This window comes from Bos indicus, chromosome 17, assembly GCF_029378745.1.
Source record: "Bos indicus isolate NIAB-ARS_2022 breed Sahiwal x Tharparkar chromosome 17, NIAB-ARS_B.indTharparkar_mat_pri_1.0, whole genome shotgun sequence".
Lineage (NCBI taxonomy): Eukaryota > Metazoa > Chordata > Mammalia > Artiodactyla > Bovidae > Bos > Bos indicus.
This window is the reverse complement of record NC_091776.1, coordinates 37,527,324-37,671,502: the sequence shown is the minus strand read 5'-3', so window position 1 is coordinate 37,671,502 and position 144,179 is coordinate 37,527,324. Positions and strand designations below refer to the sequence as shown.

Genomic DNA, 144,179 nt, shown 5'->3' with positions numbered 1-144,179 from the left:
AACTTCCCCTCCACTGCCCTCCATCAGTATAGAGAGTCCTTAAGAAATTAGGAATAAATCTAACATATGACCCAGCAATCCCACTACTGAACATATATCCTGAGAAAATCATAATATAAAAAGACACATGTACCCCAATGTTCACTACAGCACTATTTACAATACTTAGGACATGGAAGCTACCTAGATGTCCATCAACAGAAGAATAAAGAAGATGTGGTACTTGTATACAATGGAATATTACTCAGCCATAAAAAGGGATGAATTTGAGTTGGTTGTAGTGAGAGGGATGTTATACAGAGTGAAGTAAGTCAGAAAGATAGAAACAAATGTTGTATATTAACACACATACATATGAAATCTAGAAAAGATTATTTATGAACCTATTTGAAGGAAAGGAATAGAGATGCAGACTTAAAGAGACTTGTGGACACAGTAGGGAAAGGAGAGGGTGCAATGAATTGAGAGAGCAGCTTTGAAATTTATACACTACCATGAGTAAAATAGATACCTAGTGGGAAGATGCTGTATAACACAGGGAGCTCAACTCAGTTCTCTGTGATAACCTAGACGGGTAGGGTGGGGTGGGAGGCCGGAAGGAAGTTAAAGAGGGAGGGGGCACATGTATACTTATAGCTGATTCATGTTGTTTTGTGGAAGAAACTAACACAACACTGTAAAGCAATTATCTTCCAATTAAAAAAAATACAACTAGCAAGTGAAAGTAAGTCTTCTTGAAGTCATTTTTCTTTTATACCCATCCCCTATGTCCTGCCACATGTCTTCTGACATTATGGCCATGGTATGCTCAGCTTTAAGTTTTCTATTCCTCTGATACCTCAGAGAAGATTGTTTTCCACATTCTTGTTCTCCTCCTGTCACACTCCCAACAACCTAAAACTGAGAATACCATGGCCATAATGTCAGAAGAAATGTGGCAGGACATAGGGGATGACTTCAAGAAGACTCACAGAAGGTGATATCATGTGGAATAAGATATGTAGACAAGGAATATGTTCCTGCTTTCAAAAGACCATACATAGAGGTGGTCTAAATCTACAATTCATATAAAGAAATGAGTGGAACTTTTTTCCCCCTTGGGAAAATATGCTTGTGAATTGGAATAGTCTGTGTATCAGAGGGTAAGTTTTTTATGACCCTGACTTCTATCAGAGCAGTTTTGTGTATGTATGAAGCATGTGAAAAATGTTCCCTTGTACTTTCAAAGACCAAAGTTTGAGGAACTGTACTGAAGAGGGAGCATCCATCTACATAACTTTTAATGCTACCCATGTAACAAGCTGTTCCCACTGACTACAGGATGGTTTGGCCAAGATCTGGTCAAGTTCATCTCCCAACTTGGTCAGTCCACCAACTGTCTGAATGCCATGTAGAAAACAGTTCCCCATACTCTTGTGTCTTCAGCACACCATAGTTTCTCATATTTGGACCCAAAAGTAATCAAAACTAAACTTTGTAATGGAAAAGAAAATACATCACTCAACAAAAGATCAAAAACATGGAACATATTCTAGAAATTCCTAAACGATACATGGGATTAATTAATAGGCATGCTATAGTTTTTATTTAAAATGTTTTGAACTTGTATAATCATAATTTTCCTAATGTTAAAATAACATATTTTATTAAATACCTACAGAAGCACTATCCCATTTTAGAAAATTATTTGAAATATAGTAACAATAACTAACTCTCAAATGAAATAAAAATCATTAAGTAAATAATGGCCTTTTTGCATGACTATCAATATCAACATTTTAAAACTAATATCAAAATATACTTGATACCCGAGGTTTTACATGATCTTAATCTCTTTTTAAGCATGCCTAGTAATAAAAAGATTAAATAAAAATTAATAGAAATAAATTCCTCTGAAATTTATAGGGTTTTTTCCCTACTGATAAGCACATACAGTAGAAGGAAAAACTTTCTGGGTCAGTTTCAACTGAAACAGGAGATTATTGAAAGTAAAAGAGATTACATTCAAATCCATTATCCATATTTTGTATGGAAAGTGACTATCTGTATTATGGCTTGATAAACTAATGAGCGAATTTGATATTGCACCTAGAAATTTCCCTATACCACCTACTCTCTGGGTAAGAGTAGAGACTGCAGTTTATGGCAAGGGAGACAATATAATCTTGAATTCAAACCACCATGTTTTTCAGACTGAACAGTGGTGGGACCAATGTAGTAAACCAGAGTGAACCTGGAACCATAGGTGAAGCCGGAACTGTCTCAGGTAGTCTGGTCCCTATGGTCCCTCTAGATAAGCATCTAATGTTCCATCTCAGACACTCTACTGAGACCTGTTTGCTCTGCCTTCACACCCAGACTTAGATTCTCACTCAGTAGTTAGGAAGCAGAGATAATGAATATAGCTGTAGCCACAGCAAGGAGCATGGTTGTGAGTTTGTAATAAAAGTTATCAAGAACTGACAAAGAAAAGGAACAAAAGACTCTGTATAGGCTTTCTTTATAGACTTTACTGCCCTGGCATCTGAGATGAAAAATTTGAGTGAGGGAATGAGGTGCTGGCAATTTACTTCACCGCACTGTAGATTGTGAAGATTGATGGCATTTTGTTCTCCTTGTACAGCACACTGGATGCATGGAAAGGGTATACAGCCTGCCTCAGTGCAGCAAGTTTAAGTCTGATTTATAAGCTGCATAGGGCTCTCCATCAAAATAACAGAAAAGGTTTTAGTGTTGCTTAGAATGGCATTCTGACTTTTGTCTAAGAATAAATTGTGATTTAAAGTGTATCACCTTCTTGATGGGAAAATCAAACCCCTCCCCACTACCTACTTTACAACTTATTTTAAATAAGGCACTCAATTTGGTTTGTGGCAGGTACGACTTCTTCCGTTTTGACAGATTTACTTTGATCCTGACAATAACATCACCAAATAATGGTTCTGTTCTAAAAGGGAAGGTACTTACTTTTGCCTTTGAAGACTTAACAGCTTATCAGGGGGATAATGTTGCAACTACTAAAATGTCCACTGCTGGACTGAGGAAGGAACACTCACCTAAGACTTACGTTAACACTTGAATAACCTAGTCAACATGGAATTGAATAAAAAAGGCAGTCTGCCCAATTTCAGGTTAAAAGAAGAAAACTGACATATGATTAAACAGGAATTTCTCAGTGTTCATGAATTTGATGTGAAGCAATGCTCATATAGTGGTTTGAATAAGTGCTTTCTAGGGGTGAAGAAAGCTGAGTGTCGAAAAATTGATGTTTTTGAACTGTGGTATTGGAGAAGACTCTTGTGAGTCCCTTGGATTGCAAAGAGATCCAACCAGACCATCCGAAAGGAGACGAGTCCTGGGTGTTTATTGGAAGGACTGATACTGAAGCTGAAACTCCAATACTTTGTCCACCTCATGCATAGAGTTGACTCATTGGAAAAAACCCTGATGCTGGGAGGGACTGGGGGCAGGAGGAGAAGGGGACGACAGAGGATGAGATGGCTGGATTGCATCACTGACTCGATGCACATGAGTTTGGGTGAACTCTGGGAGTTGGTGATGGACAGGGAGGCCTAGCGTGCTATGATTCATGGGGTTGCAAAGAGTCGGACATGACTGAATGACTGCACTGAACTGAACTGAACTGACGGGCGAACAGTCTCAAAACTCTTTTCTAAATAAATCCATACATAATGATAAAATAAGTACATTTTGAAAGAAAGAAAATAAAAGGAAAAAAGAAACCCTAAAATCTCAAAAGAATTTTATATAATTTCATTCTCTTAATTAAAAAAATAATTTCCATTGAAATACATTCATGGGAGATACTACATACCTTTTAAGCAATACCAAACAGGTCAGGCAGCTGCAAAGAGTTAGAGTGGTTAAAGGATATTAGCTTTGTAAAAAGAAGTCAATCTTTACATTAAAGATTAGTGAACGTTAAGTATTACACTGCATGAATGTTATACTTCAATAAAACTCAACTAAATGTGTAATACAGATAGATTAACGATTAAATGTAACTAGGTTACATATATTAAAGGAAAAAAGGCTAGAAGTCACTGATGTAAGTACTATTCCCAAAATATCAAATTAGTGAGCAAAATGTAGAACATTTATTTTAAAACTGAAGCAAATTAGTTAAAATATATAAAATGTATAAATAAAATTAAGATAACTGTTAAAAGTAAAACTATAGAAGTTGGGAAGATTCATCAGGAATTCTAAAAAGGTAGGCATAAATATTAAATACAAGGAGTGACAAAAAAGGAGCCAATTAACTCTAAAAGGCCTCAGAGATAAGATGAAGATATAATTAATATCATGTGAATAAATATAAAAAATAGAAACAAAATTGATTATTTCTAGTAAACAAAACTATTAAAAACAAACATGCAAAATATAGAGTCATCAGATCAGATCAGTTGCTTAGTCGTGTCCGACTCTTTGTGACCCCATGAATCGCAGCACGCCAGGCCTCCCTGTCCATCACCAACTCCCAGACTTCACCCAGACTCACGTCCATCGAGTCAGTGACGCCATCCAGCCATCTCATCCTCTGTCGTCCCCTTCTCCTCCTGCCCCCAATTCCTCCCAGCATCAGAGTCTTTTCCAATGAGTCAACTCTTCGCATGAGGTGGCCAAAGAACTGGAGTTTCAGCTTTAGCATCATTCCTTCCAAAGAAATCCCAGGGCTGATCTCCTTCAGAATGGACTGCTGGATCTCCTTGCAGTCCAAGGGACTCCCAAGAGTCTTCTCCAACACCACAGTTCAAAAGTATCAATTCTTCAGCGCTCAGTCTGCTTCACAGTCCAACTCTCACATCCATACATGACCACAGGAAAAACCATAGCCTTGACTAGATGAACTTTTGTTGGCAAAGTAATGTCTCTGCTTTTGAATATGCTACCTAGGTTGGTCATAACTTTCCTTCCAAGGAGTAAGCATCTTTTAATTTCATGGCTGCAGTCACCATCTGCAGTGATTTTGGAGCCCAGAAAAATAAAGTCTGATACTGTTTCCACTGTTTCCCCATCTATTTCCCATGAAGTGATGGGACCGGATGCCATGATCTTCGTTTTCTGAATGTTGAGCTTTAAGCCAACTTTTTCACTCTCCTCTTTCACTTTCATCAAGAGGCTTTTGAGTTCTTCTTCACTTTCTGCCATAAGGATGGTGTCATCTGCATATCTGAGGTTATTGATATTTCTCCCGGCAATCTTGATTCCAAATTGTGTTTCTTCCAGTCCAGTGTTTCTCATGATGTACTCTGCATATAAGTTAAACAAACAGGGTGACAATATACAGCCTTGACAAACTCCTTTTCCTATTTGGAACCAGTCTGTTGTTCCATGTCCTGTTCTAACTGTTGCTTCCTGACCTGCATACAAATTTCTCAAGAGGCAGATCAGGTGGTCTGGTATTCCCATCTCTTTCAGAATTTTCCACAGTTTATTGTGATCCACACAGTCAAAGGCTTTGGCATAGTCAATAAAGCAGAAATATATGTTTTTCTGGAACTCTCTTGCTTTTTCCTTGATCCAGCAGATGTTGGCAATTTGATCCCTGGTTCCTCTGCCTTTTCTAAAACCAGCTTGAACATCACAAAGTTCATAACTTTCAAGTGAAATAAATCTTAATTAAAAACTCTTATCACAAATATTTCAAGCTCAATTTGTTCATTATTAAGTTCTACCAAAAATTTAAGGGAAAACTAATGCCAGTCTTGGGTTTCCTGGTGGCTCAGTGGTAAGAATCCCCCTGCCAATGCAGGAGATGCTGGTTCAAAACCTTGGTCAGGAAGATCCCCTGAAGAAGGGATAGTCTACCCACACCAGTATTCTTGGGCTTCCCAGGTGGCTTGATGGTAAGGAATCTGCCTGTAATACAGGAGACTTTGGTTCAACAGATCCCCTGGAGGAGGGCATGGCAACCCACTCCCCATGCTACGACCCATGGGGTCGCAAATAATTGGACACAACTGAGCAACTAAGCACCCACTTAATGGATGACTGCCTTGCTGTGGTGAAGGGGCTTGTATATCTGAATGAAGCTATGAGCCATGCCATACAGGGCCACCCAAGATAGATGGCTTATAGTGGAGAGTTCTGACAAAATGTGATCCATTGGAGCAGGAAATGGCAAACCACTCCAGAATACTTGCCCAGTGAGAACCCCATAAACTGTATAGAAAGGCAAAAAGTATGACACCAAAGGATGAGCCCTCCAGGTTGGCAGGTGTCCAATGTGATACTGGGGAAGAGCAAATGACAACTACTAATAGGTCCAAAAAGAATGAAGTGGCTGGGCCAAGGCAGAAATGATGCTCAGTTGTGGATGTGTCTGGCGGTGAAATTAAAATCTGATGCTGTAAAAAACAATACTGTATAGGAACCTGGAATGTTAGGTCCATGAATCAAGGTAAATTGAACATGGTCAGGCAGGAGATGACAAGAGTAAATAGTGACATCTTAGGAATCAGTGAACTAAAATGGAAGAGAAAGGGTGAACTTCATTCAGGTGACCATTATATCTACTAGTATGGGCAAGAATCTCATAGAAGAAATAAAGTTAACCTCAAAATCAACAAAAAAGACTAGAATGCAGTATTTGGGTGCAACCTTAAAAATGAAAGAATGAATGATCTTAGTTCATTTCCAAGGCAAACCATTCAACATAACAGTAATCCAAATCCATGTTCCAACCACTGATGCCAAAGAAGCTGAATTTGATCAGTTCTATGAAGACTTAGAAGACCTCCTAGAACTAAAACCAAAAAAGATATCCTTTTCATCATAGGGGATTAGAATGTAAAAGTAAGAAGTCAAGATATACCTGGAGTAACAGGTGAATTTGGTCTTGGAGTACAAAATGAAGCAGGGCAAAGGCTAACAGAATTCTGCCAAGAGAATGCACTTGGTCATAGCAAACACTGTTTTTCAACAACACTGTTTTTCAACAACACAAGAGACAACTTTACACATGGACATCACCAAATGGTCAATACTGAAATCAGATTGATTTTATCCTTTGTAGCTGAAGATGGAGAAGCTATATACAGTCAGCAAAAACAAGACCTGGAGCTGACTGTGGCTCAGATCAACAGCTCCTCATAGAAAACTTCAGGCTTAAACTAAACAAAGCAAGGGAAACCAGTGGGCCAGCCAGGTATCACAAATCAAATCCCCTATGAGTATAGAGTGAAGGTGACCAATAGATTCAAGGCACTAGATCTAGTAAATGGAGTGTGTGAAGAACTATGGACAAATGTTTATAATATTGTACAGGGGGCAGAGAACAAAGCCATCCAAAGAAAAAGAAATGCAAGAGGCAAAGTGGTTGTCTATTTACAAATAGCTGAGGGAAACATGGAAGTGAAAAGCAAGGGAGAAAGGGAAAGATGCACCCAACTAAATGCAAAGTTTCAGAGAATACTAAGAAGATACTAGAAGGCCTTCTTCAATGAACAATGAAAAGAAATAGAGGAAAAGAACACAAGGGGAAAGATTAGAGATCTCTTCAAGAAAGCTGGGAATATCAAAGGAATATTTAATCCAAATATGGACACAATAAAGGACAGAAACAGTAGAGACCTAATAGAAGCAGAAGAAATTGAGAGAAGATGGCAAGAATACACAGAAGAATTGTACAAAAGGATCATAATGACCTGGATAACCAAGATGGTGTGGACACTCACCCACAGTCAGACATTCTGGAATGTGAAGTCAATTGGGCCTTAGGAAGCACTGCTGCTAATAAAGCCAATGGAGGTGAAGGAATTCCAACAGAGATATTTAAAATCCTAAAAGATGATGCTGTTAAAGTGCTGATCTAAATATGTCAGCAAATTTGGAAAACCCAGCAGTGATCACAGGACTGGAAAAAGTCAGCCTTAATCCCAATTTCTAAGAAGGGCAGTACTAAAGAATGTTCAAACCACTGGACAATTGCACTCATCTCCCATACTAGTAAGGTTATGCTCAAAATCCTTCAAGCTTAGCTTCAGCATTATGTGAACTGAGAAGTTCCAGGTGTTCAAGCTGGGTTTATAAAAGGCAGAAGAATCAGAGATCAAATTGCCAACATTCACTGGATTGTAGAGAAAACAAGGGAAATCGAGAAAAGCATTTACATCTGTTTAATTGACTATGCTAAAATTTTTGACTGTGTGGATCATAACAAACTTTGAAATACTCCTAAAGAGATGGGAATATCACACCATCTTAACTGTCTCCTGAGTAACCTGCCCACAGGTCAATAAGCAACAGTTAGAACCTTATATGCAACAACTGACTGGTTCAGGATTGAGAAAGGAGTATGACAAGGCTGTTTATTGTCACTCTGTTTATTTAACTTATATGTAGAGCACATCATGTGAAATGCCGGGCTGGATGAGTTACAAGCTGGAATCAAGGTAGGCGGAGAAACATCAACAACCTGAGATATGCGGATGATACCACTCTAATGACAGAAAGTGAAGAGGCACTGAAGAGCCTCTTGATGAGGGTAAAGGAGGAGAGTGCAAAAAGTTGACTTAAAACCCAGTATTAATAAAGCTAAGATCATGGCATTTGGTCCCATCACTTCATGGCAACTAGAAGAGGAAAAGGTGGAAACAGTGACAGACTTCCTCTTCTTAAGCTCTAAAATCACTGCAGAAGATCACTGCATCCATGAAATTAGAAGATGATTGCTTCTTGGCAGAGGTGTTATGACAAATCTAGATAGTGTGTTAAAAAGTATAGATATCACTTTGCCAACAAATGTATGTACAGTGAAAGGTTATAGTCTTTCCAGTAGTCATGTAAGACATGTGAGAGCTGGACCATGAAGAAGGCAAGAGTGCTGAAGAACTGATGCTTTCAAACTGTGGTGCTGAAGGAGACTCTGGAGAGTTCCTTGGACAGCAAGGAGATCAAACCAGTCAATCCTAAAGGAAATCAACCCTGAATATTTATTGGAAGGAATGATGCTGAAAATGAAGCTCCAATACTTTGGCCACCTGATGAAAACAGCCAACTCACTGGAAAAGACCTTGATTCTGGGAAGAATTGAAGGCAGAAGAAAAGGACAACAGGATGAGATGGTTGGATGGCATCACCAATTCAATGTCCATGAACTTGGGCAAACTCTGGGAGATGGTAAGGGACAGGAAAGCCCGGTGTGCTGTAGTCCATGGGGTCTCAAAGAGTCGACATGACTTGGTGACTGAACAACAACAGTTGTTTTATATATATATATATATATATATACACACACACACACATTATATATATATATATATATATACATATACACATATACATATATATACATATGCTGCTGCTGCTGCTGCTGCTAAGTCACTTCAGTCGTGTCCGACTCTGTGTGACCCCATAGACAGCCACCCACCAGGCTCCCCCGTCCCTGGGATTCTCCAGGCAAGAACACTGGAGTGGGTTGCCATTTCCTTCTCCAATGAATGAAGGTAAAAAGTGAAAGTGAGGTCGCTCAGTCATGTCCGACTCTTCACGACACCATGGACTGCAGCCTACCAGGCTCCTCCATCCATGGGATTTTCCAGGCAAGATACACATATATACATATATATACACATATATATGTATGTGTCCATGCTAAGTCACTTCAGTGATGTCCAACTGTTTGCAATCCTATAGACTGTAACCCACCAGGCTTCTCTATCCACAGGATTCTCCAGGCAAGAATACTGGACTGGGTTGCCTTGCCCTTCTCCAGGGAATCTTACCCACTCAGGGATCAAACCAGTGTCTCTTATGTTTCTTTCATTTCCAGGTGGAAGTTTGACCACTAGCACCACCTAGAAAGCCCCATATATGTATATATTACATCATAAACAAATTGAGTTCATCCATGGACTGATAAGTACTTACAATACTTGAAAACATATTTATATAATTTATCACATTAACAAAACAAATAAATTATAAACTTTTCAATATATGCAGAAACCTATTTAATAAATAGATGGGAACTTCCTTAATCTCAATAAAGAATTTCTATTTAAAAAATCCTCAGCAAGCATCATACATGATGGTGAATTTCTGAAATCTTTCTCTTATAGATCTTAAATAAAACAAAAATGTTTGCTAACAACAGATATAAACAAGAGTTTATATCTGATATATCTTATAAATCTGATATATTTATATCTTGATATAAATAAGAGTTTCAAACATTCCCTTAAGAAAAAAATGTTACAGAAATATTAAAGAGAACAAAAGAATCACATTATTAGACACTATAACCACATAAATATAAAAATCACATCTATCAATAAATTAAAGTACTCATAAATTTGTCCATTTTCTCTATCAATTTTGTATACACTCACATATTATATGATATTTTAAAAGATAACTTTAAAAATATATAAATAAATCCAACAAAAGATATTTAAGATCTCTCTATATATGTCAAAAACTATTGATATAAAACACTTAAAGGAATTTTTATATACCTAAATAAGTAGAGAAAAATGCTGTGATTATAGTATAGGAAACTCAATGTTGTAAATATATCTATACCTTTATAACTGATCTATAGTATTTATTTAATTTTGATTGTGTCGGACAGGCTGATTTTAAAACATAAATGGAATGACAGAAGGCCAGTATAGCTAAGACACTTTTGCAGAGAAAAATAATGTAGAAGGATTTACACTAAAGTTTATTGATACCTGTAAAATACTGGATTTATTAAACAGTGTTTTCTCATTTTAAGGTAGGACAAAGAAACTAATATAACAGAATGTAGACGTTAGAAACTGTCCTACCCATATATGGAAAACTGAATTATGACAAAGGTGGCATTAAACGATATCAGGGAAATAGTCTTTTCATTAAATGCCTCTGTGTTAACTATACATCAATATTTTTAAAAATTAAACTTTATCACATCTCATATAATAGATATAAACAGATTTTTGATTAATGTAGCTCTAAGTATGAAAAGCAAAGTCATAAGACTAAAGAAGAAAACATAGGAGAATATATTCATGATTGCAAGGTAAGGCACATTCTTGTACTGGACAAAAAAGTTACCAAAAACCTGCAATATTCAAAAAGGAAGTGTTGAAAAATCAAACTAAATTAGGAACTTTGGTTTATCAAGAGAAATAGTTAAGAGAGAGAAAAGTCAAACTACAAGGTAAAAACTGAAGTAGATATTTGTGACAGACAGAGTAAAAGCAGACAAACTAAAGCCTGTCCAGATTATTGACACAAATCATTAAGAAAAATAGTTATGACATAAGGAAATTGGGTAAAATTCATGAATATGAGCTTTTTTCAAGACAATCTCTAAGGTCAATACAAATATAAAAAGTTGGTCTACTTCATTTGTGGTTAGGATATTTCAACTTAAAACTATAATGAAATATTACAGCATGCTCGTCAGAAGGGTGAAGATCAAACATTCTGAAAATAGCAAGTAATGAAAATGTCGCTCAGTTGTGTCCGACTCTGTGACCCCATGGACTATAGCCTATCAAGCTCCTGCATCCATGGGGTTTTCCAGGCAAGAGTAGTGGAGTGGGTTGCCATTTCCTTCTCCAGGAGATCCTCCCTACCCAGGGATCGAACCTGGGTCTCCCACATTGTGGGCGGAGGCTTTATCCTCTTAGCCACCAGGGAAGCCCCAATGAAAATGTGGGGTAAGCATCAGATCAGATCAGATCAGTCGCTCAGTTGTGTCCGACTCTTTGCAACCCCATGAACCGCACCACGCCAGGCCACCCTGTCCATCACCAACTCCCGGTATTCACTGAGAGTCACGTCCATCGAGTCAGTGATGCCATTCAGTCATCTCATCCTCCGTTGTCACCTTCTCCTCTTGCCCCCAATCCCTCCCAGTATCAGAGTCTTTTCCAATGAGTCAACTCTTCGCATGAGGTGGCCAAAGTAAAGGAGTTTCAACTTTAGCATCATTCCTTCCAAAGAAATCCCAGGGCTGATCTCCTTCAGGATGGACTGGTTGGATCTCCTTGCAGTCCAAGGGACTCTCAAGAGTCTTCTCCAACACTACAGTTCAAAAGCATCATTTCTTCGGCGCTCAGCCTTTTTCACAGTCCAACTGTCACATCCATACATGACCACAGGAAAAAAAATAGCCTTGACTAGATGAACCTTTGTTGGCAAAGTAATGTCTCTGCTTTTGAATATGCTATCTAGGTTGGTCATAACTTTCCTTCCAAGAAGTAAGCGTCGTTTAATTTCATGGCTTCAGTAACCATCTGCAGTAATTTTGGAGCCCAGAAAAATAAAGTCTGGCACCTACTGACCTGGGGAGTTTCTCTTTCAGTATCCTATCATTTTGCCTTTTCATACTGTTCATGGGGTTCTCAAAGCAAGAATACTGAAGTGGTTTGCCATTCCCTTCTCCAGTGGGCCACATTCTGTCAGATCTCTCCACCATGACCTCCCCATCTTGGGTTGCCCCACGGGCATGGCTTAGTTTCATTGAGTTAAACGATAAGGCTGTGGTCCTAGTGTGATTAGATTGACTAGTTTTCTGTGAGTATGGTTTCAGTGTGTTTGCCCTCTGATGCCCTCTTGCAACACCTACCATCTTACTTGGGTTTCTCTTACCTTGGGCGTGGGGTGTCTCTTCACGGCTGCTCCAGCAAAGTGCAGCCATTGCTCCTTACCTTGGACGAGGGGTATCTCCTCACCGCCGCCCTTCCTGACCTTCAGTGTGGGATAGCTCCTCCAGGCTCTCCTGCGCCTGCGCAGCCACCACTCCTTGGACTTGGGGTTGGTCCTCCCCGCCACCGCCCCTGGCCTTGGGCATGGGGTTTCTCCTCCTGGCCAGGGCCCCTGGCCTCGGGCGTGGGGGCATGGAGTAGCTTCTCCTACCCGCCACCCCTGGCCTCGGGCTTAGGGGCGTGAGGTAGCTCCTCCTGCCCGCCACCCCTGGCCTGGGGCTTAGGGACGTGGGGTATCTCCTCCCCTCCCAGCCGCTGCCCCTGACCTCGGACGCGGGGTATCTCCTCTCAGCCACCCCCTGACCTCGGACACTGGGTAGCTCCTCTTGGCTGTTGTGCTGTCACAGTCGGGCACTTCGGCCGCTGCCCCTGACCTCGGACGTGGGGTAACTCCTCTTGGCTGCCGCCCTTCGGGCATGGGGTCCTCCCGGCTTCTGCCCCTGACCTCGGACATGGGGTAGCTCCTCTCAGCCTTGCTTAGCGCGCCGGTCGCAGCCACCTGCACTTAGCACGCCGGTGGCAGCCGCCTGTGCTTAGCGTGCCAGTCGCAGCCGCCAACTCTATTGGAAATATATCATTAAAATTGTACAATTGCTTTGAAACTCAGATTTGTTGTTGTTGTTCAGTCGCTCAGTCATATCTGACTCTGCGAGTCCATGTAATACAGCATGCCAGGCTTCCCTGTATGTCACTAAGTCCCAGGCTTGCCCAAACTCATGTCCATTGAATCAGTAATGCCATCCAACCATCTCATCCTTTTTCGTCTCCTTTTCCTCCAGCCTTCAATCTTTCCCAGCATCAGGGTCTGTTCCAATAAGTCAGCTTTTCACGTCAGTTGGCCAAAATATTGGAACTTCAGCTTCAGCATCAGTCCTTCCAATGAATATTCAGGGTTGCTTTCCTTTAGGATTGGCTGGTTTGATCTCCTTGCTATCAAGGGACTCTCAAGAGTCTTCTCTAGCACCACAGTTTGAAAGCATCAGTTCAGATTGGAAGTGTATATTAGATTTGAAGTGACATATAATCTTTATCCATCAATTCTTATTCCAGGATTATATCCAATATATTGCGTGTATAATGTACACCAAGAATAAACCAAAATATTCTAAGTATTATTTTTCATAATGAAAAAAATAGATTCAAGTCACATTTCTAAGGAAAGACAAGTGTTAATAATGCAATATTTCATACCATTGAATATCATACAACAACAGACATGAATTCAGTACATAAGCATAGATGGATCACAATTGTAATGGTGAGTCAAAGAAGTTAGTCCTCAAACATACCTGTGAATAATTACATTTAGAAATAATATTAATTCATGATTTGATTTATATAAAAGCAGGAAAAACAAAATTCTACTTTGAGAGATGAAAGTACGGTTAATATTTGGCAAAGGATTAGGTGATTATGTTAGGGAATGGACAAATAACAGTCCTCTAGGTGATGGTGCTATTTTATTTCTTGTTCTAGGAGGTGGATAATCCAGGTATTCCTTGGTGGTAATTCATTGAACAGCATATTATGGAGGGTGATTCTAGTATTTACCTGGTTGAATTTTACAATTCAAATAGTAAATCAAATTCAATAATACACCAAAGATCCCTATGAATAACAATGACATGCATTTCCAAATCAGTTAGGCTAATTCTAGACCTTCATAATATAGTAAAACAGATTTGATGGTTTGCAATAGCTGCATAGCAACTATTGCAACAGTTAGAAGTGAAAATAAATTTGTTTGACATGGAAACAGTTTAACACTCTTTCAATAATAATTGACCCATATTATTATTCCACATTCATTTTTGTTGTGAATCAAAATTTCCTTGGTCTTTATTAAAATTAGTACATCAAATTTGAAATGCAATTGTAAATTAAATGAAAATACTTACAATATCATTTATATGAATAAAATTTAAATAAAAGTTTAATGAATAACAGGGTTAAAAAATGGAAATTTGTATAAAGTTATGATTTAATATGTATGTATTTATGTTTGCTTGAGTGCCAAGTCGCTTCAGTCATGTTTGACCCAATGGACTATAGCCCACCAGGCTCCTCTGTCCATGGGATTCCCCAGGCAAGAATATTGGAGGAGGTTGCCCTGCCCTCCTCCAAGTTATCTCCCTGACCCAGGGATCAATCCCGAGCCTCATGTCTCCTGCATTGGCAGGTGGGTTCTTTACCATTAGCACCACCTGGGAAGCCCTCAATTTATGTATCAGTTCAGTTCAGTCGTTCAGTCGTGTCCAGCTCATTGTGACCCCATGAATCACACCACACCAGGCCTCCCTGTCCGTCACCAACTCCCAGAGTTCACTCAGACTCACGTCCATAGAGTCAGTGATGCCATCCAGTCATCTCAGCCTCTTTCGTCCCCTTCTTCTCCTGCCCCCAATCCCTCCCAGCACCAGAGTCTTTTTCAATGAGTCAACTCTTCACATGAGGTGGCCAAAGTACTAGAGTTTCAGCTTTAGCATCATTTCTTCCAAAGAAATCCCAGGGCTGATCTCCTTCAGAATGGACTGGTTGGATCTCCTTGCAGTCCAAGGGACTCTCAAGAGTCTTCTCCAACACAACAGTTCAAAAGCATTAATTCTTCAGCACTCAGCTTTCTTCACAGTCCAACTCTCACATCCATACATCACCACTGTAAAAACCATAGCCTTGACTAGACAGACATTTGTTGGCAAAGTAATGTCTCCACTTTTGAATATGCTATCTAGGTTGGTCATAACTTTCCTTCCAAGGAGTAAGTATCTTTTAATTTCATGGCTGCAGTCACCATCGGCAGCCAAAAAAAATTTGGAGCCAAAAAAAATAAAGTCTGACACTGTTTCCACTGTTTCCCCATCTATTTCCCATGAAGTGCTGAGGCCAGATGCTATGATCTCAGTTTTCTGAATTTTGAGCTTCAAGCCAACTTTTTCACTCTCCTCTTTCACTTTCATCAAGAGGCTCTTTAGTTCCTCTTCACTTTCTGCCATAGGGGTGGTGTCATCTGTGTATCTGAGGTTATTGACATTTCTCCCAGCCATCTTGATTCCAGCTTGTGCTTCTTCCAGCCCAGCATTTCTCATGATGTACTCTGCATAGAAGTTAAATAAGCAGGGTGAAAATATACAGCCTTGACATACTCCTTTTCGTATTTGGAACCAGTCTGTTGTTCCATGTCCAGTTCTAACTGTTGCTTCCTGAACTGCATATAGGTTTCTCAAGAGGCAGGTTAGGTGGTCTGGTATTTCCATCTCTTTCAGAATTTTCCAGAGTTTATTGTGATCCACATAGTCAAAGGCTTTGGCATAGTCAATAAAGCAGAAATAGATGTTTTTCTGGAACTCTCTTGCTTTTTCAATGATCCAGTGGATGTCGGCAATTTGATCTCTGGTTTCTCTGCCTTTTCTAAAACCAGCTTGAACATCTGGAAGTTCACGGTTCACGTATTGCTGAAGCCTGGCTTGGAAAATTTTGAGCATTCTTTACTAGCATGTGAGATGAGTGCAATTGTGTAGTAGTTTGAGCATTCTTTGGCATTGCCTTTCTTTGGGATTGGAATGAAAACTGCCCTTTTCCAGTCCTGTGGCCACTACTGAGTTTTCCAAATTTGCATGCATATTGAGTGCAGCACTTTCACAGCATCATCTTTTAGAATTTGAAATAGCTCAGCTGGAATTCTGTCACCTCCACTAGGTTTGTCTGTATCTATGGTTTAATATGATTTAACAATAATAATAACGTCATAAATTTTATTATTGATAAGAAAGAAAACCTTGAAAAATAGAGTGAATGAAATTGAAGTTGTGTAACAATATCTTCCACTGAGAATCATAGCTTAGCTGTTGCTTTTTGAGAATAAGTTTTCAACCCTCTTCCCAACAAGAAAACTCCAGAATACACCAACTCATTTTATTCTGTAATTTGCAAATATCAAACAAAACACAACCCTGCCAGTTATTTTTCAATATATGTAATTTTACCTTTTTAAAATATATTGTTTGCACTATGAAGATTAATGGCAGACAGTCACACAGGCAATCTATTTTACTTGTTAAAGATATCACTTTTTAAAATTCTATATTGGGATAATTGTACATAGTTTACTAGTTTTCCTTTGTGAATCCTCTGTCAGCTTAATTGTTAACATAAATTTAAGTTTGGATGTTTGCCTGTTTAATTTCCCATGTTTAATATAGGAAGTGAAAAAAATTTACACAAATATTAATTTGTTCACATTGGTAAAGGACAATTTCATCTACAGAATTTGGTAAGTTTCCTATTGTTGACCTGTCCATTCAAGTAACTTCTTTGTCTTGTTGCTTCCCTCTTAATTTATTATATATTTGATTGAATGTAAAAATATATTTGATTTAGATGTAGATCAAAAAGAAAATTCCTAGAACTGTTATTTTGTCTGGGTTCACATACAGTGGCAATTTAGTGGCACATATTTCTACATAGTATGATTAAAAATTTGTTCCTCATCTAGAAATAGGAATACAGTTTATTTATGTAAATGTTTTCAGATGTTTGTTTTGGATTCCTGATTCTCAAAGGAGATATATAGTAAAAGGTTCTTCACACATTAAAATCTAAAGTGAAAGTGTGTTAATGGCTATACTGAGATAAAAATAATCCCATTTTTATAGCTGCTGATAAGTCATTTCAGTCGTGTCCGATTCTGTGTGACCCCATAGACGGCAGCCCACCAGGTTCCCCCGTCCCTGGGATTCTCCAGGCAAGAACACTGGAGTGGGTTGCCATTTCCTTCTCCAATGCATGAAAGTGAAAAGTGAAAGGGAAGTCGCTCAATCGTGTCCGACTCTTCATGACCTCATGGACTGCAGCCCACCAGGCTCCTCCATCCATGGGATTTTCCAGGCAAGAGTACTGGAGTGGGGTGCCATCGCCTTCTCTGATTTTTTGTATAGCAAATTATGGTTATTTCAAGAAGGCATAAAGATCCAGACCACAAATGATCAGGTCTACTATGTCTTAAAAACCCATTATCTAAACATTGTACAGCCATTGTTCATTATGACAGTTGAACAAAAATCTGTTTACTACATAATCTCAGCTTTAATATCTATACTGGAAGCTGTTCCAAAGAGGACAACAGGGCTAATACTGTAGATACTATGGAGAAAGTGGCTGCTTTGTCACATGATGTGAAGCATTTCTCTTGGAGGGGGTGGATGAGGAGTATCTCAATCAGTAAAGTACATGCCACTTTACAGAGCAACACAGAACTTTACCAATAGTTATGACCAGTGATCACAGGACAGGAAAAGGTCAGTTTTCATTCCAATCTCAAAGAAAGACAATGCCAAAGAATGCTCAAACTACTGCACAATTGCACTCATCTCACATGATAGTAAAGTAATGCTCAAAATTCTCCAAGCCACACTTCAGCAATACGTGAACCGTAAACTTCCAGATCATCAAGCTGGTTTTAGAAAAGGCAGAGGAACCAGAGATCAAATTGCCAACATCTTCTGAATCATGGATAAAGCAAGAAAGTTCCAGAAAAACATCTATTTCTGTTTTATTGACTATACCAAAGCCTTTTACTGTGTGGATCACAACAAACTGTGGAACATTCTGAAAGAGATGGGAATACCAGACCACCTGACCTGCCTCTTGGAAACCTGTATGCAGGTCAGGAAGCAACAGTTAGAACTGGACATGGAACAAGAGACTGGTTCCAAATAGGAAAAGGAGTACGTCAAGGCTGTATATTTTCACCCTGCTTATTTAACTTCTATGCAGAGTACATCATGAGAAATGCTGGGCTGGAAGAAGCACAAGCTGGAATCAAGATGGCTGGGAGAAATATCAATAACCTCAGATACGCAGATGACACCACCCTTATGGCAGAAAGTGAAGAGGAACTAAAGAGCCTCTTGATGAAAGTGAAAGAGGAGAGTGAAAAAGTTGGCTTGAAGCTCAACATTCAGAAAACGAAGATCATGCCATCTGGTCCCAGCATTTCATGGGAAATAGATGGGGAAACAGTGTCATACTTTATTTTTGGGGTCTCCAAAATCCCTGCAGATGGTGACTGCAGCCATGAAATTAGAAGACTCTTATTCCTTGGAAGGAAAGTCATGACCAACCTAGACAGCATATTCAAAAGCAGAGACATACTTTGCCAACAAAGGTCCGTCTAGTCAAGGCTATAGTTTTTCCAGTAGTCATGTATGGATGTGAGAGTTGGACTATAAAGAAAGCTGAGTGCCAAAGAATTGATGCTTTTGAACTATGGTATTGGAGAAGACTCTTAAGAGTCCTTTGGACTGCAAGGAGATCCAACTAGTCCATCCTAAAGGAGATCAGATCTGGATGTTCATTGGAAGGACTGATGTTGAATCTGAAACTCCAATACTTTGGCCACCTAATGTGGAGAGCTGACTCATCAGAAAAGACCCTGATGCTGGGAAAGATTGAGGACAGGAGGAGAAGTGGATGAAAGAGGATGAGATGTTTGGATGGCATCACCAACTCGATGGACTTGAGTTTGGATAAACTCCGGATGTTGGTGATAGACTCGGAGGCCTGGCATTTTGGGGTTCATGGGGTCGCAAAGAGTCGGACACAACTGAGCGACTGAACTGAACTGAATGACCAGTGATCAAGATTATGTTTGTTGTCCTTGTTTAGTTGCTAAGTCATGTCCGACTCTCTTGTGACCAAATGGACTGTAGACCACCACGCTCCTCCATCCTTGGTATTTCCCAGCAAGAATACTAGAATGGGTGGCCATTTCCTTCTCCAGGGAATCTTCTTGACCCATGGTTTGAAACTGGATCTCCTGCATTACAGACATATTATTTACTACTGAGCTTCCTGGGAAGCCCGATTAATGTAGAAGAGAGGGCTAAATGTTTGTACAAGGAAGCCTTTGCTTGATAATTAATAAATAAATTTAAATATATATATATATATATATATATATATAATGGACATATATGACACATACATGTATGATTTATTTATTTGATTAAAAAAAATTGGTAGCATAATGTCCTGTTAACAACCCCAGGATCCAGAAGTATTCAGACCAGGACTTGAAATTCACCTGCTTTTTATTAACTCTGTGAACTGGGCAAAGCACCTAATCTCCAACTCCTTTAATTTTTCATGAAAGTGAGAAACATAACTCTTCTTTTCTGTGCTTGTTGTAAGAATTAGAAAAAAAAAGTGAATTAAGAAAAACTAGCCTGGGAAAGAAGTTCTATATGTAGACTTGTGTATTCATGTTTTTATTGGTCCAATAATCATAATGTAAGTTTAAAGAAGTAAAACCTATAGAAAGAAAATGCATTACTGTTTATAATAGCCAGGACATGGAAGCAACCTAGATGTCCACCAGCAGATGAATGGATAAGAAAGCTATGGTACATATACACAATGGAGTATTACTCAGCATTAAAAAGAATACATTTGAATCAGTTCTAATGAGGTGGATGAAACTGGAGCCCATTATACAGACTGAAGTAAGCCAGAAGGAAAAACACCAATACAGTATACTAATGCATATATATGGAATTTAGAAAGATGGTAACAATAACCCTGTATACGAGACAGCAAAAGAGACACTGATGTATAGAACAGTCTTTTGGACTCTGTGGGAGAGGGAGAGGGTGGGATGATTTGGGAGAATGGCATTGAAACATGTATAATATCATGTATGAAACGAGTCACCAGTCCAGGTTCGATGCACGATACTGGATGCTTGGGGCTGGTGCAATGGGATGACCCAGAGGGATGGTATGGGGAGGGAGGAGGGAGGAGGGTTCAGGATGGGGAACACATGTATACCTGTGGCGGATTCATTTCGATATTTGGCAAAACCAATACAATATTGTAAAGTTTAAAAATAAAATTCTAAAAAATAAATAAAAAAAGAAAAGAAAAAGAAAATGCATTAATTCCATAGAGAGTGTCATGGAATTTTATTGATATTTGCTTGATGATAATGAATAATGTTAACTTTAGTTCACCTTGAGTAAAACCTCATTATTTTTTGTTTTCCTCAGCCAGCATTCTTCACACTGGGGGTTGTTTAACACACGCACTGTACACTGTTAGTCCTACTTCTGTCCTAAGGTGACCTGTCTTCCCTTTGTGTTCAGCCTAAATCAGTAATGATACAAATTCCAGGCACCTACACTAGAAATGCAGAGACTCAAAGTACTTCAGTTTCTATATAGAAATCATTTCTACAAACTTCTGAAATTTCCACCCAACATCATTTTTCTCAGACTATTTGTGATCTCTATGTTTACTGTTCTTATCAAGGCCATCGTGTCTTCTCTGCAATTATCACCTTGTTGAAAATGCACCACATTTCTCTTCCCTTCCAGTTTCTTTCTGTCATGGAAGAACTGCCCAAACTTCTATAAAAGCTGGTGTCAACATTCACACTGTAGGTACCTTTCCCTCCCTCCTCTGCAAGGCACAGCTCTACTAGTTTCATAATCGTTCTCCAGCAGAGTTCTATTTTTTCTCTCTAATAAATAATTCAGACTAAATATAAATACAGTAGAATTTCTCCATCTTAAATATATATTAATGTTATCTATACATATATTTGCATAAACACAGAAAAATAGATTTATATCAAACTAATTACATATATACACATGTGATGTGTATATATATTTATAATATATAAATATTTATTATATTATAAACATATATTATATATTATATTTATATATTATAATATATATATATTTATGAATATACACATCTAGACATACCTATATCAAGTCTATCCAGTTAGAAAATATAGTCCCCTCAAAAATGTAATGAGCTTTTTTTTTTAATTTAATTCAGGTTGCCTCCAGCTGCTGAGAACCATATGAGACCAGTAACATAGTAAACAGTAGAACCAGATTCAAACCTGTGCTCTGCAGTTCTTTGTGTTCTTTCTTACAATGCTATCAAACTTTGTTTCTATACTTTTATCTTTCCTACCTGTAATCACTTAGAAGGGCAATGATTGCAACATCATCATATTTGAAAATGAAAAGATAGAATATACTAAAAGCCTATTCTTTATATATCAAAAATACTTAGTTTATTTTATTAACTTTACATATTGAGGTTTTGAGAGTGTAGAGTATCCCAAACTCATTCTACTTTATCAATTCCTCACTATCATGAGTGATCAATCAACAATATATCCTACAAACACTATGAACACCTTCAATCATGTCCACTTCCCTGATACAGATTTTGCACAATTTTAAAACTTTCTAGCTAGTAACATTGCTTTGGTTTTATGTTTTAGCAGTATTTCACATTGTTAAGTTATTTTAAAAAGTGATATAGTCATTATACAGGTATTTTTGGGGCTGGGGCATCTCCAATTATCATTACTAACTTTTTTACTCCACCCTCGTTTATTCACAAATACAATATTACTTCACAAAATATTTTTGTTGTTATATTGCTTATATTGTTCTGTAGCAATTGATATTTGCTTTCCACTTTTGAAAAAATGTATTGCATCCTGGTTCTCTCACCCAGCAAATTGGTAGCCATCCATTCCAGATGACAATCTTCTGTGGATCTGACAAAAATCTGCCTTGTTATCAGTGTAATAACTGCTGAAAATGTTAAATAGATTAGAAACTACATGGTACAGACTTCCAAATGAAGAATTATCCATTTGGAAAGTCTGATTATTTAAGCAGCAACAGAGCTGTCTAAAATAAGCTATGATCATATGAATGCTACATGTGCAGCTTATTTTCAAAGATAACCCTGGCTCAGAGGTGTATTATCCAGGGCTGTGGGAAAAGGGCACAGAACAGAGATCAGAAAACCAGTATCTTGTTGGCATTCTGATACTTACAAGCAAGGAGACAGGCAGTCATAAACACTAAGTTTTAGTTTTATGTATTAATAGAAAAAAAAATCTTGACATATATTATGGGCACATGGTAAGCATTCTAGTACAATGACATTAATCTTATCATCTATTTTGGTCATCATATTATCAGCTGGCATACCACAAATAGCATTTATTGAGTGCTTTCTATATGAGAAACATGTGTGTTTATTTATTTTTTAATTTACTCTTTCCAATGAGTCTATGGGGGAGGTACTGATAAATACACTCTATCTTTTTAAAAAGAGAAAACAGAGCTCCAGTGGAAATACATAATGTGCTAATTATTGAAAAAGTTTAGCTGGGAATGAGCTCCGACTTGAAACACTATGCAATTCTGTAAAATAAAGTGGATTTGGAAACCCTTTGTACTGTGTAACATTTGTTAAATAGAAAGCATTATGCCTCTGAATAGAGTGTAATTAAATAAACTGCAATAATTTGACACTAATTTTTATTAGATTACTTTACCTTTTCATTTATTCATAGAAGATTATGCTTAATTCAACTAATCAATGTGAAAATCTTACTTAAATTAAAGCTCTCAGAAAATTAAAACTCCATTAATAAAAACAGACCTTTAAAGAAACTTATAAAGAAGCAGTAGAGCAATTTTCACTATATAACAATAGAGTAAGAAGCCAATAAAGATTTAAAAGATGTGATAAATAATAATATGACTGGAAATAGCTGATGAATACAGAAAAAATGTATTAGCTCAATAAATGTCTTAGTTCAATGAAACTAAACATTGAAAATGTAATTATATATACTATAGTGTATGCAAAAACTTAAAAAGGATAAAAAATAAGCAGATTAGACAGACATTCATATTAACCTCAGATAAAGTTGAGATAAGCACAACCTTTCTTTAAAAAACAATAGGGAGGGTATGGGGAGGGAGGTGGGAGGGGGATTCAGGATGGGGAACACGTGTACACCCGTGGTGGATGCATTTTGATGTATGGCAAAACCAATACAATATTGTAAAGTAAAAAAAATATTTAAAAAAATATACCTAAGCAAAGCTGTAAAAACAAAAGAACATTTTTACTTTGTTGTTTAATAAAGGAGATGAAATTAAAATGTAAAAAAAAAACAATATTTATGTACCCCAATGTTCATCGCAGCACTGTTTATAATAGCCAGGACATGGAAGCAACCTAGATGTCCATCAGCAGATGAATGGATAAGAAAGCTATGGTACAGATACACAATGGAGTATTACTCAGCCATTAAATAGAATACATTTGAATCAGTTCTAATGAGGTGGATGAAACTGGAGCCTATTATACAGAGTGAAGTAAGCCAGAAGGAAAAACACCAATACAGTATACTAACGCATATATATGGAATTTAGAAAGATGGTAACAATAACCCTGTGTACGAGACAGCAAAAGAGACACTGATGTATAGAACAGTCTTATGGACTCTGTGGGAGAGGGAGAGGGTGGGAAGATTTGGGAGAATGACATTGAAACATGTAAAATATCATGTAAGAAACGAGTTGCCAGTCCAGGTTTGATGCACGATACTGGATGCTTGGGGCTAGTGCACTGGGACGACCCAGAGGGATGGTATGGGGAGGGAGGAGGGAGGAGGGTTCAGGATGGAGAACACATGTATACCTGTGGCAGATTCATTTTGATATTTGGCAAAACTAATACAATTATGTAAAGTTTAAAAATAAAATAAAATTTAAAAAATAGGTATATGTACAATATTTCAATATTTTATTCCACTTTCAGAAATTGAGATTGACATATTACAAATTATGATCAAAGATGTATGCTTACAAATATTTATTAGATTGTTACATACAATTCTAGCAAATTTAAAACAATTAAATATTTAAAGCATGAAAATGATGTTAATAAAATATATCACAGAAGAGATACAGAATATTATACTTCCATCAAACCACCACACAATTGCACTCATCTCACACTCTAGTAAAGTAATGCTCAAAATTGTCTAAGCCAGGTTTCAATAGTACGTGAACCTTGAACTTCAAGATGTTCAAGATGGATTTATAAAAGCAGAGGAACCAGAGATCAAATTGCCAACATCCACTGGAACATAAAAAAAGCAAGAAAACCCTAAAGAGTCCACCAGAAAATTACTAGAAATAATCAATGACTACAGTAAAGTTGCAGGATATAAAATCAACACACAGAAATCCCTTGCATTCCTATACACTAATAATGAGAAAACAGAAAGAGAAATTAAGGAAACAATTCCATTCACCATTGCAACGGAAAGAATAAAATACTTAGGAATATATCTACCTAAAGAAACTAAAGACCTATATATAGAAAACTATAAAACACTGGTGAAAGAAATCAAAGAGGACACTAATAGATGGAGAAATATACCATGTTCATGGATTGGAAGAATCAATATAGTGAAAATGAGTATACTACCCAAAGCAATTTATAGATTCAACGCAATCCCTATCAAGCTACCAACAGTATTCTTCACAGAGCTAGAACAAATAATTTCACAATTTGTATGGAAATACAAAAACCTCGAATAGCCACAGCGATCTTGAGAAAGAAGAATGGAACTGGAGGAATCAACCTACCTGACTTCAGGCTCTACTACAAAGCCACAGTTATCAAGACAGTATGGTACTGGCACAAAGACAGAAATATTGATCAATGGAATAAAATAGAAAGCCCAGAGATAAATCCACGCACATATGGACACCTTATCTTCGACAAAGGAGGCAAGAATATACAATGGATTAAAGACAATCTCTTTAACAAGTGGTGCTGGGAAATCTGGTCAACCACTTGTAAAACAATGAAAATAGAATACTTTCTAACACCATACACAAAAATAAACTCAAAATGGATTAAAGATCTAAACGTAAGACCAGAAACTATAAAACTCCTAGAGGAGAACATAGGCAAAACACTCTCCGACATACAACACAGCAGGATCCTCTATGACCCACCTCCCAGAATATTGGAAATAAAAGCAAAAATAAACAAATGGGACCTAATTAACCTTAAAAGCTTCTGCACATCAAAGGAAACTATTAGCAAGGTGAAAAGACAGCCTTCAGAATGGGAGAAAATAATAGCAAATGAAGCAACCGACAAACAACTAATCTCAAAAATATACAAGCAACTCCTACAGCTCAACTCCAGAAAAATAAACGACCCAATCAAAAAATGGGCCAAAGAACTAAATAGACATTTCTCTAAAGAAGACATACAGATGGCTAACAAACACATGAAAAGATGCTCAACATCACTCATTATCAGAGAAATGCAAATCAAAACCACTATGAGGTACCATTTCACACCAGTCAGAATGGCTGCGATCCAAAAGTCTACAAATAATAAATGCTGGAGAGGGTGTGGAGAAAAGGGAACCCTCTTACACTGTTGGTGGGAATGCAAACTAGTACAGCCACTATGGAGAACAGTGTGGAGATTCCTTAAAAAACTGGAAATAGAACTGCCTTATGATCCAGCAACCCCACTGCTGGGCATACACACTGAGGAAACCAGAAGGGAAAGAGACACGTGTACCCCAATGTTCATCGCAGCACTGTTTATAATAGCCAAGACATGGAAGCAACCTAGATGTCCATCAGCAGATGAATGGATAAGAAAGCAGTGGTACATATACACAATGGAGTATTACTCAGCCATTAAATAGAATACATTTGAATCAGTTCTAATGAGGTGGATGAAACTGGAGCCTATTATACAGAGTGAAGTAAGCCAGAAGGAAAAACATAAACACAGTATACTAACGCATATATATGGAATTTAGAAAGATGGTAACAATAACCCGGTGTACGAGACAGCAAAAGAGACACTGATGTATAGAACAGTCTTATGGACTCTGTGGGAGAGGGAGAGGGTGGGAAGATTTGGGAGAATGGCAATGAAACAGGTAAAATATCATGTAGGAAACGAGTTGCCAGTCCAGGTTCGATGCATGATGCTGGATGCTTGGGGCTGGTGCACTGGGACGGCCCAGAGGGATGGTATGGGGAGGGAGGAGGGAGGAGGGTTCGGGATGGGGAACACATGTATACCTGTGGCGGATTCATTTTGATATTTGGCAAAACTAATACAATTATGTAAAGTTTAAAAATAAAATAAAATTAGAGAAAAAAAAATAAAAAAAAATAAAATCAGGAAAAAAAAAAAAAGCAAGAGAAGTCCAGAAAACATCTACATTTGCTTTATTGACTATGCCAAAGCCTTTGACTGTGTGAATCACAACAAACTGTGGAAAAATATTAAAGAGATAGGAATACCAGACCACCTGACCTGCCTCTTGAGAAATCTGTAAGCAGGTCAGGAAGCAACAGTTAGAACTGGACATGGGACAACAGACTGGTTCCAAATAGGGAAAGGAGTACGTCAAGGCTGGGTATTGTCACACTGCTTATTTAACTTATATGCAGAGTATATCATGAGAAACACTGGGCTGGATGAAGCACAAGCTGGAATCAAGATTGCCAGAAGAAATACCAATAATCTCAGATATGCAGATGACACCACACTTATGACAGAAAGCGAAGAAAAGCTAAAGAGCCTCTTGGTGAAAGTGAAAGAGGAGACTGTGAAGTGAAATTGCTCAGTTGTGTCTGACTCTATGAGACCCCATGGACAGTAGCCTGCACCAGGCTCCTCCATCCATGGGATTATTTAGGCAAGTGTACTGGAGTGGGTTTGGCATCTGGTCTCATCACTTCATGGCAAATATATGGGGAAACAATGGAAACAGTGACAGACTTTATTTTGGGGGGCTTAAAATCACTGCCGATGGTGACTGCAACCATGAAATTAAAAGACATTTGCTCATTGGAAGAAAAGTTATGACCAACCTAGACAGCATATTTAAGAGCAGAGACATTACTTTGCCAACAGAGGTCTAGTCAAAGCTATGTTTTGTTTTGTTTTGTTTTCCAGTAGTCATGTATGGATGTGGGAGTTGGACTCTAAAGAAAGCTGAGCGCCAAAGAATTGATGCTTTTGAACTGTGGTGTTGGAGAAGAGTCTTGAGAGTCCCTTGGACTGCAAGGAGATCCAACCAGTGCATCCTAAAGGAAATCAGTTCTGAATATTCACTGGAAGGACTGATGCTGAAGCTGAAACTCCAATACTTTGGCCACCTGATATGAAGAACTGACTCATTGAAAAAGCCCCTGATGCTGGGAAAGATTGAAGGTGACAGAGGATGAGATGTTTGGATCGCATCACTGCCACCATGGACATGAATTTGAGTAGGCTCTAGGAGTTGGTGATGGACAGGGAAGCCTGGTGTGCTGCAGTCCATGGGGTCACAAAGAGTTGGACATGACTGAGCAACTGAACTGAACTGAGTTGTTTCAATAATACCTTTATAAGAATATATAATAACCTTGGAGTATGTTAGAATTGTTAAGAGTAAATGTAGAAAGCAAAATGTATAGTAATGCCCATTCACTTTTATATATTTTTTTAATTTTGCAATACTTTTAGATTTACAGAAAAGTTAGGCAAGACAGAGATCTCCCACATAGCACAAACCACGTTTTCCCCTGTGAACCTTGCCCAAAAGACTTATTTAAAGAAAGTCTGTATATGAATTATATGTGAACTTCCCCTAAAATATGCAACTATGAATGACACTATAATGGATAAAAGGTGGTAGGAACCAGATTTCTAACTGTTGTAGTTACGTAGCTCAAAGAAAAACAAGCAGATGGGGCTAGAATGATCTATGTGGCAATTGATAGGAGTTGGAAAAAAAATCACTGTTTTCAAGTACCCCTTAATAAGGACATTGACTCATATAGAAATACATACTATGTGTATATACACAGGTTTATACACATATCTCATATCTCAATCAGCTGGAAGGGCCTAGAAGCAGTAACATCTCAGTAGAAATGAAAACATCTAACATCCAGATCTTGGCTTCTAGTTTTGTTCTTGTTGTTGCTCAGTGGCTAAGTCATATCCATGGACTGCAGAATGATAGGCTCCTTCATTCTACACCATCTCTTGGGAGTTTGCTGAAATTCAAATTCATGTCCATTGAGTCAATGATACTCTCTAATCATCTCATCCTCTGCTGCCCCTTCTCTTTTTGCCTTCAATCTTTCTCAGCATCAGGGTATTTTCCAGTTGGTCAGCTCTTCACATCAAGTGGCCAAAATATTGGAGCTTCAGCTTCAGCATCATTCCTTCCAATGAATGTTCAAGGTTGATTTCATTTAGGATTGACTGATTTGATCTCCTTGCAGTGCAAGGGACTCTCAAGAGCCTTCTCCATCACCACAATTCAAAAGCATCAATTCTTCCATGCTCAGCCTTCTTTATGATCCTGCTCTCAATGTGTACATGACTACTGGTAAAACCATGGCTTTGGCTACATGGATCTCTGTCAATGAAGTGATGTCTCTGCTTTTTAACAATATGTTGTCTAGGTTTACATAGCTTTCCTTCCAAGGAACAAGTGTCTTAATTTTATGGCTCTAGTCACTGTCCACAGTGATTTTGGAACCTGAGAAAATAAAATCTGTCACTGCTTCCATGTTTTCCCCTTCTATTTGCCACGAAGTGATGGGACTGGATGCTATGGTCTGTTTTTTAAATGTTGAGCTTCAAGTCAGCTTTTTCATTCTCCTCTTTCACCCTCATCAAGAGACTCTTTCATTCCTCTTTGATTTCTGCCATTAGAGTGGCATCACCTGCATATCTGAGATTGGTTGATAATTCTCCCAGAAATCTTGATTACAGCTTCTGATACATCCAGCCTGGCATTTCACATGATGTACTCTATGCTCCTGCTAGGTCACTTCAGTCATGTCCGACTCTTTGCAACCCTATGGACTGTAGCCCACCAGCCTTCTCTGCCTATGGGATTTTCCAGGCAAGAATAATGGAATGGGTTGCTATTTCCTTCTCCAAGTTAAATAATCAGGGTGACAATATAAAGCCTTATCGTATTCCCTCCCCATTTTGAACCAGTTAGCTGTTCCATGTTCAGTTCTAACTGTTGCTTCTTTACACTCATATAGGTTTCTCAAGAGACATGTAAGGTGATCTAGTGTTCCAGTCTCTTTAAGAATGGCTTTTAATACCATTCTCTAATGAAAGGTCCAAGTTTCCTTTGAAGAATAACTGGGCAAGAAACATACAACATGAGCCTGAAGCAACTTTATTGTCGGAAAGGGAGGAAGTACTAAACAAATTAAATGATAGGGGTATCTCAAAGGGACATGAGAGTCAACTACAACAGCACTCAATATGAAATATGGGACAATTTGAGGCAAAAAATAATAGTAGCAGTACTAATAATTACCATGATGATAATGGATAGCATCATACATCAAAGTATAATGTATGTGACTTCATACAGATTTGTCTTTTCATTCTCAACAGAATCTTTTACAGAGCAGACAGTTTTATTTTGCTTTACTTTATTTATTTTTGTATTATGTATGTGGCTTATTCTTTAAATTGAAGTGATATCCACATAATTTAATCATGATGAAATATGCAGTTCAGTGGCATTCAATACATGCAAAGTTGGCACACCCATCATCTCTCAGTTCAGTTCAGTCACTCAGTCGTGTCCGACTCTTTGCGACCCCATGAACTGCAGCACGCCAGGCCTCCCTGTCCATCACCATCTCCTGGAGTTCACTCAAACTCACATCCATTGAATCAGTGATGCCATCCAGTCATCTCATCCTCTGTCATCCCCTTCTCTTCCTGCCCCCAATCCCTCCCAGCATCAGAATCTTTTCCAATGAGTCAACTCTTCGCATGAGGTGGCCAAAGTACTAGGGTTTCAGCTTTAGCATCATTCCTTCCAAAGAAATCCCAGGGCTGATCTCCTTCAGAATGGACTGGTTGGACCTCCTTGCAGTCCAAGATATTTTCATCATCATGAAAGGGAACCCTGTATCCATTAGGCAATCACTTCCCAGTCTTTGATGAATACTGATCTGATTTCTGCCTCTATGCTGCTGCTACTGCTAAGTTGCTTCAGTCGTGTCCGACTCTGTGCGACCCCATAGACGGCAACCCACCAGGCTCCTCTGTCCCTGGGATTCTCCAGGCAAGAATAGTGGAGTGGGTTGCCATTTCCTTCTCCAATGCATGAAAGTGAAAAGTGAAAGTGAAGTCGCTCAGTCGTGCCTGACTCCTAGCGATCCCATGGACTGCAGCCTACCAGGCTCCTCCGTCCGTGGGATTTTCCAGGCAAGAATACTGGAGTGGGGTGCCATTGCCTTCTCCAGATCTGCCTCTATAGATTTGTCTAATTAGTGCATTTCACAGACAGGGAATCATATCCTTTGTGACATTCATTTTGTATCTGTTTTCTTTTTTTTTTATTTTGCACAATGTTTTTTATTTGGTCCATATTGTAGCATGAGTCAGATGTTAAATTCCTTTTTACAGCTAAAGTTCAATTGTATAGATATACCACTTTTGTTTTTGCATAGCAGTTGATATTAATTTGGTTTATTTCCAACTTTTGACTACTGAGACTACTATAGAGTAGAAAATTTTAATTTGAATGAAGTCTAGTTTATAAATCATTTTTTTTTCATGGACTGTGCTGCTAATACTATACCTGAAAACTCATCGATCAAAACCCAGGTCACATAGATTTTCTCCTCCATTTTGTTTTAGAAATTTTAGAGTTGTACATGTCACATTTGGAACTATAATCTATTTCAATCAATTTTTGTGCAAATTATAAGGCTTTGTTGATGTTTAGTTTTTTGTTTATGGACATCTAATTTACCAAATACCATTTGTTGAAAGACAATTCTTTCTCTATTGTATTAACTTTGAATACTTTTCAAAAATCAGACAACTATACTCCTGTGGTCCATTTCTGGGCTTTCTAGTCTATTCCTTTGATCTATGTATCTGTTCTTTTGTTTATACCATACTGTCTCTATTATTGTAATTTTAGGTTTAATCTTGAAATTGGGTAGCATGATTCTTCCAACTTAGACTTTCATCTTTAGTATTAGGTTGGGTATTCTAGATTTTTGCCTTTTCTTATAAAAGTTTTAGTTATATCATTAATATCTGCATGATATCTTGCTGATATAGCAATGGGAATTGTGTTTAATCTATAATTCAAGCTGAAAACAATTGGTAGTATTAAATATTCCAATGTATCTTCATTTATTTGACTTTTCTTAGATTTTTATAGCTTTCCACATATCAATCCTACAAAGGTTTTATAAAGTTTATACATAAATACTTCATTAAATTGCATTGTTTCTAATTGTTCACTTGTGATATATAGGAAGGCAATCAACTTTTGTATATTGATCAAATATTCTTCAATCTTGCTATTCTCACTTACTAGTTATAGAGCTTTTCTTAAGATTCTTTGGGATTTTCCACATAAAAAATAAGGCATCTATCATATAGGAAGTGATTCCTCTGTATCTATTTCCTGGAGATTGTGGAGAAGTTGTATTATTTCTTTCATAAATGTGCAGTAGATTCTCCAGTGACATTATCTGTTTTATTTTGTTTAGGTTATTAATTATTTATTGCATTTATTTAACAGATATAGAGCTGTCAAGAGCTCAGCTAAAGAGAGAGAGCTGGACAGCTAGGTGTCAGAGTCTTCAATTAAAGCCACAAGATGCCTTATATACAAGGAAATATTACTCAACCATTAAAAATAATGAAATAATGCCATTTGCAGCAACATGGTTGGACCTAGAGATGATCACACTGACTGGAGGCAAAGACAAATATCATATGATATCAGTTATACGTGGAATCTAAAATATGATGCAAATGATCTCATTTACAAACAGAAGCGGACTCACAGACATAGAAAACAAACTTTTAATTACCAAAGGGAAGTGGGGGAATGAATAAGTTAGGAGCTTGAGATTAACATATACAAATTACTATTTATAAAACAGGCAAACAAGAACTACTGTATAACACAGGGACTTACATTCAATGTTATGTAATAAGCAATCATATAATAAATCTGAAAAAGCATTGAATCACTTTGCCATATACCTGAGACTAACACAACACTGTAAAATACTATAATTCAATTTTTAAATAATGATTAAAAAAAAAGAAGCAACAACAAAACAAAATGAAAGTAGGTTAATAGTAAAGCCTTTAATCTCTGATTGCATGTGATATTTTAAGTGCAAGGCTAAACCCAGAAGAAATGCTTACTTTTTCCAAGTTCCATTTTCCCTCGTGAGTCACTGCATTGGTTCAGGTATATGAGAACAGAGGGTGTGAGATGCTCAGTTCACCACCGTGAGAGACAGAACCAAATGGTTCCTATGATGCTATGGACCTTGAGGCTGGAGAGAGAAAGCAGGGGGAGATTAGGGTAGAAAAGGACAAAGTACCGAGTTATAGTGAGGAAAACTGTCTCCAATACACCTAGTCTGAGAGGCACCTGGGAAAGCCCTCAGCCAAACCCTCAGGTAGAGAGACCTCCAACTGAGAACACCTGGCTGAGAATACATCTAAATATAAGAGCATGGCTTGCCAGCAGGGCCTAAGCCCTTGCCTATAACTTTTTTCAGAAACTGCAATTCATTGTCTCTGCATCAAGTGGAAAGGTCTGCTTTCCTCTGAGACCTGCCGGGTAGAGCCTTTGTAATTGCCTATAGTCAAGCTTGAAATATCAAACTAGATTGTGAGGCCAGGAGCCGGACTTCTCCAGAGTTATTTAGGTTATCTATTTTTTCCTTGTATGAGTTTCGGTAGATTGTGTATTTCAAGAAATCTGTTGGTCCATCTCACCTGAGTCATCAAATTTGGAGGCATAGAGTTGTTCAAAGTATTCTTTATAACCCTTTTACTATTCCTGACATCACTGTTAATGACTCCTCTGTCATTTCTAATATCGCTAATGTGTAACTTTCTCATTTTCCTTGTTAGTTTAACTAAAGGGTTACGAGTTGTATTGATATTTTCCATAAATGAATATTAGATAATGATGACTGCTGCTGCTCAGGCCATGTACATATTTAGTGATTTTTATGCTTAGTTGAACTAACCATTGTGATAAGAAATATAGAAGTTTCCAACTATAACAATGGATATGTCTATCTCACCTATTAATTTTGCCTCTTATTTTGAAGCTGCGTTGTTGGGTGCATAAATGGTTAAGACTGTGATATATTTTTGGAGAACTGTCATCTTAATATTGTGTAAGGGCTCCTTTGTCACTGGTCATCGTCCATCTTCTGAAGTCTGATATGTTTGAAATTAATGCAGATATTCCAGCTTTATTTTATTGTTCCCATGGTAAATAATTTGTCACTTTACTTTCAACTTAACCAAATGTTCGTATTTAAAGTGGGTTTCTTATAGAATATGTAAAATTGGATCGTGTGTGTTTTAATAGATTCTAATAGCCTCTGTCATTTATTTGGTATAATTAGACTACTCATTTTAAAGCAAGTGTTGATATAGTTAGAATAATATCTACAATGTTTGTATTTTTTATGGGTTAATTGTAGTTTTTATACGATATCATTTTATGTCATTTCTTACCATATCAATTGTACTTTGAAAAGTTTTTAGTACCGTTCCAAGGTTTATAGTGAACATTTATTTTATTTGTTTAGGCCGTGATGGGTCTTCATTGCTGTGTGGGCTTTTCTCTAGTTGTGGCAAGAGGGGTCTATTCTTCCTTGTGATGCGCGGGTTTCTCGTTGAAATGGCTTTTCTTGTTGTGGAGTATGGGCTCTAGGACATGTGAGCTCAGTAGCTGCAACTCCAGGACAGGCTCAGTAGTTGTGGTGCACTAGCTTAGTTTTTCAGCAGCACATGGGATCCTCCTGGATCAGGGACTGAACACGTCTCTTGCATTGGCAGTTGGAGTCTTTACCACTGAACCAGGGAAGCCTTAGAGTGAACATTTTAAACTAGTCTAAATCCACATTCAAATAGCACCATATCACATATAGTGCAGATACTTTTCACCAGAGTATTTCCAGCTCCTTCCTCCCATCTCTGGTGACATTACTAATATTGCTGTACTTATCTATGCACTCTAATCACCTATACAGTGGTACTATTATGCCTTAAAGAGTTGTCATTGTGATCAAATAAGACAAAGAATAAAATTATCTCCATTTTTTGCTTCTCCAATGCTCTTATTGTTTACCCAGGTTTTTAAATTACATCATTTTTCTTTGGTCTGAAGAATTTCTATTAACATTTCTTGTGGGGCAAATCTGCTGGAGATGAACTCTTCTGTTATTTTTGTTTGAAAAATTACTTTACCTCACTTTGTCAGATAATTTTACTGGGTAGAAAATTCTAGTTTTTTTTTTTTTTTTTTCCAACAAATTAAAAGTTTGTCTATTCTCATAGTTTCTTAGGAAGGGCTAATTAATTCTTATCATCATTCCTCTTCATTTAAGGTGCTGTATTTTCTGGCCTGGCTTTTTTTGTGTTTGCTTTCCTATTGTTTGAATATACCTAAGTGTGTTTCTCTTTGGTGTTTTGTTCTGTTTGCTTTGTTTTGGTACTTATTAGACTTGATGTTCTCCATCCTTCCTGAATCTGTGATCTGTTGTTCAATACTTCAAATATTTCTTCTCTCTTTTACCTCTTTCTTGCATTCCTAATCCACACTTGTTATGCTTTTTGATATGGCCCCATATTTATTGGATGTACTATTTTACTAATTTATTTATCTCCTTGAATTCCAATATGGGATGTTTCTACTGACCAATTTTAAAGTTCACTGATTCTTTCTCCAGCCACATGAAAGCTGCTGCTTAGGCATCACTCTCTTAATGGACATGAATGTGAGCAAATTCCAGGAGATAGTGAAGGACAGAGGAGCCCGGTGTTCTGCAGTCCATGGGATCACACAGAGTTGGACATGACTTAGCAACTGAATGACAATGAACAAGTCATCAAACACATTCTTCATTTGACTGTGTTTTTAGTTTTGAACATTCCCCTTCAATCCTTTCTTAGAGTTTCTATCCTTATGTTTATATTACCCATTTCTTCTTACGTGTTCTCTATTTTCCATTAAAATATTTAGCATACTGATCTTAGTTATTTGGTTTCCCAGACTGCTTCCAAAGTCTGCCATAACTCAGTCTGATTCTGATGTTCTCTTTGTCTCCTTAGACAAAGAATATTTTTGTGTTCTAGCTTGTCTTCTAAAGTTTTTGTTGAAAACTGTACATATGTATCTAGTAACCCTGAATCTTTCCTTAGCCAAACTTTAGTCAAGCTCCTCCAAATTCTATTCTCAGGTAGGCTTTTAGTTTGGACTATCATTGCTCAGTTATGACAAGAATCCTGTTAATTTTATAGTCAAAATTCCCCAGCCTCAATATCTGATCAAATTTCTCATCATCCCTACTATCCCCCAGATGGCATCTGATTACCCTGGCCTACCTTCAACAAAGATCCTGTTAGGTTTATCCATGTTCTTAATATTTCCTCTTAGTATTTTTATATCTACAAACAAGCTACTTGGCTATAAAATTCTACTTTTCTGTGTTCAAAATTGAGTTTTCTTGTATTTCAGGTCTCATTCCCTCTATCATGTTAGTCCTGATCTAAGTTCATTTTCGATATCTGTAAGTCTATTTCTGTTTTATAAATAAGTTCATTTGCCCTCCCTTTTTTTTAGATTCCACATATAAGTGATATCATATCCCATACTCTTCCCTTGTGTTTATAATTTTAACTATTGTCCAGTTCTGGTTTTCTTTGATTTTGGTAAGAGGAACTGAGTTAAAAAGGCCTTTTTATGTAAGATTTCATGAAAACTTAGCCAGGAATTAGGTGTATTATTTTTTGCTGTAGTTTCCTCTAGTGTCTTTATTTCGTCATGTATCTTAACTTTGTCTTCTAGAAGTCTTCCTCCTCAAAAGGATTCTCTGTTGCAGAGCTTTGTCAAATATAATGAAGTGTTATACTAATATCCTTTTAGCCTGGTGAAGGGGTGTGAAAGGAGATTATTCTATAATCCCCAAATTAAATTGCAATGCTTATGTGGCTCTATGGATCAAGGCTCTGACTTTCATGAATGTTTCTTCAGTGTTATAATGTTGTTTTGTTTTTCACTGATCTCTATTTTTTCCCATGGTTACAGTGATCAAAGTTCATTTCCTTGAAGCCCTGACCACTACTGACTACTTTTTCCCTTTTAGCAGTAACAAGAAGGCTAAAAGGGATGGACCAAAAGGAAATCCCTTTGCCCAGCTGTTGTAAAACTTTGGCAAGATTCTTGCACTTGAATTTAGACTTTTGCTATAGAGAAAACTCTTCATGGATTTCACAATGTTTACCTTTCCTTTCCACCTGCCAGAGCCAAAAAGGGATCTTTCTTAGATCTTTACCATGAGAAACTGGAGAGGCTCCTAGAGATAAAACAAACAAAAGTGTGGGGTCCTTTGAAGATAAAGGCCCCAGGAGTTTTTAATTTTTTTTTTTATTTTTACTAATCTTTACACAACCTCCAAAAATCATTAAAACTGGCAATTTAGTGTTCCCAACTGTTTAGCATGAACATGAGTTTGAGCAAACTTAGGGAGTTAGTGAGGGACAGGGAAGCCTGGTGTGCTGCAGTTCGTGGGGTCATAGAGTCAGACATGACTTAGCAACTGAAATAACAACAAGCTTCAATTCCAGATGAACAGATAAAAGGATATTTCTCCCAGAATAGGCCAGTTTCTTCCTTTTTTACATCTGGCAGGTTTCCCTGAAAATTGATTTCTATTGAGTCCAAGAAAATCACTGACTTTTGGATCCACCAGATTTTTCTTATTGTAAGGATATATATGATGACCACCAAGCTCCTTGAGTAAAGCTTAACTTCATTTCTTCTTATAGATTACCTCTTGCTGATGCCATTTTGTTCATCTTCCATTGTTATTAGCTTATTGTTAATTCTTTTCTGTTTTGTGAAGTGTTTCAATATTATCTAGACCTCTGTAGAATTTTTAAATTATCTATTGAATTATATAGTTCAAAATTAACTTAAAATGGGAAAGCAATGTATTGCATGTAAGCAAACACTTAATCTGTATGACATGATTTCACTGACTTCTGGGAAGATGCTCTAATTCCAAACTAACTTTTCTCCAACCAGTATGTGAAATCCCTTTAACAAGAGATCAATCTTTTATATACCTCAAAAAGAAATACAACTTCAAATGTCTCTTTGGAGAAGTAATATCTTGAATTCAATTCTTCTTGGGTAAAATTAAATAACAAGTCCTTTGAAGGCACTAAGAGCTTGAAAAGGAAAAGTAATGGATCAGATAAGCTGAAGAAAATGAACAAAAATATAAACCTGGTGTGAAGAAACTCTCAATGTGTCCCAGCTCTAATTTAAAACAAAATCTATAGCTGTATGAAAGAAAATGTCTTAGAGTTGAAGAACAGAAAGCCAGGTAGAATTCACCCATAGAATGATTGTCAATCATTGCCTGCTGGAAAATCACTAGCAGCACTGAATAGAAATTCAATGACTATTTCATCCTCATAAGAAGAAACAAACCCAGAGGGTATAAGGAAACCACCCAAATCACAGAGATAATTAGTAGCAAATATGGAACTAAAAATATTCTATCATTTGCCACCATTTTGTTTTGCAATATACAGTAAAAAGTTATTCATTTGCTGTTTTTTTTAATCAAATCACAGCAATAAATCATAATAAAATCACAAAAGCAAAATGTTATAAAATATACTTCTCATTTTAATTTCTTGGACTTCAAAAATCTTAAAATGCCACATTTGAATTCTGGCCTGAAATTGCTTATCTTGTGTAAAAATCTATTTTGAGATGATGGGCTGAATGCATAGCTTCCCCCTGTCTATTTAAATGTATAGTATTGATTTTAAAAATATATAGTTTTGAATCTCTAAGGCTTTTCTGGAAATCTAGAAATAAAATAGTCAGTGACAAAGAAATTTTGAGAAATAAAGGAAATAAATTGCATGTACTAAATAATGATAAAGCTTTGAATAAAAATTGTGCATGTATGATCAATATAAAGTATCAGAGACAAAACTTATCTTCTCACCTGAAACAACAACAAAAAAAATAGACATATTCAAGATAACAGGCATTGGAAAATAAAGGGTATTATTCACTGAGAGAAAAAAAACAGAAGATAAGCTATAGAGTATCCTAAGGAGCAGGAAGGAGAGATCTAGGCTCTTGCAGCTGCTCTGAATTTAATATTGAAGCTGAAAGACCAAACAGACTGCAGGAACTGAAGTTCACAGTGTAGGTATATATGGGAGATTCTTCTCAAATGGATTTCTAGATTCGGGCAATCCCAGTAAAAAATCTTAATAGAAGAATATGATAGAACAGAGAGTACGGAAATAGATTCACACAGCTATAGTCAACAGATTTTTGAGAATGGACCAAGAAAATTCTATGGAAACTTTATCTTATAAGTAAATAGTCCAGGAAGAGTTTGATTTTGATATACTGATGAATGGACTTCGATCTGACCTTTATAACTCAATGAAAATTTAAAACAAAAAGGATCCTAGACCTAATAGTAAAATGAAAGCTTTAAAACTTCCAGAAGAAAATAGGAGAAAATCTTTGTGAATATTAGTTTAAGGAAAGAATGTTTTGATACAGCACTAATACATGATTAATAAATTAAAAAATAGTAATTTGGAATTTAAACTAAAAACTGCTACTTTGGGAAAAGATATTGTTAAAATTATAAAGATATGGAATGAACTAGAAGAAAGTTTTGCAAATTTGACACTTGATAAAGGATTTTCATCTAGAATATACAAAAGACTTTCAATATTCAATCATGAGGATACAATCTACTTAAGATGGTCAAATTATTTCATTTGACTCTCTAAAGTGTAAAGGGTTCACCATACTAACTAAGATATGAGGTAATTTGACCTCTGATATACTGCATATGAGAATGTAACATTGTACAATGCCTTTGGAAGGTATTTATGGAAAATGCTCCAGTAAAATATAGTGACATAAAGAAGAACAGTGGTCATTTGGGACAGAGATTGTGAAGGGGTAGGTGAAAAAACAAATGTAAGCAAAGTTTTGGGGGTGATGGGTACACTCATTACTGCAGTTATACTGATGATTTAACATGTACTAAATACAAAAATGCACATTTTAGTTATGTTCAGTTCAATTTATATCAATCAAACCTTAATAAAATCAATTTTTAAAAATTGTGTATGGAACTATAATATTTGTAGCCCATTTGGTCTGGGCCCCATGATATCATTAGGCTTCCCTGGTGGCTCAGTGGTAAAGAATCCACCTGCCAATGCAGGAGACATGTGTTCGATCCCTGTGATGGGAAGATCCCCTGGAGAAGGAAAAGGCAACTCACTCCAGTTCTCTTGTCTGGGAATCCTGGGGGGCTACAGTCCATGGGGTTGCAAAGCAGATGGAAACAACTAAGTAACTAAACCACAAACAACAATAGTATCATTAATGGGGCAGGCTTCTTAAATTTTTTGTTCAGTTGTTTACTAGTGCTATGTCTTTTCCTCATAGGATCAGGAATGCATCTCTGTCTCCAGGAATCAAGAGCATTTCACAGGCAGCTCACAAAAGAAAAGTATAGATCTTCCTCTATCCATGATGGAATTGCATACCAAAAGACCCATTGTAAGTTGAAAACATTCTTAAGTCAAAAGTGAATTTAATACATCCAACATCCTGAACAGTCCACCTTACATGAGCTCAGAATGTTTATATTAGCCTACAGTTAGGTACAATCATCTAATGCAAAGCCTGTTTTATAATAAAGTGTGAAATATTTCATGTAATTGATTGAATGCTATCAGGCAGTCAGTTAAGTCACTCAGTCATGTCTGACTCTTTGCGACCCCATGAATTGCAGCACGCAAGGCATCCCTGTCCATCACCAACTCCCGGAGATCACTCAAACTCATATCCATCAGTCGGTGATGCCATCTAGCCATCTCATCCTCTATCGTCCCCTTCTCCTCCTGCCCCCAGTCGCTCCCAGCATCAGAGTCTTTTCCAATGAGTCAACTCTTTACATGAGGTGGCCAAAGTATTGGAGTTTCAACTTTAGTATCAGCCCTTCCAAAGAATACCCAGGACTGATCTCCTTCAGAATGGACTGGTTGAATCTCCTTGCAGTCCAAGGGACTCTCAAGAGTCTTCTCCAACACCACAGTTCAAAAGCATCAATTCTTCGGTGCTCAGCTTTTTTCATAGTCCAACTCTTGCATCCATACATGACCACTGGAAAAACCATAGCCTTGATTAGATGGACCTTTGTTGGCAAAGTAATGTCTATGCTTTTGAATATGCTATCTAGGTTGATCATAACTTTCCATCCAAGGAGTCTTTTAATTTCATGGAGGCAATCACCATCAATAGTGATTTTGGAGCTCCCCAAAGTAAAGTCTGCCACTCTTTCCACTGTTTTCCAATCTATTTGCCATGAAGTGATGGGACCAGATGCCATGATCTTAGTTTTCTGAATGTTGCGATTTAAGCGAACTTTTTCACTCTCCTCTTTCACTCTCATCAAGAGGCTTTTTAGTTCCTCTTCAATTTCTGCCGTAAGGGTGATATCTGAGGTTACTGATATTTCTCCCAGCAGTCTTGATTCCAGCTTGTACTTCTTCCCACTCAGCATTTCTTAGGATGTACTCTGCATATAATTTAAATAAGCAGGATGACAATATACAGCCTTGACGTACTCCTTTTGCTATTTGAAACCAGTCTGCTATTCCATGTCCAGTTCTAACTGTTGCTTCCTAACCTGCATACAGGTTTCTCAAGAGGCAGGTCAGCTGGTCTGGTATTCCCATCTCTTTCAGAATTTTCCAGAGTTTATTGTGATCCACACAGTCAAAGGCTTTGGCATAGTCAGTAAAGCAGAAATAGGTGTTCTTCTGGAACTCTCTTGCTTTTTCCATGATCCAGCGGATGTTGGCAATTTGATCTCTGGTTCCTCTGCCTTTTCTAAAACCAGCTTGAACATCTGGAAGTTCACGGTTCAAGTATTCTTGAAGCCTGACTTGGAGAATTTTGAGCATTCCTTTACTAGCGTGTGAGATGAGTGCAATTGTGCAGTAGTTTGAGTATTTTTGGCATTGCCTTCCTTTGGGATTGGAATGAAAACTGACTTTTTCCAGTCCTGTGGCCACTGCTGAGTTTTCCAAATTTACTGGAATTTTGAGTGCAGCACATTCACAGCATCATCTTTCTTTTTTTTATTTTATTTTATTTTTTAACTTTACAATATTGTATTGGTTTTGCCATATATCACTATGAATCCACCACAGGTATACACATGTTCCCCATCCTGAATCCTCCTCCCTCCTCCCTCCTTGTACCATCCCTCTGGGTCATCCTGGTGCACCAACCCCAAGCATCCAGTATCATGAATCGAACCTGGACTGTACTAATGCATATATATGGAATGTAGAAAGATGATAACATCAGCTTTCAGGATTTGAAATAGCTCAACTGGAATTCCATCACCTCCATTAGCTTTGATCATAGTGATGCTTTCTAAGGCCCACTTGACTTCACATTTCAGGATGTCTGGCTCTAGGTCAGTGATTACACCATCATGATTATCTGGGTCGTGAAGATCTTTTTTATACAGTTCTTCTGTGTATTCTTGCCACCTCTTCTTAATATCTTCTGCTTCTCTTAGGTCTATACCATTTCTGTCCTTTATTGAGCCCATTTTTGCATGAAATGTTCACTTGGTACCTCTAATGTTCTTGAAGAGACCCCTAGTCTTTCCCATTCTGTTGTTTTCCTCTATTTCTTTGCATTGATCGCCGAGGAAGGCTTTCTTTTCTCTCCTTGCTATTCTTTGCAACTCTGCGTTCGGATGCTTATATTTTTCCTTTTCTCCTTTGCTTTTCACTTCTCTTCTATTCATAGCTATTTGTAAGGCCTCCCCAGACAGCCATTTTGCTTTTTTGCATTTCTTTTCCATGGGGATGGTCTTGATCCCTGTCTCCTGTACAAGGTCACGAACCTCCATCCATAGTTCTTCAGGCATTCTATCTATCAGAACTAGTCCCTTAAATCTATTTCTCACTTCCACTGTATAATCAGGGATTTGATTTAGGTCATACTTGAATGGTCTAGTGGTTTTCCCTACTTTCTTCTATTTAAGTCTGAATTTGGCAATAATGAGTTCATGATCTGAGCCACAGTCAGCTCCCGGTCCTGTTTTTGTTGACTGTATAGAGCTTCTCCATCTTTGGCTGCAAAGAATATAATCAATCTGATTTCGGTGTTGACCATCTGGTGATGTCCATGTGTGGAGTCTTCTCTTGTGTTGTTGGAAGAGGGTGTTTGCTACGACCAGTGCGTTATCTTGGCAAAACTCTATTAGTCGTTGCCCTGCTTCATTCCATATTCCAAGGCCAAATTTGCCTATTACCCAGGTGTTTCTTGACTTCCTACTTTTGCATTCCAGTCCTCTATAATGCAAAGGACATCTTTTTCGGGTGTTAGTTCTAAAAGGTCTTGTAGGTGTTCATAGAACCATTCAACTTCAGCTTTTCAGCGTTACTGGTTGGGGCATAGACTTGGATTACTATGATATTGAATGGTTTGCCTTGGAAATGAACAGAGATCACTCTGTCATTTTTGAGACTGCATCCAAGTACTGCATTTCGGACTCTTTTGTTGACCATTATGGCTACTCCATTTCTTCTAAGGGATTCCTACCCACAATAGTAGATATAATGTTCATCTGAGTTAAATTCACCCATTCCAGTCCATTTTAGTTCGCTGATTCCTAGAATGTCGACATTCACACTTGCCATCTCCTCTTTGACCACTGCCAATTTGCCTTGATTCATGGACCTAACATTCCAGGTTCCTATGTAATATTGCTCTTTACAGCATTGGACCTTGCTTCTATTACCAGTCACATCCAAAACTGGGTATTGTTTTTGCTTTGGCTCCATCCCATCATTCTTTCTGAAGTTATTTCTCCACTGATCTCCAGTGGCATATTGGGCACCACCGACCTGGGGAGTTCCTCTTTCAGTATCCTATCATTTTACCTCTTCACACTGTTCATAGGGTTCTCAAGGCAAGAATACTGAAGTGGTTTGCCATTCCCTTCTTCAGCGGACCACATTCTGTCAGACCTCTCCACCATCACCTTCCCATCTTGGGTCGCCCCATGGGCATAGCTTAGTTTCATTGAGTTAGACAAGGCTGTGGTCCTTGTGATTAGATTGACTAGTTTTCTGTGATTATGGTTTCAGTGTGTCTGCCCTCTGATGCTCTCTTGCAACACCTACCGTCTTATTTGGGTTCATCTTATCTTGGACGTGAGGTATCTCATCACTGCTGCTCCAGCAAAGCACAGCTGCTGCTCCTTACCTTGGACGAGGGGTATCTCCTCACTGGCTGCCCTTCCTGACCTTGAACATAGAGTAGCTCCTCTTGGCCCTCCTGCGCCCTGAATGCTGTACTGAAAGTGAAAAACTGAATGGTTGTCTAAGTACAGATGGTTGTAAGTATATCCACTGTTTACCATGTGATGATGTGGCCGACTGAGGACCAGGCTCCTTGCCACCTCCCAGCACCAGGAGAGGATTTCTTACTGTGTATTGTTAGCCAGGGTAAAGATCAAAACCTAAAACTGAAGTACAGTTTCTACCAAAAGTATATCTCTTTTGCATCATCATGAAGTCAAAAAAATCGGAAATCAAATGGGGAACCACCCACCAATGACAAAGGGGACTGGGGAAAGAAACAACAACCCACTCCAATATTCTTGCTTGTGAAACCCCGTGGACAGAGGAGCCTGGAAGCTATGGTCCATGTGGTTACAAAAGAGTCAGACAAAACTTAGTGACTGAACAACAATAATGACTACTAAATAGGATAAGTAACCAACAAAGACCTACTGTATAGCACAGGGAATGCTATTCAATATTCTGTGATAATCTATATGAGAAAAGAATCCAAAAAAGAATGAATATATGAATATGTATAACTGAATAACTTTGCTATACACTTGAAACTAACAATATTAGTTATCAACAACATTGTAAGTCAAGTATACTCCAATAAAAATTTTTTAAAAAAGAAAAAATATATAACAAAGGGAATAAGCTTGTACAAGCTGACCTATTTTAAACAGACTTTCCCATTTCTGTACAGCTCTTTGGCCAAAAGTTTGTCCAACGGCAATCTCTCTCAAAAGAGAGCATGTGAAATATAGTTTTCATTTTCTCTGTTTAGCTTTACACATTGCCTTTCCAAACTAAATTGAAGTTTTTATGGTTTCTATTAGTAATGAAGAAAGCTAGAATGGATACTAGATTGATAACTAGCAGTGTATGCTGGAGGCATCAATAGTCCTTTTCATAAGTAGGTGTGGATACAAGAGAGAGAAAAGGTCTCAAGATCAGAAATATTAAAGCATGTACAGTATGATTCCTGGAGTGTCAAACCCTGCATATTCTCTCCCCACCTGCCTCTGTTCTGACAGAGGTACTATGTATGTGCACCAGTGTGTGAACCACTGTGTTACCTGCAGGATGAGAAAGGGTAATGTCTCCTGTAGCCTGCCATACATAGGGGTAAATGCAGGTAGCAAACTACCCCCACAGTACATGCAAGCCCCAAACTTGTTTTCCATTTAAAAAAATCTAGAAAACACAACAATTAGAATACACTACCTTTCCATTTGTGTCCCCAAATTTATGTCAGATATCTGAGGAACAAAACCAAGTGAGAAGATGGGTAAAAACAAAGAAGCAACAAATGACTGAAAACAGCTACAGTCATGGATAAGAAACAAATTCAACAAATGGTAGAATATGGGTATATTGAAATTGAACTTATTTTCATTAGGTCCTTTTCCCATTATAGGTTTTTATAAGCTATTGAGTATTGTTGCCTGTGGTATACAGTAGGACCTTTCTGGTTATCTATTTTATAATACAGTAGTGTGCATATGTTAATTATAATATAACCCTAATTTACTCCCCTGCCCTTTCATAATTATATATTTGTTTTCTGTGTCTCTTTTGCATCCTTTTTTTTCACTTATAATGCATCATCATGAAGTGCAAATTTTTCCTATGTGAAAAAAAAAGAAAACTATTTCAGTTTTGTAAATAAGTTCCTTTGTAACATATTTTAGATTTTACATAGAAGTAATACCACGTATTTGTGTTTCCCTGGCCTGATCTGCTTCACTTAGTATGATAATATCTAGGTCATTAGCTCTCTTTTTTTTTATTTGCTGATAAAGTGGAATATTTCCTCACATTTTTAAACAGTGTTAAATACCTATCATAAGTCCTAAGAAGCATGTTAAAATATATAAGGTATTCAATATGAAAAGGTATTTTATGTTGCATTAAAATTTTCACTATCAAAAATAGATGATATTATAAACAGCTAGATCAACAATAAGATTATAGCCAGCATAAAATTATAAAATTTGTATAATTCTATTCAATTTGCATCAATGTACTTCTGAAAGCATTATAAATGAAATGATGATTTTTTTAAGAAATAATAAATTATAAAACTTGGACCAAGAAGAAATAGAAAACTTGAAGGAAGTAATGATTGTAGCAACAGTTAGATGATCAAGAATCTTACACCTGAGATTCAGATCATTTTATAGATGAAACTTGCCATGAATTTTCAATAGACAGTTGAGTTACATAAAATGTTCCACAGTACATAAAAAAAGAAAGACTTCACTCCAACCAGATAAGTTAAATAGTCAATAAATTTAACCACTTTTAAGGTATAAATGGAAGGACTGATGTTGAAGCTGAAACTCCAATAGTTTGGCCACCTGATGCGAAGAGCTGATTCATTTGAAAAGACCCTGATGCTGGGAAAGATTGAGGGCAGCAGGAGAAGGGGAGGACAGAAGATGAGATGGTTGGATGGCATCATTGACTCCAAAACATGGGTTTGGGTGGACTCCAGGAGTTGCTGATGGACAGGGAGGCCTGGTGTGCTGTGGTTCATGGGGTCACAAAGAGTTGGACACCACTGAGTGACTGAACTGAACTGAACTGAATTGAAGGTATAAGTATGATCAGGATTTGATAATTTAAGAAATAATGGTTACATATTTCTCATTTTCAAAAATATGTTGTAGAGATTTTTAGGTAAAGCTGCAGATAAAAATATTCATTCCTACTTACATCAGCATGTATGTATTGTAGTTTTTTAAAATCTAAAAGTGCAAATGAACTTAGAGACAAGCTTCAGGCTAGTTCTGCAAGATAATATGAGCTATAAACATTTTCTCTTGAGCTGACAAAGTAGACCATGAAAAAAAAAATACATTTGTTCCAGAGTTACCTAGCTTTGAAATTTGTTTTATTTACATGTTGTTAAAGACTGTAATTTCTCTAACTGCTGTCAATTTGTATCAAGGGCCAATGATAACTGTGAAGTTGGCTGTTATGAGTTATAACAAGCAGAGCCTTGCAACAAGCTTTGAGTAAGCTTAAGTGAACCATAACAGATTTGCTTAGTAATGCTGCACTAATAGATTTTTAAAATCTGTGGTATGCTTCTGTGAAACCCAGTGGGGAGGATATAGTACCTGTCATATTTGATTATAATTTGAGAATAAATGCAATACTGAATCAAAATTGAAATATGAATGCAGAAGTTGTTTGGTATTTGGCTGCACAGGAAAATATTTTAAAGGCTCTTTACAGTTTGCTCAAAATGATTTATTAATGTAGAGAAAAAGAAATAATCTTAAACAGTAAAGTTTGATGGGCAATCATGTAGGGAAACAACAAGAGATATCAACTACAAATGTCATAAAGTCTCAAAAATTAGAAGAAACCAGAAAAATAATTATTAGCAGAGACCACACAGAATATTTGAATGGATTCCATCATATTTCAACTCCTGATGCCAATGTAGGTTTTCTTTTCCTAGCACCAGAATTGATGGCTGGTAAAACTGGCTCATTTCCAACTTTATAAATATTTCAAAATCATTTTCCAATTGCTTTTACCAGTTAACCCTGCCACCAATTCAGCAATGCAAGAGAGAATCCACTTTTTTTGTTTTCTGTTTAAAAGCTTGACTGTTGTTTAGTTGCTAAGTCATGTCCAACTCTTTTACGACCCCTTGGACTGTAGCCTGCCAGTCTCTTCTGTCCATGGGATTTCCCAGGCAAGAATATTGAAATGGGTTGCCACTTCCTTAATATGGTTAGACTTTTAGTGTATGTATGTGCTGTCTTTACAGTATAAAAATTAAATCAGTGTACATTTTTGTTTCATGTTTAGAGTATCAACTTAGATAAGTACTTTTATGCATATTTAATGTTAATCTATACAAATTTTATAGTTATGCAATTTTACTATTTTTCTATCAGTCTTTGTCTATTTTATCATTTAAAAAGATCTTTACTACAGTCTCAATTGCAATTCTTTGTTGAATTTGCCGGATCTAAATATATCACATTACACAGGCACTTGCATTTTAATTTAGTTTTCCATACCATTGGTCATGCAAATGGGTTTCTTGTTTCTATGTGGAATTTCATATCTTGCAGTGTCCTGTAAATAAAGATTAAATTCCACTCTTTTCTTTAAAAAAAAAAGAAAAATGAATATTCACATTTTATTTTTTTCTCTCTCTTTTTCTAACAGATAAGTACCTTTTTGCATGAAAAGAATTCCTACAATCAATTCTAGAAGGATGAATGCATCACAGAGATAAATGCACAAGGACACAAGCAATTTGAAAACCATGAAAATGATATTCCAAGAGCTTTTTCACTTTTTTCTTGTCATATAAAAATGTATAATATTATAAACAAAGTATGCTTTTTGACAGCTGTGGACATTTTGCTGAGTGGCAATACTGCCCAAGATGCCCCCAGCTCACCTGTTTCCCCAAATGCCTTCCTCATTAGAGAATTTTCCCTGCTGCTCAGAGATGAAACAAGAGGACAGCTCCCCTGTTCCCCATTATCTAACTAACAGTTTTTTATTACTGTTGTTGTAGTAAGAACACTTAGCATGAGATCTACCCTCTTGACAAAGCTTTATGTGCACAATGAAGTACTGTTAACTATAGGCACAATGTTGTACAGCAGAACTCTAAAATTTACTCACTTTCATAATTAAAACTTAATAACCTGTTGAACTGTAAGTCCCCAGTCCCCTCCCAGCCAAAAGTGAGCACCATTCCACTCTCTGTGTATGCATTTGACTACTTTTTGGATATACCCTAAAAGTGGAATCATATTGCATTTGTCTTTCTGTGCCTGGTTTATTTCATTTAGCACAATATCCTCCAGGTTCATCCATGTTGTCACACATGGCAGGATTTCATTTTTGTTTTTTTAAGACTTAAGAATGTTCCATACTTTATGTTCCATTCCAATGTTCCATATGAATTTACCACATTTTCTTTATCCATTTATTGATGGGCATTTAGGTTGTTTCTTGGCTATTGTGAATAATGTTGTGATGAACAGGATAGTTCATTGATATCTGAAGTTTAATTATTCTGGATAAATATCATATGATAGTTCTATTTTTAATTTTTTGAGGACCCTCATACTTTCCCATGGTGACTGTACCATTTTAATGCTCCCATCAGTAGAGTACAAGTTTCTCAAATTCTCATTATCCTTACCAACTTTTTGTCTTATGATAATAACCATGTCAACATTTGAGGTGACGTCTCATTGGGGTTTTGATTTTCATTTCCCTGATTAACGATGTTGAGCATCTTTCCATACACTTGTTGGGCATCTGTATGTCTCTTGTCATTTTTTCATCATTTCTGCTTCTTAGTATCAGTTAACAGAGAAGGCAATGGCAACCCACTCTAGTACTCTTGCCTGGAAAAATCCCATGGACAGAGGAGCCTGGTAGGCTGCAGTCCATGGGGTCACTAAGAGTCGGACACGACTGAGCGACTTCACTTTCACTTTTCACTTTCATGCATTGGAGAAGGAAATGGCAACCCACTCCAGTGTTCTTGCCTGGAGAATCCCAGGGACAGGGGAGCCTGGTGGGCTGCTGTCTATAGGGTTGCACAGAGTCAGACACAACTGAAGCGACTTAGCAGCAGCAGCAGCAGTATCAGTTAAAGAAATTTACCTATGATGAATTAATAGATCCTCATATGTGTATTTTCTAATATCTTAAGGTTTTCTCTTCATAATCAAACTTTAGATACACCTGGAAATTAGTTTCCACATAGGTTGCAACAAGATTGTTGTGAATGTAAAATATAAAGAATATAACAAAGTGTCAACATAGTAAAACTGCAGCATACTAACAACAGAATACAGCTGGAAGTGGCTGTCAATGGCTAGGAGATGCTTTGCTTCTGAGGAAAGTCCCCTTTCCCAGGCTGCCTCACTGTTTGACCTCTAGAGTCCCATGGGCTACAGAACAGGTGCCTCTCAACATCCTGGGAGACACACACCTGAACACCTGGTGTTTCTTCCCAGCACTCATTGATATCTGGAAGCCCAAAGAGGGTTCCTTCCTTCCAGGTTGGCACCCCCAGGCCATAGGACATCTTGCAGGGGGTCAGGGTGGACTGGAAAAGGGGAAGGCTCATGTGGCCACGTTGGTACAGCAGAACTTTTGGCTATCCAGCATTTTCTGGATGTGCCAAGGCACATTCACCCCAAGGTCAACCCCAAGCATCCTCTGTACTTGAGAAGTACATACCCTGACACCGCTGGGAGCTGAACCTTCAGGCCATACCCTGACACCGCTGGGGGCTGAACACAGGCTCAGCCCTGTTACTGCACATCCCTCCAGAAAGTGGCAGCTGCAGGAAAGCTGGCCCAAACACTTGGCCACAAAACATGCTACCCAGCAGAGAAGAAGTAATATCTCTTCAGTGGTTCTGCCAGGTGGATACTCTGAACTGTGCTTTGCCAGCAGTGAGCAGGCAGTTTCTTTCTCCCAGGCAGGTGAAGGCAGGCCAGCCCTCGTCCTGCTCTCCAAGTGATAAATTAATGCATTTTTTATAAATAATTTTTAAATTAAGAAAAATAAGGGGAAAAAGAAGGCATGTGATTCAGAGTTCTGTAATTTCTCATCAAATAACTAAAAATGGAAAACTTAAAAAATTGTTATCTCTAAAAAGTGGGCAGAAGACCTAAACAGACTTTTCTCCAAAGAAGATGCACATATGGCTAGTAAGCACATGAAAAGATTCTCAACATCCCTCAATTAGAGAAACACAAATCAAAACTACAATGAGGTATCACCTCACACTGGTCAGAATGGCCATCATTTAAAAAATCCACAAACAATAATTACTGGAGAGGGTGTAGAGAAAAGTGAACCACCTTCTTGTAGTGTTGGTGGGAATGTAAATTGATACAGCCATTATGGAGAACAGTATGGAGATTCCTTAAAAAATGAGCAATAAAACTACTATATGACACAACAAACCAACTATGGGACATATACCCAGAGAAAACCCTAATTAATAAAAACATATGTTCTCCAGTATTCATCAAAGCACTATTTACAATAGCTAGGACATTGAAGCAACCAAGATGTCTATTGACAGATGGATGGATTAAAAAGATATGATACATATAATGGAATATTACTCAGCCATAAAAGGAACACATTTGAGTTAGTTCTAATGAGGTGGATGAACCTAGAGGCTATTATACAGAGATGATATACTAACCCATATATATAAAATCTAGAAAGATGGTATTAATGAACCTACTTGCAGGGCAAAAATGGCTGTGCAGTGAAGCCAGGGCAGCTGCCCAGTCCAGAAGCAGTGGCACAGGAGCAGTAGCTATGCAGCACAGGAGTGACTGAGAGGAACTACCCCACGTCCAAGGCCAGGAACGGCAGCCGTGAGGAGATACACCATGTCCAAGGTAAGGAGCAGGAGCTGTGCTTTGCCAGAGCAGCCATGAAGAGATACCCTGCGTCCACGGTAGGCGCTGAGAGAAGGCATCAGAGGGCAGACGCACTGAAACCACAATCACAGACAACTAGCCAATCTGATCACATGGACCACAACCTTGTTTCTAAATGAAACTAAGCTATGCCATGTGGGGCCACCCAATACGGACGGGTCATGTGGAGAGGTCTGACAGAATGTTGTCCACTGGAGAAAGGAAAGTCAAACCACTTCAGTATTCTTGCCTTGAGAACCCCATAAACAGTATGAAAAAGCAAAATGATAGGATACTGAAAGAGGAACTCCCCAGGTCGGTAGGTGCCCAATATGCTACTGGAGATCGGTGGAGAAATAACTCCAGAAAGAATGAAGGGATGGAGCCAAAGCAAAACAATACCCAGTTGTAGATGTGACTGGTGATAGAAGCAAGGTCCGATGCTATAAAGAGCAATATTGCATAAGAACCTGGATTATCAGGTCCATGAATCAAGGCAAATTGGCAGTGGTCAAACAGGAGATGGCAAGAGTAAACGTCGAAATTCTAGGAATCAGCGAACTAAAATGAACTGGAATGGGTGAATTTAACTCAGATGACCATTATATCTACCACTGTGAGCAGGAATCCCTTAGAAGAAATAGAAGAGCCATCATAGTCAACAAAGAGTCCGAATGCAGTACTTGGATGCAATCTCAAAAACGACAGAATGATCCTGTTCATTTCCAAGGTAAACCATTCAATATCACGGTAATCCAAGTCTATGCCCTGACCAGTAACGCTGAAAAGCTGAAGTTGAATGGTTCTATGAAGGCCTATAATACCGTTTAGAACTAGTACCCAAAAAGATGTCTTTTTCATTATAGGGTACTGGAATGCAAAAGTAGGAAGTCGAGAAACACCTGGAGTAATTGGCAAATTTGGCCTTGGAGTACAGAATGAAGCAGGGCAAAAGCTAATGAGTTTTGCCAAGAGAATGCATTGGTTATTGCAACTACCCTTTTCCAACAACACAAGAGAAGGCTCTGCACATGGTCATCACCAGATGGCCAACACCAAAATTAGGTTGAATATATTCTTTGCAGCAAAAGATAGAGAAGCTCTATAAAGACAGAAAAAAAAAAAAAAAAAAAAAAGACCGGGAGCAGACTATGGCTCAGATCATGAACTCCTTATTGCCAAATTCAGACTTAAATTGAAGAAAGCGGGGAAAACCACCAGACCATTCAGGTATGACCTAAGTCAAAACCCTGGTGATTATATAGTGGAAGTGAGAAATAGATTTAAGGGACTAGATCTGATAGACAGAGTATCTGATGAACTATGGACCGAGGTTCGTGACATTGTATAGGAGACAGGGATCAAGACCATCCCCAAGAAAAAGAAATGCAAAAAAGCAAAATCGCTGTCTGGGAAGGCCTTACAAATAGCTGTGAAAAGAAGACAAGCAAAAAGCAAAGGAGAAAAGGAAAGATATAAGCATCTGAATTCAGAGTGCTAAAGATTAGCAAGGAGAGATAAGAAAGCCTTCCTCAGTGATCAATGAAAAGAAATAGAGGGAAAAAAATAGAATGGGTAAGACGCAAGATGTCTTCAAGAAAATTAGAGATACTAAGGGAACATTTCATGAAAAGATAGGCTCAATAAAGGACAGAAATGGTATGGACCTAACAGAAGCAGAAGATATTAAGAAGAGGCGGCAGGAATACACAGAAGAACTGTACAAAAATGATCTTCATGAACCAGATAATCATGATGGTGTTATCAACAACATAGTGCCAGACATCCTCGAATGCAGAGTCAAGTGGGCCTTAGGAAGCATCACTATAAACAAAGCTAGAGGAGGTGATGGAATTCCAGTTGAGCTATTTCAAATCCTAAAAGACGATGCTGTGAAAGTGCTGCACTCAATGCGATAGCAAATTTGGAAAACTCAGTAGTGGCCACAGGACTAGAAAAAGTCAGTTTTCATTCCAATCCCAAAGAAAGACAATGCCAAAGAATGCTCAAACTACTGCACAATTGCACTCATCTCACAAGCTAGTAAAGGAATGATATTCAATATTCTCCAAGCCAGGCTTCAACAATAAGTGAACCGTGAACTTCCAGATGTTCAAACTGGTTTTGGAAAAGGCAGAGGAACCAGAGACCAAATTGCCAACATCCACTGGATCATCAAAAAAGCAAGAGAGTTCTAGAAAAACTTCTATTTCTGCTGTATTGACTATGCCAAAGACTTTGACTGTGTGGATCACAACAAACTGTGGAAAGTTCTGAAAGAGATGGGAATACCAGACCAGCTGACCTGCCTCTTGAGAAACCTGTATGCAGGTCAGGAAGCAACAGTTAGAACTGGACATGGAAAAACATGCCGGTTCCAAATAGGAAAAGGAGTACATCAAGGCTGTATATTGTCACCCTGCTTATTTAACTTCTATGCAGAGTACATCATGAGAAACGCTGGGCTGGAAGAAGCACAAGCTGGAATCAAGATTGCTGGGAGAAATATCAACAACCTCAGATATACAAATGACACCACCCTTATGGCAGAAAGTGAAGAACAACTAAAGAGCCTCTTGTTGAAAGTGAAAGAGGAGAGTGGAAAAAGTTGGCTTAAAGCTCAGCATTCAGGAAATTATGATCATGGCATCTGGTTCCATCACTTTATGGCAAATAAATGGGGAAACAATGGAAACAGTGGCTGACTTTACTATTTTGGGCCCCAAAATCACTGCAGATGGTGATTGCAGCCATGAAGTTAAAAGACACTTACCCTATGGAAGGAAAGGTGTGGCCAAACTAGACAGCATATTAAAATGCAGAGACATTACTTTGTCAACAAAGCTCCATCTAGTCAAGGCTATGGTTTTCCAGTAGTCATGTAGGGATGTGAAAGTTGGACTATAAAGAAAGCTGAGTGCAGTAGAATTGATGGTCTTGAACTGTGGTGTTGGAGAAGACTCTTGAGAGTCCCTTGGACTGCAAGGAGATACAAGAAGTCCATCCTAAAGGAGATCAGTCCTCGGTGTTCATTGGAAGCACTGATGTTGAAGCTGAAACTCAAAATCTTTGGCCACATGATGTGAAGTGCTGACTCATTTGAAAAGACCCTGATGCTGGGAAAGATTGAGGGCAGGAGGAGAAGGGGACAACAGAGGATATAAGATGATTGCATTGTATCACCAACTCAGTGGACATGGATTTGGGTAAGCTCCAGCAGTTGGTGATGGACTGGGAGGCCTGGAGTGCTGCAGTTCATGGGGTCTCAAAGAGTCAGACATAAGTGAGTGACTGAACTGAATGAAGACACACACATAGAAATCAGATTTGTGGACACAGTGCAGGAAGCAGAGAGTCCACCAAATTGAGAGATTGGCATTGAAACAAATACATTACCATGTGTAAAATACATAGCTAGTGGGGACTTGCCATATGAAACAGTGAACTCTGTGACAACTTAAAGGAATGGGTTTGGGTAGGAGATGGGAGAGAGTTTCAGAAGGGAGGGGACATGTGTATACCTATGGATGATTCATGTTAATGTATAGAAGAAACCAGCAAAATATTATAAACACTTATTCTCCAGTTAAAAATAAATTTAATTTTAAAGAATGGTTATTTCTGAAGAATGGGCCTGATGCAGTGGAAGAAAGCTAATAACATATTTTTCCAATATCCTATTTTTAAAAATTATTGTTTACCATATATAAAGCAGAATTAAAGGAGAGTTATTCAATGTGGGGAAATTTTCCCCTCCTATATCCCAGAGTTAGCTAATTTAACTTCATTTTATTTTTTTCTAATGTATACAATTATTTTATTTATTCTTTTTATTCACTATTCAAACTTTTCCTATTTCCCAAAATACTTAAGGAAAACACCTTGTGTTATTTTTATTTTCTTTTTAAAATTTTCATTGGTGTATAGTTGATTTACAATGTTGTGCTAGTTTCTGCTGTACTGCAAAATGCATCAGTTACCAGTTCAGTTAAGGTCCTCAGTTGTGTCTGCCACTTTTCAACACCATGGTCTTATCCACTCATTTTTAGATTTTTTTCCCATGTAGGCCATTACACAGTATTGAGCAGACTACCCTGTGCTATAGAGTAGATCTTTATTAGTTATCTATTTTATACATGCTGTGCTGTGATTAGCTGCTAAGTTGTGTCTTGACACTTTATGGACTGAAGCCCATCAGGCTCTTCTGTCCATGGGGATTTTCCAGGCAAGAATACTGGAGTTGGTTGCCATGCCCTCCTCTAGGGGATCTTTCCAAGCCAGAGATTGAACCCAGGTCTCCCACAGTGATTTTATATATAGCAGTGTGTATATGTATAAGCTGAAGAACAAGATGAGTGAAAGGTAAAGGACAAAAGGAAAGAATGCACCTGGCTGAATGCAGAGTTCCAGCGATAGGCAAGGAGAGTTAAGATAGCCTTCCTAAGTGATCAATGCAAAGAAGTAGAGGATAACAATAGAATGGGAAAGACTAGAGATCGCTTCAAGAATATTAGAGATACTAAGGGAACATTTCATGCATAGATGGTCACAGTAAAGGACAGAAAAGGTATGGACCTAACAGAGGTAGATTTTATTAAAGGGGTGGCAAGAATTCACAGAGGAACTATACAAAAAAGATCTTAATGACCCAAATAACCACAATGGTGTGATCATTTACCTAGAGTCAGACATTCAAGAGTGCAAAGTCAAGTGGGCCTTAGGAAGCATCACTACAAACAAAGCTAGTGGAGGTGATGGAATTCCAGTTGAGCTATTTCAAATCCTAAAAGATGATGCTGTGAAAGTGCTGCACTCAATATGTCAGCAAATTTGGAAAACTCAGTAGTGGCCACAGGACTGGAAAAGGTCAATTTTCATTTCAATCCCAAAGAAATGCAATACAAACAAATGTACAAACTACTGCACAGTTACACACATCTCACATTGAGGAAAACAATAGAATGGAAAAGACTAGAGATCGCTTCAAGAAAATTATAGATACTAAGGGAACATTTCATGCAAAGATGGGCTTAATAAAGGACAGAAATGGCATGGACCTAACAGAAGCAGAAGATATTAAGAAGAGGTGGCAAGAATACACAGAAGAACTGTACAAAAAAGATCTTCACATCCCAGGTAATCATGATGGTGTGATCACTCACACTCAGCTAGAGCCAGACATCCTGGAATGTGAAGTCAAGTGAGCCTTAGAAGTATCTCTATGAACAAAGCTAGTGGAGGTGATGGAATTCCAGTTGAGCTATTAAAAATCCTAAAAGATGATGTTGTGAAACTGCTGCACTTAATATGCCAGCAAATTTGGAAAACTCAGCAGTTGCCACATGACTGGAAAAGATCAGTTTTCATTCCAATCCCAAAGAAAAGCAACGCTAAAGAATGCTCAAACTACTGCACAATTGCACTCATCTCACAGGCTAGTAAAGGAATTCTCAATATTCTCCAAGCCAGGCTTCAGCAATGCGTGAACTGTGAACTTCCAGATGTTCAAGCTGGTTTTAGAAAAGGCAGAGGAACCAGAGACCAAATTGCCAACACCTGCTGGATCGTCGAAAAAGCAAGAGTTTCAGAAAAACATCTATTTCTGCTTTATTGACTATGCCAAAGCCTTTGACTGTGTGGATCACAACAAACTGTGGAACAGTCTGAAAGAGATGGGAATATTGGACCACCTGACCTGCCTCTTGAAAGACCTGTATGCAGGCCAGGAAGCAACAGTTAGAACTAGACCTGGAACAACAGACTGGTTCCAAATAGGAAAAGGAGTACATCAAGGCTATATATTGTCACCCTGTTTATTTAACTTATATGCAGAGTATGTCATGAGAAACGCTGGGCTGGAAGAAGCACCATCTGGAATCAAGATTGCCAGAAGAAACATCAATAACCTCAGATATGCAGATGACATCACCCTTATGGCAGAAAGTGAAAAAGAACTAAAGAGCTTCTTGATAAAATTGAAAGAAGAGTGAAAAAGTGGGCTTAAAGCTCAATATTCAGAAGACTAAGATCATGGCATCTGGTCCCATCACTTCATGGCAAATAGATGGGCAAACAGTGGCTGACTTTACTTTTTTGGGCCCCCAAATCACTGAAGATGGTGACTGCAGCCATGAAATTAAAAGACGCTTACTCCTTGGAAGGAAAGTTTTGACCAACCTAGATAGCATATTCAAAAGCAGAGACAATATTTTGTCAACAAAATTCCGTCTAGTCAAGGCTATGGTTTTTCCAGTAGTCGTGTATAGATGTCAGATTTGGACTATAAAGAAAGCTGAGCACCAAAGAATTGGTGTTTTTGAAGTGTGATGTTGGAGAAGACTCTTGAGAGTCCCTTGGACTGCAAGGAGATCCAACCAGTCCATCTTAAAGGAGATCAGTCCTGGGTGTTCATTTGAAGGACTAATGCTGAAGCTGAAACTCCAATACTTTGGCCACCTGATGCAAAGAGCTAACTTATTTGAAAAGACCCTGATGCTGGGAGGGATTGAGGGCAGGAGGAGAAGGGGATGACAGAGCATGAGATGGTAGGATGGCATCACTGACTCAGTGGACATGGGTTTGGGTAGACTCCAGCAGTTGGTGATGGACAGGGAGGCCTGGCCTGCTGTGGTTCATGGGGTCACAGAGTCGGAAAGGACTGTGAGACTGAACTGAGCTGAACTGAACACACCATGGCAAAGTAATCCTCAAAATTCTCTGAGCAAGGCTTCAACAGTACATGAACTGAGAACTTCCAGATATTTAAGGTGGATTTAGAAAAAGTAGAGGACCCATAGATCAAATTTTCAACATCTGTTGGATCATAGAAAAAACAAGAGAATTCCAGAAAAACATCCACTTTTGTTTCATTGACTATTCTAAAACCTTTGACTGTGTGGATCACAACCAACTGTGGAATATTCTTTTTTTTTTTTTTTTTTACTTTTAAAAATAATTTTTATTGGACTATAGTTTATTTACAATATTGTGTCAGGTTTGGGTGTACAGCTAAATGACTCTGATATTCATGTATCTACTCTTTTTTAGAGTCTTTCCCCAATGGAATATTAGACCACTTGCCTGCCTCCTGAGAAATTTGTATACAGGTCAAGAAGCAACAGTTAGAACCAGACATGGAATGACAGACTGCTTCCAAATTGGAAAGGGAGTACATCAAGGCTCTATATTGTAACCCTGCTTACTTAATTTATATGTAGTGTACCTCAAGTGAAATGCTGGGTTGGATGAAGGACAAGCTGGAATCAAGATTACTGGGATAAATATTAATAACCTCAGATATACAGATGACACCATAGTTTTGCAGAAAGCAAAGAGGAACTAAACAGCCTCTTGATGAAAGTGAAAGAAGAAAGTGAAGAGCTGGCTTAAAACTCAGCATTCAAAAGAGAAAATCATGCCATTGTGTCCCAACACTGAATGGCAATGGATGGGGAAAAAATGGAAGGAGTGACAGACTTTATTTTCTTGGGCTCAAAAATCACTGCAGATGGTGACTGCAGCCATAAAATTAAAAGACTCTGGCTCATTGGAAGAAAAGCTATGACCAACCTAGACAGATTATTAAAAAAGCACAGACATTACTTTGCCAAAAATGTCCATCTAGGCATCAGATCAGATCAGTCGCTCAGTCGTGTCCGACTATTTGCGATCCCATGAATCGCAGCACGCCAGGCCTCCCTGTTCATCACCAGCTCCCGGAGTTCACCAGAACTCACGTCCATCGAATCAGCAATGCCATCCAGCCATCTCATCCTCTGGCGTCCCCTTCTCCTCCTGCCCCCAATCCCTCCCAGCATCAGAGTCTTTTCCAATGAGTCAACTCTTCACATGAGGTGGCCAAAGTACTGGAGTTTCAGCTTTAGCATCATTCCTTCCAAAGAAACCCCAGGCTGATCTCCTTCACAATGGACTGGTTGGATCTCCTTGCAGGCCAAGGGACTCTCAAGAGTCTTCTCCAACACCATAGTTCAAAAGCATCAATTCTTCGGCGCTCAGCCTTCTTCACAGTCCAACTCTCACATCCATACATGACCACAGGAAAAACCATAGCCTAGACTAGATGAACCTTTGTTGGCAAAGTAATGTCTCTGCTTTTGAATATGCTATCTAGGTTGGTCATAACTTTCCTTCCAAGGAGTAAGCATCTTTTAATTTTATGGCTGCAGTCACCATCTGTAGTGATTTTGGAACCCAGAAAAATAAAGTCTGACACTGTTTCCACTGTTTCCCCATCTATTTCCCATGAAGTGGTGGGACCGGATGCCATGATCTTCGTTTTCTGAATGTTGAGCTTTAAGCCAACTTTCTCACTCTCCTCTTTCACTTTCATCAAGAGGCTTTTGAGTTCCTCTTCACTTTCTGCCATAAGGGTGGTGTCATCTGCATATCTGAGGTTATTGATACTTCTTGTGGCAATCTTGATTCCAGTTTGTGTTTCTTCCAGTCCAGCGTTTCTCATGACGTACTCTGCATATAAGTTAAATAAGCAGGGTGACAATATACAGCCTTGATGAACTCCTTTTCCTATTTGGAACCAGTCTGTTGTTCCATGTCCTGTTCTAACTGTTGCTTCCTGACCTGCATACAAATTTCTCAAGAGGCAGATCAGGTGGTCTGGTATTCCCATCTACTCATAGCTATTGGTTTTCCAGTAGTTATGTATGAATGTGAGAGTTGGTCTATAAAGAAAGCTGAGCACGAAAGAATTTATGCTTTTGAACTGTGGGTTTTTTTTTTTTTTTTTTAACTTTACAATATTGTATTGGTTTTGCCAAATATCGAAATGAATCTGCCACAGGTATACACATGTTCCCCATCCTGAACCCTCCTCCCTCCTCCCTCCCCATATCATCCCTCTGGGTCGTCCCAGTGCACCAGCCCCAAGCATCCAGTATCATGTATCGAACCTGAACTGGGGAGTCATTTCATACATGATATTATATGTATTTCAATGCCATTCTCCCAAATCATCCAGACCTCTCCCTCTCCCTCTCACACAGAGTCCAAAAGACTGTTCTATACATCAGTATGTCTTTTGCTATCTTGGATACAGGGTTATTGTTACCATCTTTCTGAATTCCATATATATGCATTAGTATACTGTATTGGTGTTTTTCTTTCTGGCTACTTCATTCTGTATAATAGGCTCCAGTTTCATCCACTTCATTAGAACTGATTCAAATGTATTCCTTTTAATGACTGAGTAATACTCCATTGTGGATATGTACCATAGCTTTCTTATCCATTCATCTGCTGATGGACATCTACGTTGCTTCCATGTCCTGGCTATTATAAACAGTGCTGCGATGAACATTGGGGTACATGTGTCTCTTTCAATTCTGGTTTCCTCAGTGTGTATGCCCAGCAGTGGGATTGCTGGATCATAAGGCAGTTCTATTTCCAGTTTTTTAAGGAATCTCCACACTCTTCTCCATAGTGGCTATACTAGTTTGCATTCCCACCAACAGTGTAAGAGGGTTCCCTTTTCTCCACACCCTCTCCAGCATTTATTGCTTGTAAACTTTTGGATCGCAGCCATTCTGACTGGCGTGAAATGGTACCTCATAGTGGTTTTGATTTACATTTCTCTGATAATGAATGATTTTGAGCATCTTTTCATGTGTTTGTTAGCCATCTGTATGTCTTCTTTGGAGAAATGTCTATTTAGTTCTTTGGCCCATTTTTAGCTTGGGTCATTTATTTTTCTGGAATTGAGCTGCAGGAGTTGCTTGTATATATTTGAGATTAGTTGTTTGTTAGTTGCTTCATTTGCTATTATTTTCTCCCATTCTGAAGGCTGTCTTTTCACCTTGCTTATAGTATCCTTTGTTGTGGAGAAGCTTTTAAGTTTAATTAGGTCCCATTTGTTTATTTTTGCTTTTATTTCCAGTATTCTGGGAGGTGGGTCATAGAGGATCCTGCTGTGTTGTATGTCGGAGAGTGTTTTGCCTATGTTTTCCTCTAGGAGTTTTATAGTTTCTGGTCTTACGTTTAGATCTTTAATCCATTTTGAGTTTATTTTTGTGTATGGTGTTAGAAAGTATTCTATTTTCATTGTTTTACAAGTGGTTGACCAGTTTTCCCAGCACCACTTGTTAAAGAGATTGTCTTTAATCCATTGTATATTCTTGCCTCCTTTATTAAAGATAAGGTGTCCATATGTGCGTGGATTTATCTCTGGGCTTTCTATTTTGTTCCATTGATCAATATTTCTGCCTTTGTGCCAGTACCATGCTGTCTTGATGACTGTGGCTTTGTAGTAGAGCCTGAAGTCAGGTAGGTTGATTCCTCCAGTTCCATTCTTCTTTCTCAAGATAGCTTTGGCTACTCGAGACTTTTTGTATTTCCATACAAATTGTGAAAGTATGTGTTCTAGCTCTGTGAATAATACCATTGGTAGCTTGATAGGGATTGCATTGAATCTATAAATTGCTTTGGGTAGTATACTCATTTTCACTATATTGATTCTTCCAATCCATGAACATGGTATATTTCTCCATCTATTAGTGTCCTCTTTGATTTCTTTCACCAGTGTTTTATAGTTTTCTATATATAGGTCTTTAGTTTCTTTAGGTAGATATATTCCTAAGTATTTTATTCTTTCCGTTGCAATGGTGAATGGAATTGTTTCCTTAATTTCTCTTTCTGTTTTCTCATTATTAGTGTATAGGAATGCAAGGGATTTCTGTGTGTTGATTTTATATCCTACAACTTTACTATAATCATTGATTAGTTCTAGTAATTTTCTGGTGGAGTCTTTTGGGTTTTCTATGTAGAGGATCAGGACTCCTGAGAGTCCCTTGGACTGCAAGGAAATCAACCCAATAAGTCCTAAAGGAGATCAGTTCAGTTCAGTCACTCAGTCGTGTCCGACACTTTGTGACACCATGAATCACAGCATGCCAGGCCCCCCTGTCCATCATCAACTCCTGGAGTTCACTCAGACTTATGTCCATCCAGTCAGTGATGCCATCCACCCATCTCATCCTCTGTCATCCCCTTCTCCTCCTGCCCCCAATCCCTCCCAGCATCAGAGTCTTTTCCAATGAGTTAACTCTTCACATGAGGTGGCCAAAGTCCTGAAGTTTCAGCTTTAGCATCATTCTTTCCAAAGAAATCCCAGGGCTGATCTCCTTCAGAATGGGCTGGTTGGATCTCCTTGCAGTCCAAGGGACTCTCAAGAGTCTTTTCCAGCACCACAGTTCAAAAGCATCAATTCTTCGGCGCTCAGCCTTCTTCACAGTCCAACTCTCACATCCATACATGACCACAGGAAAAACCATCGCCTTGACTAGATGAACTTTTGTTGGCAAAGTAATGTCTCTGCTTTTGAATATGCTATCTAGGTTGGTCATAACTTTCCTTCCAAGGAGTAAGCGTCTTTTAATTTCATGGCTGCAGTCACCATCTGCAGTGTTTTTGGAGCCCCCCCAAAATAAAGTCGGACACTGTTTCCCCTTCTATTTCCCATGAAGTGATGGGACCAGATGCCATGATCTTCGTTTTCTGAATGTTGAGCTTTAAGCCAACTTTTTCACTCTCCTCTTTCACTTTCATCAAGAGGCTTTTTTGTTGTTCTTCACTTTATGCTTCACTTCAGCTTCTTCAGCATCACTGGTTGGGGCATAGACTTGGATTACTGTGATATTGAATGGTTTGCCTTGGAAACGAACAGAGATCATTCTGTTGTTCTTGTGATTGCATCCAAGTACTACATTTCAGACTCTTTTTGTTGACCATGATGGCTACTCCATTTCTTCTAAGGGATTCCTGCCCACAATAGTAGATATAATGGTCATCTGAGTTAAATTCACCCATTCCCGTCCATTTTAGTTCTCTGTTTCCTAGAATGTCAACATTCACTCTTGCCATCTCCTGTTTGACCACTGCCAATTTGCCTTGATTCATGAATCTGACATTCCAGGTTCCTATGCAACATTGCTTTTTACAGCATCGGACCTTGCTTCTATTACCAGTCACATCCACAACTGGGTATTGTTTTTGCTTTGGCTCCATCACTTCATTCTTTCTGGAGTTATTTCTCCACTGATCTCCAGTAGCATATTGGGCACCACCGACCTGGGGAGTTCTGATTTCAGTATCCTATCATTTTGCCTTTTCATACTGTTCATGGGGTTCTCAAGACAAGAATACTGAAGTGGTTTGCCATTCCCTTCTTCAGCGGACCACATTCTGTCAGACCTCTCCACCATGACCCGCCCATCTTGGGTGGCCCCACGGGCATGGCTTAGTTTCAATGAGTTAGACAAGGCTGTGGTCCTAGTGCCATTAGATTGACTAGTTTTCTGTGATTATGGTTTCAGTGTGTCTGCCCTCTGATGCCCTCTTGCAACACCTACCGTCTTACTTGGGTTTCTCTTACCTTGGACGTGCGGTATCTCTTCACGGCTGCTCCAGCAAAGCGCAGCCACTGCTCCTTACCTTGGATGAGGGGTATCTCCTCACTGCCGCCCCTCCTGACCTTGAACGTAGAAAAGCTCCTCTAGGCCCTCCTGCGTCTGTGCAGCCACTGCTCCTTGGACGTGTGGTTCCTCGTCTCAGCCACCACCCCTGGCCTCAGGCTGGGGTAGCTCCTCTTGGCTGCTCCTGCACTGTCGGAGCCTGGCACTCTCGGCTGCCGCCCCTGACCTCGGACATGGGGTAGCTCCTCTTGGCCGCACTCTGTGCAGAGATCAGTGCTGAATATTCATTGGAAGAAGATGAAGCTTCAATACTTTGGCCACCTGAGGCAAAGAACTGACTTGTTAGAAAAGGCCATGATGCTGGGAAAGATTGAAGGCAGGAAGAGAAGGGATGACAGAAAACGAGAGGGTTGGATGGCATCACTGATATGATGGACATGAGTTTGAGCAAGTTCCAAAAGTTGGTGATGGACAAAGATGCCTGTTGTGCTGCAGTCCACGGTATTTCAAAGAGTCAAATACAACTCAGGGACTGAACTGAACTGAACTGGAGTGTGTATGTGGGGGCTTCCAATGTGGTGCTAGTGGCAGAACCTCTCTGCCAATGCAACAGGCATAAAAGATGCAAGTTCTGCCTATGTTTTCCTCTAAGAGATTTACAGTGCCCAGTCTTATATTTAGATTAATCCATTTTGAATTTATTTTTTTTGTGTATAGTGTTAGGTGGTATTTTAATTTCATTCTTTGCATGTTGCTGTCCAGTTTTCCCAGCAGCACTTATTGAAGAGACTATCTTTTCTTCACTGTATATTCTTGCCTCCTTTTTTATAGAATAGATGATTATAAGTGTGTGGGTTTATCTCTGGACTGTCTATCCTATTCCATTGATATGTATTTCTGTTTCTGGAGAACATATTGTTTTCATTATAACTTTATTTTGCAAGTAACCCAGAAAACATCTAAATCATTAATACATCCTGAACAGTGAAACATTTTTCAATTAAATGTGGTTATTAAATAAAATTGTGCATGACAATCAGATTCATTAATTTCTAAAGTTATTGAATGATCTAAGCTTTTTCATGACTATTTTCAATTAGCTTCCATATAAATATTTATTCTGAACACACTATTCCAAATAAAATTCAAAATGCTTGTTAATTAACATAAATATCTCTGTCTTATTAAACTAGTTGTTTTTAAAAATTAGTATTTTTCTTTGAGTCCATGGAAGAGATGTAGCATGCGGACTCCATTACGTGGCATATTGATTTTATGGGCTAGCTTCATTCCAAGCACTGGTCTGAAAAGAAGATTCTTTCTGAGCATGAATCAGCCTTCTTACAAATAAGTGTTTGAATCATATCCAAGTCCAAATCAGAGGTTTACACATATTTTTTTTTTCCTGTTTCTGTGTCTTTATTCATATTTCATTGAACCTAGAGATCCATGTATTATAGTTTCAAAATTTATTTGTAATGACAAAGAAAAATATATTATTACTATTAGGTGGCTTAGTGGTAAAGAATCTACTTACCAAGCTGGAGACTCAGCTTCAATCCTTGGGTCAGGAAGATCCACCAGAAAAGAGAATAGCAACCCACTCCAGTATTCTTACCTGGAGAATTCAATGGACAAGAGAGCCTGGTGAGCTCAGTCCATGGGATCACTGAGTCAGATACAATTTAGTGAATTATGTATGTATGTATGTATCATACTAAAGGAGAGAATAGTTTATTTCCAAAATATGCATGGGCCTAAAATGTGAGTAAAAGAATATTCTCAATATACACTAATGATTAAAGTAAAATGGCAATAACTTGTTACAGATCAAGCAAATTAATTATAGAATTTCCTAGTAGAAACAATGATTAAAATAAAGTAATATGTGGCAGTCAGGATGGGAGCGCAGTTTGGGGGAGAATGGATACATGTATGTGTATGGCTGAGTAACTTCACTGTTCACCTGAAACCATCACAACATTGATAATTGGCTATACTTCAGTACAAAATAAAAAGTTTAAATAAATAATAATATAATATTCATTAACTAAAAAAGCTAAATTAAACTACAAAAGACTAAGATAATGGACTACTTTGTATTCTGTGCACACATTATTTGCAATTACCAAAACCAGAGAGTTATGCAGTAATACAAATATGGTAACCACGCCTGAGGAATTGTATCTGAGCTGATTGTGCAAATCATAGAAGTAAATAACATGATCATAATTATTGGAAATTACTTAGGCTAAAGGTGAAATAAAAAGTAAAGTTGGTTTTAGCAATTACATAAATCCCAAGGTTTTTTAAATATTTGCTAAGGAATTATGAAACTTGGATTTTATGTCATTGAAAGATATAGTAAGTGGAAATTACATTCACATGGGTGAATAATATTCTTTTAATTCTACTGCATTGCAGGCATTCCTTACCATCTGAGTCACCTGGGAATCCCAATGTTTTATTGTCAGTGTTAATATTTTCCTTTACTACTGACCGAATTACTTTCAATCATTTTTAAAAATAACTTGTCATTAACTATTAGGATTTATTTAACTCATTAAAAAATAGTTCTAATAGTTAAGGCTTAAAACTGGGGTGTTTTTTGTGAAATATTGATGAAGCACACAGAAAAATTTTTATGAATAATCAAGGGCATTATGAGAGCTATTTTCATTTTTACTTTTTGAAATAATTAGTATTTTTATCCTTTAATCTGTTAATGTAACATGTACATTGATAAATATTTCTAATGTGTATTTGTCTTTAGGATTTTTTTTTTTTTTTTTTTTGCATCTGAGGTCCTAGGGAAGGTTGTCTTTAACATCCTATGTTGTTTCTCTAGTCACTTAATTGGCTCATTATCTGAATTTCAACATTTCACATATGAATTGATGACTGGCTGAGTTGGTGGGTCCTGTGAGGCTGGGGTGAGGAGCTTTCACTTCAGGGAAATTGGTTGTTGCTTCTGCTGAGGACTCCAAATAGCTCCCACTGAAATCATTTTAAACTAATATTCTTGTTTTGGTTTTGATGAACTTTACCAGTGGATAATCTCAAACCCTGCATGCATTATAAGCACAGGTCAGTATTTACAATGTTAAAACAAACCAACAAACCAACAAAAAACTGCATAACCCAGGCAAAGAAAACATGTTTGTATATGACTTCCTTTGTTACATATGAAGATTTGCAGATTCTTTTTTCTTGCTGTCTTTTCACTGAGACTGTATTTCTCCAAAGGTTTTCCCTTAGTTGGGAATGGAGAGGCGTCCTCATCCCCTATTCATCTCCAACTCCTCATTTTGAAAGAGTCTCAAGTTTTGCCTTTGTTACCCATGCAACTTCCTAATCCTAAGCCTCCATATTAGACAAACACTTTGAGAGTCCAGGCACACTGCTAGACCCCAGCCACAATGCACACTAGAAAATAAAACATTTTACATACAAAAGTAAAAGCTGTCATAATCTGACACTGCCATTCCAGAATTGTATCATCCATATTGAAATTAGTGTTACCCGACTCAGGTTCAGCTGCTCACCACTCACAAGTCAATAACTGGAGAGACAAATTGCAGTTGAAGGGAAAACTTCTTTAATCAGAAAGTTAGCAATCTGGGGAGAAGGTGGATTCATGTCCTAAGACAAACTCCAAAGACTTTGCTTGATCATGACAGTTTTTGAAAGGGAAAAAAGGAGGAGAGGTGCAGAGACTCTCAGTGAATCATGGAGGCATGAGGGTGGGTTCTGCATCCATCTCCATCACATACAGATTGGCTGGCTCTCACTTCAGATTTATTTTGCCCATATGACCCACCAACTTAGCGATTTCTTTCCTATGATTGTGTTCTTTCAAGGTTCGAGGGGAACTGAATCAGATAAAAAGGAAAAGGGAAAAAGAGCTGCTTTCATTAGGAAGTGCTGTTCCATGGAAACATCTTTCCATTGTTAACTCTAACTAAAGGAAGCCAAGACCAAACTTCAGAAGATATCAGTGCTTTCTTCACTAGTCCATTCCTTACCTTTCCAGGAATTAAAAAAAAAAAAAAAAACAGGTTATTGTTACCATCTTTCTAAATTCCATATATATGCATTAGTATACTGTATTTATGTTTTTTTTTAATTTTTCTCATACACCAGGTTATTGTTACCATCTTTCTAAATTCCATATATATACATTAGTATACTGTAATAACCTGGTGTACGAGACAGCAAAAGAGACACTGATGTATAGAACAGTCTTATGGACTCTGTGGGAGAGGGAGAGGGTGGGAAGATTTGGGAGAATGGCATTGAAACATGTAAAATATCATGTAAGAAAAAAAAATAAAAATAACTGCAATCAAAAATAAAATAAAATTGTATGCAATATTAGAATTTTATATTTGAAATATAAAAAATAACTTTCCAATATTAAAGATATAAATTAAAAAAAAAAAAAAAAACACCTCTCAGATCTTACACTATAAATCCAGTCTAACATCACCTATTCCCTGAAACTTTAGAAATCTTCCTATAATGTTCCTGTCAACTAAAAATGGTCACTTGCCATCTGCCTCTCCACCAATGGCTAACCTTCAACACCCCCTGAAAGGAGTTCAGGGTGGAGATCAGGAATGAAACATCTGTACTCTGAGAAAAACTGGCAGAATAGGACTTCAGATAGTTAAATGCTTCCAGGAGAAGATTTTATGAACCCAATTCCTGCATCTCTTTATACTAGAAAACCACTAAAATTATCAACAGAAACATCTGCTCCTCATGACTAGCAGCAAACTTCTGCCAAAATATATGCTTGGTTGCATGAACTCCCTTCACCAAAATCACATATGTACTGACTTCCCCCCACCTCTTTGCAGGGATTCCTCAGAGCTATCCAAGAGGCTGTATCCCATTCTCACTTTGCCTCAAATAAAACTTAACTCATAACTCTCACATTGTGTATTATGTTTTGCTGCTGCTGCTGCTAAGTCGCTTCAGTTGTGTCCGACTCTGTGCGACCCCATAGACGGCAGCCCACCAGGCTCCTCCGTCCCTGGGATTCTCCAGGCAAGAACACTGGAGTGGGTTGCCATTTCCTTCTCCAATGCATGAAAGTGAAAAGTGAAAGTGAAATCGCTCAGTCACATCCGACTCATAGCGACCCCATGGACTGCAGCCTACCAGGCTCCTCCATCCATGGGATTTTCAAGGCAAGAGAGCTGGAGTGGCTTGCCATTGCCTTCTCCAGTATTACGTTTTAGTCAACACTAAACTAGCAAACACTAATATATCAATTTGTTTACCATATGCCTCCATTCTATTCAGGGTTCATGGTGATATCACAGCAGTTTATTAGGTGACCTCTGTCTTTCCTTTCCAGAACAACAAATTTTTTAGCCAGGATTAAGTCCATTTCTCAATACAGTCCCTGTTTTCTAGTCTTGTAATAATATTAATGTTTCTTACTCTTGTCTAATTCCCTTTAAAAGTGCATCTCTCTGTGCATGTTATTCAGGTTCCTTCCACTACATATCTAATATTTTTTTTCTTGTTTATGCCAGAAGGATTAAGATGCTTTTTGTTCTTTTTCCTGGAAAAGAAACCATACTCCCAATTTGGGTGATGCTGTATTCTCATGGTGCTTATTTGTACAAAGAAATGTGTTAGCTTGGAAGATATTAAGAGGAACAAGCTTGATCATGTGAGATATCTACTTCAGGTGAGGTCACTATGCAGTCTGTAGACAAGTAAATCTGCTTATTTTATTTATTTGCTTTCTGGAAAATCAGATAGAATGTTATTCATAGCCAGCAAGTTTTGAGAGGATCTGAATACTCAGATTTCCCATATGTGTGTACTGAGGCTATCATGCTTGGACTAAATGTCCCATTTTCTACCCTATTAGGGATCTGACTGATACAATGTCATGATTTCAGATTACTCCTTATCTTTGTCTCAAGTGACCTTGGCCTACAACAGTATGGAGCAAGGCTTGAGTTCCAAACCAGGGAGTGAATCTGGGTCACAGTGGTGAGAGCACTAGACCCTAGCCACTGGACCAGTGGTCAGTGAGTGACAAGGGCCCTGGCCCTTCAGCTTTGAAGGAAAGCATTCCCACAAAAATGGAAAGTAATGAAACAATAAAGTATTTATGAAAAGGGAAAAAGAGCACAGTATGTGTAGATAGACACATGGGCAGACCCAGGGAGAAAGAGTCACTGAGTCATGCCCCATAGCAGTATGAATCCACCTTTGGTGCATTTCTCCTGGGTTCCTCTGGCCGATCATTTTGATTTACTTGATTCATAGTCCATATTTGGTATATCTCAGGATCTTCCCATGTGTCCACATGCATCTCTTAGCCAAGATGGATTTTACCAAAAAGGTATATGGGCAGAGAACATCCCTTGACATGACTTCCCTTTGGCCTCCTAGCAGACTTCCTGCACCTTGTGTGGTCAGGGAGGTCTCCTGACTTCTAGAATGAGAAATATGTGGTACAGGCAGAGCCTAGCCTCCTCTTCTAATTGTCCTGCTATTTTTGTCTTGGAGTTTCAGTCCATAGGGAATGACTCTTCAACAGCTTTACCCTGGGGACACCCATCTGACTCTTGCCTCAATCATTAGATACTGAGGCAGCTGTTCATTGTTGTATCACTCAGTTCAGTTCGATTCAGTGGCTCAGTCATGTCCGACTCTCTGTCAGCAGCACACCAGGCCTCCCTGTCCATCACCAACTCCTGGAGTTTACTCAAATTCCTGTCCATTGAGTCTGTGATGCCATCCAACCATCTCATCCTCTGTCATCCCCTTCTCCTCTTGCTCCCAATCTTTCCCAGCATCAGGGTCTTTTCATATGAGTCAGCTCTTCCCATCAGGTGGCCAAAGTATTGGATTTTCAGTTTCAGCATCAGTTCTTCCAATGAACATTCAGGACTGATTTCCTTTAGGATGGACCAGTTGGATCTCCTTGCAGTCCAAGGGACTCTCAAGAGTCTTCTGCAACACGACAGTTCAAAAGGATTAATTCTTCGGTGCTCAGCCTTCTTTACAGTCCAACTCTCAATACATGACTATATATAGAGTCATGTACATGACTACTACACATGACTACTGGAAAAACCATAGCCTTGACTAGACGGACCTTTGTTGGTTCTATTGCTAGACAATAAAAGTTTTGATGGAAGCATCATAAAGACACTCACATACATGGGTGGTCTAAGTACCTAATTAACACTTCTAAATCCAGCAGTATCTTTTTTACAATGCCCTGATTTTCAATAAAAGTGGGATTTTTAAAAAAAAATTAATTTTTTAAAAGTAGAAATGGCTTACAATGTTGTATTAATTTCTACTGTAAAGCAAACTGATTCAGTTATACATACATGCATATATATATATATATGTTCTTCTTTTTTTTTTTTTTTTGCATTATGGTTCATCTCTTTTGCACTATGGTTCATCACAGGAGATTCATTTAATCCCCAGAGCAACACTGTGAAGTAGATACCATATATATTACCACTTTACAGAGGAGAAAACTAATGTATAGAAAAGCTGAGTAATGAATTCGGCCCAGAATTTTGGCATTTAAAATTTTACTGGGCTGCTCTGATCAACACTTTCAAATACTGCTCACAAACTCTCCATGTAGTATTGATAGTATAAGCGTCCCCTCATCATTCTGCTTCTTTGTTTCTATTGATAAGCCCCCTTGCAGGGCCGCTCAATAGCTGAGTTACTAAGTGTTTATCAAGGGCAACAGGAAATGATGGCATCCTGATGCAGTTTTCTTCATTCTTATATCAAGACAACTTTACTTCTAAAAATAACTTTTATTTGTCTTTGTCATAAACAAGTTGATTAAAACAATTTTAGTTATATCATAAACAAGTGGATTTGAAATCATATCAAACCAAAACACAACAATTTAAAAAGAAAATTTCCTGGTAGACGTTGTAACCGAATGTACTTTTACTTTAACTCTGAATGTTGCAGCAACAGATGAGGGACAGAGAGAAGAAAGCAGGATGTAATTCGGATTGAAGAAAAGAAATCACAAAGGGAGATCTACAATCATGGATTGATTATTATTCAAACCACTCCCTCGATCTTCTAACTTTAAAAATAGCCTTTATAAATTATTTTTTATGTGTCCTGTATGTTTTCTTTGGGGCCTCTTATTGGTCAATATTCTGATATAGAGAACAAATTTCAACCTAGACAGAATAGAAGCTTTTATTACAGAGTGCCAGATGGTACAGAATTATTGAGATGGCTGGATAAAAATCTATAGGGTGAGATTCCTGAATGTATTCTGAAGTCTATACTGCAGGACCATGTTGTCAAAGGAGCTGTTCCTCCTTCAGTGATCAGAAAGCTTTTTGTCAAATCAGGAGATGTCCCTTATTATACATGCAGAAATAAAAGGCTGCCTCAATCTGAGCTGCTAAATTAGCTAATTACTGGTTCCAGAAGGGCATCACTGTGCTCCAGTCAGGAAAGGTCAGGTGCAAAATCAGAAAGCTGCCGTATATCTTCAGGATCCCACCTTATCATTCTCTACTATCATGAAGCCATTTCTGCTAAACCAGCAAGCCTGGGAGACATAGTATGGCTACAGAATTATTCCACATTTGTTCAAATAACACTGAAAAAAAATGCATGCACAATATCCCATTTATCTCAGCTCAAATTTCAAGTCTCATGAGATTTCATCTGATGTGGAACCTGAATCAAACCTGGGTCACCAGCTGAAAAAAGATTGGAGGGATATTTGTGTTAGCTCTCCACAGGAAAAAGAAATCACACTAGAAAAAAACTGCAATAGACAACCTGAAACAAACCACCAGAATCACATTAGATGTTACTCTTATTTCTTTCCATTCCTCTTTGTAATTCTCAAACTTTTACTTGTTATATGGAAAATTATAAAGTTGGTCCTTCTCTGAGCATAGTCTCCAAGTCTATCACATTCTTACTGTGAATAAAGTCTTAATTGATATTTATCCAATAAATTAATGTGAGTGATACACTCTTTGAGATTTGAAAGTATATTTTTGTCAGATTAAAATAGGAAAATATTGGTCATTCTGCTTACCTTCTTTATAGATTTCTTCTCAATATGAAGAGTTATCAGCTGGAATCTTACCTGGAATTCCTATGCATTTGGGAAATTTGTTAAATGTTAGAGAAGATTGAACATACTTAACAGTATTTATGATTTTGTTTGCATAAGAAATTGGGAAGCACAAAAGTAGAAAATTTTCCTAAAGGATAGAACAGTCCAAACAATGCAATTAATCAAGAAATGATCCACAGTTTTCAAAGTGGAATAGTAATTATGAATATAGCTTGATGGCTATAATTCCAATCTTTCTTTATCTAGTCTCATGGGCACATAACTGGTTCCTGGGAGGTGGAAAGGCCATAATTAACAGCTGTAACAGCTGTTGTCAATAACAGACAAGCAAACAAAAATCTGTAAGTTTTTGTAGCCCAAGCAATTGTGATTTGGAGCCTGATGTTACATAAAACGCTGGGTGATGTCTTCTTCCAGACCTCCAAACTTCATCTGAAACCACCAGGAAATGGAGCTGTTTACAATAGTGAAAAGTCCTGCATTAGAAAAAAATCCAAAAACAAAACCAAAAAATTTTCCCCCAAAACCAAATTCAAAATAATTTTTTTTCTCTTCTTGTTTTAATTATCAGTTTGTTTCCCTAACTTTATCTATGCCTGGTTTCAAACTGTAATAGCTAGGAGTTGGTGGTTGCTTCTGGAAAACTGAGTATTTCTCAGGGTTTATAACCAAGTTAGCTTTGATAAGTAGAAGATTGTATTTTTGAACCTATATGCAACCAGCAACACTGTCTCCCTATTCACATCATTGGATCTTTGGTGAAACCCTCAGTGGGTAACTGATATCCATGAGTGTATTGTTTTGTCTTGTTTTTCCCCAGGTATAAAGGGCACACTCCAGTCTGGGCATCATATTGTTAATGAGACATTATGGACATATATTCTTGTAGTCTTTCAGGACAATCCTTTGCTTTCTCTTCTACATTGACATAGATCTATTCTAGTTATTTTTCTTTCCAGGCACAATAGGAAAGGCAACATAAAAGTTAAAGTTCTGCCCATTGTAATGTTTTCCTTCTCCATAGTTATTCTGGGACTTAAAACCGTGAAATGCTTCGGATTCCTTCCTGTCTGTTAACTGTTGCAAAAAAACAAAAAACAACAAAAAAAAAACCTCTTATGAGGTCCTAGATGTAGCTTGGGGAAGAGAGAACTGTTTTTGAAATTCACTTGAACTTTCAAAATCCTTTTAGGTCTTGTCTTAATAATAGAATGCTATTGGGCTCTCATAATTTATATGGCCAGTCATATCAGAAAATGATAATTTCATGGCATATATAGGTAAATGCTATTCACTTCCTGAAAACCATTGCTGGTTTTGCTCAGTCTCCCTCAGAGACTCATAGCAAGAGTTCTTTCTCAAAAGAAGCTTTTTTCATTCCTCAAGAGAAACAGCTTTGCTTCTCCTTTTGTGATCTGTTGTGGTCTATAAAGAATCCTACATTTTAATGCCCACTAAATATCATAAACACTGATATTTAGAGCAATGGAATTCTGTGATACACTGTATCTATGATCCACTTAATCTTTTCTTGATCTGAATTCTATAGGTTTTGAAACATATAGGAAACAAGTTAAAACCTGATAGGCAGCTATGATTTTTTTTGCATTCATAATTCAAAAGGGCCCTTCATATTGTGTATTTTTCTTAGCATTAGGGAACATAAGTTTCAGCAATGTGTTCTTTGCTTTTGAGGAGTAATTCCATACTACTTAAGACATAAAATCCTCCCAAATTTTGTAGTGTAGCAGGCTCCTGAATTGTGGGATTTATGCCTATTTATTTAAGTCTATGTATATGTATCTATAGATACATAATCGCCATACATTTGCCTTACTAAGTCATATAGTGTACCTAGGATTCCCAACTTTCCAGAAATGGCAGTAATAGGTTAAAAGACAATGTGTATGGCATCCTGACACTATGCAAAGGTATTGATTTATCCATGAGCTAAAACAATAAGGTTAAAATATGTCCCTGGATGGGTAAAAGAAAACTACTTCCATTATTTTTTCCTTAACAAAATGAAAGAAAAAAAAAATCAATCATATACTAGGTCAGTAATTGCATCAAGGTGCAAGAAAAGGAATAAGATGAACAAAATAAAACAAACTAACAAAAATCCATGCCCTGAGCTCCTTAGATGAGCCCTCACTCTTAGTGAGCTGTAATTGTAGTCTTGGTCTATGAAATTATTTTACCCCAAGGCGGTGCCTCATGTCCTATGAGAAAATTTTAACGTCCTAACTTACTTAGTGCACAGTGCCTCATGCATAGGGCTAAAGGTCATTTTGAGAATATCTAAAAGGGAGACTCTTTACATCAATTTATACTGGAATTATAACAGATTTCTTTACATAAATAAAGTGATCCAGCAAATAAGAGATACTATAGGTGAGCAACAACAGTATCTGGTTTCTGTATCTGATATAAGTGCTGTACTCCAGCATTCAAGAATGTACAAAATGCCTCCTGAAGCCAACAGTATCTATGCATTGCTGAGGAAGGTGGTTCTGCCTTGTAGTCCAGCCTAACCAGTTTGATATATTGCAAAGCCACCAAAATGCAAGCCCTTTAGATGGATATGAAATGGTGAGCTGGACCCAGCTATATTCATATTTATAATACATTTAAGAATGCTGAAAAGAAAAATATTTTAGAAAAAAAAAAAAAACACTTATTGGATTTTTATTGTTCCTAAAACATTTTATAAGCATTGATCTCATTATAAACAATAATAAAACACCATTACATGGCACTGATTTGCCTTAAAAGGGGGATTTCTGTACTGACCTGGTGCCAATGGCAGGGGGTCATGGAATGTTATTGACAATACTGCAAGATAAATTGTCCATTTGGCATGGTAGTAAATCACACTCAAGCAAGAGAGAAATTGTATTATCAGGTAAAATGGACGAGCTGCTTTACTGGATAAGGGAAGAACATTAGACACCTTCAGAAGTATTCATGTTTAGGGATGCTATGAATCTTTCAAACACTCTCATGTAGCTCCAACCTCATGATGAAGGTCTTCCTCTTCCATCAATGTCCCAAGTTTCACATTGGAAAGTGGTAAGGCTATGAGTGGAATTGATAATATAATTCAGCCAACTCTTAAGTTTATTTTTTGGCTAATACTCCCATGATGCTGTGACTGAAGACATAAGATTCTTTCAACACAGGAATATTTTCACATCATTCCTTGAAGTGAGAATTCAGAGGCTGGTATTTTTTATCACTTTTTTGCTTTAATTGTCATTAAAAAGTCACTAATATTTTTAGTATGTCTTTTCACTGTTTACTTGGAGAAGGCAATGGCACCCCACTGCAGTACTCTTGCCTGGAAAATCCCATGGATGGAGGAGCCTGTTTACTAAACAGGGGCTATATTTTTCCTGTTTACTAAATCTCCTTTGTTACATACTTCAATCACTTCTACATAATTACCTAAGTTTCACTATGGTATACATTTTGCTTTTAGGAAATGTAAAATATTTAGGTAACAGTGTGATTTAAAGCTATCTGACATCTCATAAAATAAATAAAATCATTGGTTAAAGAAAGAACCAGAATAACATTAATTAAACATATAACATTTTGAGGAAACCCAATGATAATTTCTAATATTTGAAAATCCCTGGTGGCTCAGACAGTAAAGAATCCACCTGCAATGTGGGAGACCTGGGTTTGTTCCCTGGGTTGGTAAGATCCCCCGGAGAAGGAACAGATACTCACTCCAGTATTCTAGCCTGGAGAATAACATGGAAAAAGCAGGCTGGCAGGCTACTGTCCATGGAGTCACAAAGAGTCAGACATGATTGAGAGACTTCCACTTTAATATTCATCCTTCATTTAATGTGAATAAAATTAATATGCTTGTGTGTGTCTGTGTGTGTGTGTGTCCCTGGTCCCATACTTGAGGTAAGCTACAACATCACAACTGAAATAAACAAGATAATTATCATTCCCCACCCATGGAAATAGGCAAGCAAAGGATTTCCTTTAGGAACATGAATTGGAAACAAAATATTACATTACTGCCTTCAGAATCCATTATACACCCTCAGTTCAGTTCAGTTCACTTGCTCAGTCGTGTCCAACTCTTTTCGACCCCATGAATCCCAGCACACCAGGCCTCCCTGTCCATCACCAACTCCCGGAGCCCGGAGTTCACCCAAACTCATGTCCATCGAGTCAGTAATACCATCCAACTATCTCATCCTCTGTCGTCCCCTTCTCCTCCTGCCCCGAATTCCTCCCACCATCAGGGTCTTTTCCAATGAGTCAACTCTTCACATGAGGTGGCCAAAGTACGGGAGTTTCAGCCTCAGCATCAGTCCTTCCAATGAACACCCAGGACTGATCTTCTTTAGGATGGACTGGTTGGATCTCCTTGCAGTCCAAGCGACTCTCAAGAGTCTTCTCCAACACCACAGTTCAAAAGCATCAATTCTTCGGCGCTCAGCTTTCCTCACAGTCCAACTGTCACATCCATACATGACCACTGGAAAAACCATAGTCTTGACTTATACACCCTGGATAAGAACTGGTAAAATACATCATTTGACTTGGCACTAAAACATTATTCATCAAATTCACTCCAAATTAAAAAAAAAAAATCTTAATCTATCACTATTCAGTGTCTTTAATTGATATCTATTAAGTGCATAGCCACTCCTCTTACTGAAGATTTTTTATTTTTTTAAACATATCTCTTTTTGTCTCTTTTAAAATTCATATTTTAGAAGAGAATAGAAAGTAAAAGTGTTAGTCACTCAATTGTGTCTGATTCTTTGTGGCGCCATGCTCCTCTGTGCATCGAATTCTCCAAGAAAGAATACTGGAGGGGGTTGCTATGCCCTTCTCCAAGGGTTCTTCCAACCCAGAAACTGAACCCAGGTCTCTATCATTGCAGGCAGATTCTTTACCATTTGACCTATCTGAGAACCCTTATAAACACATAAATAAAGGTAAAGAAAAATAATTTAGAAAAAACTATATATATTCTAAAAGAAGTGTACCTAGTAGTTGATAAGTGTAGCAAACATGTTTCTCTACACTGTGAAGGAAAGTTACGTGGCTCAAAATAGCCTGGAGTTAAAACTCCTCTCCGGGTCCTCCCCACCATTCTATGCAAAACAAAAAAGTCTCTCACCCAAAGGAAAAAAATGGACACTAAGGTTGATTATGCCCAGCTCTCTGCCAGTCTCAGCCTCTGGCCGATCTCCAGAATTCCTTGCCCCAGCCGTTTGTTTAAGAAATAACTCACCCAAACAACCTCGGAGAAGAACTGGCCCCTTTAAGACAGTAAATTTCCACGTATATGTCTATATATACACGTACTCTTTTGTTGGGTAGTGCAGCCGCTCAGTAATCTGACTGCTGCCCCTTCTCGCCTCATTAAAGGTGATCTGTTCCTGAAAAGTGCCAGTCTCGTTCTTTTTCCGAACCTCAACTTCTCTAATTCCCTTACCCTACACGCTGGACCTATCACTATTCCTAAATTTCAGTGAAACAATACCAAGTACATTGCTGATATGCCATCTCTATTTGTTGGGTGTGTCTCATTTGGAAGATGGTAAGAGTTCTAAAATTGACTGGTGGTTTGAAACTGATCTTGGATTATATAAAGGAGAAAAAAGAATAAATGTAAGTAGAAAGTAGGAAATCTTGTCGTATTATTAACATTTTTTTTACTTCTTACAAGAGACCCACTTTATTATTTTTTCATATAAATTTATTTATTTTAATTGGAGGCTAATTACTTTACAATATTGTATTGGTTTTGTCGTATTATTTTAAAAGGTCAGGAAGGAAAGCAGTCAGGTGCCTGAGGGAGCTTTTTAAAAGGTATTCAAACTATGAGGAACATTTCCTTAGCACTTTCAAAAATTAGTTTGAAATGATCTCTTTGATGGAGAAATATTTTGTAGGGAAACATAGATTGAAACGTAAAACTTTGAAAGTAATTATGGAAGCATTGCTCTGAGAAACTTGTAAAAAAAAATGCAAAAACAAAGCTAAATGATATTTCACCTGCCATTACTTGGATCTCAGATTCTCTGTCATTTCAAAATCAATGCCAATTGATTGTTCCTTCTATTTCTCTATTCCATTTATCTGCGTATATTAGATGTTCCAAGCATTTAATATCCTGCTACATCCAGAAGAAGATCAAAATACTTTTAATTGCAATTATTTTAGGAAAATGCAATTATGCATGGGAAATCTTTATTGCAACAAGGAAAATATACATTGGTTGTGAGTACAGCGAAACGTATTAAAAATTATCCCTATAATGGGAATAAATAGTGTGGGTTGCTTTGTGAAAAAGGAATCAAGTCTGTGAGGAATTGCTTTAAAATCTAATAGAATTAAAATCATAACTGAAAGCATACAGATCAATCTGTAAACACAAGGAAATTAAATGTCAATATGATAGGCACAGATTGAATAGTTACACAAGTGCTTGTAGAAGTCTCAGTAGGGGATTATAAATAGAGAGGGAAACCTAGGAAACTTTGGGAGATCACTGTAAGTTAAATATCACTAAAGAAACATTGTGAAGCAAATTAGGCTTGCTCAACTGTAAAGCAGGAGATATGTGCCAGGTCATTAACTGAAAGAAAAATGTTACTACCCTTCTGCTGATTTGAAGAAGCATTATGACATTCCTAGTTTGACCTCACAGGATCAGATACTCTCCTGCCTCAAATGAAGGAGGCTGAAAGTGAAAGTGTTAGTCGCTCGATCATGTTCAACTATTCACGACTCCATTGACTGTAGCCAGCCAGGCTCCTCTCCAAGGAAGTCTTCAGTCAAGCATACTGGAGTGGGTTGCCATTCCCTTCTCCAGAGGGTCTTTCTGACAGAGGGATCAAACCTGAGTCTCCCGAACTGCAAGCAGATTCTTTACCACTTGAGTGATGAAAATCTGATGTCTACTCCATGAATGAGGAAGAAGGCCTCCCCTGACCCCCAAATTTTCCTTTGATTATAAAAATGTAGCCCACTTAATCCTGGGGCAGAGCCTCCTTTCCTGTCCACTTCAATCACTCACAAGTACCCTATATTAATAAATCTACTCGCTACCTATCACTTTTCCTTTTGCTGAATTTCTTCTGCTGAGACACAAAGAACTTGAGCCTCAGCAAGTTCACAAACCAGGTAAGTGATTCTAATTAACTGACCTTGGGTTCAAGTATCAGTCTGGGTTTAGGCTGTGTTTCGGTCCCAATCAGAGATCAATGGTGTCAAATATAGGATCACTTTGATATGATTAATATATTTTAGTTCTCTTCTTCATTTAAATTTAATGTTATTTCGACCATATAACATGTCAATCTAGTTCAAAACAAAACTGAATATAAATTGTATTCTGAGAAAACTAACTTATTCCTCCTCCATAGACAATCATTTTTCCTAGTTTTCAGTATATCCACATCATATTTCTACTAACAAATTATAATCATATTCTCTTAGAAGAATTAAAAAATCTATTGTACCCTGACTCATAGTGCATGGCATATTATAATATTTTCGTGCCTCTTTGGTGCTTTTTTTTTTTTTTCATAAATAGAGTGATACTGTATTTTTTCCACCTGGATTTACCTTTTCTCACATAAATCATGCCCTCTTTGTTCAGCCTTGTGGCATAGTTTTCCTGTGATTTTCCTTTTCAACATCAGGAGTGTACATTTTCTAATTTTGGGCCAACATACTCCTCTGCGGGTGTTCCAAGTTTAACATGTTCTTTTAAGTTTGAAACAATTTAGAAATAATGACGGGCATCCTTTCTGGATCAAAACATCAATTTGATTGCTGATAGAAATGGCCTAGACTGTGGCTTTCACCTGAAATAATATGTAATAAACTTAATATTTTTCCCTTCACAAAAGAACTCACCTAATTAGTCACAGAGAGAGTGGATTAAAAAAAATATCAATTCTCACATCCATGAGGTGGCAAAAAATTCATGATTATGTACTGAAGGTAAACCCTGCTCATCTGGACCTTTCTGAGGGACTGATTATCCTGCTCAACTTCTACTCCCATGAGTATTACTCCAGAGCAAAGGACACAGATCTTTGATGGTAGGTGTGCTGAGAGCAAGTGTGGTTTTCAAACAACTTGCATCCATGTTCACTGGACAGATTTTAGTAAAGGTGACTGATGATTCACATGAAGACATTTGGATGAAGAATCCAGGGGAAAAGAGGAACACACATGTGAAGGAGAGGGAGCCAGTGTACGAATTGGGACAGGAACATGTCCAAAAAGGAGTTGTATGTCTTTATCTACTCATATATGGTATAATCTTCCTTGTTAAGTAAAAGTGGGTATGTGCATGTGCTCATGCATTGAGTTACATGCTTTGTTAAAAACGACAATACTGGCAGAGTGTCCTTCTTCCCTTTATATTTCCTCCATGCTATCACCTATGACAAAAATTCTATAATATGAGATAATATATTTGTAACTGAGCAGGATTCTATGGGATCTTCCCTGGGACAGACCCCCTTCTTCATATTCCCCTCTGTCCCTCTTCGCTGAAGTAGCTGAATAATCACGTCTGATGCACACTTCCTGAGTTGTTTCACAGATGCTAAAACCACCACCAAATGAAAGAAATTAACTACTTAATGATTATGAGCACATAGCCCCCAGATATACTGGTACCTAAGGGTCAATAACGCCCTGTTTCCTCAACATCAACCAGTCAGATAACTGTGATGAAGCTGATCATATACCTTGTGACCGCCCCCCACCCCCACCACCACCTGGCCTTTAAAAATACTTTGCTGAAACCTTCCCAGGAGTTCAGGGTTTGGGGGGCATGAGTCTTCTTGCATAGTTCTACAATAAAATTTTCTCTGCTACCAACTCTCTAACATTTTGGTTAGCTTGACTTCACTGTGAGTCAGGAACATGAGCTTGCACTTGGTAACTTATCCAGAAGCTTCAGGTGGGGAAACTGTAGTAAGCTAAGACACTGTAAAACTGGGTACCAAAGACAAAAATAATATTATGAAGGTAGAACTTTTAAAAGCAAGCTTAGTTCTCTTTGTTTTATTTTTCTTATCAAAGGAAAAAAAAAGAAAAAAGACAAAAAAGCAAAATTAACTGCAGTTACACTGAATTTCTATTTTACGTTGGAATTCAGACTATAAGTTTGGTGCATATTTTAAATTTATCTTCTAGTTATTACCTTAGGATTATTTAAGAAAAAACAGAGGAAATGCATCCCTCCTCCTTTACTGCTTTACAAGAAAAGTAATTAAGGTGAAAAATGTAGAAAACCCAGAAACTCAAAGCTGCAATCAATGTAAATCTATGCGAGGGAGCCCAGGCCAATGAAAACAGGGACAAGAGGTCAAAAACACCCTCTGGAGACTCTGCCTTCATCATATCACCAGAGGCATACTTTTGTTTGTTACTTTTTCACATTTTGATAGACAATGTTATCCAAAATACGTGAGCATTACAAAAGGAAAAAGTCCTAGCCATCAATCCCCAATTAAATCCAAAGGGCCTTAGCAGCTACTTATTTGAATGATAGATACTATTGCCCATCATCTGGCAGAATGCAAAACAAGGGTAATTTGTGTGACTTTTTATCTTGCAAAAAAGAATGAAAAAAGAATTAGATGACAATAACTATTTTCATAATTACTCCAGGCAATTTTTAAAACTAAAGCCCGAAGCTTAAAATGATGTTAATGAGAGAAATTCAAAATCGATCATGGTACTAGTCATCTGTGGTCCCTGGGTCACGTTGTAGCTACAAATATCAGTGATTAGGAATGTCATTGATTAAATATGACATTTAATGAACTCAAAAATTTCTAATGAGGAGAAAAGGCTACTAGGGTTACTTTTAATGGTTTGCAAAGACAGTGACCTGAATAAATATTATCCACTAACACCTTCAGTTAAATAGTCTGTGTGGGGGGAAAAATGTTCTTCTTTCTTTAAAAATACTGATGATCTAAAACACAATTTGACACTTTACAAGACTTACCCTTCTAGGAGAACTCTTGTGTCAGTGGCAGCAATTTACATAATGATTCAAATTCTTTTCACAACGTACCTATTTTGTGAGTTTGTTCAGAATATACAGCATTTGATTTACCAATTGAACACATTTTAATTTTTACATTCTTTCTACTTATTCAGTGTTGCTATTCAGTTGCTAAGTCATGTCCAACCCTTTGCAGTCCTATGAACTGCAGCACGCCAGACTTCCTTGTCCTTCACTATCTCCTGGAGGTTGCTCAGACTCATGTTTGATGAGTTTGGTGATGCCTTCTAACCATCTCATCCTCTGTCACTCCCTTCTCCTTTTGCCTTCAACCTATACCAGCATCAGGGTCTTTTCCAATGAGTCAGCTCTTCACACAGAGAAGGCAATGGCAACCCACTCCAGTACTCTTGCCTGGGAAATCCCGTGGACGGAGGAGCCTGGTAGGCTACACACAGTCCAAGTGGTCGCAAAGAGTCGGACACGACTGAGCGACTGACTTCACTCTCACTTTTCACTTTCATGCACTTGAGAAGGAAATGGCAACCCACTCTAGTATTCTTGCCTGGAGAATCCCAGGGACGGGAGCCTGGTGGGCTGCCGTCTATGGGATTGCACAGAGTTGGACACTACTGACGTGACTTAGCAGCAGCAGCAGCAGCAGCTCTTCACATAAGGTGGCCAAAGTATTGGAGCTTCAGCTTTGCTATCAGTCCTTCCAGTGAATAGTCAGTGTTGATTTTCTTTAGGATTTGCTTATTCATTACGTGAAATTAATTAACAGTAAAATCACAAATTCTAAGTCATTTGACCTTAGAAAATTACTTGAGTTAGAAGACATTAATTTCTATAATTCTAATTTTCTCTTCCTTCATTTTTGGGATATTGAAGCTCATCTAGTAAAGTTTCTATAATCAATATGTATAAAAATCACAGTAACATCATACAGTTGATGCTAAATCTACCAAAACAATACATGCTAAATATACCATACTCCATAGGTGAAAGGACATAGAGCTTTATTCCTTCCTCATTTTCTTCCTCCCTTGCTTTTATTTGCTTACTCAGTCAGTTATCTCATTCATTCAACAACTATTAACTGACTATTACATCTGAGGCATTGTTCAAGTATCTGGGTCTTTAAGGTCTTGTTCTTCCTGAGCTCACATTGTAGGATAAACTTGCACTCTCATGACTGACAGCCAGTGGAAGTTTATAAACTAAAATGATAGTAATCTAGGGGCTTGTGAATATTTTTACAAAAGTATAAATTTTGATACATTTTGAGTTATGTGTTGCAACCAGCCAATAAGAGAAAACAAATAAAAACAAGCAAAATAAAGAGATTAATTTGGCTGTTATACCAATTAGCCATTTATCTGAAATAGAATTTTTGTGATTCTATCTTTATCTGCAAATGTGCATGCCACTTGAAAATAGGTATTTTGAACTACTATTAGCAAGCAGCCTTTAATATGCATTAATTATCACCGGTACTTTAATTAACCTTAAGACATCCCCAAATGTTTTCAAATTGAGTGTTCTCTCACAAGAAACAAAAAAGTACAGTTTTCTCCTTTTTCTTTGGTTCCTCTTCCACTGCTCTTCCTCTTCGCCCTCTCTCCCCCCTCTCCCTCTCTCCCTCCTCTCCCTCTCTCCCTCTTCTCCTTTTTAGGGTCCTGCTCTTTCTCTTAATGTTTCTACTTCCACTTCATCTATTTCATCCATGTATGCTCCTCTTCCTCTTTCTCAGCTTCTTCCTCCTCTCCTTTCTCTTTTATTTCTCATTTTCTTTCTCTTCCTTCTCTTGATTATCATTTTATCTTATTTTCTTTGTTCTTTTTTTCACTTCTGAATATTTACTTGAAAAAAACCATCAGACTTGATTTAATATGAAAAGAGAATTAATTATCTTCATTAGTGTGCTTAGCTATGATCTTAGGACAAAGATTGAAGACAGCTTTTCAGGTCCCCAAAGGGTCTTAATGGATATCCTAAGTTCAGATCTTTCATTTTACTGATACTGGCCTAAGGCAGTAATAAATCATGTTTCAACAGTACACTGAATAAAAGAAACTACAAATACTCTTGGATCAATAGCCTGGGGTTTTATCATTATACTATAATTACAACATAATTTAGCTCTAATGCCATTGAAAATTGAGTTTAATTACCTGAAAAGAACAAAATTATGGAATACAGCATATAAGCTAAAAAAATTACGTAAGTTATTTTGGCAAATACAGACCTACAGTGAAAACAATTTGCTAACTAGGTTAGGCAATTAGATACCCACTTGAACTCCACACTAACAATCTGAAATCACTAAAGCTTAAAAGGGTATGCAATAGCTCTGTCAAGTAGTAAATATTACTGGGATAATGTCCCATAAAGTTAAAAGCAAAACCTTTTTTTTTTTTCTCTCTTTTGCTATCTTCTGTTGTCTGCAATTTGCAAAATAACCATATTTTTTTAATTTCACGTTGACTTTAATTTTAATAAACTTATTCTTTTAACTGTGTATTGGCAAAAATCTCCTTTATTTTACTACCAAAATTTTATCTTTACCTGATGCATTTAGATTATTTGCTTCAAGGGACAATAATAGAGACTACTTAGTATGGATGCTTGAAATTTCTGCAAATTGGTTTAAAAAATGCATTTTCATTCCTTGATTTTCAAACATACTGCAAATATTTTCAATAAAATATATTTTAAACTAACAGTATCAGTATTATTGGGGACATAAAGCAATAAACTGAGGCAAGCTTTAATTACTTGAAATTGAAGTCATTTGGGAACAGCAGAAGAATTGAAATTTTGAACGGTGGTGCTGGAGAAGACTCTAGAGAGTCCCTTGGACTGCAAGGAGATCCAACCAGTCCATTCTGAAGGAGATCAGCCCTGGGATTTCTTTGGAAGGAATGATGCTAAAGCTGAGACTCCAGTACTTTGGCCACCTCATGCAAAGAGTTGACTCGTTGGAAAAGACTCTGATGCTGGGAGGGATTGGGGGCAGGAGGAGAAGGGGACAACAGAGAATGAGATGGCTGGATGGCATCACTGACTCGATGGACATGAGTCTGAGTGAACTCCGGGAGTTGGTGATGGACAGGGAGGCCAGGTGTGCTGCGACTCATGGGGTCACAAAAGAGTCGGACATGACTGAGTGACTGAACTGAACTGAACCTACAAGTAAATCTTTTTAAGGTTTGAATTGAGCTGTGTTTACAGGAAGGGAGTGCAAATAGTGGAGACTTTGACCAGAGTTCAAATCAGTAAGTTTTTTGGCTTGAAGATGGAGAGAGATATTTGTTAGACGTTCATGGATCAGGAAATAATGCTTGATCATCTATAAATCAGATATTTAATAGAGATTAGTCCCTTCAGTTCTGTTCTTCTGAGGGCACATATGTGAGGCTCTCCATTCCATATCCTCATTTTATTCTGGGTTGAAATCCTACATTTTCCCCATTGGATCAAGATCTTTCACAGAAAGCGTTGCTGATAAACTATATAGTTTGACATTGTTTTCCTTCCTTCTTTATTTATTTATTTATTATTATTATCATTTTATCAAAGACATTGTTATATGAAGTCTATGTCCCTTGAGGATAAAGGTGACCACTTTCAGGTGGCTTGTGTGCCACCAAGAAGGGAAATGACAACTGAATTTTATTGACCACCTTTGAGAAAGAAATTTAATAATCAGTTTTAATCAGGATAGCTGAATCAGAGAAACAAGGAAGTCCAGAGATGGTATGAATAGACCTAGCAGTTGGGGATTGGCTGTTGTCCTTTTCTGATTCCTGGAAGAGCTATAAATTCCTGTAAGATCAGGTTAAGTTTCCTTTATGAGTTTGCCTTGACCATCTTCATCCTTTCCCTGCCATACTTCGCTTCACTTTAGTTTGTTTTGATATGTCCCCTTTTTGAGCATGTCCCCATTAGGGGGTTTGATAATCCAACATATTGCTAAGTGTTTCTTCTGCATAGCCTTCATTATTTGACTGATCATCTTTGTTGTTTATTTTTCTACCTCATGCCACAAATGGACATCTTCCTTCAGGTTGAGAGAAGCTTTTGTAGTTAGTACAATCAAAGGACACATTTGAGCAATTTTTTGTATTGAGGCAAAGTGGAGGGTCAAAGCAGGAAGACTTAGTCAAAGATGCAAGTTTTAGATATCATTTCAAAGCATGGTTGCAAACATCAGTGTATCAGACTTGTTATTTTTACAAAGACTGGATAAATAAAAAAATGAATATGTTAAAAGTCACAACACAAATTAAAAAATGACAAATAGGACAGAGGAAGCAAAATGAAGTATGGATTTAAACCCTGAGCCCAATTCTGTAGGTAGCCAGCTGAATAAATCCAATTCCAAGATGAAAAAGATTCCATTTGTTGTAGCCAATGGACTTATTAAAGGTTATGTATTTGAAACTTGACTTTCACAAAAGTGTTAATTCAAGTACAATAAGTGATGCTGACTATACCACAGATACCTCCTTGTTTAGTCAAAAGATAACCTGGCAAAAAAAAAAAAAAAAAAACAGAGAGAGAGACAGAAAGACAGATAATCAAGGACTATCTTATTTTCAAGGACAACTTTGGCCAGAGGCCCTATGGAAATTTGTCAAGAGTTAAGAGATTCTCTTCAAGAAAATTAGAGATACTAAGAGAACATTTCATGCAAAGATGGCTCGATAAAGAACAGAAATGGTATGGACCTAACAGAAGCAGAAGATATTAAGAAGAGATGGCAAGAATACACAGAAGAACTGTACAAAAAAGATCTTCATGACCCAGATAATCACGATGGTGTGATCACTGACCTAGAGCCAGACATCCTGGAATGTGAAGCCAAGTGGGCCTTAGAAAGCTTCACTACAAACAAAGCTAGTGGAGGTGATGGAATTCCAGTTGAGCTATTCCAAATCCTGAAAGATGATGCTGTGAAAGTGCTGCACTCAATATGCCAGCAAATTTGGAAAACTCAGCAATGGCCACAGGACTGGAAAAGGTCAGTTTTCATTCCAATCCCAAAGAAAGGCAATGCCAAAGAATGCTCAAACTACCACACAATTGCACTCATCTCACACGCTAGTAAAGTAATGCTGAAAATTCCCCAAGCCAGGCTTCAGAAATATGTGAACCGTGAACTTCCAGTTGTTCAAGCTGGTTTTAGAAAAGGCAGAGGAACCAGAGATCAAATTGCCAACATCTACTGGATCATGGACAAAGCAAGAGAGTTCCAGAAAAACATCTATTTCTGCTTTATTGACTATGCCAAAGCCTTAGACTGTGTGAATCACAATAAACTGGAAAATATTGAAAGAGATGGGAATACCAGACCACCTAATCTGCCTCTTGAGAAATTTGTATGCAGTTCAGGAAGCAACAGTTAGAACTGGACATGGAACAAGAGACTGGTTCCAAATAGGAAAAGGAGTACGTCAAGGCTGTATATTGTCACCCTGCTTATTTAACTTCTATGCAGAGTACATCATGAGAAACGCTGGACTGCAAGAAGCACAAGCTGGAATCAAGATTGCCAGGAGAAATATCAATAACCTCAGATATGCAGATGACACCACCCTTATGGCAGAAAATGAAGAGGAACTCAAAAGCCTCTTGATGAAAGTGAAAGTGGAGAGCGAAAAAGTTGGCTTAAAGCTCAACATTCAGAAAACAAAGATCATGGCATCTGGTCCCATCACTTCATAGGAAATAGATGGGGAAACAGAGGAAACAGTGTCAGACTTTATTTTTTGGGCTCCAAAATCAGTGCAGATGGTGACTGCAGCCATGAAATTAAAAGACACTTACTCCTTGGAAGGAAAGTTATGACCAACTTAGATAGCATATTCAAAAGCAGAGACATTACTTTGCCAACAAAGGTCCGTCTAGTCAAGGCTATGGTTTTTCCTGTGGTCATGTATGGATGTGAGAGTTGGACTGTGAAGAAGGCTGAGCACCAAAGAATTGATGCTTTTGAACTGTGGTGTTGGAGAAAACTCTTGAGAGTCCCTTGGCCTGCAAGGAGATCCAACCAGTCCATTCTGAAGGAGATCAGCCCTGGGATTTCTTTGGAAGGAATGATGCTAAAGCTGAAACTCCAGTGTTTTGGCCACCTAATGTGAAGTGTTGACTCATTGGAAAAGACTCCTATGCTGGGAGGGATTGGGGGCAGGAGGAGAAGGGGACGACAGGATGAGATGGCTGGATGGCATCACTGACTTTATGGACGTGAGATTAAAGATATGATAAAAATTCAGTATTAAATAGCCTCATTTGCAACTACTCACAGCCAGAGGAGGAAATCTGACAAAGAAATCAAATTTGAATCAGATATTCCTCCTGCAATTTCTCCTAAGGACTGTGGCTCAGGACTGGAAATATTAGAGCAATAGAGTTCAGTGAATTGTAAGGATCTTCAGGCCACATAGCTGGATGTATTTTAGTCACATTTGCCTTGAGTTCCCTTGTTCAGAGTCTCAATACAATATTCCCCAGGTTTGGGATTGTTAACCAAAAACAGGAAAGTAGATCTCCAGAGTTAGAGTTTGACATTGATAGAGAGGGGACTGAGATTTTTCTAAGAACTTGAAGCTATAGAATCTGCAGCTTCATGGAAAACCCAACGATCATTTGAATTTTCTTTGCAATGGCCTAGATAACTGGAAAGTGGCATCATATTTCTAGGCCAAAGAAAAGCATAAAAGTGGACAAACAAATCATAAAAAGACCTTCATGGTATTAGAATTTAGAAAGTAACATCAGGGAGGAAAGGAGAAATGGAAATAAACTTTCTTGCTTCCACATGTTGGGAGGAAGTAGTTTACCTCCATGTCAGTTACTTCTCTGCCAGTTGTTCAGTCACTAAGTCATGTCCAGCTCTTTGCAACCTCATGGACTGTAGCCTGACATGCTTCCCTGTCCTTCACTGTCTCCTGCAGTTTCCTCTTTTCAGTCCATTTGATTCTGAGACTCCAGTATTTGCCTGGGATCAGATGTTGGGTGGAGTCTTTTTCCAGTTGTAAAATAGGCACCAATGGTTTTTTACCTTGTGATTTGGCAGTGGGGGCAGAGATCAAGAGTACTTGGTAGGGACCTTTCTATGAATCTCAATTTTGCAAAAGCATCAGAGTAAAACAATAATGGTGTGTAAATGACAAAAAGAGTTAAAATGCCATGGTTAAAGATATGATAAAAATTCAGTATTATGAAGTTGACTAAGAAATTTGGTTATTTCTGTGGTAACACAACATTTTAAGATAATAACTAGAATTGTGACTGTTCATGGGGTTCTCAAGGCAAAAATACTGAAGTAGCTTGCCATTCCCTTCTCCAGTGGACCACGTTTTTTTAGAACTCTCCATCATGACCCGTCCATCTTGGGTGGCCCTACACAGCATAGCTCACAGTTTCATTGAGTTAGACAAGGCTGTGGTCCATGTGATCAATTTGATTGGTTTTCTGTGATTGTGATTTTCCTTCTATCTGCCCTCTAATGGTGAAGGATAAGAGGCTTATGGAAGCTTCCTGATGGGAGAGACTGACCAAGAGGAAAACTGGGTCCTGTTCTCAGTAAACCTTTACTCCAATTTCCTGTTGATGGGCGGGACTGTGTTCCTCCCCTGTTGTTTGACCTGAGGCCAAACTATGGTGGAGGTAATGAAGACAGTGATGATCCTCTTCAAAAGGTCCCATGCACCCACTGCCACATTCAGTGCCCCGACCCTGCGGCAGACCACCAGAGACCAAGCCTCCACTGGAGACTCCTGGACATTCATGGGCAAGTCTGGGTCAGTCTCTTACTGACCCCATGAACAGTAGGAAAGGGAAAAAAGATAGGACACTGAAAGATGAACTCTCCAGGTCGGTAGGTGCCCAGTATGCTACTGGAGAACAGTGGAGAAATAACTCCAGAAAGAATGAAGGGATGGAGCCAAAGCAAAAACAATACCCAGCTGTGGATGTGACTGATGATGGAAGTAAAGTCTGATGCTGTAAAGAACAACATTGCATAAGAACTTGGAATGTTAGGTCCATGAATCAAGGCAAATTGGAAGTGGTCAAACAGGAGATGGCAAGAGTGAACATCGACATTTTAGAATCAGCAAACTAAGATGGACTGGAATGAGTGAATTCAACTCAGATGACCGTGATATCTACTACTGTGGGCAAGAATCCCTTTGAAGAAATGGAGTCACCCTCATAGTCAGCAGAAGAATCTGAAATGCAGCACATGCGTGCAATCTCCCAAATGACAGAGGATCTTCCAGACCCAGGGATGAAACCTGCACTGGCAGGCAGATTCTTAAGTTGTCAAAATATCAAAAGGTTTGAACAGTTGAATAAATAAGATCACAGATGAAATAATGATCTTCAGTTCAGTTCAGTCACTCAGTCATGTCTGACTCTTTGTGACCCCATGAATTGCAGCACGCCAGGCCTCCCTGTCCATCACCAACTCCTGGAGTTCACTCAAACTCATGTCCATTGAGTCAGTGATGCCATTCAGCCATCTCATCCTCTGTCATCCCCTTCTCCTCCTGCCCCCAATCCCTTCCAGCATTAGAGTCTTTTCCAATGAGTCAACTCTTCGCATGAGGTGGCCTAAATATTGGAGTTTCAGCTTTAGCATCATTCCTTCCAAAGAACATCCCGGGCTGATCTCCTTCAGAATGGACTGGTTGGGTCTCCTTGCAGTCCAAGGGACTCTCAAGAGTTTTCTCCAACACCACAGTTCAAAAGCATCAATTCTTCAGTGCTCAGCTTTCTTCACAGCCCAACTCTCACATCCATACATGACTACTGGAAAAACCATAGCCTTGACTAGACAGACCTTTGTTGGCAAAGTAATGTCTCTGCTTTTGAATATGCTATCTAGGTTGGTCATAACTTTCCTTCCAAGGAGTAAGCGTCTTTTAATTTCCTGGCTGCAATCACCATCTGCACTGATTTTGGAGCCCCCAAGAATAAAGTCTGACACTTCTAATCTGATCTAATTCTAACCTAATTCTAATTCTAGATGGAATTTTTTGTTATTTGTTTGTTTGTTTACATCAAATCAGGGGCTTCTTGGGTAGCTCAAATGGTAAAAAATCTGCCTGCAGTTTTCCAGTTTCCACTGTTTCCCCATCTATTTCCCATGAAGTGTTGAGACCAGATGCCATGATCTTAGTTTTCTGAATGTTGAGCTTTAAGCCAACTTTTTTACTCTGCTCTTTCACTTTCATCAATAATGATCTTAACTGTCTATTTAACCAGAGTGACAAAAGAAGATGTTAAAGCAGATATAAGATATTACATAGTTTGTGAACAAAGCTCACTTTTTTAAATATTGAAAAGACTGGGTTTCCTTAAATAATCAAATATCTGATAAAGGCAAAATAGAGTCCAGGAAATTATTTTGATAAAACACACAACCTTTTCTTTCTAGGCAGATTACTTAAAAGGTACAAAAAAAAATCTTTACAATTGCTAATTAAAATCAGACTAACAGTCATAAAACTATCATCCATTCAGCCAATGAAAGAAAATTAAGCTTCAGTTTTATGAAAGTATTTCGTTTATATAATATTGTTGGGGAAGTGTGTAATTTCCTTGGTTCTGTTTGCCTCAGCAAAAATTTGAAGCAATGGATGGGTCAGTGATGTAGCTCAGTTTTATTGACAAGCAAAGGAAAATATATCCTCAAGGCGTGAGGGTGGAAGGAACAAAAAGAGGATAAGCCCCAATCCTTCTAGGTTTCTTTCTTTTAAACATTTGTCTCCTCCCCTCTGAGCCTGCCCTGTGTAAATTGGGCTAGCCACGAGGGCTGTTTGTTTTAACTGAGGTCCTCACTCTGGTGCTCAGACCTTCCTTTGTTCTATTTTCTTGAGCTTTTCCCTTCTTTGTCTTTTAACTACCACCATTCTGGACTCCTTTTTCCTATTCTAACTACCTAACACTATGTTTTGTAATTAGAGCTTTGCCTTTGGAATCTCCAAAGGCTTCACGATGTTTTTCTTTCCATCTAGGTACAGGGGTTCATTTATTTTAGGTAAGGATACCTATGCTATGCTAAGTCACTTCAGTCATGGCTGACTCTGTGCAACCCCATAGATGGCAGCCCTCCAGGCTCCCCTGTCCCTGGGATTCTCCAGGCAAGAACACTAGAGTGGGTTGCCATTTCCTTCTTCAATGCATGAAAGTGAAAAGATAAAGTGAAGTTGCTCAGTCGTGTCCGACTCTTAGCGACCCCATGGACTGCAGCCTACCAGGCTCCTCCATCCATGGGATTTTCCAGGCAAGAGTACTGGAATGGGGTGCCATTGCCTTCTCCGGAGGATACCTAAATAGAAGAATTCTCTCAGACTGTGAAAATTAACTTCCAACTTAGCTAACTTCTGACCATACAGCTACTTAAAACAACAACAACAACAGCAAAAAACCTTTCAATTATCTTGACAGAATTTAGCTGAAGCAAACAATAAATATTTCTGACAGTTATGTGTGAACCACAGGACTCAAGTTGAGTTCAATTCAGTCGCTCAATTTTGTCCAATTCTTTGCAACCCCATGGACTGTACATGTCAGACTTCCCTAAGTTCAGTTCAGTTCAGTCACTCAGTCATGTCTGACTCTTTGCAACCCCATGAATCACAGCACACCAGGCCTCCCTGTCCATCACCAACTCCCGGAGTTCACGCAGACTCATGTCCATCGAGTCAGTGATGCCATCCAGCCATCTCATCCTCCGTCGTCCCCTTCTCCTCCTGCCCCCAATCCCTCCCAGCATCAGACTCTTTTCCAATGAGTCAACTCTTCGCATGAGGTGGCCTAAATATTGGAGTTTTAGCTTTAGCATCATTTCTTCCAAAGAACATCCCGGGCTGATCTCCTTCAGAATGGACTGGTTGGATCTCCTTGCAGTCCAAGGAACTCTCAAGAGTCTTCTCCAACACCACAGTTCAAAAGTATCAATTCTTCGGCGCTCAGCTTTCTTCACAGCCCAACTCTCACATCCATACATGACCACTAGAAAAACCATAGCCTTGACTAGACGGACCTTTGTTGGCAAAGTAATGTCTCTGTTTTTGAATATGCTATCTAGGTTAGTCATAACCTTTCTTCCAAGGAATAAACGTCTTTTAATTTCATGGCTGCAATCACCATCTGCAGTGATTTTGGAGCCCCAAAAAATAAAGTCTGAGACTGTTTCCATTGTTTCCTCATCTATTTCCCATGAAGTGATGGGACCAGATGCCATGATCTTCATTTTCTGAATGTTGAGCTTTAAGCCAACTTTTTCACTCTCCTCTTTCACTTTCATCAAGAGGCTTTTTAGTTCCTCTTCATTTTCTGCCATAAGGGTGGTGTCTGCATATCTGAGGTTATTGATATTTCTCCCAGCAATCTTGATTCCAGCTTGTGCTTCTTTCAGCCCAGTGTTTCTCATGATGTACTCTGCATAGAAGTTAAAGAAGCAGGGTGACAATAAAACGTACTCCTTTTCCTATTTGGAACCCTCTGTTGTTCCATGTCCAGGTCTAACTGTTGCTTCCTGACCCGTATATAGGTTTCTCAAGAGGCAGGTCAGGTGGTCTGGTATTCCCATCTCTTTAAGAATTTTCCACAGTTTATTGTGATCCACACAGTCAAAGGCTTTGGCATAGTCAATAAAGCAGAAATAGATGTTTTTCTGGAACTCTCTTGCTTTTTTGATGAGCCAGTGGATGTTGGCAATTTGATCTCTGGTTCCTCTGCCTTTTCTAAAACTAGCTTGAACATCTGGAAGTTCACAGTTCATGTATTGCTGAAGCCTGGCTTGAAGAATTTTGAGCATTACTTTACGAGAGTGTGAGATGAGTGCAATTGTGCAGTAGTTTGAGCAGTCTTTGGCACTGCCTTTCTTTGGGGTTGAAATGAAAACTGACCTTTTCCAGTCCTGTGGCCACTGCTGAGTTTTTCACATTTGCTGGCATATTGAGTGCAGCACTTTCACAGCATCATCTTTTAGGATTTGAAATAGCTCAACTGGAATTCCATCACCTCCACTAGCTTTGTTTGTAATGATGCTTTCTAAGGCCCACTTGACTTCACATTCCAGAATCCATTACCAAGTCCCAGAGCTTGCTCAAACTCCTGTCCATTGAGTCAGTGATGTCATCCAATCATCTCATCCTCTGTTGTCCCCTTCTCCTTCTGCCTCAAGAGACGTCCCCAAAGAGAGTGGAATGTACACTGCCCTCCCAATATGCAGAGCTACTCTCCATGTTGACCAAAAGATAGAAAGTCTTAGGAATCCTCAGGGATTGCTCTGAGGGCTGGAAGTAATTGGTAGGACTCTAGCTGCAAATGGCGGAGAAGGCAATGGCACCCCACTCCAGTACTCTTGCCTGGAAAATCCCATGGATGGAGGAGCTTGGTAGGCTGCAGTCCATGGGGTCGCTGAGGGTCGGACATGACTGAGGGACTTCACTTTCACTTTTCACTTTCATGCATTGGAAAAGGAAATGGCAACCCACTCCAGTGTTCTTGCCTGGAGAATCCCTCCTGTCTATGGGGTGGCACAGAGTCGGACACGACTGAAATGACTTAGCAGCAGCAGCTGCAAATAGATTTCAATCCACATTTCTGTATAGCCAAATCTAGTTGCAAATGGGGTATAACTCACATTTCTATCTGGCTATATTTTGATTCCTCTAGGCTGACTGTTGCCAAGAAAGGGTGTCAGAACAGGAGATTAAACCAACAAGAAAGTGGCAGTTGTTCTCAGTGAGGTAAGACATAATGGGACTCTGGGCTGGACACTTTTGGTTTTTCAAGTGAAGTAAAATTCAAGCTTTGTTCTCATCCAGACACTCCAAGAACAAAGTTAGTAGCAAAAGCTGAACTCCACTAAAGTAGGGAGATAAAGTGCCTACTCCTGAGGTCAGAGAAGACTTCCCTGTCTGCACATGTGTAGGAAGGCTTCTTGGGGGTCAGAATGGGAGGACGCCCCACCCCATAATAAGTGTGGACATGCACCTATAGGTCTCAGTAGTGGGATCCATCTTAGAAAAATGTTGCACATGCATCTTGGAGAGGTTCCAAGGATTAATTAGTCAGGTGAAAATAAAGAAACAAGGTAATTGGCCAAAGGTAAACAAAGTCCTGGAAGGACTGTCCTGCATTAGTGATTTACATCACCTCTTTTCTGTGCTCCTCCTCATTCAGGTTGCCTGCATTCACCTCCAGGTATGTCTCTGCCTAGTTTCTGACTTACTGGGCTCCTTGTCATTAGAGAGAGTGACCATACCCTTTCTCTCTGGGTGTGTATCTCTGCCCTGATTCTGAGCTGGATAAGCAAGCTATTTTCCTGTGTGCTCTTCTGTACACTGTGCTGCTGCTGCTAAGTCGCTTCAGTCATGTCCGACTCTGGGCAACCCCATAGACTGCAGCCCACCAGGCTGGGATTCTCCAGGCAAGAACACTGGAGTGGGTTGCCATTTCCTTCTCGAATAATAAACTTTGTACCTGTTTTTATAACTTTTATATCTTTGAAACATTTTTGCTTTCAAATAAGGGCATGAGCCAGGGCTACTTTGCTTCTAGCATCTAGCCCCTGCTGGTCTTGGGGCTAGGGTTCCTAGTTTTCATCCATGTTATCCAGTCCTGGGTGTTCATTGGAAGGACTGATGCTGAGGCTGAAACTCCAATTCTTCGGCCACCTCATGTGAAGAGTTGACTCATTGACCCTGATGCTGGGAGGGATTAGGGACAGGAGATGAAGGGGACGACAGAGGATGAGATGGCTGGATGGCATCACCGACTTGATGCACAAGAGTTTGGGTGAACTCCAGGAGTTGGTGATGGACAGGGAGGCCTGGCGTGCTGTGATTCATGGGGTCACAAAGAGTCAGACACGACTGAGCGACTGAACTGAACTGAACCCAAGTTTAAGTCTTAGGCAGGGAACTAACGGAGAAGGCAATGGCACCCCACTCCAGTACTCTTGCCTGGGAATTCCCATGGATGGAGGAGCCTGGTAGGCTGCAGTCCATGGGGTCACTAAGAGTCAGACACGACTGAGCAACTTGACTTTCACTTTCCACTTTCATGCATTGGAGAAGGAAATGGCAACCCACTCCAGTGTTCTTTCCTGGAGAATCCCAGGGACGGGGGAGCCTGATGGGCTTCCATCTATGGGGTCACACAGAGTCGGACACGACTGACACGACTTAGGAGCAGCAGCAGGGAACTAAGATCTTTCTTTAGGATCACTCACTGCTCTCCCTCCTAGATTAGCAGGTGAGAAAGGACCAATAAAAAAATACGTCTCAATATAGAAAAAAGTTGATATGAAATTTTTACCTTCTTCTCTTGACGGGGGCCTACAGAGAGAGGTTTGGGAGAACTGACCCAATAAGAATTCTCACCCTGTGTTGCCTTCTGCCGTTTTTCCCAGAACCCTATCTGTAGTCACTAGAATAAGTAAGAGTTAAAGTAGAGAGTGTATTTTTGGTATGCCCAAGAATTTGGCAAGATTTTCTATTAATTTTAGTTCTGGTTTCCCTTTATCTGTTTAAGGTAATAGCCTGTAGCAGTTTAACAGAGAATCAAACTTGAGAGGGACCCATGTGCTGGACTTACTTTGAGAATATATGTGAGAGTATTTTAAGGCCATTAGTTTGATGAATGTTTTCTATGGTCATACAATCATTTCAAAGTGGAAGGGCAATTTGTAGCAAGGAAAAAAAAAGTTTGACATCATGTTGGATCAGTTTGTTTTATTATAACCCTTGCATTCTGTTGCTTTTGTTATTATAATCACTTAAATTATGCTGTTTATAGCTTTAAGTATACATAATGGCTTGCTTCTGAGAACCCTGCTCCTTTGCCTGAATGTTAAACAAAAATGTGTCTGTTCAGCTCACAGGGAGACATTCTGACCCTCTCCACCTGTGAATGGCTGCAAGGAAGAAGAAATTAATACATCCCCCCACCCAAGGTTGGCCAAACCAGAAAACATTTTGCAAGATTCATGGTCTTTTTACTTTACTTCTTCACCTCCTCTACTTCTCTGTTCAATAAAATAAACTGGAATACAGACAGTGATAAGAGGGTACTCTGTAACTTTAGCCCACTATCTTCTTGGACACCAGCTTTCTGAATAAATTTGCTATTCCTTGCCTCAACACCTGTCTCCTAATTATTGGCCTGTAGTGTGGTAAGCAGATGCAGCTTGGACTCAGTAACAAATTTAGACCCAAAATTAGAGAAACACGTCCTCAAAAAGAGGAAGATAGAGAGGGAACAATAGGAGCTACCTAGTCTTACAGTTTTTTATTTTAGGTATATATTGAAAATTTGATTTTTCATTAGCCTTTTGCAGTGAAGCTATTTTGGAATTTTGGAGCCTCTAGATACTTCTGCCCACCAATTAGCACAAGTACCAAAACAGGAGGGAAGGGAGTAAGGCACAACCTTAAAAATTGACATAGCTGTAGGATATGACAGAACCTGATTCATGATCTTTTTACTTTACTGGGTCCAGTTGGGCCAAAGAGTCAACTTTCAGTAGACTTTGAGGCTCAACAAACAATCATTGTAATATATTAGCATCTAAACAACACACACATCAGCACCATGACAGTTCTGAGACCAAACATAAAAGACCCCCAAAAATGGGTGGTGGCCCAATTTCTGGAATTCCTGTCCCTTCCTCAAAATTTAATGGGTAAAATCTTCCCATTCATTAGCCTATGAAATTACTGGTCCCATAAAAACTAACCATGTCATATTTCAAAACTCTGTTGCCTTCTGAGGTGACCCACACTCTGTGGACTGTATTTCTCTCTAAATAAATCCACTTCTTACCTACCACTCCATCTCTGAATTCTTTTGCAGTAAAGCAAGAACCTCAAATTCACTGGGAACAGTACCTTATTTTGTTTGATTTGGAAACATTTGTTTTCTAGTGAATATCTTAAATAATCTTGTCCAGTTGAAACATACCTTATAATAGTACTGTGATTCTAGATTGTATTTTAGTTTTACTTTTAGTAAAATCTACAAGTTTAAATCTAAGCCAAGCACATCCTAATTGAAAAACCAAAAAAGTACCCACCAGAAGGACAATCTTTTGTCTAAATTCTGAATAAAGTTGGAGAGCTTGACCAAAAGGAAGGGGCTCAAAATTTGAGAGAGGGCTCACCAAATTACAAGAAGGAAACCCAAAAAGCATTGAGTACAAGCATCTCAGTGTGGGTACCTCACTGAATTTTGATTTTGAGGCAGTTGTCTCCTTCAAATCCCATGTTTTAAAATCACTGAATGTCAGTCTCGATAAAGAGGTAAACTGAAACAAGTGCAATTTGCCTGATATTATTTGTAATTACCATAGGAATTGCAATTTGGGAAATACATGCTATAGCAAGCTACAGGGGAGTCCCATGAAGGTTTGAGTTCAGCTATATTTGTAGGCAAGGAGTGCAAAGAGTGGGAAGCTCAGCCAGAGTCTAAGCAGTAATGATTAGCTTGAAGATGGAAATAAATTCTTGGTGGATGTTCATGATTTGGGAGATAATGCTTTGTTTTCTGTACACTGAGCATTTAATGGAAATCACTGTCTCATTTCTTAAGTTCAGTTTTTCTGAGAGTGCATGCATGAGATTTTGCATTTCATATTCTCCAGTTCCATCCTAGATTAAAATTCTTTCACAGTATTATTTCTGAAAACAGCTTATATGTATATGAAAAATGTAATCATTAAGAGGACTTTGTATATACATATATATAACAATATAAGTATAGTCGAATCTATGATTTTTCCTGTAGTCATGTATGGATGTGAGAACTGAACTATAAAAAAAGCTGAGTGATGAAGAGTTGATGCTTTGGCACTGTGGTGTTGCAGAATTCTTGAGAGTCCCTTGGGCTGCAAGGAGGTCAGACCAGTCAATCTTAAAGGAAATCATCCCTGAATATTCATTGAAAGTACTGGCTGACCTTGAAGCTCCAATACTTTGGCCACCTGATGTGAAGAACTAACTCATTGGAAAAGACTCTGATGCTGGGAAAGACTGAAGACAGGAGGAAAAGGAAGCAACAGAGGATAAGATGGTTGGATAGCATCACCAACTCAATGAATATGAGTCTGAGCAAACTCCAGGAGAGTCCCAACAGAAGAAACAGATTGTTACCAACACTGTAGAAGTGTCCTGTGTATCACTTCTTGAAAACAACCCATTTCCTCAAAGTATTCTGTAATTTGCTTACTGCTTTACAATTAAGAACAGTGCTTTTAATTCATTTAAGATCTGTAGGCATTTTTAAAATAGTTATTCACTATTCTTTTAGAAGCTGTCCATGAAATTAATGATAGCTATCATTTATTAAGTCCATAGTATGTGTCAACCTATTCTAACCCATCGACATACAGAATTTCATTTCACAATTACACTATCTTTCTAAGGTAGATACCTATGATTTCATTTCACAAATGAGGAAGCTGAGTCTTAGATAAGCTAAATGAGTCCTTAAGTTTACACAAACAGGAACTGGAATATCTATTGTCACAGCCAGTGTGGTATTGAACATGAAAATAATACCCATAAAGAAGCACTCATTTTAATTGAAGAATCATTTTGCTGTCTCATGGGAGGCTCTTAGGTAAATTACCAAAGTGAGATATTGAATTGAAAAAAACTCAGTATTTCATTGATTGCATCAGTGGATAGCTGAGTTTAAATTGAACAGCTAAACCTCCTCCCTTGTAATCAGTTTTGTTTTGTTTTGTTTTTCCACTTAAAACATTCACTCAAAATATGCTATAAAACATTATAAGACATTAAAAAAATAAACATTTGACTACAATTTGCTTTCAAACAACTTTCAGTTTATCTGAGACAGGTATAAATGACAAGTAGATTTGATGTTGCTGTTTTTCAGTCACTAAGTTGGGTTTGACTCTGTGAGTTCATGAACTGCAGTGTGCCAGGTTCCTCTGTCCTCCATTGTCTCCTAGAATTTGCTCAACTTCATGTCCATTGAGTCAATGATGCCATCCAACCCTCCTGTCCTCTGCTGACCCTTTTTCCTTTTGCCTTCAGTCTTTCAAAAAATTAGGATATTTTCCAATGAGTCAGTTCTTCACATCAGGTGGCCAAAGAATTGGAGATTCAGCTTCAGCATCAGTTCTTTCAAGGATTATTCCGGGTTGATTTCCTTTAGAATTGACTGAATTGATCTCCTTGAAGTCCAAGAGTCTTTTCTGGTGCCACAACTCAAGAGCATCAATTCTTCACCACTCAGTCTTCTTTATGGTCCAACTCTCACATCCATAACAGACTACAGGAAAAACCATAGCTTTGACAATAGGGAACTTTGTCAGCAAAGTGACATCTTTGCTTTTTCATACACTGCTTAAGTTTGTCATAGCTTTCTGCCCAAGGAGCAAGTTTTTTTTGTTTTTGTTTTTTGTTTGTTTTTTTAATTTTGTGGTTGTAGTCACCATCCATAGTGATTTTGGAGCCCAAGAAAACAAAATCTGTCACTTCTTCCTTTGTTTTCCCTTCTATTTGCCAGAAAGTGATGGGTCCAGATGCCATGATCTAAGTTTCTCTAATATTGAGTTTCAAACCAGCTTTTTCACTCTCTTCTTTCATCCTCATCAAGAAACTCTTTAGTTGCTATTCACTTTCTACCATTAGAGTGGTATCATCTGCATATCTGAGGTTGATTCCAGCTTGTGATTCATCCAACCTGGCATGTCACATGAGGTACTCTGCATATAAGTTAAATAAGTAGGGTGACAATATGCAACCTTATTGTACTCCTTTCCCAATTTTGAACCTGTCAGTGGTCCCATGTCCAGTTCTAACTGTTATTTCTTGACCTGCATACAAGTTTCTCAGGAGATAGGTAAGGTGGTATGGTACTCCCATCTATTTAAGAATGTTCCACAGTTTGTTGTGATCCACACAGGCAAAGGCTTTAGCATAGTCAATGAAAGCAGAAATAGATGTTTTCTTTCTTCTTTTTTTTTTTCCTGGAATTCTCTTGCTTTCTCCATGATCCAATAAATGTTGGCAATTTGTTTTCTGGTTCCTCTGCCTTTTCTAAACTAAGCTTGTACATCTGGATGTTTTTGATTCACATATTGCTGAGGCCTATCTTGAAGACTTTTGAGCATAACTTTGCTAGCATATGAAATGGGTGCAATTGTATGGTAGTTTGAACATTCTCTGTCATTGCCCTTCTGGGGGATTGGAATGGAAACTGGCCTTTTCCAGTCCTGTGGCCACTGCTAAGTTTTCCAAATTTGCTGACATATTGAGTGCAGCACTTCAACAGCATCATCTGTTAGGATTGGAATACCTCAGTTGGAATTCCATCACCTCCACTAGCTTTGTTTGTAGTAATGCTCCCTAAGGCCCACTTGACTTCATACTCTAGATGTCTGGATCTAAGTGAGTGACCACACCATTGTGGTTATCCAGGTCATTATGCCCTTTTCCATATAGTTCTTCTTTGTATTATTGCTACCTCTTCTTAATCTCTTCTGTTTCTGTTAAGCCTTTCCATTTCTGTACTCTATCATGCCCATTCTTACATGAAATGTTCCTTAATATCTCCAAGTTTCTTGAAGAGATCTCTAATCTTTCCCATTCTGTCATTTTCCTTTATTTCTTTGAATTGTTCATTTAACAAGGTATTCTTATTTCTCCTATCTATTCTCTGGAACTCTGCATTCAGTTGGGTATATCTTTCCCTTTCTCCCTTACCTTTCACTTTTCCTCTTTTCACAGGCATTTGTAAAGCCTCCTCGGACAACCACTTTGCCTTCTTGCATATCTCTATCTTTGAGATATAAATGCCAACTCAGCTCAGTTCAGTTCAGTTGCTCAGTCATGTCCGACTCTTTGCGACCCCATGAATCGCAGCACGCCAGGCCTCCCTGTCCATCACCAAATCCCGGAGTTCACTCAGACTCACGTCCATAGAGTCAGTAATGCCATCCAGCCATCTCAGCCTCTGTCGTCCCCTTCTCCTCCTGCCCCCAATCCCTCCCAGCATCAGAGTCTTTTCCAATGAGTCAACTCTTCGCATGAGGTGGCCAAAGTACTGGAGTTTCAGCTTTAGCATCATTGCTTCCAAAGAAATCCCAGGTCTGATTTCCTTCAGAATGGACTGGTTGGATCTCCTTGCAGAACTAGATAGGTATATTTTCACGCATCAGAAAAGTGCATTTATGTAAATTATGTGAGAGTGAATTTTGAAGTCTAAGTTCAGTGACATCTATTAACAACTTTACTTTCACCATAGTGGGAAGATTTACACACCAGAAGTTAAAAGGTGCTAAAAAAATTAGGCTTTTTAAAAAGAGTCCTCAGAGTTGTTTTACTACCACTACTTTTGTATGTGATTTTGTTAAATGTCTCTAATGTTCTTATGGAAGAACATTTTCTCAGATGTACAATTATAATGCAGATTCACCCAACCTATATTGATTCAATATTTTAAAAATATTATTATATGTTGAGCAACAGATGTTAAAAAATTATACATAAACAAGATACAGATACTGTCCTTCTGTGGTTTAATGTCTAATAAGGATTAGATATTATATTGCTTAAATATAATCTTATATGCAATATGTCATGTAATTTTATCCATACCCACATGATTTTGGGAGGAAGGGCTGCTATTTTCCGAAGCAGCGGCAGTGGTGTCAGTGGCAGCAGCTGGAGCCTCTGATTGAGTTTCGGGGTCTCCTACTGGAACCAATAAGCATAGGCAGCAAATCGGGGGAGTAAGGCATGGAGTGCATCTGGCAGTCTTCTAGGATCTTCAGGGTGAAACTGACTGTAAACAGGACTCTGACTTGGAGGGACCATGAAACACTATACAGCCAACAGCAATAGTTCAACAGAGCAGACTATTGTACAGGCTGGACAGACTCAGCAGCAGGTCCAAGGGCAGCCACTATTGGTACAGGTCAGTGGAGGCTGGTTAGTCACATCAACTGGCCAACTATCATGGTCCAAGCTCTTCCTGGTAGACAAGGTCAAACCTTTATGCAGGTACCTGTGTCTGGGACACGGGGTTTGCAGCAGATACAGTTGGTCCCACCAGGACAGATCCAGATCCAGGGTGGGCAGGCTGTGCAAGTGCAGTGCCAGACCCAGCAGATCATCATCCAGCAGCCCCAGACGGCCGTCATTGCTGGCCAGACACAGACACAGCAGCAGATTGCTCTCCAGGGGCAGCAAGTGGCACAGACTGCTGAAGGGCAGACCATTGTCTATCAGCCAGTTAATGCAGATGGCACCATTCTCCAGCAGGGCATGATCACCATCCCCACAGCCAGTCTGGCAGGAGCACAGACTGTTCTTATGGAAGGTGACACCAACACAACCAGCAGTGGGCAAGGGACTGTCATTGTGACATTTCCAGTGGCAGGCAATGTGGTTAATTCAGGAGGGATGGTCATGATGGTACCTGGTGCTGGCTCTGTGCCTACAATTCAGAGAATCCCTCTCTCTGGGCCGAAGATGCTTGAAGAAGAGCCTCTCTACATCAGTGCCAAACAGTACCACCTTATATTTAAGAGGAGGCAAGCTCAGACTAAATTAGAGGCAGAAGGGAAAATTCCGAAGGAAAGAAGGAAATACTTGCATGAGTCTCAACACCATCATGCCGTAGTATGGAAGTGTGATGAAGGCAGACGATTTTTCTCTCCAAAGGAAAAAGATAGTCCCCATATGCAGGATCCAAGTCAAGCAGATGAAGGGGCTGTGACCCAGATCATCCAAGTGTCCTAACCCCAGGCCATGTAATAGAGCTGATTGAGGTCATACTCCTTGCACTGTTTCCCACAGTGCCAAGGATATTGATCAACTCTTCCAATGGGACACTGACAATCACATTCTGCCCTTTTCTACAGGACAGAAACCACTTAGTTTTTAATAAGTGGTTCAGTATTATAATTACAGGGATGTCTGGCAAATTGAAGTTGCAAGCCTCTGTCTCACCCTTTCAGTCAGGACTTATCTCAGGTGACATTGACATTTCATGGATTGGGACGATGCAAGGGACTCACGCCAGCCCATCAGTACCATGCATAGCACTTGTGTTGACTGGTGACGTCAGTCAGCCATCTGAGCAGAAGAGAACAACCTTCTCAACCTAAACTGCAATTGGCGAAGCTGCAACCCATTACTTCCCACAGATTCTGAACAGCACCTATCCCTCTAATGGAGATCTCAGGCTGACTGATGGGCAGTTTGTATTCAGAGGTGGTTTCCAGGCAAGGCAGCTCCATCTCATGATACAGAAACAATAAATTCTCTGAGACACATCCATCTAATCTGTGGTAATAATAAGAATCTTTTCTACCCAGATGATAGGTTGGGATTTTTGGACTCCAGCCAAGAAAAATCTAACTCTGGGGATAGAGTGATAAAAGATTCAAGCACTAAAAACATAAATTGCTGGATCTCTTAGCTTTCACAAGGTGTAGTTTACTTGTCTGTCTGGTGACAGGTCATATGGACCATAGTTCTTGCTATGGCTACTTTTAAGATGCTTTAGAGGGTACTGGACCTTGAAACTGCCTTTCCTTAGTAGAGAACAAAATTATACAACTTCTGTGCTGAAGTACTGAGAATATGTATAATAACTCCAAAACAAAGCAAAATTAGAGATTTTCAATCATAGGCTTTGTGACAGTATTTGAGGAATAGAAAGGTTCATGTATGTTTTACTCCAGAAAGACAAGGTGTAGTGTATATACCCTTGTGATGTCATATAGCATTATCTGTCAGTGGAGGGATGCCTGGGATGGATCATTATAATGAAGAGAAAATTTTACATTTATACTAGAAATTTTAACAAGCATGGAAAGGGAAAAGTCTGAGATTTGATCCTTGACATTTTCTGGAAAGCACAGTTCAGTCAAGCTAGCCGGGACATAATCCAGGTTACCTGCTAGAGTGTGAAGTAGATGATGGCTTCACTCCTGCTGTGCTTTGTGCTGGCCCCAGAGAGTGAACATTCTCATTCTTCCCATGGTAGCTGATTCTTTGGTACCAGTTTCCATTTGTTTCCCTTTTTCTCCATTGGTCCTGTGCAGAAAGGCTTTCACATTGCATCCATGTTCTGGGAATAAAGTGCAGACTGGAGATAGATATTCCTGCAGGGTCAGGAACGGGGCCAAAGCCCCGAGAGTAGGTTGTGCCTCAGTAATCTGTGTCTTTTCTAGATGTGGAACCCTGGGACAACTAAGGTGATATCAGAAGAGTTGCTGTTTTCTTAGAAACAAAGAAAGCTGTAATTCTTTCGAAGAACATTTGGTTTTGATTTAAATACCAAGACTAGAGATATCACTCTATATTAAGAGGGAAAAGAAATTAAACCCACCAAGGAAAACAGCACAAAAGGAAATCATTGTAATGGTGCAAAATAGAGGTACAGAGCTATGCAGAGAAAGCAGGAAGTGAAGTATCTCGCTACTTGCTTGAGTCAACTTATCTGTCCTGGCTTCCAGATGTCAGGAGGGGCTGACCCTTTGGTGTTAACTTTATTTGGGAAGCCCTAAGTTCTTCAGTTAATAGATTACTAAAAACAATGAGGAATTTTTATTCTTTGGTTTTGTTTAGAATTCTTCAAGATGTAGAGTTCGCAAAGAAATTTCTCAGGCTTAATTTCTAGTACTTAAATCAACAACAGTTCTAAAATGCTATTTATTTGTGTCTGTAAGACTGTACATATACTATCAACCTCATACTATTGCGAGTTTTTTTCTCACAAGTTTGAGTTGTTGTTTTTTTTTTTTTAATGAAATGCTTCAGTTGTCATTTTATCATTGCATTTCAGTTAGCTCATGAGCCTTTTATTGTGGTCATTTTAGCACATAATAACCCACAAAGTGGGGATGAGGTTTGCATTTTTTTCTTTGCTACTAGAAGTTCTTTTATTCATCTGTTCTTGTGACTGTAGTGATGCAAATAGAGTGAATGGATGAATGAATAGTTGGTTTAATACACAGTTATTTTACTTAAGTGGTTTTTTTTTTTTGACAGGATAATTATAAATGTATATATTTTAATTGCACTGGTACATTGAACATGTCAGTGTCTATACCACTGAACCAACAGAGCATTTTTCTGGCTAATGGATGTCTGGTAATAATGTCTTGATTTTTCTTTGGAACTCAACTACATAGAAGGTTTTTTTGTTTTCCTATTTTTTTTTCCCCTCAGGAGTGGAAGAAGCACAGGTGATTGATCACTGATGTCATTTCAATTGTTATTTTTTAAAATCAACTTATAAGAATGCTAAAAAAAATATTTATACTGGAGTAATATTTGTAAAATGATAATTTAAAAAATTATCTGTACAGATACACTAATTTTAAGCAAGACATACAAGTCAGATTTGGAAGTTTTCAAGTTTAACTTATGCTATCAATTTAACCAGCAGTTATTCAGATGAAAAATAGTGTAAAGAACATTCTAGGTCAAACAGGAGGTAAAGAGATAAAGCATTTCCATTATAATATAAATCAATGCAATAATTCAAGACATCTTTAAGAAAGTTTCTCACATAGCTAGGTAGATGTATATATTTGTGTGTGTGTACATAACTAAACAACTATATATTTAGTATATATTATGTATATTGTATGCATAATATATATGTATACACATTATTTATATATACACACTATATTTATATACATAATATATATATACATGCATATATATGCATATGTATATATAATATGCTGAAGCTAAAATAAACTCTTCCAAATGCTCAAAGAAGCTTTTTTCCCCTTTTGGCACTTGGTCTTCAGATATATTCATCATTTGACATGGACCGGTGCAACTCTGGTGGCTCAGAGGTTAAAGCGTCTGCCTGAAATGCGGGAGACCTGGGTTCGATCCCTGGGTCGGGAAGATCCCCTGAAGAAGGAAATGGCAATCCACTCCAGTACTCTTGCCTGGAGAATCCCATGGAGGGAGGAGCCTGGTGGGCTACAGTCCATGGGGTCGCAAACAGTCGGACACGACTGAGCGACTTCACTCACTCACTCACTCAGTGCAACTCAAAGGTGATCTGTGAACTATTTGGCTACCAATCTATCTATGATAATATAAAGAGATCAAGCCACTTGAAAAACTGTTTTCAAACCACTTGAAAAACATGCACACATCAACACTCACAAGTGTAACATTCAAGTGTATAACCCCACAGGGCATCACATCACTGTCATTGAGAAGAGTATGGAGTTCAATTCAGAGAAAGATGGAAAAATATGTCAGCCAAACTAAAGAATAGGATCATGTAGCTCCCTTAAAATGTTAACATTTAAAATCTTAGCTACCTGTCTTCTAAACCTGTATAGATATTTGGTTCAGTGTTAATCAAAAAGTAAACTACTCTTCACTCTCCACACCCAATTGCTTAATTTCAGATAAAAGAGACAAAGTGACAATTGCTTTGATTTATTGATGATTTCGTATCATTTTCTTTTTGAGTGACAATCTTTCCATTTGATAGACTTTTTAGTCTGATTCAAAGCAGTAATTGAAATTACTGTTACAGCATCATCAGAATAAAACATCCAGACATTCTTTGTCCAGACACATTTATTGAGAGCACATTACTTTAACTGTGGGCATGGCAGACAGATGAATTGATATTAGGAGACTTATACTAGCTCTTGTCTCTGTTAACAGAACAAATTATTTCTTCTAAATGTTTTAGAAGTTTCCAGTTAACTAAGGAAGACATTTCTTCTTGTTTGAGAGAGATATTTGATTGAGGCTGGTACTTTTACCATTAAATCCAATGGAAGAAAAGCAAACCTATAGAGTTAAAAGAAAGTTATGGACATAGTTTTAGTACTAATATTTGGAAACAGCCTTTGGTAGATGTCCCATGAAGAGATTGGAAAGATTTTCAAAATAAACTTATTCCTTAAGATAAATTAAGCAGAATATCTGGATTAAGTGTAAGCATTGCTCATTGATGGTAATATGATTACTATAGACAGGAATCTGTATATGACATTTTAAAACACGGACATAAACAAACAAATAGTCCAAATACAAAGAATGAGGAGACTGACACTGCACTGGGGGAAAAAATGTTTTATAAAGGAGGAGAGAATATCTGGTATTTTTGGCACATAGCATCGGCACCTTCAGTTGAAGGTGACAGCCAGCATAAGAAATGGCCCTAAGGATTTAAGAAGCAATAAGAATTAGTGTTCACAGTCTTAAGACTGTTGTTTTGAACAGAAGACAAAGCATATTTAATAATTAAGATAGATCCACAAAATTGAATCTCACTGGATATCTCTGCAATGGTGGGCATATAAAAAAAGGGATTTTAAAGCAGAACACAAATAGATTTTAAATAATACATTGAAATCTATTACAAACTAATGTTCCAACTCCTGAACTCATAAATATTTGGAAAGGTAATTTTGGATATGAATTAACCTTTCATCAATTTCAGAGATAAAGCTCACTATGAGAGGATTGCTATTTCTTATTGGTGGCATAATTTCATTTTTATCTTCAAGTTGGACAATTTGAAGAATCTGGGTTATACATTTCTCGAAACAATCTTAATGGAGAGAATGGCACCATGGAGTTAAAATCAGCATGGTGGAATTGTGAAAATTTGGGATTCTGAATAAGTCTAAGAATCTAAGATGTGGGAAATTAGTGATTAATTATGTGTATTAGTAATTGTGTATAACACATAGGGAGGGTTATTATGCAGGGCTGAATATTAAAGAGGTACTGGAAACAAAATGACTGCTTCTACTTTGAAAACATTGATTTGGGGATATTCAACCAAAAAATAGAAGAACAGTAAATAAAATTCAGTTCAGAGAAACTACCTGTAACTTGGACTTTATAGGTCTGACTATCTTTCTGTTAAAGCTGTCTGTTGTGTTGACTTAGACAAATTTACAAAAGGATAAATACTTATAGGTAGACATATCATTTGAAAACTGAAGAGAAATGCAGCTATGAGAAAAATAAGGGGGATTCTACAACATTATCAAATAAATAAAAATCAACAGGAAGACACTATTAAGAAAATATGAAGGTAAGCAGTGTATTGGGAGGAAATATTCTGTCAAAGAACTGGTATAACAAATATATAATAAAAGTAATTTAAATATATTTAAAATATAATTCTAATTTTTTAACTTGAACTAAATTTACATTTTGTTGTTTGATTTGATAAACATTCTTTTTATTTGAAAATGTTATTCCTTCAGTTGTTTTTGACTTTTTGTGACCCAATGGACTGAAGCCTGTCAAGCTCCTCTGTCCATGGAATTTTCCAGGCAAGAACGCTCGAGTGGATTACCATTTCCTTCTAAAGGGGGTGTTCCTGACCCAAGAATTGAACCCAGGTCTGCCACACTGAGGCAGATTTTTTACCATCTGAGCCACCAGGGAAGCCAAATCAAGCATATAGTGACACTGTGGGCAAAGGCAGTCTCTCATACATGCATTATTTCTTTAAATCTTCATTTAAAATTTATTTTATTTGTATGCAATTACCACAACATTGTGAATTTAAGGTGTATAATGTGCTGATCTGATACATTTAGATTTTGCAGTATAATGACCATCACCTCTAAACATGCAATTTATTGATTCCCAGCACTGGGTGGCATAAGAATGAAGTTGTACCTGGGGGTTCACTTCCTCACCAAGAGATAAAGAGACCTTACAACCTGTGTGGGCTTATCACTTTGTCTGAGATTACCTTTCCCTGTTTGACAATCAATGTGTACTCCTTTGCTCTGCTTAAGTGTGCTTGTCAAATGGTACCTAATCCACCCCCATACTACTCTGTCCCCTACAGGAAGGGGACAGGTCCTTCATTCTGCTGCACATAAGCTGTATATTCTTATCTGCTGCCACTGGAGGAGATCCTATGGCCATGGAGGGTACAATACCCTCTACTGAAATTGATCTCGCTCCATTTCTTTGTTCATCCTGTTCTTGACTGTGATGTGTGTTCCTCAAGGACTATAAAACAAGATGTAGTGGGCAGAAGTGTTCAAACTTCTGCTACTGGTTATACACAAAGGATGCCACTTGTGTGACAGATATACCATGACTAAAATGGAAAAAAAAAAAAAAGACTTATTAAACTACTACACAGGGAGAATTTTTTTTTTTTAAAGAAAGAAAATAGTTAAGATTTCTAACCCATTAAATACATGGCCTCAAAGAATCTGTGGTATTGTACAAGAAAATCTTGAGTTAAAAATGAAAGTTGGGTAATGAAAGTAGAAGAAACAGACAAAGTATGTATAGATACATTTAGCATATGGGTGATTTATCTTTGTGTGTGTGTGCGTGCATGTGTGTGTGTGTGTGTGTGTGTGTGTGTGTGTGTGTATGTGTGTAGAAAAAAACATTTTCTAGTAGACATAGTGGAATGATATGGCCAAGTAGGTAAGGCAATGGACTACTAATCCATTGTGCTCTTCAAGTGTGGGTTCAAATCGTACCCTTTCCAAGCTCTCCAATGGTCGGAGAATGCAATTTTGGGGGCTTCCCTGGTGGCTCAGTTGTAAAGAATCCACCTATCAATGCAAGAGATGAAGGTTTGATCCCTGGGTCAGAAAGATCCCCTGGAGAAGGAAATGGCAACCCAATTCAGTATTCTTGCCTGGGAAACCCCATGGACAAAGGAGTCAGGTGAGCTACAGTCCATAGGGTTATAAAAACAGTTGCATACATCTTAAAGACTAAACAACAACAAAATAGACATAAGGGAGATATGATTTTTCCCAGATATACTTTAAAACAAAGACTAAAATAGAAAGTCTTAACAGTGAAATATGTCATAATATTCCATAACATCTAATTATTTAAATGATAAAGATCAAATTAATCATTAATATAACTGCTGCTACCAGTAGAAGAGTAACACAAAAATCCTAATTTGAAGAAATAGTGGTGAAAGGAGCTTTTGGCCCCTTTCCTGTTATTTAAACTAACTCCTGACCTATTATCCACAGAATGCACACAATATCTTAACTGATCCATTGATTCCTTCCCAGATTAAAAGAAGTAGGAATAAAGAATTAAGAAGTTAAAGAATGACTAGCTATTTGACCCCAGCAGCCCTTTAACAATCCTGCAGGTATACCATGTGGGAAAGACAGCACCTGGAGAAATCCTGAGGAGCCAGCCAGCCTGAACCCTCCGTCTTGATCGTTCACTGAGATTGTTTCCCTCTTTTTTCCTCTAAGAACTGGCATGGCTGAACAGTATCTTGGTAATTGGTTTTGGGGACATTAGTCTGCCTTCTTCTTAGGTTTTCAGGCTTCTGATTAAAGCAACCCTTCCTTTCTACTAACATTTGCCTCTCAAGTATTGACTTTTGAGCAGTGAGACACTGGACCCGAGTTTGGTAACAATGGAGTTGAACAATTTAAAGTTGGAGGGCTTCCCTTGTGGCTCACCTGGTAAAGAATCTGCCTGCAATGCAGGAGACCTGGGTTCGATCCCTGGGTTGGGAAGATTGCCTGGAGAAGGGAAAGGCTACCCACTTCAATATTTTGGCTTAGAAAATTCCATGGACTGTATAAAAGTTGCACGTGATCATAGACATAAAACATTCCAATATGTCATTTTTCTTATTTGAACAAACATACAATTTTTCCAAGTACCATGTTTTTCCAAATTATGAATACATAAATGATTTCAAATGTGTTTATATTTTTTCTTTAAGTAAATAAATATTATGTACTTATAAATTACACAAAGGCCCAATTTAAATGAAGACTTTGTACAACAGTATATACCCTTGTAGCCACAACAAAATCAAATTATAGAACATGCACATCACCCTAGAAAATGCCCTTGTACTTCTTTGAAATAATTTCTTAATCCAAATGGAGTAAACACTATTTTACTTTCTGTCACTAAAGATTTATCTTCCATTTGGAGAATTTCATCTAAATGGGTCAAAATTATGTACTCTACTTTTGTGTAATTATAAGTTATATCTACTTCATTGATATTTTCAAATAATTAATTTTTATTATAATTCTCTATTTTTATCAATTTATCATGTCATTAACTGCCACTCATATTTTACTATTTGCTTCATATGAGAGTAGAGAGACATTATTGAAATACCAGGGCATTTTGTGGTGGTGTCAAAGGGTAACAGTGTAGTAATAGTAGTAATAGAACTAAATTAGCATCAGAATAAAGAAAAACCTAAAACCTCACTAGTAAATCTTAAAAACACATTTGAACAGAATCAAGCTAATCTAATCCCAAAGAAAGGCAATGCAAGAATGCTCAAACTACCACAAAATTGCACTCATCTCACACGCTAGTACAATAATGCTCAAAATTCTCCAAGCCAGGCTTCAGCAATATATGAACCATGAACTTCCAGATGCTCAAGCTGGTTTTAGAAAAGGCAGAGGAACAAGAGATCAATTTGCCAACATCTTCTGGATCATGAAAAAAAAAAAAAAAAAACAAGAGAATTCCAGAAAAACATCTACTTCTGCTTTATTGACTATGCCAAAGCCTTTGACTGTGTGGATCACAATAAACTGGAAAATTCTGAAAGAGATGGGAATACCAACAACCTGACCTGCCTCTTGAGAAACCTGTATGCAGGTCAGGAAGCAATAGTTAGAACTGGACATGGAACAACAGACTGGTTCCAAATAGGAAAAGGAGGATGTTAAGGCTGTATAGTATCACCCTGTTTATTTAACTTATATGCAGAGTACATCATGAGAAACACTGGGCTGGAGGAAGCACAAGCTGGAATCAAGATTGCCAGGAGAAATATCAATAACCTCAGATATTCAGATGACACCACCCTTATGGCAGAAAGTGAAGAGGAACTAAAAAGCCTCTTGATGGAAGTGAAAGTGGAGAATGAAAAAGTTGGCTTAAAGCTCAACATTCAGAAAACGAAGATCATGGTATCTGGTCCCATCACTTCATGGCAAATAGATGGGGAAACAGTGGAAACAGTGTCAGACTTTATTTTTTTGGGCTCCAAAGTCAGAGCAGATTGTGATTGGAGCCATGAAATTAAAAGATTGTGTGGATCACTATAATATGTGGAAAATTCTTCAAGAGATGGGAATACCAGACCACCTAACCTGCCTCTTGAGAAATCTGTATGCAGGTCAGGAAGCAACAGTTAGAACTGGACATGGAACAACCAACTGGTTCCCAATAGGAAAAGGAGTAAGTCAAGGCTGTATATTGTCACCCTGTTTATTTAACTTATATGCAGAGTACATCATGAGAAATGCTGGACTGGAAGAAGCACAAGCTGGAATCAAGATTGCAGTGAGAAATATCAATAACCTCAGATATGCAGATGACACCACCCTTATGGCAGAAAGTGAAGAGGAACTCAAAAGCCTCTTGATGAAAGTGAAAGTGGAGAGTGAAAATGTTGGCTTAAAGCTCAACATTCAGAAAATGAAGATCATGGCATCTGCTCCTATCACTTCATGGGAAATAGATGGGGAAAGAGTGGAAACAGTGTCAGACTTTATTTTTTTGGGCTCCAAAATCACTGCAGATGGTGACTGCAGCCATGAAATTAAAAGACGCTTACTCCTTGGAAAGAAAGTTATGACCAACCTAGATAGCATATTCAAAGCAGAGACATTACTTTGCCAACAAAGGTCCGTCTAGTCAAGGCTATGGTTTTTCCTGTGGTCATATATGGATGTGAGAGTTGGACTGTGAAGAAGGCTGAGTGCCGAAGAATTGATGCTTTTGAACTGTGGTGTTGGAGAAGACTCTTGAGAGTCCCTTGGACTGCAAGGAGACCCAACCAGTCCATTCTGAAGGAGATCAGCCCTGGGTGTTCTTTGGAAGGAATGATGCTAAAGCTGAAACTCCAGTACTTTGGCCACCTCATGTGAAAAGTTGATTCATTGGAAAAGACTCTGATGCTGGGAGGTATTGGAGGCAGTAAGAGAAGGAGACGACGGAGGATGAGATGGCTGGATGTCATCACTGACTCGATGGACGTGAGTCTGAGTGAACTCTAGGAGTTGGTGATGGATAGGGAGGTCTGGCGTGCTGTGATTCATGGGGTTGCAAAGAGTCGGACATGACTGAGCGACTGAACTGACTCTACTGAACTCCTTGGAAGGAAAAGTATGACCAACCTAGATGGCATATTAAAAATCAGAGACATTATTTTGCCAACAAAGGTCCATCTAGTCAAGGCTATGGTTTTTCCAGTGGTCATGTATGGATGTGAGAGTTGGATTGTGAAGAAAGCTGAGCACCGAAGAATTGATGCTTTTGAACTGTGGTGTTCGAGAAGACTCTTGAAAGTCCCTTGGACTGCAAGGAGATCCAACTAGTCCATCTTGAAGGAGATCAGGCCTGGGTGTTCATTGGAAGAACTGATGTTGAATCTGAAACTTCAATACTTTGGCCACCTGATGCGAAGAGCTGACTCATTTGAAAAGACCCTGATGCTGGGAAAGATTGAGGGCAGGAGGTGAAGGGGATGAGAGAGGATGAGATGGTTGGATGGCATGACCAACTCAATGGACATGAGTTTGGGTAGACTCCAGGAGTTGATGATGGACAGGGAGGCCTGGTGTGTTGCAGTTCATGGGGTCACAAAAAGTCGGACACGCAGAGCAACTGAACTGCCTGACTGATAGGCAATTTAACTGATTCCCAACACACACTTCAACCTTCTTGAAATCTAGCTATATAATAGGTTGGCTATTTGACACTGCTGTATGATATACAGGAAAATTGTTAAGAGAATGGATCCTAAGAGTCCTCTTCAGAAGAAGAAAGTACTTTTCTCTTTTCTTTCTATTGTATCTATATGAGATGATGGATGCTAACTAAATCTATTGTGGCAATCATTTCATAATATATGTACGTAAAATCATCATATTGTAAACTTTAAATTCATGCAGTGATTTATTGTATGTTAATTATTTTTCAGTTAAACTGAGATGAAAAATTGATAAATTTCAAATCCAAACATTTAATAGCTTTATATTCATTAATACTGAAAAGAGAAAAATATGACTCATACTTGGACAAAAAATGTGAATATAGATATACACATAAATTATATGAATTATGTAATTAATAGATTTAAAATGGCTATCATATATGTGCTCAAGATTATGAAGGAAAACATGGGCTTGCTAAGAAAAAACAGAAAGATATCTTTAAAAACTAAGTGAAAATTGTGGAGAAAAAATATTGTAATTAATTGTAATAAAAAAAAAAAATCACTGGAGACACTTACCAGAATACAGACACTTGTGAAACAGAGTATTTACTGCCATATCAGTAAACAAGTATGGCACATCCATCAGCTATTTTGAGCCTCCAAATGTGAATTTCTGAGCTTGGAGAGTGCCCAAAAGGAAGAATATTGTGAACTATCCAGCATCTATCAGCCTCTCCTCACAGTGAGTGCTGAGGATCTCTGGGGATGTGAAAAAGCCCGGAAGGCAGCCATCTACCACTCCCTACTGTGAGGAAGGAACTAAGGATGTGAATATCAATCCAATCATTTAGATTAAATATAAAAATAAAATATGCAATTAATCCAAAGGAAGAAAAACAGAGAAAAATAAAGAAAAAATGTGACTGATGGAAAACATATAATATGATTAGTTTGAGTAATTTTGATACTGCATTATGTAAAAGTGGCTTAAGCATTACAAATATAAAGTAGGTATTGTCTAAATGGATAAAAATGTGAGATCCAACTGTATTAAGACAACAAATGAAGTGTTAATATGGACAAAGAAAGCTTAAGTTAAAATACACTATATAAAAATTAATCATAAAAAGCTGGAATGGTTACATTAATTTCACAAAATCTAGATTTCAAAAGAAGGATTATTACCAGAAATAAAGTATTAATTTAGCAATGGTAAGAGAATTAATTTACAAAGAAAACACTAACATTCAGTACTCATGAAATTAATGGTCTTCCCAAGTGGGGTTAGTGGTAAAGAATCCACCTGCCAATGCAGGAGAGGGATTCAATTCCTGGATTGGTTGCAAGATCCCCTGGAAGAGTAGGCAATGGAAACCCAATAAAATATTCTTGCCTGGAAAATTACTTGGAGAGAGGAGCCTTTTGGGCTATAGTCCATGGTGATGCAAAAAGTTGGACACAACTGAACACACATGCAACTAATAATGTTGCTTCAAAATACACCAAGCAAAAAAATTGCATAACAGAAAGGAGAAATATAAATATACACAGTCACAGTTGGAGATTTCATCCCTCTGCCTTCAGTAACTTACAAAACAAGTAGAATATTACCACGTATATGAAGGATAGGAACAATACCATCACCTAAATGATCTGATTGCTCTTTATAAAACACTACATTCAGTACTCATGGAGAAAACATTTTGTTTAATGCATACTCAATGGAATATTCACCAAAATAGGCTGCATGCTGGCTATAAAATAAGTATAAATGAATTTAAGAGTGTGCAAATCATACATACAATTTTTTTCCCTCTGACTACAAAATAATTAAATCAGAAATCAATGACATATTTGGAATAATGTGGAATATTATTGGAATAACCCCACATATCAAAATTAAACAACATACTTATAATGACATGAGTTTAAATAAAATATTGTACGCAAAATTATGAGATATTTAAATGGATTGAAATGAAAACTCACCTATCAATGGTAAATTCTTGTATTAGAAAAGACTGAAATTCTCAAGAAACAGCTAAGAAAATGAAGTGCAAATTATAACTTTGCAGAAATCTGATACCTAAATCTAACTACCTGGTTAATTTTAAAACTATTCTTTTTACATAGCTTTTTTCCACTAATATTTGATCATCAAAACAACATTAGAATGCCATCTAATATTTTAAATGCCCAGGTGGAATTATATATGCCTAGTTCACTCTGGGATTCCTCCTTTCTTTAGCATGGGCTTGGGTGATCATGATTAACAGTGTCTGCCATAATATAAATGTTTGTCACATAAGTCGTGGTTGGTTAAATTTGTTTGATGGTAACACTTGACAAAAGAGTGATTCTTGATAATGACAATGCCACCAAAAAGAAAGTGTACACTTTTATATGTAAAACATAATTTAATGCACAAATCACCTTATATGTAGAAAGGTTTAGGATTTTTTTGGTGGTCCACTGGTTAAGACTTCATGCTCCCAACCAAGGGGGCAAGGGTCCCATGCCTGGTCAGGGAACTAAAATCCTGCATGCCACAGGACTCAGTCAAAAATAAATAAATAAATAAAATTTTCAGTCTTTTAGTTATTAGGCAGTTTAGTTTTACTCTTTCTGCTGATTGATAAGTGATCCTCTCTCTCTCTCTCTCTTTTTTTTCCTTTGTTTCTTTCTCTTTTAAATTTTAGTTTTCTCTTTATTTCCACTTCTACAACATAACTAATTTTGTTAAGTTATGTGAATCTTATTGAAGAACAATATCTTTTAAAATTAGACAGTAAGCTTCCTTGAAACAGGTCTGCCTCTATGCTGCCTTAATGGAGTGTGCAGTCCTGGCTGAGTCTCTGAGAGCGGGACTGAGGCTAGAAGCTTTCTATCACTGCTTCTAGAATCTTTTACTTTAGATGTGAGATTTTTCACTTGTTAACAGTTTAGCAGCTGTTATTCCTAATATAAATGCAAATGCAGATGTGTTAACTTGAAAGACCAAGCTTGGCCATTCTCCTGATTTATGGAGTGATTTGGGAGAATAATTATAGGACAATGACAGAGGAATGAATGCCCTGTCAGAGGGAGCTAGCATACAAAAGTGATACACTTTGGACGTTATGAGATGGCGGCAGGTAATACAGAATTTTAGTAAAGCTATTGACTTATTGCTCCAGGGTTTTTTATGCTCTACCTGTTGAAAATATACTTAATCCTTTTGGAGTAAATAAGTCCTTTGAAAAAAAATTGCATAGGTAAATGAGAATAGAAGAAAAGAAAACTTCAGAAGAAAAATATATTAATTTTCCTATTAATTTAATCAGAAAATGGCTTAATCCATTAATTTGAGAAAATAAAATAAAATGAGGTGAGGTGATGACATGAAATGAAATAAAAATAAAGTAAAAATAAAATAAAAGAGAACCACATGGATGCCTGGAATTGTAGTAGCAGATCACAATGTTATTCATCTTTCTTAGAGTGGTAAAGGGCATAGAATAGAAAAGAATAGTGTTAATCACTCAGTCATCAGCAACTCTTTGTGACCACATGGATCCAGACTCCTCTGTCCATGGAATTCTCCAGGCAAGAGTACTGGAGTGAAGAGCCATGGCATTCTCCAGGGGATCTTCTGAACCCAGAGATTGAACCCAAGTCCCCTGCATTACACGCAGATTCTTTACTGTCTGAGCCACCAGGGAAGCCCTAAGGGGCATAGAAACACATTTTAAATATATTCAGAATCTACATATTATGTCAATGTGGGCCTTGCAATTAGTCACTGGTAAAGACCCTTGTTTACTGAGGTCATTGGTTTCCTTCACCTCACTGTATTTTCCTGTGCATTTCCTTCTGTCTTGTAATTCTTGCTTAGGCCATCCTGCAGTTTCTACTCTAATAAGTGATCTACTCTAAGAAGAGACATATATCTTGCACTGAGGCTAATTCTGTTGCTCTTAAAGCTGCCACTATAAATCACTTTCTTAATCTAGCACACAATCTTCCTCCTCTGATCACTTCACTGCTTTTTCTGGGAACACCACCAAAAACTGCATCCTGTCTTGCTATAGCTTCAGGATTCTATGCTTAACAAAGAGCATTGATAAAATGACCTATTTCTGCCCTAGGAGGACTAATATAATAGAGCGAAAGAAAAAGAAGTAACATATTTCTGTTCTTTCTCTGATTATTAGATGCCATCTTTTTTCTCTTTGACTACTCACAAATTAACACATAGACACCCATTCCTTTGACTCTTATTCCATTTCAGCTAACATAGAAGTTATTTAAATTTACCTGGTTTGGTCATGCTTATATGGCAGTACAAACCATTCATTTATTTTTCATCTGCAATAGCCTCTTTTCTGCATCTCCCACCCCTGCATGTCCCTTCATGCTGTGCTCCTGAACAGTCTATTTTCTAATTCAAAGTGATCTTGCAGGATTATCTTCCAAAACTAGGCACTTGGACTTTATTAATAAATCAAGATGTGATGTTTTCCCTGTGGTACTTCATTTTCTACTTAAAATTCAGAAATAAACTTAAAGGAACAAGTACTTTTTTTTTTTTTTTTTTTTGTATGTGACAAATACCAACGGAAAATAACCAAATGACTAAATTAATAATAAAATGATGGGGTACAACTTCTGGTCACATTTTTAAAGTAAAGTCCTGAAGAATATGTAGGACTAGATTTCTTCAAAAAAAAAAAAGTCCTAAGGCAAAGGTACAAGCATGAAAAATGTCATGAATGCAGTGTTGAGAACAAAGAAATCATACGAAGCTTACTTGCCATGAGATGTATAAAAAAAAAAAAAATCCCACAATAAATCTCTTCGTTTTCAAATAGTTTGATTAAACCATTTTAAATGATTAGTTGAAACACTTCTAACTTTGGGGCTTCTTTGCTTCATTTGTGCAACACATATTTTTGTTCAGAGAGAAACTTGCCCTGTATTAGCCTGAACTTAACTGGGTCGGGAAGATCATCAGGAGGAGGGCACAGCAACCCATTGCAGTATTCTTGCCTGGAGAATCCCATGGAGGGACCTGGAGAGATACAGTCTATAGGGTTTGTTTTTTTCTGTTTTTATTTTTTAATATAAATTTATTTATTTTAATTGGAGGTTAATTACTTTACAATATTGTATTGGTTTTGCCATACATCAACATGAATCTGCCACAGGTGTATATGTGTTCCCTATCCTGAACCCCTCTCTTACCTGCCATACTGTCCCTCTGAGTCATCCCAGTGCACCAGCCCCGAGCACCCTGTATCATGCATCGAGCCTGGATTGGCGATTCATTTCATATATGATATTATACATGTTTCAATGCCATTCTGCAAAATCATCCCACCCTTGCCCTCTCCCACAGAGTCCAAAAGACTGTTCTATACATCAGTGTCTCTTTTGCTGTCTTTCATACAGGGTTTTCATTACCATCTTTCTAAATTCCATATATATGCGTTAGTATACTGTATTGGTGTTTTTCTTTCTGGCTTACTTCACTCTGTATAATAGGCTCCAGTTTCATCCACCTCATTAGAACTGATTTTAATGGCCGAGTAATACCCCATTGTGTATATGTACCACAGCTTTCTTATCCATTCATCTGCTGATGGACATCTAGGTTGCTTTCATATCCTGGCTATCATAAACAGTGCTGTGATGAACACTGGGGTACACGTGTCTCTTTCAATTCTGGTTTCCTTGGTGTGTATGCCCAGTAGTGGGATTGCTGGGTCATATGGCAGTTTTATTTCCAGTTTTTTAAGGAATCTCCACACTCTTCTCCATAGTGGCTATACTAGTTTGCATTCCCACCAACAGTGTAAGAGGGTTCCCTTTTCTCCACACCCTCTCCAGCATTTATTGCTTGTAGACTTTTAGATAGCAACCATTCTGACTGGCGTGAAATGGTACCTCATTAAAACTCTCACTGTTTGCAGATGACATGATCCTCTACATAGAAAACCCTAAAGACTCCACCAGAAAATTACTAGTTAATCAATGAATATAGTAAAGTTGCAGGATATAAAATCCCCACACAGAAATCCCTTGCATTCCTATACACTAATAATGAGAAAATAGAAAGAGAAATTAAGGAAACAATTTCATTCACCATTGCAATGAAAAGCATAAAATATTTAGGAATGTATCTACCTAAAGAAACAAAAGACCTATATATAGAAAACTATAAAACACTGGTGAAAGAAGTCAAAGAGGACACTAATAGATGGAGAAATATGCCGTGTTCATGGATCAGAAGAATCAATATAGTGAAAATGAGTATACTACCCAAAGCAATCTATAGATTCAATGCAATCCCTATCAAGCTACCAATGGTATTTTTCAGAGAGCTAGAACAAATAATTTCACAATTTGTATAGAAATACAAAAAACCTCGAATAGCCAAACAATCTTGAGAAAGAAGTATGCAACTGGAGGAATCAACCCGCCTCACTTCAGGCTCTACTACAAAACCACAGTCATCAAGACAGTATGGTACTGGCACAAAGACAGAAATATAGATCAATGGAACAAAATAGAAAGCCCAGAGATAAATCCACACACCTATGGACACCTTATCTTTTACATAGGAGGCAAGAATATACAATGGAGAAAAGACAATCTCTTTAACAAGTGGTGCTGGGAAAACTGGTCAACCACTTGTAAAAGAATGAAACTAGAACACTTTCTAACACCATAGACAAAAATAAAGTCCATAGGGTTTTAAAGAGTCAGACAAGACTGAAGTGACTTAGCATGTGTGCAACTGAAAAAAAAACTGACCTTATATGGGTTAAAGAATCCATTAAAGTAAGCTGAATACTATTACAATAAATCTGGGTACTCAGTATCTTAAGTGGGTGAATAACGTGGCTAAACCCTGTCACACAAAAAGTTCATTGTGTGGGAAATTCTGTTCAAAGGAGCTATTCAGGAACACAGACTGATGCTGGCTATTAGTTCTTCAGTATCTGATTTAGATAAAAATTTAAAAAATACCTTAATATACCTTAAAAAACAGCTACCAAATTGATGAAAAGGAAGAGGAGAAAGGAAAGAATTAAGCAAGAGGTTCTGGGAGGGATTTGGTCTGGAATTGGATTTTATCGCCTTTGTCTACACCTCATTAATGGAAAATTCAAACGCATACTTAAAAGGAAATACCAACTGTGGAGAATAACTAGCCACTCTCTGGCCTAGCAAACAATACTGCTGCTGCTGCTGCTGCTGAGTCGCTTCAGTCGTGTCCGACTCTGTGCGAGCCCATAGATGACAGCCCACCAGGCTCCCCCATCCCTGGGATTCTCCAGGCAAGAACATTGGAGTGGGTTGCCATTTCCTTCTCCAATGCATGAAAGTGAAAAGTGAAAGTGAAGCTGCTCAGTCGTGTCCGACTTGCAGCGACCCCATGGACTGCAGCGTACCAGGCTCCTCTGTCCATGGGATTTTACAGGCAAGAGTACTGGAGTGGGTTGCCATCGCCTTCTTCAGCAAACAATACTAGTTTGTTTGTTTTTTATTTATTGCAACTGGAATGTTTTCTGGGGCCAATAATAGTTTTTAGGATATATTGTATAAATAACAAACAAAAAATTTGCTTTAATTCTTTTAGATTCATTATTTCTTATTAAATGCTATTCAAAATCATAAACAGGTATGAAAAGAAGCAGTTAATATAAAGTGTCATAGATTAGTCACAGCAACATACTGTGTTGTTACATAGTGTGACAATGAAAATATGAAGCCTACATCTTTTTCTGTTTCCATTAGGTTTTGCTGTTGTTGTTGTTTAGTTGTTATGCCATGTCCTACTCTTTGCAGCCCCACGTATTGCAGAGGATCAGGCTCCTCTGTCCATGGGATTTCCTAGGCAAGATTACTTGAGTGAGTTGCCATTTTCTCCTTCAGGACATCTTTCTGACCCAGGGATGGAACCCATATCTCCTGCATTAGAAGGCAGGTTCTTTACCACTGAGCTACCAGGGAAGCCCTGCTGCTAAGTCGCTTCAGTCGTGTCCGACTCTTTGCGACCCCATAGACGGCAGCCCACCAGGCTCCCCTGTCCCTGGGATTCTCCAGGCAAGAATACTGAAGTGGGTTTCCATTTCCTTCTCCAATACATGAAAGCGAAAAGTGAAAGTGAAGTCGTTCAGTCGTGTCGGACTCTTAGCAACCCCATGGACTGCAGCCTACCAGGCTCCTCCATCCATGGGATTTTCCAGGCACGAGTACTGGAGTGGGTTACCATTGCCTTCTTCATAATAGGGAAGCCCTATTATGGCTTATTACAGGATATAAAATGTAGTTTCTTGTGCTATATAGAAGGATCTTATTGTTTATCCATTCTACATATAATGCTTTGCATCAGGTATCTTAACAAGCACCTGGATTCATTTTGTGTCCCAGTTGTGAGTATCCATGTTTGTGTGCTTATGGTGTTGACTCATTTGTGTTACATATAACTAAAGTAATAAAAAGGTGAATACAGAGTAATTTGACATATGTAATTTTTCTCCTCTCTCTTTGTATCTGTTTCATTGGAACAGATCTTATTGTTTATGGGTTCAGTCAGTCAGTTCAGCTCATTCAGTCATGTCTAACTTTTTGTGACTCCATGGACTGCAGCACACCAGGCTTCCCTGTCCATCACCAATTCCTAAAGATTACTCAAACTCATGTCCATCCAATCGGTGATGCCATCCAACCATCTTGTCCTCTGTTGTCCCTTCTCCTCCTGCCTTTAATCTTCCCCAGCATCAGGGTCTTTTCCAATGAGCCAGTTCATCACATCAGGTGGCCAAAGTATTGGAGTTTCAGCTTCAGCATCAGACCTTCCAATGAAATTCAGGATTGATTTCCTTTAGAAATGACTGGTTGGATCTCCTTGCAGTCCAAGGGACTCTCAAGAGTCTTCTTCAACACCACAGTTAAAAACCATCAATTCTTTGAGGCACAGCTTTCTTTATAGTCCAACTTTCACATTCATACATGACTACTGGAAAAACCTTAGCTTTAACTAGACAGACCTCTGTTGGCAATGTAATGTCTCTGCTTTTTAATAGGCTATCTACGTTGGTCATAGCTTTTATTCCAAGGAGCAAGCATCTTAATTTCATGGCTGCAGTCACCATCTGCAGTGATTTTGGAGCCCAAGCAAATAAAGAGTCTCACTGTTTCCACTGTTTCCCCATCTATTTGTCATGAAGTGATGGAACCGAATGCCATGGTCTTAGTTTTCTGAATGTTGAGTTTTAAGCCAACTTTTACTCTCCTCTTTCACTTTCTTCAAGAGACTCTTTAGTTCTTCTTCGCTTTCTGCCATAAGTGTGGTGTCATCTGCCTATCTGAGGTTATTGATATTTCTCCCAGCAATCTTGATTCCAGCCTGTGCTTCATCCAGCCTGGCATTTCTCATGATGTACTCTGTATATAAGTTAAATAAGCAGGGTGATAGTATACAGCCTTGATGTACTCCTTTCCTGATTTGTAACAAGTCTGCTGTTCCATGTCCAGTTTATAGGTTACAAAATTTATATTCAAAAATGTACCACTAAAATCATTTTCAAAAATCCCTAGCTGGGAGAAAGAAATAACTAATATTATTCTGATCATGTCCCTAGCCTATAATACAGTTAAGTATTTCATTTCTCTTCATCAATAGTCTTGCCCTGGTTTCCAGTGATGTGTGAGAAAGTCCCAAGAGTTGTATTTAGCTATCTTTATTTATAGAAACCAAATGTGTAATTAACATGTCTCAAGGAGGTGAAGTGTCAGTTTGAGCCCATCAAGTGTCATCTAATCAAATTTCATGAATTAATGTTTTCAGTGAGAAGTGTTTCCTGGAGGCGTATTGGCTAAGGTGAAAAGTAGAGATGCAGATTAACTGAAATTCAATTTTTTGAACTGGTAATGGGCTCTTAGGTAGTATCCCATTGGCAGATAAGCTTAAATGCTTTAGAAAATAAAAGGAAAGTAATGATAAATACATAGCATTCTTGGCCATCATTCATATATAACAGTTCTGTAATTTCACAATTATTCCCAGGTCTGTAATTATTTGTGTTGGCAAATATATTATTTGATTTTGAAAACTGTGTCACTAATTACAAGGTTCCTGAAGATGTATTTTATAGTATCTATCCTATTACTACCATTTATCATTTGTAGTTCTGACCCTATAAATTCAAGATTTCTATACACTCCTGGGAGTATTTTTCCTTTAATGAGACATTGATAGTGAAGGGGTATTAATATGAAACATTTCATTGAAAAGGTCGTGAAACATCTAAATTCATAAGAAATTCTGTTTAAATGATGTTATAATGACATCTTTATATGTAACAGTAAAATCCTTAAAGACATATTTTTACTAGAAGTTGCAGGAAATATTTATCTAAAATTAACTATTTTGTTCAATGAATTAGGATGTAAGAGTTTCAAGGGAGACTGAGACATTGAATTTTGTAATTTTCATACCTAACTGCACATCAGACTATGTTGGTACCTAGAAGTTACTATTCAGTAAGACTCTTTTTGAAGCCAGAATCCTGTATTTCAAAATGAAGACAAAATTTCTTAAGATAATTCTAACATAGACATACTGTGTTATTTGAGGATGGCTGTTCAAGAATAAGTATTTCATTTTACTTATAAGAAAGTAGTATCTAAAAAGAATAAGATCCCAGGTTAAAAGCCTACTTTTAATTTCATCTAATTTCTTAGTTTTAGGCCAGGGTGAGGGGAGAAGATGAGTACTAGTTACTTCATCACTGATGACAAGCACATATTCTAATATACTTTGGTATGCTATATCTTTTCTATATAAATGTGTTAAGTCAATATTAAAAAAAAAAAAAAACAACCCAGTGGTTGTTTTAAAGTTGAAAATGTGCATTACTAATATACAAAAATGTATTTAGGTTCAAAATTATATTACTTCAAATTCATCCTTTGGTCTTCTTAATTCACACTTAATACTTAATTTTTATTTCCAACCTTCCATTTTTAATTTCTCAAATGGGATGTCCAAAGAGTATAATCCTTTGTCTACCATCATATCTATATGGATATGTAATTCCCGGCATTGCCATGCATTGTATTTATGTGTGTATCACAATCAATTTTATATTTTATTAATTTTATTTTTATTAGTTATTTCCAAGAATATTATGAAAAGAAAAAAATGCACATTTCTTTATAGTTACCCATGTATTTACATTTCTGGCATCTTTTTTTAGATCCATAAAATAAACTATAAAGATATACAACACAGGGAATATAGCCAATAATTTTATAATAACTACAAGTGGGGAATATCCTTTAAACATTTTGAAGCACTATATTTTATACCTGTAACTTGTATAATATTTACATCAACCAGACTTCAATACAAAAGAAACAACAGAAAAACAGACACACACAAAATATCATTCCATTTTCTTCAGGTCTCCATTATTTCTGATGAGAAATAAGTAAGATTCCTATTACTGTTTTTCTGTATGTAGTAGTTCCTTTTTTTTTTTTTTCCTCTTAATGTTTTCAGATTATCTTTGATTTTCTACTAAATTTATCAGACCTACAAGTCCACTCCTTTCTGTCATTTTTGGGGAAATTATTTTACATTGCTTATTTAAAAATGTTCTGCCCTATTCTCATGTGCTTCTCTTCCTGACACAGTTATTATATATCAGTTTTATTTTGCCTGATAATTGCTATCTTAAGCATGTTTCTCTCAATCACTATCTCTGTCTGCTATTCAGATAATTTTTATTGTATTTTTTTTTATTAATCAGTGATCAAGGTCACTGGCTCCATTCTCACCTCCAGTCTACTGTGAAGCACAGCAACAATTTTAGCCTCAGTTATTTTAGTTTAAAATTTTAGAATTCCCCTGTTTTTATGGATTCCATTTCTCTGATGAGATTACATGAATGTGCAATCGTTATCATCTTTTTTTTAATCTTTTGAAAATAGTTGTACTTATTTGAACAATATGTAATACTTGCTTTAAAATTGTCTGCAAAATCTAATACCCAAGACATTGTTAATTTGACTTCTATTGATTGTTTTATTGACTATTAGTCACATAGGCTGGTTTCCTTGCTTATCTAATTTTTGAAATTATCATTTTGTACTAAAAATATTTTATGATCAATTATAGAGATTCTAGATTCTGTTAACTTTCCCTGAAGTATATTTATTTTCTTCTCATAGGGAATTCAGTTACTAACTGGTCACTTGTCCTTAGGTAGGTTCTGTTAACACTTTGCTGGGAATTATTTGTGCAGAGTCCTAGGTGTCTCTTAAGTTCCCTAACTTGTAAGACTTGATCTCCAAACCCTTCCTCTCCTGTAGAACTCCTCAGGGCTTGATTTTAGTATGTTAGGGAAGGTACAATGAAGGTACTACTAGGTCCTCAGACTTACTCATAAGCTGTGGTCTTTCTGGTGTCTCAACTGGATGTCCAAAATGTAAAGGAAGTGGCAATGACATTTTGCCACTTTCCTTGGATTGGGTACCAACATCGCCTAGTGCAGTTACCTCTCCCACTCATTTCATTCTCAATCCTGCAGCCAACACTATTGGGTAAATCCTGTAGAGTCTTTCCCTGTGTATGTGAGACTTGGTCCTTAGCACAGAACTTGTTAGGAAAACTCAAGCATGTTTGTGGGAAGTCAATTTCCAGGCTCCCTCTTCTTCAGTGGTATTATCTACAGAGCCCAGATGCTTGAGCACCCATGGATTTGACTTCTCCCACCCTCCTTCAGCTCAACTGTTGGGAATCCTATTGGAGACCAGCTTCTTGAGCCATGATTAAGGAACTGTCTTCTGGTAGAGAGATGATTGTGGAGCAAATCTGAATGTCCATGTTTCCAAAATTTGGTGTTGTATGCCCTTGCTGTCTAGTTCATAATAACTATTACCTTATGTACATTGTCTAATTATTTGTTTACAGTGGAGGATGTAACCCAATAATATTACCCCAAAACTGATTTCACCCTACTTGCAAGTAAGGACAGCACTGGGTATCTTTTCTAAAGCAGCATGTTTCTGAACAATCCAATTGGGGAAGTTTTAAGCTAAGGGTCCATGCATAATCAAGAAGGGGTTGAAGGAGAATTCAGTATAGAATTGGGGCAAAGGTTGACAGAGTCCAAACTTTAGTTGATCGAAGTCAGAAGGGTCAAGGCTATCATTCTATTTTGCATGTGGGCATGTGTGTGTGTGTGTGTGTGTGTGTGTGTGTGTGTGCATGCGTGCAGATAGAGCAGTGCTTAGTTTCTTCAGAGCTCAAAGAAAACATATATTAGATTGGTTAGTACATCCTATGAGGAGGAACCTGGACTCTGTTTGATAGCTGAACTTTTTGGGGTTTTTATACTGCTTTTCTTTCTTTCTTGCCTTCCCTCACTTCCCCTTAAAATCATAGATTACTGACATCTGTTGAAGGGAAAGTTTTGAGGTTGGGCTTAGATCACAAAATGGCTTAGGCTAAAATGGCTCCTCATGTCAAGAAGGACCATTCTTGCTTCTCTTTCTCTGAGAACCCCTTAACCTATGTGCTTACAAAACCACTCTATCATTCTTGGAAGCAAAAATCCTGTGTTGATATGTGATGTTTGGCATTAACAAACAGAAAAAATACATAAGACTTAATTGAAGCTCTAAAAGAAAAAAAGTATTTTCAACCCTCTCAAAATAAAAGTCAAATTATGTCTCACATAATTTCAGGACAGAAAAGCACAAGTGCTTGTATCTTCATCTTACAGGAAGATGTCAAAGGATGATGTTTACAGTTACCTAAAATTAACAATGCAATTAAAAGTCAACTGAGTTTTGAAAATAACTATTCTGTATTGAGTGAAACAAAAAAGGGTATACAGATTGAATTTAATAAGGTAAATTGTCATTTTTTTTTTCATAATAAGTCAATAGTTCCCACATAACATTGATAAAACAGGAACTAGAACTCTGAAATTTTTTCTCGTGGATGTAACTATGAGAACTATTCTTCATTCATTGCTAGACTAGAATATTAGTGGAGGAAGATAGAAAAAGTAAAGAGGACATTTTTTTTTCTCTTCCTTTTAATGAATTAAAATCATATGTGTGTTAAAAGCTTATAAACTGCATATTGAATAAGCATATCCATTTTGACACCCATTTATCACATAATAATTAGTTACCACTGGCTTATATCATGTAAAGATCCTATTTTATTTCCTATTTTATTTTTTTAATGTAAAACTCTTTAGATGCATATGTTATTTTTTATGTTCAGAAAACACACAGTCACGTAAATATTAAGCACAGTGTTTGGTTTGGACTTTTAAAAAAATTTTAGTTAGACTGATGAACCTAATTGCAAGGCAGCAGTGGAGATGCAGACATAGAGAACAGACTTGTGGAAACAGTTGGGGAAGGCAGGAGATGGTGGATGAACTGAGGGAGTAGCAGAAAAACATACAAATTACCATATGCAAAATTTAGCCAGTGGGAATTTGCTGTATGATGCAGGGAGCTCAAATCAGGTGCTCATGTTTGGACTTCTGGGTCTCACTTTGTGTTTGTTGGGCTTCCCTTGTAGCTCAGTCAGTAAAGAATCTGCTTGCAGTGCAGGAGACCCGGGTTCGATCCCTGGTTTAGGAAGATCCCCTGGAGAAGGAAATGGCAACACACTCCAGTATACTTGCCTGGAAAATCTCATGGACAGAGGAGCCTGGTGGGCTGCAGTCCATGGCATCACAGAGTCGGGCACAACTGAGCGACTAACACTTCCTTACTTACTTATTTGTGTTTGTAAAGTTGTTTTTTTTAAAGGATATATGCAAATATAGTTCTGCCCAAATTTTCCTCAATGACCCAAGCTTCCTGGTAAGTCACTGTCCTCAAACTATCTAAGGACATTAAACTAATCTCTCAGCAATTCAAAGCTTTCCTAGTAGCTCAGTTTAAAGAAACCACCTGCAGTGCAGGAGACCCCATTTCCATTCCTGTGTTGGTAAGATCCCCTTGAGAAGGGATAGGCTACTCACTCCAGTATTCTTGGGCTTTCCTGGTGGCTCAGCTGGTAAAGAATCTGCCCACAATGCGGGAGACCTGGGTTTCATCCCTGGATTGGGAAGACCCCTGGAGAAGGGAAAGACTACCCACTCCACTATTCTGGCCTAGAGGATTCCCTGAACTGTATAGTCTATAGCGTTGCAGAGTTGGACACAACTAAGCAACTTTCACTTTTTTTCACTTTCACTTTTTTTTTTTTTTGGACTGAGCAACTTTTCACTCAACAATTCAGCCAAATTTTTAATTAACCAAATTTTAAAAAATATTTTAAAAAATTTATTTGGCTGTGCTGTGTCTTAGTTGTGGCTCGTGGGATATTTGATCTTGTTGCAACATGCAGAGTCTTTGGTTGCAGCGTGCAAATTCTTGGTTGTGGCATGTGGGATCCAGTACTCAGATCAGGGATCAAACCTGAGTCTCCTGCACTGCGACCTCGGAGTCTTAGCCACTGGATGACCAGGGAAATCCTACAGCCAAATATATAATCATGTTTGTCTGTTTTTACTGAAGATTTTAAAAGTTCTATGTATTGCCAGTGAAATGAAATTGTCTTCCTTGACATTGCATCCAACTTGTATTCAGAGCTAACTTGTTTGAGCCCCTAAACCTACTTTACCTCCCTTGATTCTAGATATTCTTGTAAATGGGATGCCTGGTTGCTGGCTGGCCATTGCATTTAAGGGAGTGCTATCAATTTTACTTCCATCTTCTTTACCTCTAAGAACTAAATTGGACACATTCAAGAACTACTATATAATATTTTAGTATCCGAGGATACAGTAAACCCTCATTACTTTGGAGATACTTTCTGCATCTGCAAAGGGCAGTAAAAAGAGAATTCTCTGTGAAGATGACTTGTGATACCATCTGGAAAATGGCATGCTGAGTCATGTTTCAGAGTTTTGTGCATTAGCAATTATTTGATTACACTTCTGCCAGAGAGTATGGTTATCTTTACACAGAGAGTTCTACCATAGGTTGTAAACATAGCACAGATTAAAGTGAACAAGGATACTTAACATTCTGCTCTTTTCTATTTATTGTGCTTTCAATGTACTTTTTAACTTTATTTCCTTGCAAACTTGCTGACATTGCATACTATTTATAAAGTTGTAGCTCCCAAACTTAAACGGAAAGTTTAATTTTTATATGATGACTATCTTTCATAGTTTCATTTTACACTACTTCACATTTTATAACAAAAAATATATTAGGATAGCACAGTTATGAATCATTTAGTGTCTAGAGTATACAAACGTAATTGTCACCTAAGATGATAGAAAATACATAAAAGAATCTCTTATAACTCAATGGACATATTTGAAACCCTACAAATATTCCTGTTCTGAAGAATACTATATCATGGGATAATGAGCAAAAGAATATGGATGTGTAATTCAATAATTATTTCCATAAAAAAGAAAACCTGAATTCAGATCTGTGTGGTTATTTAGTAGAGAAATAACTCTGATTATTAATATAGGGAATGTTTAATACAATATGCAGTCATACTGAGGTACTCATCTGTGATATTATATCTTACTTTGATATTCCCTGAGTTCATCTCTAAGAGAAAGGTAATTAAAAATAAAGATGCAATGTTTATTCCCATCACAAATCATACTTTATTGTAATGCATACTTTTAGATACACATTTAAAGGGTATCCATCATAAATTTTTATGTTGTACATGAAAAGTGGGTAATATTCCAAATAGGTAATAACTTTAGAAATTGTATGGAAATGAATGGCACAAATGTGCTTGTGCTGCTTATTTTGAATACATATAGCAGTAAAATTCATCACTCAGGAAATTCTCTATTCAAATGCTTATAAGTTCAGAATTTCTCTGCAATCAGATTTTTTCCTCCCCTGGTTCTTTTTTGTCTATTTCTTTGATTTCTTATTAATATAGAAATGAAGTGAAAAACAAAACCAAAAGTCAAGGGATGTTAGTACTTCCCAGTATGCTGTTTGTTTGTTTTTTTTCCTGAAGTCCACAGCTAATTCCTTGGAGCACCTAGGGATCTATAACACACTGGGAACTTCTTCTTCATGCATCGAACTCACAATGGTCATCTATTTTATATATGATAATATACATGTTTCAAAGCTTTTCTCTCAAGTCATCCTGCCCTCACCTTCTCTCACAGAGTCCAAAAGTCTGTTCTTTACATCTGTGTCTTTTTTGAGCTTTGCATATAGGATTGTCATTACCATCTTTCTAAATTCCATATATATATATATGTTAATCTACATTGGTGTTCTCTTTCTGACTTACCTCATTCTGCATAATAGACTCCAGTTTCATCCACCTCATTAGATCTGATTCATATGCATCTTTTTTATAGCTGAGCAATATTCCATTGTCCATATGTCCCACAACTTCCTTATCCATTTGTCTGCCAGTGGACATCTAGGTTGCTTCCATGCCCTAGGTATTGTACACAGTGCTGCAATGAACATCGGAATACATGTGTCTCTTTCAACTCTACTATCCTTGATGTGTATGCCCAGCATGGGATTGCTGGATCATACAGCAGTTCTATTTCCACTTTTTTTTTTTTTTTAAATAGAATCTCCATGCTGTTCTCCATAGTGGCTGTACCAGTTTGCATTCCCACCAACAGCGTAAGAGGGTTCCCTTTTCTCCACACTCTCTCCAGCATTTATTGATGACACATATAGATAGAGAAATGTACTATGTTCTTGGATTGGAAGAATCAATATAGTGGAAAAGGAATATACTACTCAAAGCAATTTATATATTCTACACAATCCCTATCAATCTAATGGTATTTTCCAGAGAACTAGAACAAATAATTTCAAAATTTGTGTGGAAACACACACACACAAAAAAAACCTTGAATAGCCAAAGCAATCTTGAGAAAGAAGAATGGAACTGGAAGAATCAACCTTCCTGACTTCAGACTATACTACAAAGTTACAGTCATCAAGACAGCATGGTACTGGCACACAGGCAGAAATATAGATCAATGAAACAAAATAGAAATCCCAAATAAAAAAGCAAACACCCATGGACACCTTATCTTTGACAAAGGAGGCAAAAATACACAATGGAGAAAAGACAATCTGTTTAACAAGTGACACTGGGGGAACTATTTAACCACGTGTAAAAGAATCACACTAGAATACTTTCTAACACCATACACAAAAATATACTCAAAATGAATTAAAGATGTAAATGTAAGTCCAGAAACTATAAAACTCTTAGAGGAAAACCTAGGCAGAACAGTTTCCAACATAAGTCACGGCAAGATCCTCTATGACCCACCTCCCAGAGTAATTATATATGTATATGTATATGTATATATAAACAAATGGGACCTTATTAAACTTAAAAGCTTTTGCACGAAGAAGGAAACTATACAATGCAAAGGGAGCCTTCAGAATGGGAGAAAATAATAGCAAATAAAACAACTGACAAAGAATTAATCTCCAAAATATGCAAGCAGTTCATGCAGCTCTATACTAGAAAAGTGAAAAATCAATTTGGCCGATCAAACAATAGGACAAATAACTAAACAGATATTTCTCCAAAGGAGACATACAGATGGCTAATAAACACATGAAAAGATGCTCAACATCATTCATTGCTAGAGAAATGCAAATCAAAACTACAATGAGGTCTCAGGCTGATCAGAATGGCTGTCATCAAAAAGTCTAAACACAACTTTCAACTGATCAATTAGAAAGACAAAATTGAAATATCTCGTCGTTTTCCTTTGTTTTTATAATCACTGTGCTATTGTTGTTTGCTGCAATCCACTGTTTAAATGCAAGAAAGCATAGCACCACAGTAGTTAGAGACAAAATTGAGCCTTAAGTGAACTGAAGCAACTGCACATCTTGATGAATTTAGTCCTTATTTTTTTTTTTTTTTTGGTTCGATTGAAAAATCTAATATATATAATTTTTTCTATCTCAGTTTTATTTATTTATTTTACTTTACGATATTGTATTGGTTTCGCCATACATTGACATGAATCTGCCATGGGTGTACATGTGTTCCCCATCCTGAACCCCCCTCCCACCTTCCTCCCCATCCCATTCCTCTGGGTCATCCCAGTGCACCAGCCCTGAGCACCCTGTATCATGCATCAAACCTGGACTGGTGATTCATTTCATGTATGATATTATACATGTTTCAATGCCATTCTCCCATATGATCCCACCCTCACCATCTCCCACAGAGTCCAAAAGACTGTTGTATATATCTGTGTCTCTTTTGCTGTCTCACATACAGGATTATCATTACCATCATTCTAAATTCCATATATAGGCATTAGTATACTGTATTGGTGTTTTTCTGTCTAGCTTACTTCACTCTGTACAATAGGCTCCAGTTTCATCCCACTCATTAGAACTGATACAAATGTATTCTTTTTAATGGCCAAGTAATATTCCATTGTGTATATGTACCACAGCTTTCTTATCCATTCATGCACTGGTGGACGTCTAGGTTGCTTCCATGTCCTGGCTATTATAAACAGTGCTGCGATGAACACTGGGGTACACGTGTCTCTTTCAATTCTGGTTTCCTCAGTGTATATGCCCAGCAGTGGATTGCTGGGTCATATGGGTTCTATTTCCAGTTTTTAAAGGAATCTCACACTGTTCTCCATAGTGGCCATACTAGTTTGCATTCCCACCAACAGTGTAAGAGGGTTCCCTTTTCTCCACACGCTCCCCAGCATTTATTGCTTGTAGACTTTTGGATAGCAGCCATTCTGACTGGCATGAAATGGTACCTCATTGTGGTTTTGATTTGCATTTCTCTGATAATGAGTGAGGTTGAGAATCTTTTCATGTGTTTGTTAGCCATCTGTATGCCTTCTTTGGAGAAATGTCTGTTTAGTTCTTTGGCCCACTTTTTGATTGTGTCATTTATTTTTCTGGAATTGAGCTGCAGGAGTTGCTTGTATATTTTTGAGATTAATTCTTTTTCAGTTGCTTCATTTGCTATTATTTTCTCCCATTTTGAAGGCTGTCTTTTTGCCATGCTTATAGTTTCCTTTGTTGTGGAGAAGCTTTTAATTTTAATTAGGTGCCATTTGTTTATTTTTGCTTTTATTTCCAATAATCTGGGAGGTGGGTCATAGAGGATCCTTCTGTGGTTTATGTCAGAGAGTGTTTGGCTTATGTCTTCCTCTAGGAGTCTTATAGTTTCTGGTATTACATTTAGATCTTTAATCCATTTTGAGTTTATTCTTGTGTATGGTGTTAGAAAGTGTTCTAGTTTCATTCTTTTACAAGTGGTTGACCAGTTTTCCCAGTACCACTTGTTAAAGATATTGTCTTTTCTCCATTGTATATTCTTGCCTCCTTTGTCAAAGATAAGGTATCCATTGGTGCATGGATTTATCTCTGGGCTTTCTATTTTGTTCCATTGATCTATACTTCTGTCTTTGTTGCAGTACCATATTGTCTTTATGACTGTGGCTTTGTAGTAGAGACTGAAGTCAGGCAGGTTGATTCCTCCAGGTCCATTCTTCTTTCTCAAGATTGCTTTGACTATTCGAGGTTTTTTGTATTCCCATAAAAATTGTGAAATTATTTGTTCTAGTTCTCCAAAAAATACCGTGGTAGCTTGATATTGAATCTATATCAAGGAATTGAATTGAATCTATAGATTGCTTGGGGTAGTATACTCATTTTAATTATATTGATTCTTCCGATTCATGAACACGGTATATTTCTCCATCTATTAGAATCCGCTTTGATTTCTTTCAACAGTGTTTTATAATTTTCTACATGTAGGTCTTTTGTTTTGTTCAGTTCAGTTCAGTTCAGTTGCTCAGTCATGTCTGACTCTTTGCGACCCCATGAATTGCAGCACGCCAGGCCTCGCTGTCCATCACCAACTCCCAGAGTTCACTCAGACTCATGTCCATCAAGTCAGTGATGCCATCCAGCCATCTCATCCTCTGTCACCCCCTTTTCTTCCTGTCCTCAATCCTTCCAAGTATCAGAGTCTTTTCCAATGAGTCAACTCTTCCCATGAGGTGGCCAAAGTATTGGAGTTTTAGTTTTAGCATCATTCCTTCCAAAGAAATCCCAGGGCTGATCTCCTTCAGAATGGACTGGTTGGATCTCCTTGCAGTTCAAGGGACTCTCAAGAGTCCAACTCTCCAACACCACAGTTCAAAAGCATCAATTCTTCAGTGTTCAGCCTTTTTCACAGTCTAACTCTCACATCCATACATGACTACTGGAAAAACCATAGCCTTGACTAGAGGGACCTTTGTTGGCAAAGTAATGTCTCTGCTTTTGAATATGCTATCTAGGTTGGTCATAACTTTCCTTCCAAGGAGTAAGCGTCTTTTAATTTCATGGCTGCAGTCACCAACTGCAGTGATTTTGGAGCCCCCCAAAAATAAAGTCTGACACTGTTTCCACTGTTTCCCCATCTATTTCCCATGAAGTGATGGAACCAGATGCCATGATCTTCATTTTCTGAATGTCGAGCTTTAAGCCAACTTTTTTCACTCTCTTCTTTCACCGTCATCAAGAGGCTTTTTAGTTCCTCTTCACTTTCTGCCATAAGAGTGGTGTCACCTGCATATCTGAGATTATTGATATTTCTCCCAGCAATCTTGATTCCAGCTTGTGCTTCTTCCGGCCCAGCATTTCTCATGCTGTACTCTGCATGTAAGTTAAATAAGCAGGGTGACAATATACAGCCTTGACGTACTCCTTTTCCTGTTGGGAACCAGTCTGTTGTTCCATGTCCAGTTCTAACTGTTGCTTCCTGAACTGCATACAAATTTCTCAAGAGGCAGGTTAGGTGGTCTGGTATTCCCATCTCTTTCAGAATTTTCCATGGTCTGTTGTGATCCACACAGTCAAAGGCTTTGGAATAGTCAATAAAGTAGAAATAGATGTTTTTCTGGAACTCTCTTGCTTTTTCGATGATCCAGCAGATGTTGGCAATTTGGTCTCTGGTTCCTCTGCCTTTTCTAAAACCAGCTTGAACAACTGGAAGTTCACGGTTCACATATTGCTAAAGCCTGGCTTGGAGAATTTTGAGAATTACTTTGCTAGCATGTGAGATGAGTGCAATTGTGTGGTAGTTTGAGCATTCTTTGGCATTGCCTTTCTTTGGGATTGGAATGAAAACTGACCTTTTCCAGTCCTGTGGCCACTGCTGAGTTTTTCACATTTGCTGGCATATTGAGGGCAGCACTTTCACAGCATCATCTTTCAGGATTTGAAATAGCTCAACTGGAATTCCATCACCTCCACTAGTTTTGTTCGTAGTGATGCTTTCTAAGGCCCACTTGACTTCACATTCCAGGATGTCTGCCTCTAAGTCAGTGATCACACCATTGTGATTATCTGGGTCATGAAGATCTTTTTTGTACAGTTCTTCTGTGTATTCTTGCCACCTCTTCTTAATATCTTCTGCTTCTGTTAGGTCCATACCATTTCTGTCCTTTATCGAGCCCATCTTTGCATGAAATATTCCCTTGGCATCTCTAATTTTCTTGAAGAGATTTCTAGTCTTTCCCATTCTGCTGTTTTCCCCTATTTTTTTGCACTGATTGCTGAGGAAGGCTTTCTTATCTCTTCTTGCTATTCTTTGGAACTCTGAATTCAGATGCTTATATCTTTCCTTTTCTCTTTTGCTTTTTGCTTCTCTTCTTTTCACAGCTATTTGTAAAGCCTCCCCAGACAGCCATTTTGCTTTTTTCCATTTCTTTTCCATGGGAATGGTCTTGATCCCTGTCTCCTGTACTATGTCATGAACCTCAGTCCATATTTCATCAGGCACTGTGTCTCTCAGATCTAGGCCCTTAAAATCTATTTCTCACTTCCACTGTATTATCATAAGGGATTTGATTTAGGTCATACCTGAGTGGTCTAGTGGTTTTCCCTATTTTCTTCAATTTCAGTCTGAATTTGGCAATAAGGAGCTAGGTAGATATATTCCTAAGTATTTCATTCTTCTTGTTGCAATGGTGAATGGATTTTTTCCCTTAATTTCTCTTTCTGTTTTCTCATTGTTACTGTATAGAAATACAAGGGATTTCTGTGTGTTGATTTTGTATCCTGCAGATTTAGTGTATTAATTGATTAGCTCTAGTAATTTTCTGGTGGAGTCTTTAGGGTTGTCTATGTAGAGGATCTGTGGAAAATTCTGAAAGAGATGGGAATGCCAGACCACCTGACCTGCCTCTTGAGAAATCTGTATGCTGGTCAGGAAGCAACAGTTAGAACTGGACATGGAACAACAGACTGGTTCCAAATAGAAAAAGGAGTTCGTCAAGGCTGTATATTGTCACCCTGTTTATTTAACTTCTATGCAGAGTACATCATGAGAAACGCTGGACTGGAAGAAACACAAGCTGAATCAAGATTGCTGAGAGAAATATCAATAACCTCAGATATGCAGATGACACCACCCTTATGGCAGAAAGTGAAGAGGAACTCAAAAGCCTCTTGATGAAAGTGAAAGTGGAGAGTGAAAAAGTTGGCTTAAAGCTCAACATTCAGAAAACAAAGATCATGGCATCTGGTCCCATCACTTCATGGGAAATAGATGGGGAAACACGGGAAATAGATGGGGAAACACTGGAAACAGTGTCAGAGTTTATTTTTCTGGGCTCCAAAATGACTACAGATGGTGACTGCAGCCATGAAGTTAAAAGACACTTACTCCTTGGAAGGAAAGTTATGACCAACCTAGATAGCATATTCAAAAGCACAGACATTGCTTTGCCAACAAAGGTCCATCTAGTCAAGGCTATGGTTTTTCCTGTGGTCATGTATGGATGTGAGAGTTGGACTGTGAAGAAGGCTGAGAACCGAAGAATTGATGCTTTTGAACTCTGGTGTTGGAGAAGACTCTTGAGAGTCCCTTGAACTGCAAGGAGATCCAACCAGTCCATTCTGAAGGAGATCAGCCCTGGGATTTCTTTGGAGGTGAATGATACTAAAGCTGAAACTCCAATACTTTGGCCACCTCATGGGAAGAGTTGACTCATTGGAAAAGACTCTGATGCTGGGAGGGATTGGGGGCAACAAGAGAAGGGGACGACAGAGGATGAGATGGCTGGATGGCATCACTGACTCGATGGACGTGAGTCTGAGTGAACTCTGGGAGTTGGAATGGACAGGGAGGCCTGGCGTGCTGTGATTCATGGGGTCGTAAAGAGTTGGACACTACTGAGGACTGATCTGATCTGATGTAGAGGATCATGTCATCTGCAAACAGTGAGAGTTTTACTTCTTCTTTTCCAATCTGGATTCCTTTTATTTCTTTTTCTGCTCTGACTGCTGTGGCCAAAACTTCCAAAACTATGTTGAATAGTAGTGGTGGTGAGAGTGTGCACCCTTGTTCCTGACTTCAGGGGAAATGCTTTCAATTTTTCACCATTGAGGATGTTTGCTGTGTTTGTTATATATATATATATATATATATATATATATATATATATATATATATATATTATTATGTTGAGGTATATTCCTTCTATTCCTGCTTTCTTGAAGAATTTTTTTTATCATAAATGGCTGTTGAATTTTGTCAAAGGCTTTCTATGTATCTACTGAGATAATCATATGGTTTTTATTTTTCAATTTGTTAATGTGGTGTATTACATTGATTGATTTGCAGATATTGAAGAATCCTTGCATCCCTGGGATAAAGCTCTCTTGGTCATTATGTATGATCTTTGTAATATCCTGTTGGATTCTGTTTGCTACAATTTTGTTAAGAATTTTTGCATCTATGTTCATCAGTGATATTGGCCTGTAGTTTTCCTTTTTTGTGGCATCTTTGTCAGGTTTAGGTATTAGGGTGATGGTGGCCTCATAGAATGAGTTTGGAAGTTTACCTTCCTCTGCAATTTTCTGGAAGAGTTTGAGTAGGATAGGCATTAGCTCTTCTCTAAATTTTTGGTAGAATTCAGCTGTGAAGCCATCTGGCCCTGGGCTTTTGTTTGTTGGAAGATTTTTGATTACAGTTTCAATTTCCGTGCTTGTGATGGGTCTTTTAAGATTTTCTATTTCTTCCTAGTTTAGTTTAGGAAAGTTGTACTTTTCTAAGAATTTGTCCATTTCTTCCAAGTTGTCCATTTTATTTGCATATATTGCTGATAATAGTCTCATGATCCTTTGTATTTCTGTGTTGTCTGTTGTGATCTCTCCGATTTCATTTCTAATTTTGTTGGTTTGACTTTTCTCCTTTTTTTTTTTTTTTTTTTGATGAGTCTGGCTAATGGTTTGTCAACTTTATTTATCTTCTCAAAGAACCAGCTTTTTGCTTTGTTGGTTTTTGCTATGGTCTCTTTTGTTTCTTTTGCATTTATTTCTGCCCTAATTTTTAAGATTTCTTTCCTTCTACTAACCCTGGGGCTCTTCACTTCTTCTTTTTCTAGTTGTTTTAGGTGTAAGGTTAGGTTATTTATTTGACTTTCTTCTTGCTTCTTGAGGTAAGCCTTTAAAAATATGTTTAATTTTTAAAAACAAAATGTGTGTGATTCAAGCATTAACTGCATAACTGAGAATTTTCCAAGTTAACTTCTTTGAAGATTACATATAAAAGAGAATGTTTGTTAAAGCATTTGTACCAAAATAAACATGATATTTTAAAACACATGTACATATGTGTATATATATATATACATAGATACATGCATTTTCAAAAATTTCTTTTAAATCAGTGACTTTATTTAAATCACAAGTGTATATTAACAAAATAAAGTTGACCAATATTCAGTTAGTTTTTTTGTTTCTGAATTATCTGCAAGATATGCAATACCTTACTGCCTGAACCCAGGAAATATATCTCCCTTCACCTCAAACTCGACATGCCACTGAATGATACCCACTGAAGGACTCCTCTTTACTGAAATCATTGGTTTTAGTAAATGGTTGAGGCTTCAAAGAGCTCCATTACCACAGTTCTTTAGGTCTCATCATAGAAAGAATTCAGCAAGAGGACAGTTCATTTCAGTTTGGTTGCTTAGTCATGTCTGACTCTTTGCAACCCCATGGACTGCAGCACACCAGGCCTCTCTGTCCATCAGCAACTTCCAGAGTTTACTCAAACTCATGCCCATTGAGTCTGTGAGGCCATCCAATCATCTCATCTTCTGTTGTCCCTTTCTCCTCCTGCCTTCAATCTTTCCCAGCATCAGAGTCTTTTCATATGAGTCAGTTCTTCTTATCAGGTGACCAAAGTATTGGAGTTTCAGCTTCAACATCAGTCCTTCCAATAACTATTCAGGAGTGATCTCCTTTAGGATGGAGTGTTGGGATCTCTTTGCAGTCCAAGGGACTCTCAAGAGTCTTCTTCAACACCACAGTTCAAAAGCATCAATTCTTTGGCATTCAGCTTTGTTTATAGTCCAACTCTGACACCAATACATGACTACTGGGAAAACCATAACTTTGACTAGACAGACCTTTGTCAGAAAATTAATGTCTCCGCTTTTTAATACGCTCTCTATATTGGTCATAACTTTTCTTCCAGGGAGCAAGCATCTTTTAATTGCATGGCCGCAGTCACCATCTGCAGTGATTTTGGAGCCCCCCCCCCCCCCCCGCCCCGCAAAAAAATAAATAAATAAATAAAGTCTCTCATTGTTTCCACGGTTTCCCCATCAATTTGCCATGAACTGATGGGACCAGATTATGTCATCTTAGTTTTCTGAATGTTGAGCTTTAAGCCAACTTTCTCATTCTTCTCTGTCATTTTCATCAAGAGACTCTTTAGTTCTTCTTCATTTTCCACCATAAGGGTGGTGTCATCTGCATATCTGAGATTATTGATATTTCTCCTGGCAATCTTGATTCCAGCTTGTGCTTCATCCAGTCCAGTGTTTCTCATGATGTACTCTGCGTATAAGTTAAATAAGCAGGGTGGTAATACACAGCCTTGACATACTCCTTTCCCAGTTTAGAACCAGTCTGTTGTTCCATGTCCAGTTCTGACTGTTGCTTCTTGATCTGCATTCAGATTTCTCAGGAGCCAGGTCAGGTGGTCTAGTATTCCCATCTCTTTAAGAATTTTCCACAATTTGTTAGAATAAAATGCTTGTGAGTCTTACAGTTGGGTGAATGAGAGGCTCAAGAACTTACTGGGCTACAGTTATACAATCAAAGGAAAAGTGTAGACAAGAAAAAGACGACTCCCTTCCTCATTCTTGAGTAGATGTCATGTTTCCATCATCAGCTCCTCCTCCCGGTTGGGCAAGGGAGTTTTCTTGTCCTGTGTGATCAAGCCAGAATTATCATCAGTTCAGTCGAGTCACTGAGTCATGTCCAACTCTTTGTGGCCTCATGAATTGCAGCACGAAAAGTTGGCTTAAAGCTCAACATTCAGAAAACGAAGATCATGGCATCCGGTCCCATCATTTTCATAGGAAATAGATGGGGAAACAGTGGAAACAGTGTCAGACTTTATTTTTCTGGGCTCCAAAATCACTGCAGATGGTGGCTGCAGCCATGAAATTAAAAGATGCTTACTCCTTGGAAGAAAAGTTATGACTAACCTAGATAGCATATTCAAAAGCAGAGGCATTACTTTGCCAATAATGGTCCATCTAGTCAAGGCTATGATTTTCCTGTGGTCATGTATGGATGTGAGAGTTGGACTGTGAAGAAGGCTGAGCACCGAAGAATTGATGCTTTTGAACTGTGGTGTTGAAGAAGACTCTTGAGAGTCCCTTGGACTGCAAGGAGATCCAACCAGTCCATTCTGAAGGAGATCAGCCCTGGGATTTCTTTGGAAGGAATAATGCTAAAGCTGAAACTCCAGTACTTTGGCGACCTCATGCAAAGAGCTGACTCATTGGAAAAGACTCTGATGCTGGGAGGTACTGGGGGCAGGAGGAGAAGGGGATGACAGAGGATGAGATGGCCGGATGGCATCACTGACTCAATGGACATGGGTTTGTGTAGACTCCAGCAGTTGGTGATGGACAGGGAGGCCTGGCGTGCTGTGATTCATGGGGTTGCAGAGTCGGACACCACTGAGAGACTGAACTGAACTGAATTGAGGTCTCCCTGTCCATCACCAACTCCCGGAGTTCACGCAAACTCAGGTCCATTGAGTCGGTGATGCCATCCAGCCATCTCATCCTCTGTCGTCCTCTCCTCCTCCTGCCCCCAATTCCTCCCAGCATCAGAGTCTTTTCCAATGAGTCAACTCTTCGCATGAGGTGGCCAAAGTACTGGAGTTTCAGCTTTAGCATCACTCCTTCCAAA

General features: G+C 38.0%; 1 pseudogene; it reads left to right on the top strand.

The window, feature by feature from the left end:
* The first annotated feature begins 104,003 nt into the window (after positions 1 to 104,003).
* Positions 104,004 to 104,932, top strand: LOC109571047 (nuclear transcription factor Y subunit alpha pseudogene; annotated as a pseudogene).
* The last annotated feature ends 39,247 nt before the right edge of the window (positions 104,933 to 144,179 follow it).